The 144,179-nt window shown below is 37.7% G+C and overlaps 1 protein-coding gene across 3 annotated transcripts; it reads left to right on the forward strand.

Moving 5' to 3' along the window:
* Positions 1-21,843: 21,843 nt before the first annotated feature.
* CEP135 (centrosomal protein 135) lies at positions 21,844-97,559 on the forward strand. Of its 3 annotated transcripts, none has more exons than XM_081303356.1 (26): positions 21,844-22,376; positions 26,789-26,946; positions 28,796-28,986; positions 29,826-29,993; positions 31,109-31,250; positions 34,206-34,290; positions 37,459-37,587; positions 38,782-38,997; positions 42,076-42,141; positions 44,249-44,387; positions 45,700-45,923; positions 51,985-52,137; positions 53,033-53,185; positions 58,807-58,884; positions 64,512-64,672; positions 74,410-74,525; positions 74,598-74,752; positions 75,314-75,369; positions 76,270-76,438; positions 77,583-77,693; positions 77,953-78,138; positions 85,209-85,418; positions 86,730-86,932; positions 87,791-87,895; positions 90,826-90,939; positions 95,872-97,559. In XM_081303356.1, exons 2-25 carry the CDS (start codon positions 26,834-26,836, stop codon positions 90,926-90,928), a joined length of 3,432 nt encoding a protein of 1,143 aa, XP_081159482.1. In that variant the 5' UTR covers positions 21,844-22,376; positions 26,789-26,833; the 3' UTR covers positions 90,929-90,939; positions 95,872-97,559. The 3 variants fall into 3 exon arrangements, with proteins under 3 accessions (XP_081159482.1, XP_081159484.1, XP_081159483.1); XM_081303358.1 differs by lacking the exon at positions 95,872-97,559 and adding an exon at positions 95,437-95,817; XM_081303357.1 differs by lacking the exon at positions 21,844-22,376 and adding an exon at positions 22,395-22,806.
* Positions 97,560-144,179: the final 46,620 nt, after the last annotated feature.

Consider the following 144,179-nt stretch of genomic DNA (forward strand, 5'->3'; position numbering starts at 1 on the left):
GTTTCCTCTACTTAGACCACAGGCTCTGTGAGGAGAATCAAGACTATTCTGTGTGCCAGTGTCTGTCTAGCAAATATGAGTACTTAATATTAAGTTAAAAAGGGAAAAGTGAAGGCTAATAGTTCACAGCAGGAGGAAAGTGTAACTCATATTTCTGGACTTTGCCTTCAGTGTTATTTTCCACTGAAGGTCCAGATGCTGGAGGCTCAGCCTCCTCTGCCCATTGCTTGAGTCCAGTGCCTGCCCAATAATCTGCCTTTCTCTAAGTGCTTGTGACTACGTTTAGCACTTACTCACGTAGGTGCTGAGTGTAGGGATTCTTTTTCTATTTCTGCGTGTGATTCTTGGGATTTAACCCAGGAGTGCTCTACCACTGAACTACATCCCCTCACCACCCCTTTTTTGTTTCCAAAGTTGGCCTCTGATTTGTGATCCTCCTGCCTCGGTCTCCTGAGTTGCTGGAATCCCAGGTGTGCAATATCTTCCTCAGCCTTGATCCAAGGAATGCTTAAAAGGAAATTGGCCCACAAGGGAAAGAAAAATTGTGCTCTGCTCCCAGTTCCTACAGCCAATACAGGGCCTTTCACAGACAGTAGCATAAATTTACAAACACTGTGAATTGAACTAAGTTTATGGAGGGACCTAAGTAAATAATGTTCCCTATAGAATTCAGGTATGTTCTCTGTGGGAGGAAAGTTTCTAGATCTACTTTTGTAAGCTCCTCTGCTAGACCTTGGGAGCCATAGAGTCTACCAAACCCTTCTGGTTAATAAAACTTGACTTTTCATATGATAGGAGTATGCCTGGACTAAGGCACATTATCAAGATTGGCATAACCCATTGGCTCTCAACCGGCTTCAGATTAAAACCACTGGGAAAATGTTTACAGATACTGATATCTGTGCCCCATCTAAAGGTGGGGCACAGGTATTTCATAAATCTCTCAGGTGATTCTAGTGGATACCTAGGGGCTGAACTGATCAGAGTCAGCCACGACAATTCCGTTCTCCTTTTGCCCCTATTTGGTGTAGGAGTGTGCATCTGTGTGATTCAACGAAATGAAAAAGAACTGCTAAGGGATCCTAGAAAAGATTTCCCACCCTGATAAAAGGGGGAGTTCCTATGGCATGCAAGGCCTTTTGCCTTCCTCTCTTCTTCCTTCTTGGAATGTTGTGATACGAGGAGCTCTTCAGAGCTGTAGCAGCTCTGATGTGAAGAGGTTGGCCAGCACACAGCCCACAGAGCAACAATGCAGGCACCCTCCAGTGTAGCATTCTCTTTATATGAGCTAACTCAGTCTCTCTATTATTTACACCAACAGTAGTCAATGGTACTGTGACTTGCATATAACTCCTTTTTCTTCCTACTTATAATCTTTATTCATTCTTTCATTCATAATTTATCAATGTAAGTTGCATCATGGTTAAAAGCATGAACTTTGCCATCAGACAGCCCTAGCCTTGAGTTGGGCCTTACATACCTGTTAGCTGCATTGCTTTCTCTGTTTTGTTCCTCCTCTTATAGAAACAGTGATATCTATGTCACAATTCCATTATAACAATAAAATGAAAGGATATGCAAAAAGGAGCACATTGCTTGACACTGTACTCAATCAATCAGCCATTTTTATTACACGCCTGCCCTGTACTCAGAACTTCCTCTTGTTTCACTGAGTCAAAAAAAATGGCTATTTACTCAGAATAAGCAATAGTGTTGCATTTGATTATTAAATACTATCCCATGATTTTTCTAAGGAAACATAGTTAAGAGTCTTATTATTCACAAATTATACATTAGATTGTCCATATACCAAAGTGTGAGATCTATAACAGGATAATGATTTGTTTTCCCCAAGTTTCTTATGAAAAAAAAAAATCAGTCTGGTTTTAGTCACTTGCAACTGAAACCAGAAGGTGGGAGTAACTGTGGACACTATTGTGGGTTAGAGAACCAGTATTTTGTTTGATTCATGGTTTTGCAAACTCAGTTTTACTCCTCAAGAGAGAAAACGAGTTGTTTTTGCATTAGATGCACTAGCATGTTAATTTTAAAGTCAGGATTCAATAGTGCTTTAGAGCTAAGTAGAGAACAGAAGATATGACCAGAAAAATGAACTAGAACCCTTTCTAGAATAACACAGTGCCCTGGTGGGAAATCTGAAGGGAGAGCTATTAGTTTGGTTATTGTGTTCAGTGAAGGGAAAATTTGTAGGAGGGTTACATGGGGTGATCCAAAAAAAAAACCATTGAGTGATATGTACTCATCAATTAAAATAGGTAAAAATAATACTATAGAGTATGAGTGAAATCATTTAATTTGTTAGGGAGTTGGTCTTTATTTATTTACTGGTCATCTACATGTTACTATTAATCGCTAGAGGTTTCAGTTTAACTCTTTGTTACGTAACACATTATATGGATAAAAAATTCTTGCCCATATCTTGTACTCATATACTGAGTAACCTTAGGCAATTAATTTTGGGCCCTTGAAAAGCACAATCATGATCCTTTTGTGTTTTACAGATGACTTAATAATATGTGCAGAGGGGCTGGGGTTGTGGCTCAGTGGTAGAGCCCTTGCCTAGCATGTGTGAGGCACGTGGTTCGATTCTCAGCACCACATAAAAAAAAATTAAAAAACAAAATAAAGATATTGTGTCCATCTACAGCTAAAAAAGGAAATTCTTTTCTTTTTAAGAGAGAGTGAGAGAGACAGAGAGAGAGAGAGAATTTTAATATTTATTTTTTAGTTACCAGCAGACACAACATCTTTGTATGTGGTGCTGAGGATCAAACCCAGGCCGCACGCATGCCAGGTGAGCGTGCTACCGCTTGAGCCACATCCCCAGCCCAAAAGAAATTCTTTTAAAAATATATATATGTACAGAAACATTTGAGGGATATTTGGAAAAAAAAATTTATATGGTTTCATGAGAATTTAATATAGCAGGCATTTGTTCTGTTTTAAGAGATCTTTATCCTTGGATGGTTTTTCTAGACCAACAATTCTTATTAGTTTACCCCCTAGGCTTTGCCAAACTGAATTGAAGCCAATATCGATTACTCTGCAACTACTTTGAGGTCAGCATGGACCAGTCAATATTATAGCACTTAGGGAAAGAGAACTTTCTAAAAGGATTTTTAAGTAGTGGAATAATATCACATTTAATCCAGAATACCACATGCTTTCTTAAGAAGATTTGTAAGACCTAAAATTTAATATGATAAGAACAATCTTGAAGTGGTATTCAAATCTACTTATAATAACTTTTCTTGGAATTTATAAACCAAGTTTCCTTTAAGTTAACTGTAGTTACACAGGCACTTCTAAACTGTGCTCATAAAATCCATATCCATATTTGTCTATTCAAAAAGAGCAATCTACTTTAAGATTGATCAAACCATAACCTGTATCATAATGAACAGAACTCTGAATAGAAAATAGAATAGAATAGTAGACTGAGTACTTCGATTTTTTGACTGACAAAGTCTGAAGTGCTGTGTCTCTCCTGAGGATATCACCCTAAGAACTGAGATTTCCTTGCTTATTCTCAGGGTCTCTTGTCTTTAACATAATTTCCTGCCTCTTTGACTTGTCTGTGCCCAGTTTTTTCTGCCTAAAATGTTATATTGTTCTTCATCAGGAGATATAAAATTAATCAATTTCTCTAGAAATGAATTGGACTATTTCCCATGTTTTATCACAGTGCAATCACTCTGGACTCCAGTGGAAATATCCATCAAGGTCCCTGCTGTAGAATTGTAGGTTTGGTCACATGACTAAATTAGCTGGACCAATCAGGTTCTCTGCCTCTCTGCCAGGAACCGAAATCTTGACTAGAATGACAGAGTAGAATTAATATAATTGGAATTAAATCATTGCAATGGATGTACCACATGAGTGTCCATAAATTTCTTCACAACAAGCCCCAGAATTGTCCTGGTTTCTATCCCTTCCAAGGGCAGGTGTATCTTCCTTTGATTCTAAGAATGACTCAATATTTTCCCACTTTGGGGTAAGAGATGATTGGAAGCACCTAAGTCAGCTGAAGTTATTTTCTCTAGCTTGCAGCCAAAGGCCCTCAATTGATGCAGGCACAAGACAGGTGTAAACACACAAACACACACACACACACAAAAAGAGACAACAAATGATAGGTGTTAAACAAATGGTACAGACAATACATGTTGAAAAAGCTCAGAGGAGCTAGATAGTTAGCTTTATTATGATCTGATAAAGTCATGGAAGATTTCATAAGGGAAATAAGCCATATGTCTTTCAGTTGGCCTTCCACCCATTGGGAAGCATCTATAAAAGATCAACAACAGTATAGTATTGAGCTAAGAGCTCAGGCTATGGAGCCAAAGAGAGTGGAGCCCAAATCCTGGATCTTCCTGGCTGTATGATCTTGTTCAAATAAGTTTAACCTTGTGGTGCCTCAGTTTCTTTGTATGTAAGATGCAAGCAGTAACACTCCTCTCATAGGTTCATGGTACACATTAAAATAGATGAGATTTTTAGTATATTTAGCACAGTACTTACACACTCAATTTTAAAAAGAAATAATTCCATTGTGTATTTGTTGGCACTAGTTGAGAAACAACTCAAATTTCCATGGTGAATGAACGAAATGGTGCAACATCCTTGGTCTAAGAAAATGGCCACAACAGAAAGGGGTTCATACCTCATTCCACACCCTTCCCCAACACACATGTATTTGTCAGAATGGAGAATCTCATCAAGTTCTTTGTGCAACTTTAATATCCACATCTTTAATGACTTGCTGATGGCATTTCATTAGCCTTGTAGTGACCCTGAGAGATGGGCCTCTTATCACTATTACACAGAGAGGTACAGCAAGTAAAATGTCTCCACTCAGATCACCAGGATACCACTAGATGACTAAGAAATTGGCTTTTATTAATTTTATGCCTTTCCTAACTCACAAAGCCCCTGTTCCTTTTAATAGCCAAGCATGATTAAGAGGGCAACTTTTACTAATTCTTTTCACTATCAAGTCTTTGAGGATTTCTCCAAACTCTACTTTAGCTTTTCTAGAGAGAGAGAGAGAAAAAAAAAAGTAAGCTCCAAATTCTAAGCTCCTTGAGGAGGATGTAGGACAATGATATAACAAATTTATAGTTGATATGCTAGAATTATGTATAATATAGAGTGATTGATTCTAGCTATGAGATTTTTAATCTTGATCAGTTTTTTTCTTTATATTCTATATAATTCATTTTTATAGGAGCTAAATTAATATTTAAAAACAGGAACAGATCACACAAACTTCCCTGTTTAAAACCTTGGTTTCAGTTACTGTTATGTAACAAATTATCCCAAGCTACAGTGCAGCAAAACAATCATTTCATTGTGCTCATGCGTTCCATGGGTCAGGATTCAGAGGGGGCTTGTCCTTTGCTCCATGACATCTCAAAATTCAGCCGATGCAACTCAGAGGTTGGGGGCTGGAATCATCTGAAGACTTACTGTCTATGAATCATCTCAAGACTAGGGTTCATACCAGGACCTTCAGTTATCTCCACGTGGCTCCTCTGGATGGTCTCTTTGTGAAGACTTGTTGTGGAAGGAACTTTGTCAGAGCATGATGGCAAGGTTCCAAGGGAGAGTTAGAAGGAGATAGAAAAGAACTGTATTTTTTAAATTTTTTTTTCTTAGTTGTTGATAGATCTTTATTTTTTTTATTTATATGTGGTGCTGAGAATTGAACCCAGTGCCTCACACATGCCTGGTAAGTGCACTACCACTGAGCCACAGTCCCAGACCAGAACTGTATTCTTTTTATGACCTCTCTGCACAAAAGTCACATACCTTCACTCTGCCATTCTCTGTCTAAAGCAGCTCTCCTTCTCCCGTTATTCCCTTCATATCAGGCCATCTCTTTTTTCCATGTTATCTACCATAACCTGAGATGAAGTTATTTGCAAGTTCATTTACTCATTTATGTTCTGTCTCTCACCCATACTCCCCACTAAATGCAAGCTTTCTGAGAGCAGGAGTCTTCCCCTTAACTCCTGGCAATGGTAATCTACTTTCTCCACATATAGATTTACCTATTGTGTATTTTGCATGTAAGGAATCAAACAATATCAACAATAAGCAGTCTTTTCTGATAGGCTTCTTTCACTTAGCACATTTTCAAGGTTCATTCATGTTGTAGCATGTGTCAGAACTTCATTCCTTTTTTTTAAATTTTTTTTTCAGTTATAGGTGGATACAATGCCTTTATTTTTATTTATTTATTTTTATGTGGTGCTGTGGATCAAACCCAGTGCCTCACCCATGCTAGGTGAGTACTCTCCCACTTAGCAACAACCCCAGCCCCAAAACTTCATTCCTTTTTATTACCAAATAATATTCTGGTTTATGGACACACTGTTTTATTCATCTATACATCAATTGATAGACATTTGTATTGTTTGCATCTTTTGGATTCTAAGAATTATGCTTCTCTGAATATCTGTTGTGTTTTTCCACATCCTTGCCAACACTTGTTATTTATCTTTTGGATTATAGCCATCCCAGTGGACGTGAAATAGTATTTCATCTATCTGGATGATTTACCTATTCCTAATGGATGAGGATGCTGAGCATCTTTTGATGTGCTCACTGGATGTTTGCGTATCTTCTTTTTTTTTTAAATTTGTTTTAGTTATAGATGGACACAACACCTTTATTTTATTTATTTATTTTTATGTGGTGCTGAGGATCGAACCCAGGGCCTCACACATACAAGGCAAGCGCTCTACCACTGAGCCACAACCCCAGTCCCTGCGTATCTTCTTTAGAGACATGCCTGTTGAAATCCTTTGCCCATTTTTAAATTAGATTGTTTATCTCCTTATTATAGAGTTTTCAGAATTCTTTATATATTCTGAATTTAATTTCCCTGTCTTATTTGTGACTTTTAAAAAATTCTCCCATGCTGCAGATTGTCTTTTCACTTTTTTGATGGTATTATCTGTAGCACAAAAGGTTTTCAGTTTTGAGAAGAAAGTCCAATTTTTCTTTCATAAACTTATGCTTTTGGTCCAGTATCTAAGAAATCATGTCTAAAAAGCAAGTGTTCTTAGGTCAGGGAAACTAGATGGCAGAGAGAGATTGTTACAGTGAGATTGCAATAAATCACCAAGTCGATCTTCAAGCAGGAGATGGAAACTTTATTCACCAGTTGGTGGTCCGGATCCACCAGATGGAGGGCCAAGGGGTAGGTAGGCTTTTTTAGTCCAAAACCATATTAAAGTATAAGTGTATGTTGCTATGATTCAAAACCATAAGCAAACATCATGAGACCTAAAATCATGAGCAGAAAAGGGAGTGGGCCAAAATGTCCCTAGTTGAGTACAAGTTAAAGAATTGTTATTAACATCTAGACACTCAATCTCTGAGGGTACATTGTCCAAGAAAAATGGGAACCAAAGAGAGAACACTTTTACACTGTATAACAATTGCCATTTTGTGTTGCCAAACATGCTATGCTAAGCAACTGTTGATGGGTACAGAGGTGGGACATTCCCTGGGAGAAGCATTTCTTACACGACATGGAATCTCAGAGCAAAATGGAGTCTGCTTGGTCATTGCCCATATAGCCTGGCCCATAACAACATAACAAGGAAGAAAGAGCCGTGTAAGTAAAGGCAGGGGACAGGAAACCTGCCTGGGAGATAGTTTCAGAATTCAACATATTTGGAGGCAGAGGTAGAGAAGGAGGCAGCCTACGGAGCTGAGAGCATGCAGGATTTCTACACAGAAAAGTTGTGGAGATTTGAGGGTAGGTACTGTAGGCATAGTGTCCGAATTCAGAAGTCAATTTGATGGCCCAGTGTACTAAGAGGGGAGAGCCCTGAGGCTGGAACAGCTGAGAATGCCCTTGGAAGAACCACCATCCAGAGAGCATGAGGAGCTCATGATGGAGTCTGACAAGGACCCGCCAGAAAGGTAAGAAAACATCAGGAGAGATTGGGTTTTTACCAGTGGTGGTCCAGGGGGTCTTGTTGTGTTTATCTGCTCTTATATCCGTGCACGAGAAAATTTCAAGCAAAACATCAATGGTAGTAAAAGCATAGCAAAGTCTATTACAGTAAAAAAGAAAGATCCCCTCCAGGCAGAGGTGGTCCTCTCTGAGGAGAGAGGGGTCCAGTGTCCCCTTTGTTCCCTACTTTTATTAGAGTATTAGGAAAATTTCTAGAGAGTCCCATCCAGGTCCACCTCTTAACTGTTGACTGACAGTAGGGTGGCATCAAATTTTAAGTCTCTGCTGCCCGTGGTCTTACCTACAGGTACCCAAGTGAAACTCATGGGAGGGGGCAGATTTTACTACTCTAATATTAAAATGACATGCAACAGATCTAAAGGCAAGTCTCAGTCATTGGCACCTGCTGACTGGCTTTAATTGGAATTTGTTCTCTATAGATTTTATGATTTGTGGGCTTGTATTTATTTATCCTGACTTCCTGGGTCTTGGAATCTTTGGTCTGTTTAAAGGTCTCAGAAGTCCCCCTTCAGGGTAATTTATATTCTTATCCTAAGAGAGGAGTCCCAAATTCCAAGGCCCAGAGAATAGCCCTGAAAATAACAGGTTGTTGGTAGAGAGATCTAATATCCTATTGATTTAAGACAGAGCAGGGCCAGAATGGCCTTGGTAAACCGCTTTTAAAGAAAGCAAGAGGAGGACCAGCACGTGGGCCTAATCTAGAGAATCATTCCCTTCACATTCCTACCACTCATGTCTATCTTCTACCTATGGCCAAGAGAAGAACAATTTCCAGAAAGAAAGGTGTGTCAACAGTGCCCACTAGAGGTTAAAGAAGACAAGGACTGGAAGAGTCCCCTGAAATTGGCATTTGGTTCACTGTTGCTGTCCTTGATCAAGGCATTTCACTGGCAGAGAGAGGGGCAAATATGGTAGAATACAATGCAAACAGACATAAAAAGGTTATGATTATGCAAGGACTACTCTTTCCAGAAGTTTAATTATGAAGAAGAGTAGTGACCCAGAAGGGAAGCCAGGATTTTATCAGAAAGATTTTCAACTTATGTAGTGGAGGAAACTGAAAATCCTTCTAGTTGTAAGGGGACAGATAGATGAGAACAGCGGGAACATAAGGTTAAGAGAACAATTCTATAAAATGAGCACACTGTGCTGACCCCCCACAAGCTTTCTTTGCCAAAAAGCAATCTGCCTGCCGCCCTGCCTAGCCTGAGTGGACAGGATATGTTACATTCCTCAGCAAACGGAGGCAGGGGGTGAAGGTGGCACAGTCTGTACAGGTAATGAATGATGGGGGTTGAGAGAGGATGAGGACTGGTTATCAAAGAAAGGACAGTGGGTTGCTAATGATTAACCTCCATGCTCCTACTCCTTCCTGCCCTTAGACACGCACAGAGAAGAAAGAGAAGGCAATAATTAAAAGGGGGGTTCTGGGGACTATAAAAGAGCAAGACACATCCCCTCCCATGGACACTTGTGGGGACAGGTGCATGGAGTGCTGCATACGTGGCATATGTTAAAGGTGCCTGAGTGGCAGGCCACTCCTCTTGTGCTAGGCATGAGCCGCAGGCTGCTCACCCTGTAGGCTCAGCTCTGGGCATGAGGCCACGTGTTGCAGTCACAGCGCTTGCTCCATGGACTGCTCCTCAATTGGTTACCGTAAGGACAGTTGGCCAGAAATTGCATTGGTGGCTGCCTGTAATCTGCTTGGCTACTGCCCGAGTATATATACATGGTAACTGCGCAATAAAATCAGACCTGCTTCCAGCCTGGTCTCCAGAGGTGTTGACTCGTGACTCCGCAGCCACACTCTCCTCTACCCTGTTCCGTGGGCCCCTTGCTGGACAAGAGAGAGCCCAAGCAGACCCCCAGTTCTGGGGCCCCATCTCTTCAGAGAAGCCTATCTTTGTCTTTTTCTTAAATAAAACTTACTCTCTACACTTGCCTCAGCATTTCTCGGGTATTTAATCTTCAACACCATGGAACAAGGACCCATTCCTGATCTCCAAGACTAGTATCAGTATTTCAAAAATAATTTAATTCACGAAGTTATGTATTTATAAAATCAGTGGAAGGGCTAGAGGGCCAGAAGTCAGAGGACCACCACTGAGCTTCAAGATCACATCAGTGCCACTATAATCCAGATTTCCACCATTATCACCAGGAGAGCTGCAGCCACCATAGCATTCCTGCTGCACCTCTGTGATGGTGACAAGGAGGAGAATGGGAACTAGTTGAGGTGACAGTGGGAGCAGGGAGCAGAGGCTTGCTCCTTCCAGCAACAATCCAAATATATATATATGGTTATGAACAGATCCCTTGTTTCTACATGGATAATCATTTGCAATTAGCCTTGAGCACCATGTATCAGCACTACTGTCAGAAAGTCAAGTTTAAGCCAGGCATAGTGGCGCATGCCTGTAGTCCCAGCAACTCGGGAGACTAGGGCAGGAGGATCACAAATTCAAAGCCAGCCTCAGCAATGGCGAGGTGCTAAGCAACTCAGTGAGACCCTGTCTCTAAATAAATACAAAAAGTAGCTAGGCATGTGGTTCAATGGTCGAGTGCCCCTGAGTTCAATCCCCAGTACCAAAAAGAAAAATAAATAAATAAAAGAAAGAAAGTCCAGTTTAATAATTCAGTTCTTGCACAAGCCTAGTGAGGAAGTTAGACAGTTTTCCAAGATCAACCCTCTAAGAAGGGATGGAGCCACACTTCAAACCCAGCCTGTCTGTTTTCAGGTGTGTTTTCATGGCACAGTCATCAGGCAAGGATGTTTACCACCTGCCCTCATGGGACAAAATGGAAAGGAGTGTCTATCCTCAACTGACCTTCCAAAAAATTGGTTTAGAATCCTCCCAAATGACCTGGGGAAAAGTGCCATTCACCAAATCTGAAAACTAGACATAAACTGATCTTGTTTCATATTCATATGCCAAAATCTATTCATTAAACTGACATGTCTCATCCCTATTTTACCCAGACTGTCACAGTTATGTCTTCTTTAATTTAAAAAAGAATCATGTTGCCACCTTTTAAGACATTGACAAATCCATCTGATCAATCACCGGTGCACTCCATTCTACTCTATCACATTAAAGAGCCAAGGCTGAGTTGGCCATACTTTATAGCACATCAAAAATAAAATAAGCCATGAAAGCTTTTGGACATTATTGCTATGGTATCAGACAGTCACATAAAAGCAAAAAAGCCTTGATGAAATGCCTTGTCATCATCAATTTCCTCATCCTGTTACTATTAGGTCACTAAATATATGAAGCAGTTATATAGGAAACATTTAAAAGAAAACTGCAAATCTCATCGTATAAGCTCTCTTCTACTTTAATTGGATATAATCCCATCAAGAAAGCTCAAAAATAACTAAGCATCTTAACAAGTTTACTTAGCTCCACATTTTTTTCTTAAAGATAGTTGAGTCACTCTGTAGTACATGAAACATATTCATTCACTATTCTTTGAGCATTTATCAATGGCCTATGGAACTACAGAGACAAGGTTGCTTACTTCAAAAAACTCATGTGTAATTGGGGAGATGGACATGTGAAAATAGCCAACAAAACACAGCCATCATCTTTAGGGAAAAAATATTAAATGGGGCACCAGGACAGGGAAGTATTAGAAGTTCAACGGGGACTTTCACCTTGTGTGTTAATCAGTTTTTGTGTTGCTATGACCAAAATACCCAACAGAACAACTCAGAGGAGAAAAATTTTATTTGAGCTCATGGTTTCAGAGATCTCAGTCTCTAGTTGACTGATTCCATTGCTTTGGGTCCAAGGGATGCCGCACATCATGGGGGAAGGGTCCAGCAGAGGAAAGCTGCTTGGCTCATGGTGGGGTCTGGAAGCTGAGGGAGGGGAAAGAAGACAGAAGCTGCAGGGAAGATGCACTCTTCCAGGGCACCCCCCAGGGACCCACCTCCTCTAATCACACTCCCTCTTTCTACAGTTACCATCCAGTTAGTCTATGCCAATTAGGAGGGACCGATTGAGCTACAGCTCTCATAATCTGATCACTATCCCTTCTGAACATTCATGCATTAACACAGCAGATTGGGGGTAGGGGACCTCAATCCAAACCATAACACATTGTGATCTTAACGCTTATATATTATCTGAATTCCCAACAAGCACATATTAATAATAGATGGTTGATAATAGTTGATAATTTTGAAATATGATAAAGCATAACTGTTAATGAGGTTAAAAACCTTAGAAATTATTAACATGATTTTTCTCTTTTGACTTTCCTAGAACATGTTGTTCCTGGTTAACCAAGACACTAACCAGTCTCAGAAGATTATCTGTTATAGAATAATAGCATTTACTGCTTACTGTGTGACAGGCTCTACTCTAAAGTATTTACCTGTAATGCAGAGAACTTCACATTCAGAGACTTCATATTCAGCTTTTGACTTTCAAAGTAGCGTCTTCCAACCAAACAATAGCCTCAAAGCAACAAGCTAATGTATTGGTAGAGTATTTTGTAAATTATTTTTTTTGCTTTCATTCTCATCCATTAGAAACCAAATGTATTAATCAGGATTCTCCAGAGGAACAGAACTGATCAAAGCTCTGTGTGTGCATGTACATGTGTGTGTTCTTTACCCTGCAGATGGCAGGTGGTGCAGATGGCAGAATTATTATATTGTATCTATATTATAATTGCAATTATAGAGTCCCAGAAGTCCCACCATCTGCCATCTTTAGGCTAAACAGGTCATAGTACAATTGAGTCTGAGTCTGATGGCCCACAAAGCAGGCTCTTCAGTGTTTGAAGGCAAGAAAAGATGGATGTCACAGTTCAAAAATAGACATAATCTGTCTTTCCTCCACCCTATTGTTCCATCCAGGCCCTCCACAGATTGAGTAGTGCTCACCCACATTGGTGAGAATGGATCTTTTTTACTCAGTCTATTAATTCAAATGTGGGTGTCTTCTAGAAACATTCTCACAGAGATAAACACCCAGAAATGATTTTTCAGCTATGTGGGTATCCCTTAGCCCAGTCAAGATGACCCATAAAATTAACCATCCCACCAACTCTGGAGACATCCTTATGGTAGAAAGAAGGTATGTTACAGAGGAAGAGGGGAGGGGAAGCTATTCCTCTTTAGCCCCAGGATTGGGGAGCTTAGGAGGAAGTGAGGGAGACAGAAATAGCAATCAGACATTTGTCCTAACTATGTATTTGATGACTAGGGGAAAAACTTGGGGCAGAAGGGGATTATTTTCCCTCACTCCCTATTGAAACTCCTAAGAAGAGGTCTCACTGCAGACTGTCTCATGATAACTCTTACAGTTTAGATGTGGTGTCCCCAAAAGCTCATGTGTGAGACAAATGCAAGAAGATTTGGAGAAGTGATTGGGTTTTCAGTCTGTAGAGGATATTTATAAAAGTTCTTGTTTGTTAACATCCAATTTGGGAGAGTTGGGAAGAATGAGCTGAGGCAGATTCTGTATATTAGAATCTTCCCTTTGAGAAAAGAAAAGAACCCAAAGGATATTTTTGTGCAAGGTTTAGATACTAAGCACAGGCTGGCTTGGAACTTAAATTTTATATCCTGACATCCAGTTCTTCCCCTTGATTCTGAATAATAATTCAGGCAGGACCCATGATTTTTCAGGTCTCTTTAAAATAGAATAAGTCCTTGGTCAATAATCAAAACATCTAGTTTATTTTCATAATCAAAACTTTTAACACAGCTTCGTTGTCGATTTTTCACTTTTCTCCAGCTTGCGCCTGCTACAAAGAAGAAAAGGAAAGTGTTTACCTACTTTACAGTCTTCACCTACTTTACAGTCTTCCCATTCCACTTGAATTCCTCTTCTTCCCAAATTACTCAGGGAGATAGAAAAGGGAAAGAGGTCAAGAAAGTTCTTACTTGACCAATATTGCTATGAACCAGCCTCTGCTCTCTGACTTTACCTTTTTTGCTGTTTCTTTGGAAACTTTCCTCCATTCCCTGAGGGTCTCTCCCCTGCAGTTCACTAGCTAAGAAGAAATGCATTTCTGTTCCCACTGGTCTCTTCTTCTTCAGCCCCAGGAACTGGCACTATCTATCTCAGCCACTCTAGGCAGATGACCCCTATGTTCTCTGCAGACCTTCTGATACAGGACTCTTCCCTGTTAAGCTTTAGTTGCAGACAACAGATAGGGCTTACAAGCAGATTGCAGGAGGCTTACAAAATTTTTAGAAGGACCAGAACAGACTCCAGGCCAACCTTCTAGAAACAGCTCCCTCTCATGGTGGATAAACAGGAAAGCTTCCACCAGTGTGCAGGATCCCCCGACCCACCCCACCAAGATCATCTTTTGTGAGGTGCATGTCTGGTTGCAGAAATGATACATTTTCCCCAAACTCTGAGAGGCATTCTCACCTCAGGGTTTTCTCCTTCACTCATGGGATATATATTAAGTGATCTCCTTATATACCTTCTTTCTTGAGCTGAAGAGAGAAGCTCTGTTTTTTAAAAATCCTGGATTTATTTTAATATTCTGTTATGCGTGCTAATAGGATGCTAATTTTGTGTGGGAAAAAATCTTTACTAATTCTGGTTTCTTTGCCAGTGACTGCTTTGGGATGGTCTTTCTGTCCAGTTCTGTCCAATAAAGGAAACTTTACTAGGGGATGCTGGGAGACATCTTTCTCCCTGGTGACAAAAAGGCATATGAGGCAAAAACTTCTTCTTCTTTTTTTTTTTTTTTTGTAATTGGAGATGGATTTCTTTCTTTCTTTCTTTCTTTCTTTCTTTCTTTCTTTCTTTCTTTCTTTCTTCTTTCTTTCTTTCTTTCGTGCTAAGGATTCCAGTGCTTCACATGTGCTAGACAAATGCTCTGAGCTATAGCCCCACCCCTTATCCTCACTTTTTGTTTTGGGTGTTGTTATATGCAAACATTTTTCTTAGAGTTGTGGCAACCATCTTGTGACAAGCATACTGTGACCAAGATACAAAATGTCTGAGGATAAAAGTCATCCGCTGATGAGAGAGGAAGGATGCAAAGTGGTCAGATCACTTATGACACTACGGAAGCTAAATCCGACTAAGACCTGGGGCCACCAGGGATGCTTTTGTTACCTAACCAGTCATTAACCTGTTGTTCTGACACATGCAGCCAAATTCAGGTTAACTAACACTTGGGCTGAATTTCTAGAACCTGTTATAAGAAAAAGAGGGAAAGAGTAAGAAAGGAGTGGGTGGGGGAAGGTAGGCACATGCCAGCCAGTCTGGACCAGGGAAAAGACCTGGATAAAGTCCAAGGCACCAACTGTACATTTTTATGTTTTTAGTCAGCACATTCTGAGCAAGTTCTACTGGCACCTGAGTTAAAGAACAAGACTTAGATGCTATCTGTTTAGAACTACTACTGAATAGCGAGTGAGAGAACTCTAGAGAGATTTGCCTCCCAGGAGGTGTATGTTTACTATTCAAAGATGAAGTAAAACTTGGAACCCTGGAGTTGTGACCCAGGAGAAGCTTCTCTCATCCTGCCTGAGGACACTTATTTATAGTCCCAAAGGTAAAAATCAGTACTCTTTCCTTCTCTTCCCAAGGAAAACTAGAGTACACTAGAGAGTAAAGTTTTCTCACCCTTTGTCAGAAACGGAAGGCAGAAAGCTGGACTTCTCATATAAAACCTCCCAGACTGACAGTTGAGGGTGGGGGTATTTCATCTCCTGCAGTACTGACCCCAGTACATGTAGGTGATCTGGCTGTGATCATATCACCCCAGGGGTTTGGAGCAAGGGAACAAATAGTTATAATTATGATATATATTACAGGAATTAATCTCTGCTCCAGAAACCTCAACGTGTGTGTATGTGTGTGTGTGTGTGTGTGTTTGTGTGTGTGTGTGTGTGTGTGAGAGAGAGAGAGAGAGAGAGAGAGAGAGATAGATAGATAGATACTGGAGATTGAACACAGGGTGCCTCTATCACTGAGTTAGATCCCCAACTCTTTTTTATTTGTTATCTTGAGACAGTCTCACAAAGTTGCTCAGGCTGCCCTCAAACTTGCAATCCTTCTGCCTCAGACTCACAAATAGCTGGGATTATAGGCGTGTGCCACTGCACCTGTTATATTCAATAAGTCATTTACCACCAATTTATAGAAGGTCTTTATATACTAGGTTTATGATATTAGTTGCAAATATTTCTTGACTTATTCTTTGTGTTTTGACACATAACTTTTGACATATAGAAGGTTTTGTTTTATTTTGTTTTTGTTGTTGTTGTGGCACTGGGGATTGAACTCAGGGGTACTCAAACACTGAGCTACACCCCCAGCCCTTTTTATTTTTTATTTTAAGATAGGATCTCATTAAATTGCTTAAGGCCTTACTAAGTTGCTGAGGACGACCTTGAACTTGTGATCCTCCTGCCTCAGCCTCCTGAGCCACTGGGATTACAGTTCAAAACACAAAATTGTGTTTTGAAAATACAGGGAAAAAATCTGGCCAGTGGAGGTGGGGGGTGGAGAGTGGGGAGGAGAAGGAAACTTGATTTGTCTCCTATATATTATTTGCATATACCCAGGTGTTTCCCAGACATTTTGGCATTACCACCAGGAAACCTCATATCCACAATAACCCATTATTACCATTGGCCAAATCCCTTTCCAGTCCCCAAACATGCCAAAGTAGCTTCCAGATTATACTGTCTTTGAGTCTCCAGTCTCTGAAGCTCCAAACCATGATGTTTACCTGTATTCCTTCCACTCTTCATTCAGAGAGGCTGGTCCCTCACTAAGCCCTACATCTTTTTCCTTCATAATATTCCTCACATTTCCTCCAGACCTTTATCACGTCATTAAAATAATCATCTTGCTCTTGTCCTAGAAAACACTGTTTTCTGCACCACCCTATTCTGTCCTTCTACTACTCAGATCAATATTCTCTAATTTCATCAAATGTTTGCTCAGTTTAAAAACATTCAATAACTCTCCATTAAGTATTGGATAAAAGTCAAGTTCTGAAATCTAACATCTGGTGAGTCTTTCAGTAACCTGCCTTCACTTTCCATTTCTAATCCTGTCATTATCTATGCCATCTGCTTGTCACCATCCCCAGCAGACTGCTCTGTATATTACTGGCGGAAATGCTTCCCCATCAATACCTTTCCTACCATGTTATCTCCTCTTTTTCTCTTTGCCCCTCCCCAGATCTCTCTCTTCTTCCTCATACCTCCAAGTTCTAGTCTCAAGGTCCAACTCCAAGGCCCAGCTGCTTTATGAAACTGAGAGGTTACTCTAGACTTCAGAAGATATTTTTCTTTTTCTGAATTTCTGTGACGCTTCTTCTGTGTCATCAACTGATATTTAAACATATATGTATTAGTTTGATAGGGCTTCTGTAACAAAGTAGCATAAGTTTCCTGGCTAACCTGAATGTATTATCTCTCAGTTCTGGAGGCTGGAAGTCTGTAGTCAAGGCAGGGTTGTTTTTCCTGAGAGCTGTGAGGAACAATATATTCCATGCTTTCTCCTAGATAACAGTGGTTTGCTTTAGAATGACTTTAGAATGACTTTAGAATGACCTCATCTTAAATAATTAAATCGCCAGTGACCCCATTTCTAAACAAGGCCACATTTTTAGACATGGGGAGTTAACATTTTTAAATACGAATTTTGAAGACACAATTCAATCCATAACAATGTACACTGAAGTTCCATCACACAAACATTTACTTACATAAGTTCATCAAAATGGCCTCAGTTAAGAAACCCAGAAATGAGAAGAAAAGAATTTACACAATCTGAATGATTTGGGCAGTTTTGCCCATGTTTTTACTTTGTGCTCCTGTGACATTGAGATGGAAGATGTAATACTGCTGTTTATTCAGTAGGCCACGATTTCCCTGTGCCTTTTGGAAAGTGAGCATCTAGTCACTCATAATGAGATTCTTGAGTTTAACACATACATTTGATAATATGTGATACCTGTCTTTCAGTGGGCTTTATGATCTCACTTCTTAGGATACTATCTCATAGTTTGCTATGCAATTTTCTCCTCAGTCATTCTTTTTGTCCTACTATCTTTTTAAAAAGTACCTTACAAATCCCTTTACTGTCACTTTAGTGGGTAAAGGAGAGAGAGGGCTAAAGCTACTAGATACATTTCACATCTTTAGTTAGAATGATGCACATTGATTGTAGATTTGTGCCTTGATTTAATCTGGAAAATGCTTAGTTGTCATCTCTTACAGCATTACTTTTCTGCTGTATTAATTTTCTACTGTTATTGTAATGAGTCACCATAAATTTGTAGATGAAAACAAAACAATTTTATGTAGGTCAGAAATCTAGGTGGCCTCTGCTGTCTAAATCAAGAGCCAGCCTGTACTCCTATCCAGCAATAAGAGAATCTGGGGTTGATTCTGCTTCTAAATTCATTCAGGGTGCCATAAGAATTCAGTTCCCCAGGCTGCAGGGATGAGGTTCAGCTAGAGTCTGGCTGCTAACTGGGGTCTCTCTCAGCACTTGCTCTTTTCATTTTTAAGCCAGCAAGTCAGCTCATTATGTCCTTCTCCTCAAACCCTCCTCACACTTCTCTGCTTTTAAGGACTCATGTGAATACATTGAGTCCACCCTGAATCATCCAGGAAAATCACCCTATTTTAAGGCCTTTAATTTTTTTTTTCCAGTACTGGAGATTGAACGCAAGTGCACTCTACCACTGAGCTATAGCCCTAGTCTTTTTGCTTTTATTTTAAGATAGTCCTCCCTAAGTTGCCCAGGCTGGCCTGGACCTTGCGATCTTCCTGTCTCAGCTGCCTTAGGATCTGTGATTACAGGCATGTTCTACTGTGCTTGACAAGGCCTTTACCTCTGCAATGTCCCTCTTACATGGTAACGTAACATATTCACAGGTTCCACAGAGTAGAGTGTGGACATCTTTGGGAGGCCATTCTGCCTACCACACCTGCCACTCTTTCTAGAGCCTTCTTGGAACCTCTCAAGTTATTATCTGTATTTGTTTGTAATCTTTTTAAAATTTTTCTTCTATATTTCTTAATAGATTTTCAAATATAGTTTATTTATTTGTCTGCACTGGGATCCAGGTGAATTGTCTAATTCTTTTAACTGTGTCTAATCTACAGTTTATCCCAGATAATGATTCTTTAAATTTTTTGGTGACTTTTTATATTTTTTATTTTTTTAATGATGTATTTTTTGTTTCTTCTTTTTAGTTATACATGACAGTAGAATGTATTTTGACATATTATACATACATGGAGTACAACTTCCCATTCTTCTGGTTGTACATGATGTGGAGTTACACTGATCCTGTAATCATATATGAACATAGGAAAGTAGTGTTCAATTCATTCTACTGTCTTTCCTATTCCCATTCCCCTCCCTTCCATTTATTCCCCTTTGTCTAATCCAAAGTACTTCTATTCTTTCCTACCCACCACTGGCTTATTGTGAGTTAGCATCTGCATATTAGACAGAACATTTGGCTTTTGGTTTTTTGGGATTGGCTTATTTCACTTAGCATGATAGTCTCTAGTTCTACCCATTTACCAGCAAATCCCATCAAATTCATTTCTCTTTATGACTGAATAATATTCCATTGTGTATATATACCTCATTTTATTTATCCATTCATCTGTTGAAGGGCACTGAGGTTGGTTCCATAGTTTAACAATTGTGAATTGAGCTGATATAAACATCGATGTGGCAGTGGGTGACTATATTTTTAAAATCCAAGTTTCTGTTTGGTTCCCTTGCCTACCCATCTGTTCTTGCTTCATCAAATAATTCTTATTCTTTTTCATGGCAGTTATTCCTTCATTCACCCAGACCAACAGTTCTCAGCCAGGGGTGATTTTTGCCTCTCAAGGGACATTTGGCAATATCTGGAGACATTTTTGATTGTCAAAACAACTTAGGAAACTGCTGCTCACATCCAGTGGTGGAAACAGGAATGCTGCTAAACATTCTACAATGTGCAGGACAGGCTCTGCTCAACAGTTTTCCAGCACAAAATGTCAGGAATGCTGAGGTTGAGAAAGCTTCATCTAGATCATTTTTAAACATATTCATTTAAATGTTTCATCAAACTCATTTCATCTGGAGAATTGGTGTTTTGATTGTTTCTTGTGTCAGCTATCTTTGTTAGCATTAGATTTCTTTGTTATTTTGGCATCATGGTTTGCAAGTTCAATGAAGGTAGTAACTAGGCTAATTAGTGACTGGGATGACATTTCTGTATTCATATTATTTCTGTCACTTTTTTTTTTGTACCAGGGATTGAACCTAGGGGCGCTTAACCACTGAACCATATTCCCAGCCCTTATTTATTTATTATTTTGAGACAGGGCCTTGCCAAGTTGCTGAGGCTGGCTTTGAACTTGTGATCCTCCTGAGTCACTGGGATTATAGGTATGTGCCACTGCACCTGGCTTCTCAGTCCTTTTTGCTGCCTTAACTTTGGGGTCAGACTCTACTCAGCTGTGTATGTAGATGTGTTGATTGCCTGTTGGAGCTTGTGCTTTTTCAGCAGTGATAGCAACCAAGCACCCAAGGTCCTTCAGTTCTATCACAAGGTCTAGAAGGAGCCACAAAACCAAATCTTTGCACAGGATGATGGTGCCAGCTGCAACAGTAGTAATTCAGCAATTCCTGGGATAAGTTGACTATTACCACCCAGTGGTCCAAGTCTCATGCAAGAAGAAACATCTTTTGAAACTGTGGCCCTGGCTAATGGAAAATTACCAGACTTTATTTCTGCCCCCAACCTCAAAATGCTTGCATCTCCCTTTGTTCAGAGAGTAGACTGCTCTCCATCACTGCTGTCTCCCTTCCAGTGAAGCCCCCAAAGTCTTGCCTGCATGCATGTTTACAATCACTTGGATTAGTTTCTACCATCATTGAGTCAGAAGCTCCCCCTCATGTACCACCCCAACTCCTTTGTGTGACAGGTGTCTTAACCTCAGGCCTTAGAAGTCAGCAGTGAGTCTGACTCTCTTCTTCCCTATTGCTTGGAGATGTCTGTCCCAATCACCTTTTTTTTGCATTTCTTATTGGGTTGTCTTTTACACTTTCTAATTAGTATGTGTCTGGAATGGAAAACAATTATTTGTTTTGGCTATGCGTCCTCAAATGTGTTTAATCGCAGGTGTGCAAGATATTGTACAAAAGTCATACACAGGCCCTGTGTGTTGGCCCACGCCTGTAATCCCAGCTGCTGGGGAGGCTGATACAAGACCATTGGGAGTTCAAAGGCAGCCTCAGCAAAAGCCAGGCACTAAGCAACTCAGTGACCCTGTCTCTAAATAAAATACAAAATAGGTCTGGGGATGTGACTCAGTGGTCCAGAGCCCCTGAGTTCAATCCCCAGTACCTCCACCCCCCAAAAATGTCATCCACAGAACTCAACTCATTGCCTCCTAGAAATTCCATAAAATAGCTCATTGAAGCATGTGAAAAACAGATGAGGCACACAAAATGGAAACATTAAAACAATATATAAATGGGTACACAGCTATAAACAACTCATAGTGCAGCTGTATGATAGACGAAGTACATTTTCAGAGCGAAGGCCTACTTGGAAGGGAGAGGAAGGAATAAGCAAGAAAGAATGGAGCTCCTGTCTGATCATCTAAAGTTTTCAGAGGGAAATGGACTTCTAGGATTTGCCCACGTGTTTTCCGTCTGTGAGCAGGTTCTCTTGAAGCAGTTTATTTGAATTTAATTCCACTTACAAATGTTTATTGTGGTAGGTGTTAGGGAAACGTAGCTGAGGATAAAATTCTTGGCTTAATGAATTCTCAGAAGGGGGCTGTAGGAAGAGACAGTGATGTTTGGGTGAATGCATTCCATTCGGAGGGTCCACACAGTCTTAAGGGGATGTGTTTGGGCAATTAATTGTACAGGGTGGTAGTCGAAGTTGCGAAGACATGGTGATTTCTGCTGGGGGTTACGTGAGTAGGCGTTCATTTCGCAGAGCAAGGATAATCCCGTGTAGGGACCACGACTGGGTGCCTTTTCACCCGGTGCCCACGTCCGCAGAGAACGTCAACTCGGGCCCAGCGGAAGTCGGTGTTGGTCTGCGCGGGCGCCGTCCGCTAGGGGGCGCCGTGGCCCCGCGCCGTCCGAGCCGTTGCGCTTCCGGGCACCGGGGTCCAGCGCCGCCATCGCCACCGGGCGCGCGCGCCCGCCGCTCCCGTTACCTGGGCAACCGTGGCGCCTCCTCCGTGAGGGCCTCGACCGTCTCTCCGCGCCATTTTCAAACTGCTCTAACGCTGGAGCCGGTGGCCCGAGCGGAAGGAGCCAGCGAGGGAGACGAGTGAAGAAGGAGATGCGGCCGCAGGTGGAGGACGCGGAGGCCGGAGCTGAGGGTGAGGCGGGCCTCGGGGGCAGAGGGCCGGGCGGGGCCGGCGGCGGCGCCTTCGTCGTCGCCTTCGTCGTCGCCTTCCGGGTCGTCCCCGCGGGCCGGGCCTGGACGCCGCCGGAGGCCGCGCGGTTGGGAGGACGTGGGCCCGGGTTGGGCGGGAGGGGCGCGGACACCGTCCCACCGGCTCGCTTCCGTCCGCACCGGACCGCCAAGCTGCAAACCCGAGCTCGGCCGGGAGCTTGACCCAGCCCGCCGCGGGGCGTCGGCGTAGGCCGTGCGGGCGGGCTTGGTTGATGGGTAGATTTAAATTACAAAGCCCTCCCAGGGTAGGAAGCCGAGATGCTGTTGGTGAAAACAGCGCCCCCGAGCGCCGGTGCCCAGCGCCTTGGAAAACACCTGGTCTCCACTCGAGTTCAGTAGCGGGGGACTCCGAGGTACCTCGGTGCACGGGTTCTGTGGCCGCTTTTGTTGGGCGGGATTGTTTCTTCATACACAAGTGTAAAAATATGAAGCCCCACCCTCCAGGGTTAGCAGATGATGCTCTGGGCGTGTCTACGTGTGGGGTCCCCCAAGCCACCCTTTGATGTTTTGCTAGAAACTTTGTGTTTAGGAGGGATCTATGGGATGGCCACAGCCCTTGCCCTTTTTGGGAGGATGGGAATCTGTCTTGTGGCCTCGGGCATGATTTTTAAAATATATATGTTTTATTCTCATTCCCTCTTATTCTTCTCCCCCAAGCAAGGTGTAAAGAGGAATTATTTCAGGGCAGCCAGAGTTGGTAGCTAACAAGGGGGAAATGCTTGTATGGTAGCCGCCTGGGTTTGTCAGGTTTATTTCTGATATGTTCAGGACGTTCCAGAAAACCCTCCTGCATCAATCAGTTAAGTCTCTCTTTGTGGAAGGAACCTAGAAAGTGCGTTGCAAAGCTCTCAGAGATGACGCTAGCAAGTGCCACGAGAGATTTATAGAAAGGAGTAACAAAGGAGAGGTAGTAATTTAGAAGGGATTTGAAAATATAGAAACCAAAGTGCTAGAAGGACTCAGGGGACCTAGCATCCAGAGACTGTTTACCTACTTTGTGGACCCATGGTTTGGGAAACAGTTACTTTCTTGAACCTTTCTTCATCTTGAAGGACAAATATCAGGCATTTGTTTCTCACAGGATTGTTTTGAGGATCAAATTTTACATGTATTCACATGTGTCCACATTTTACAAATTGTGAATAACAACAGAGAAGAAAACAAAATTTTTGTTTGGTTTAGAAATGTGAATATTTTGACTACATTTAGCTGGCAAAATTTAGAAAAAAGCCAAGTTTCTAAAGAAAGGAACTTTGGATAACTCCATTTTAGGGCAGATTGGTAGAATGTATTCATAAATATTTTAGAAGACCAGTATAAAAATGTGTACAGAGGTACTTATGTGTGTGTCATTAAGAAGAAATTGAGCCCGGGTGGTGGCATGCGCCTAAAATCCCAGGAAGCTGAGGCAGGAGGATCTCAAGTTCAAAGCTAGCCTCAACAACTTAGTGTTGAGGCCTAACTTACTTAGCAAGACCATTTCAAGGGCTGGGGATGTGGCTCAGTGGTTCAATCCCTGGTACAAAAAATAAAGAAAGAAAAGTTGAAATGAAATTTATATACTCAGCCACCCAATACACACACTGAGGATTGAACCCAAGTGCAGTGTACCCAGCCCTTAATGGTACATTTGAAAAGCTTCCATAAATCTATACACCTGTGTAACCACTTACTCCACTCAACAGTATTTTTATCACCTGAGAAAGTTCTTAATCTTTCCAGTCACCTCCCTGGGCAACTGCTGAAATTTCTATCCCTATAGTTTAATTTTACCTGTTTTTGGACTTAATGTATTTGGCTTTTTCTGTTCAAAATAAACTTTTTTTTGGGGGGGGGGCTACTGGGAGATTGAAATCGGGCACTTGGCCACTAAGCCACATCCCCAGCCCTGTTTTGTATATTTTAATTTAGAGACAGGGTTTCACTGAGTTGCTTAGCACCTCGCTATTGTTGAGGCTTGGCTTTTTGTTGTTGTTGATGGACTTTTATTTTATTTATTTTTATGTGGTGCTGAGAATTGAACCAGTGCCTCACATATTAGACAAGGCTCTACTACTGAGCTATAATATAACCCCAGCGCCGCCCCCACCCCCCTTTGAATTTGAGAGCCTCCCAAACCACTGGGTTTATAGGCATACACCATCTTGTCCAGCTCAGTTCGAGTATTTTTGAGAATCCATATAGTGGATGTGTTATCAGTAATTCCTTCATTTTATCCCTGAAACAGAAATATTACATTGTATAAAGATATCATAGTGGGCTGGGGATGTGGCTCAAGCGGTAGCGCGCTCGCCTAGCGTGGGTGCGGCCCGGGTTCGATCCTCAGCACCACATACCAACAAAGATGTTGTGTCCGCCAAGAACTAAGAAATAAATATTAAAAAAAAAAAAATTCTCTCTCTCTCTCTCTCTGCTCTCTCACTCTGTCTCTAAAAAAAAAAAAAAGATATCATAGTTTGTTTCTTCAACTGTTGATGAATGTTTAGCTGTTTTTCCAGTTTGGGGCTATTATAAATAAAACTGTTATTATATTCATTTTTCAATTTTCTTGTAGTCTTTGTGGATGTTTGCTTTTTTTTTTTTAATGTAAATACCTAGGAGAATTACCTGGTTATAGCTAGAAGTATACCTTTATAAGAAACTGGCATGCTGTTTTCCAAGGTGATTTTTTTACTCCTGTCAGCAGTGTGTGAGGCTTTTTCTTGCTTCAAATCTTTGCTAACATTGGATATTGTCCATTCTTTTTTTTTTTTTTTTTTTTTGGTACTGGGATTGAACTCGGGCACTTGACCACTGAACCACATCCCCAGCCATTTTTTGTATTTTATTTAGAGAGACAGGGTCTCACTGAGTTAGTTAGCACCTCGCCGTTGCTGAGGCTGGCTTTCAACTTGTGATCCTCCTGCCTCAGCCTCCTGAGCTGCTAGGATTACAGGTGTGTGCCACCGTACCTGGCTTATTGTCCATTCTTTTAATTTTAGCTATTGCTAATATGGGTAAAATTGCACCTCATGGGCTGGGGTTGTGGCTTAGCGGGAGAGTGCTCACCCTGGGTTCAATTCTCAGCATCACATAAAAATAAATAAATAAAATAAAGGTATTGTGTCCAACTACAACTAAAAAATAAAAGTTGAACCTCATTGTGTTTTTAATTTTTATTTCCCTGATGACTAATGTTAAGTACCTTTTCATATGATATTCCTCTTTAGATACCTTTTTCAAAGTGCTCATTCAAATCTTTAGCACAATGAAATTTTAGTTTTAGCCCAAATAAATTTTCTTACTGAGCTATTTATCTTATTATTGAGTTATAAGAGTTCATTTTACATTCCATATATGTCTCAGATATTGTGAATATTTTCTAGTGCTCTTTGGTTTTCCTTTTTCCTTAATAGAATATTTTGATGAGCAGATGTTTTTAATTTTTTTAAAATATTAAGCTTCTATTCTTTTTTTTTAAGAGAGAGAATGTTTTTTAATATTTATTTTTTAGTTTTCGGCAGACACAACATCTTTGTTTGTATGTGGTGCTGAGGATCGAACCTGGGCCGCACGCATGCCTGGCGAGCGCACTACCACTTGAGCTACATCCCCAGCCCCAGATGTTTTTAATTTTGATGAAATTTTTCTTTTGTTTAGTGCTCTTAAGAGTTCCTTCTAAAAATTCTTTGCCTACCTAAGGCTCTGAAAAATCTTTTTTGTTTTCTTTTAGAATCTTCATTGTTTTAGTTTTGATATTTATGTTTATGGAGAGATTCATGTTTTAATGCAGCTACATGGATGAGATCATGTGATGAATTTAAGTCAATCTGAATATTCCAGAAGACTGCCTGTCTGAAGAGAAACAAAAAAATAATTGTTTCATATTAAATTTTGTTGTTGTATTGAACTCAGGAGCACTCTACCACTGAGCTACATCCCAACCCCTTTTTATTTGAGACATGGTCTCCCTAAGTTGCTCACCTTGCCTTGAACTTGAAATCCTCCTGCCTCAGCCTTCCCAGTCACTGGGATTGAGTCTCTGGGATTCCAGATGGGTGCCACTGTTCTCAGCTTTTTCTTTTCTTTTTCCTTTTCTTCCTGCAGTAATGGGAATTGAACCCTGGGCATGCTGGGCAGGCACTCTACCACTGAACTGTATCTCAGCTGTTTTACTTTTTGGATGGAGTCTCCCTAAACTGTGGAGTCTGCCCTGGAATTTTCAATCCTTCTGGCCCAACGTCCAAAGTAACGAGGGTTATAGGCATGCACTGTCATGCCAGATTGAATCTTCATATTGTGAAATGACAACAGTAGCTGTAACAGTATAATGACATTTCATTCTTTTGTTTTTAGAACTTTAACTTTTAGAAGTGAATAAAACTGGTTTTGGAAGACAAGATGACTACAACTGCAGAAAGAAAGTATATTAATATTAGAAAACGATTGGATCAGTTGGGATACCGCCAGACTCTGACATTGGAGTGTTTACCATTGGTGGAAAAACTTTTCAGGTAAAGATAAAAATACAGTTCTAAGCATATGTGATCCTGAATCTACTTCTAAGTTACTTAGGGTCCTGCCAAGTTACTGAGGCTTGCTTTGAGCTTGAGATCTCCTGCCTCAGCCACCCCAGCTGCTGGGGTAATAGGCGTGTGCCATTGCACCCCACAAAGACTTTTTGAAAAGTGCTTAAATCATCTGTTCTTCCTTATGTCCTAATTTGTCTGTTCTCAGTGCAGGGCCTCCACACTGCAAAGTGTAGGGGTCACCACTCATCCTATTACTGTTGAGAGTGATATTACTGAGGATTTTTTTTGTGAATAGTTTTTATATTCTTGGAGATACTTCTCTTTCTTTCCTTCTCTCTCTCTGTCTTGTCCTTTTCAGTGCTGGGACTGAATCCAGAGCCTTTACATGTGCTAAGCAAGCTATATTCCTAGCCTAACTTTCTCTTTCTTAAGTTCTATGTCTACTTCACTGATCTTTAATTACTATTATTTTAATTAAGGCTCTCTAATAAGTTGTTATTATGTTCTCTAGTATGTGGTCATTACTATTATATCTTACCTTAACTGAAAAGTTCTTATCTTCATTGAAAGGATCCCCCCCCCCCACCCTTTCTACAAGAGCTATATTAGAATGGTTTTGGACTGGAACAGGGAAGGATTTTATAGTAGGACTACCAATAATGATGGTGAAAAGAATGGATTAAAGATATTTTGTGGCCTTTCACATGACCTCCCAACCTTTCATGATCTAATCCCTGCTTTTTCCACAACTTCGTCTCCCTGTGTTGAATCACTTGAAACTCCCCAAACTTAATCTCTTACCCTTGGTCTCTCTGTATACTGTTCATCTGCCTAGGAACATCTTTTCTCTTCTGTGTTCCTTGCCCTGTGCCTGCTTAGCTTTTAAGTTTTAGTATCCCAAAGGTCTCCTTGTTTTTTTAATATTTATTTTTTAGTTGTAGGTAGACATAATATCTTAATTTCATTTTTATGTGGTGCTGAGTATCGATCCCAGTGCCTCATGTGTGCTAGGCGAGTGTTCTACCACCAAGCCACAACCCCAGCCCTCCCATAGGTCTCTTTTACTTAGGTTACATGTTATCTTAACTGTGCATTATTGCAAATTTTTTTTTACCTTCTTTTAGAATTCCACTTTCATGAGACCAAAGACTGTTTTGTCACTCCTGTATCAGGTTGAACATATAGGCACCAAAATATTTGTTGAGTTTGTAATATACTAGTATGTCTTTTTAACAGACTCTGTAGAATAAAAGCTTTTTAATGTTTTCTTCCTCAATAAATATTTACTGGGTGGATTTTCCACTGGTCTGAGAGTTCTCAGAAATAAGGAACTAATTCTTATTTGTTGTGTTCCTGGTGTTTAACAGACAGCAAACAATCAATAAATACTTGCTCAGTGAAAACAAATCACAGATTCCACAGACTTGGAGGAGATAATCAAGAGGGGAGATTCAAAGATGATTCAATGTGTATATATTTCATAACTTATAATAATCTTATTTTGAGAAATTTTGAGTGTTCTTTTGTACTTTTTAAATTAATTAATCCATTTTTTTGAGATATTGAAAGGGCTTTGCATTTAAGCTCTCTACCACTGAGCTACATACCCAGCCCTTTTTAAGAAAAATATTTTAAGACAGGGTCTTGCTAAATTCTCCCAAAGTTGCTAGGATTATAGACACATCCTCTATGCTCAGCTTCTTTTTTGAAGTTTGATATAATTTAACATTAAGATATACATACATGCAAGCCTTTTTAGAAATGTATTTCAAGTTATTAGAAGATTAATGAAATGTTTCTTGTATTTATGGGTTCTGTTCCTTAATTTTAGTGACTTAGTTCATACAACAGAAAGCCTTCGACAATCAAAATTATCTACTGTGAAAGCTGAAAAGGAAAGTGCCAATTTTGATTTTGTATTGGAACCCTATAAACTTGAAAATGCAAGATTGAGTAGGGAAAATAATGAATTATACCTGGAATTAATGAAACAGAGAGAGTACTCAGACCAACACATTAAAGGTAAGTGAAAATTTGGTAATGTTTTAAAATAATGGTTTTGCCCTTTCAGTTTTATGTGTTGAAAAGGCTAAACTCTAATTTTAAAACTGGTTGGTTAGAAAAGAGAGTAGTCTTACTAACAACTCCTTAAATACAATAGGGTATATTGAAGAGTTCCTGAGAAGGAAAATAAATGTGTATTTATAGCTGTATTATATGTGGATTAAAGTTTTAGAATTAAAATGCTAGAAATGGGGCTGGGGATGTGGCTCAAGCGGTAGCGCGCTTGCCTGGCATGCATGCGGCCCAGGTTCGATCCTCAGCACCACATACCAACAAAGATGTTGTGTCCGCTGAAAACTAAAAAATAAATATTAAAAAAAAAAATTTAAAAAAAATGCTCTTGAAACAATTTTTGTTTTTCCCTTTTTATAGTAAAGTAAGGTGAAAACCATGGATTGCTCTGTCTAGCAGTTTTTGATCTGGGAAGTAGATAGAACAGGATGACTTAAAGGTACTAGGCAGAATATAATTATATGGATATCTTATTACAATTCTTAAATTTGGTAGAAAGTCCTAATACCGGGCATGAATTAATAGTTTTTTGCTTCTTACCCAATTTAGTAGGTCAAAAACCATTGTATACATTAGGCATCTTCAGCAGTAGAAAAGTATAATTTCTTTTTGTGTTTAGTGAGTTATTTGTTTTATTCAATAGTAGAAAGAGTGATAGGCTACAAAGTTTTTACAAGACTTGGGTGAAGCTTTTTAAATTAATTTGACTTTTTGTGTCTTATGAAATGGAAGGACAGTGGATTTTTTGATCTTTAAAATAGTCTTTGAATCTTTTTCATTTTAAGAGTTGAAAACTACTTTGAAAAAGTGTGCACGTGAAACCGCTGATCTGAAATTTCTGAATAACCAATATGTTCATAAACTCAGACTTTTGGAGAAAGAAAGCAAAGCTAAGAATGAAAAAATTCAGCAACTTCAAGAAAAGAATCTGCATGCTGTAGTACAAACTCCGGGTAAGCTTATTCCTTCCCCAAACAAAATTTGTTAGAATTCTAATGAAGACAAAAGTGTGGTTTATGTTTGATCTTCATGAGAATCAGTTCTGATCTGGGCCAAATGCTTAAAAAGTAAATTATTCATGTGCTTTAGACCGAGACAAGATGGATCTATCTGTTAATAATTTGAAAATATTTTCTACTAATTCAGGTTATAGCATGACTTTATGTTATAGGTGATATCCCATTATATTCTAATTTTTCTGTTTAAAAATTCTGTTACCTGCTCTTTTGACATTACTTAATCAGTATGTGTATCTTAGTTCTCACTGTCTTAAGCCCCTCATATGGCAGTTTTCTATTCCTGATGATTTCTTGATTTCATAATAGCAAACACTACAGGACACACTGAGTTTTAAATTTTGCCAAAGGCTAATCCCGATCTGGCTGAGGAACAAATTAAATCTGGTGTATATGCCAAACATGCAGGCATATAAAAGTAGTTTTACATCCATGTCTTGCTGAGGTTTTAGGAATACATTGTTTAAAGAGCAGGGTGGGTGTTCACATATAAGGCATAAAACATTTGATCAATATGTAACGTGAGCCTGGCATGGTAGCAAATGCCTGTAATCCTGTTGACTTGAGAGACTGAGACAGGATTCCAAGTTGGAGGCCAGCCACAGCAATTTAGTGAGACCTTGTCTCAAAAAATGAAGAGGAATAAAAGGGTCTGGGGATATAGTCCAGTGGTAGAGGGCTTTTGGGTTCAATTTCTATTAACAACAACAACACAAAGGTAATAAGAATTAGATAAACTTTATAACAGAAGCTATCCTGGAATATTTAATGGGGCGAGGTGTGCCAGGGATTGAACTTGGGGGCGCTCAACCACTGAGCCACATCTCCAACCCTTTTTTGTATTTTATTTAGAGACAGGGTCTCACTGAGTTGCTTATCACCTCTGTTGCTAAGGCTGGCTTTGAACTCGAAATCCTCCTGCCTCAACCTCCTGAGCTGCTGGGATTACAGGTGTGCACCACCATGCCCAGCTGAAGTATTTAATTCTTAGATGGTGTTTTATTTTGTTTCCCTTTAATTTTTAAGACACTCATTTGGGTTTTATTTTTTAGGTGGCAAGAAAAGAAGCATTGCTTTCAGGCGCCAGCGTATGCAAATAGATGAACCGGTCCCTCCTTCTGAAGTTACTGGTTATCCAGTTCCACAGCCAGATGACCCTTACATTGCAGACCTCCTGGAAGTGGCTGATAATAGGTGCATTAAATTATTCTCTGTTGGGGGCTGAAGGTGAAGCTTAATGGTAGTGTGAGTGCTTAGCATGGGCAAAGCCCTGGATTCAATCCCCAGCACCCAAAACAATAATAATAATAACTTTTTGTTGGCTTTATTGATCACTGGGTTAACTGTAAGTTTCTTGGTAGGAAGACTTGTCTTGTTAACTGTTGTATCCCCTGTAACTAGTACAGAACTTTGCACAGGCACTCAATACTTTCTAAATAAAAATAAAATGTTTTTGCTTGTTTTGGAACTTTGATTTCAAATAGATCATGAATCTGGGGTTTCTGTCCATACATGCTTTGAAATAATTTTGTGTTAACAAGAACCTATTTCAATAGAGTTGCTTACACATTAGTTTAATCTCTAAGTTATCTTTTATGGGAATCTTTATTCACATTTATATCAAATGCCAATTGGATAGATTTATGACTGGATTTGAAATTCTTAGGATTTCTCTGGCTCTGTGTTTGTATTCTTTTAAAGTGGAATCATAAATTTCTTTTAATTGGAAATGCATTAAGTGGAGCTGGGGTTTTAGCTCAGTGGTAGAGCATTTGCTTAGCATGTGTGAGTCACTGCGTTTGATCCTCAGAACTACATTTAAATAAATAAATAAAGGTCTAAAAAACATAATAACATTAAAAAAAAATGTGTTAAGCCTCCTGGGCAAGGCACTGTGTTAAGTGTTTTGAGGATGTACAGACGAATAAAGTACTGCTGCTGCTTTTGAGAAGCTTGAAGTCAGTAGTGGAGATATGGGACAAGAGGAAATGCATGAAATATTATTAAGAAAATTATAAGGGGTTCAAAGGAGAAAGCAAACAGCACTGGTAACTTCACACTATGGTGATAACTGGAGAAAAATTTCAAACTATGGGATACACTAATGGCAATAGTGCAGATAACTTTATTTTGTATTTTTTTGGGGGGGGGTTGATTGCATCTTTTTATTATGACAGTTTATTCCTACATTGAACATTTCTTTCTTTTGAATCCGTCTTCCTTGTGTTCTAACATCATATACCTTCATGACCCAAAGAATCTTACTCCAATATCTACCTTTTAGCTATCTTGTAATCCTGCCTTTTAGTAATTCCTTGCCCTCTGACTTAACAATATACAAATCTTTCTGATGCTAGTAAAGTGTGTTGTCTCTTCTTTTTTTTTTTTTAATTGATTATTTAAAGCATTACATAGCTCATGATATATCATCTTTCATACATTTGACTCAAATTGTGTTTTGAACTCCCATTTTCACCCCAAATACAGATTGCAGAATCACATCTGTTACATATTCACATTTTTACATAATTCCATATTAGTGACTGTTGTATTCTGCTACCTTTCCTATCCCCTACTATCCCCCCTCCCCTCCCCTCCCATCTTCCCTCTCTACCTCCCCTGCTGTTGTTCAATTCTCTCCCTTTTTTTTCCCTCCCCCTTGCCCCTCATGACCTCTTATAATTTTATGTATCATTGAAGGTCTCCTACCATTTCCATATGCTTTCCCTTCTCTCTCCGTTTCTCTCCCCCCATTCGTCTTTGTTTACTGTAGTCTTTTCCTCATGCTCTTCCTTCCTGTTCTGTTCTTAGTTGCTCTCTTTATATCAAAGCAGACATTTGGCATTTGTTTTTTAGGGCTTGGCTAGCTTCGCTTACCAGAGATTTTTGGGGAAGTTTTTCTAGTTTATTAATCTTAATATAATAATTTTGAAAAGAGCATTGGTTGAGATACTAATTAGGATCTCTTTACTTGGTTATTCTCATATAATATTATGTACTCACCACCCCCCTCCTCCACACCTCCACCCCCCATTTTGGGGATCAAATCCAAGACCTTGCACATGCTAGGCAAGTGCTGTGCTTTTGAGTTATATCCCCAACCCTTTTTATCTCATGGGTCTTGCTAAGTCACCCAAGATCACCTTGAATGTGCAATCCTCCTGCTTCAACTTCCTGAATAACTGAAATTGCAAGCGTGAGCCATCCTGCCCAACTGTGCATACATAGTTACTTTAACTGTGAAATACTTTGTGTTTTGTTCTTCTGTTGTAATCTAAGACTTCTCAGACAATGTGTTAGTATTATTTAAAGAATTATTTGGATTGTATAGGTGATATGAATCTCTTTGATGGCATGTTCACTTTAGTTTGCACACACACATTTTGTTTGTATCCAGTCATTCATGCATTTGTATGTATGTATGCATTTGTATACATAGTCTTCTCCTGAATTAGATTAGTAAGAAAGTTTGCGTGTGGGGTGGGGCTATATCCAACCTCACTTAATCTACCTCATGGAAAATCTCTCTTAAAGCAGACCTGACTTCAATCTTTTTCTTTCCAATACAAAAGTTGGTTATATCATGTTGAGATAGTATAAATACATTTGGGTATTTGTAGAATTCAGGTATGTTGGACAAAATCTTGATTTAGTTAGAATTTATAAGTTAAGAAAGAGTATAGGTATTTTGCTGTATAGTCACTTGTAAAATTGCAATTTTCTCAATATTTTCCTTCTCCCAAGATTGCAGAGCAGTTCATTAGACAATACACAGTTAGGGTCATAAAATACATTTTAGTCTCTTATCTCAATTAATGATGTTGAGAATTTTGAACCAGACTCTTAGTTTTCTGAATCTAAGAATAAATAGTTGTCCTAAGGATCAAAATGCAGTAGTGAGGAGTTTTATTGCATAATATATCTAGATTTCCAGTTATTTACAGATTCTTAAAATCTACTCTTACAAAACCCTCAAAGATGATATACTATATTATGTTGAGACTTTGGGACCCTTTCGCACTTTATCCCTCACTGAGAAGCAGAGTACAGAACTTTTTAAAAGAGCCCCCTCTGTTTTCATATCTTGTTATTTTGTCTTTTCTTAACAAAAGTGTACGTATATTGACATTAGTTACTAATATGTTTCAGGATTCAAGAGCTTCAGCAGGAAGTCCACCATCTACAAGAAAAGTTAGCAATGATGGAAAATGGCATAAAAGATTACAGCAAGCAGGTAGGATTTTCATTACCTACATATTTGGGATTGAAATGAATATGCTGTGATCATAACTAGAATTCAGTTATATTTGATATTACTGATACTGAATTTTTATATAGTCTTTATCTTTTCCATTAGTTTGTTTTAATAGAGTTAATAGCTGAAATGACTTAGATGGCTTTAAAGCACCTGGTCCATTTCCTTGTTATTCTTTGAGGTGAATAATCATCTTTTATTTTGATTTGGTTTGTTTCTTTTTCTCTTAGGTGAAACATCTGTCTCCTCAAGTAGAATTTTATAATCACAGTACTTCCTCCATCAGGAGGGATTTTATTGAAGTGTACTGTGTTTGATAATTCCATTTTTATGATTTTTTACTTCTCACAGATAGTCATTTTGAATGTAAATCTCTTTAGAGATAACTCTTCTGTATTCCTTCATTTTTTGTGTTTTCTCTACAAGCATTAGTACTTCATAAAGCAGTTTACTCAAGAAGCAGAGGAATGAATAGATGCAGAGTTAAATCATAACCATGTCAAGCTTTGTCACTTTATATCTATTGATCCTTTGGCCAAATTACAAGTTAGCTTTCTTAATATTCTTCCTGAAGTTTAAATTTGGATAACGGGTTTTTCATTTTCTGCAATAGTTGCAGTTGTGGAGTAAAGCGATTTACACATACAATTATAGATGTAACTTATATTTTGGTATAACTGTTAAGTTTGTAAAGTACTTTGAAGATTACTTGGATAAAAATAGAGTTAAAGGAAATCATGCTACCATTAACAAAAGATCTTTATTTTATGAAGAGATGTTAAAAATATCAAATGTGCACATGAGTTGAATATTGTTTATTTTTTAGTTCACATCACAGTTTCATCACATTTTTATCCATGTACTTTATGAACATAAACAGGGCAGTCTATAACATCTCTGTGAGGTGACTGAGGTGGTCAGAGAAAATTGCTTGATCATTCTAATTAAAACCACCATTTATTATAGTTATTGATCTTAGTTGAGCCAATATGTTATTAGTTATTACTATTCTTTTTTCTTGAGTGTATTTTGTTTTACTTAGCACACATTTCAAATTTTGTGGGGCAAGAGGTGTAACTCAGTTGTAGAATGCATACTTAGCATGTCTAAGTCCCTGGGTTCAGTCTTCTGCACCCATTTTGCTGTTCTTGAGCTCTTTCCCAAATTTACGATACTGCCCTCCTTGAGATATCAGCTTGTCTTAACCTCCTATTTTTTACCTCTAAAATTAGCAATATTGGAGCACCGGTGGCACAATCAGGTAATGCACAGGACTTATGTAAAATTAGCAATATTTGTATTCCAGCTTTTGAAAGACTTAATAGGTATATCTGTGAGTGGTAGTGCATTCCTGTAACCTCAGCTGCTCAGGTGACTGAGGCAGGAGTATTGCAAGATCAAGGCTACCTGGGTAATTTAGCAAGACCATGTTTCAAGATTAAAAATAAATGAAAGGGGGCTGGGGATGTGGCTCAAGCGGCAGCGCGCTCGCCTGGCATGCGTACGCCCCGGGTTCGATCCTCAGCACCACATACCAACAAAGATGTTGTGTCCGCCGAGAACTAAAAAATATATATTAAAAATTCTCTCTCTCTCTCTCAAAAAAAAAATAATAATAATAATAAATAAATAAATAAATAAAAGGGGTTGGGGTTATAGCTCACTGTGGTATAGTGTCCCTGGGTTCAATCCCCAGTACCAAAAAAAAGAAAAAGACAGTGAGTAGGGGGTTATTCTTTCTGTTAAAGTTTAATTCTTTGGACTCATCTCCAGCCACAAGTTCCACTGTAGATTATAATCCAGTCATACTGAGCCATTTCTCCTACCTCAAAAATACCATGTTCTTTTATGCTTTTATTTTATTGCCTGGAACACTCTTCTTTATAACATTATTTATAACCTTCGGACATATTTATTTGATAAGGTCTTTGCTAATTTCCCCAATAAACTAACCATTGCAGAATAAATTACTTAATTCCCTTAATTACTTTGGTGTTATATACCTGTTTATTTTATTCATTCATTGCTGTGCTATATAGCTATATTGGTTTACTTGCTGGTTTTCCCTATAAAGCTATGTGTTCCTGAAAATCAGAGACCATGTTTCATATATCTTTGCTTGCCTAGTTCTGTGCTCAATAATTATTTATTGAATTAAATGTTGAATATTTTGTTTTTATTTTTCTTTTGAAAATAAAACCAAAGCTTGGAAGTATCTGTATTTTTTCCAAATTTTGGCAGGTGAATTAGTGACTATTCATGGTTAATAGGAGTCATGTTTTTATTATGTCTATGTTTTCTGAATAATAGAAATGAAATTCACCCTTGTTTATTGTCCTTTTAAATACTGAGATTCAGAGCAACTCAGTATTCTGAGTGTTTTTTCATTCATTTATTTCACATTTATTCCATTAATTCATACTACATTTATTCCACGGGGCACTGGTCTCAGTTCTTGTATTTGAACATGAATATAATCCGTTACCAAGTTTCTTTTTATATGAGCATTGATTAATCTTAGAGGAGGTGGAAAAATCCAAAAATTAATTAGGAAGAATCTAATCAATGAAAATAATTGTGAAAATTATGTTGGCCCTTCCTTCCTCCCTCCCTCCCTCCCTCCCTCCCTCCCTCTCTCTCCCCCCTCTCTCTCTCTCTCTCTCTCTCTCTTTCGATTAAACCCAGAGGTGCTCTAACACTGAGCTACACTACACCCCCAGCTCTTTTCATTTTTATAGACAGGATCTTGCTAAGTTGTTAAGACTGTCCTCAGACTTGTGAGTCTCCTGCCTCAGCTTCCCAACTCACTGAAGTTATGGGCGTATGTCACTGCACCTGACTATATTGGCATTTTCTACTTATTTTTGCTCTACATGTGTGCATTTTATGTGTGGTTACAGATATGAATATTTATTTCGTATGCATTGTTGAACATGTCCTAATAAATGTTCACATGAAGTTTAGAAATTTAGGTGTGTCAGAGCTGCCTAAGCTGTAACCAGAATACAATAAGTAAGAAAAATCATCAGTAGCTCTAGAACAGTGCTGTCTAATTGAAATATGATAAGAGCAAAATATGCAACTTAAAATTTTCATATGGTCCACAATTAGATTTTTAAAAATGATGGTATGACTTTCTGTCTTCAGATTGAGCTAAGAGAACGAGAAATAGAAAGACTGTCAGGTACTTTGGATGGTGGTCGCTCCCCTGATGTCCTGTCTCTGGAGAATAGAAATAAAACCAATGAAAAGCTTATTGCTCATTTAAATATTCAGGTAATGGCTTTTATGATCATTTCAGTAAGTATATGAAATTCTAAGTGTTTTTAATGGTCTGTGGGTTTGTAAAAGTAATAAGGTTGTTCACTGAAGTATTATTTACAGTAGGAAAAAAATTGATAGAACCAAAGTATCAAGAAATACATTGCAGTTATTGAAAAACCTTGTTTTGGAATATTTAATGATGTAGGAATTAAGATATACCATAATGTTAAACATGTTTTAAAAAATGAACTTCAGGCAAAGTCTGATTTTCAATTTGCTTTTTAAAAAAATCTATGTATTTGGAAAGGGAAAATACTGAAAGAATATACTAATATATACTAACAAAACTCATCTTTGTGTTATGGATTGTTCTAGCAGATGGTGTTTTTATTTTAAAAAAATTTTTGACTGTATACCTTTTGTAATGTAAAAAAGATGATTTTAATATATGTAAATTAAGTTTATACCTTTTATCTACTTAGGCCATGCATTTGACTGAAGGGTGGAAGAGCAAGAGAGTTCCATAAGGCATGGCACATGAACTTTAGAAGTTTAGGTGTGTCAGAGCTGCCTGAGCTGTAACTAGAATAAAATAAGTAAGAAATATCATCAGTAGCTCTGGAACAGTGCTGTCTAATTGAAATATGATAAGAGCCAAATATACAATTTAAAATTTTCTAGTAGTCAGATTTTATAAGGTAAAAACCAAAATTTTAATTATACTAATATATTTACCCATTATACCCAAAATCTTATTCAGCTTTTAATGTTTTTTACATTTTTTCTTTAAACCAGGACTTGGAAATCGTGTATATTTTATGTTTATAGTACATCTCAGTTTGGACTAGCAACATTTCAAATGCTGAGTAGCCACATGAAGATAGATGCTAGTGGCCTCCATATTGGACAGCACATTGTGATATTCTTGTCATGCTTTTAGAACTCTTGTGTTGGAAGAAAATTCACACAAATTTCTTACTTATCCTTTTCTTCTGTGCATGAAAATAAAGCCAATGGATATATATTTTTTCATTAAACATTGTCAGTTTTACAAATAAAATAGTATTTAAGTTTACAAATATAAAATAGCTGTGGTTTTAATTTCAATATCTTAAAATATAACTTTTTGAAATATTATTTTTGAAAGTTCAGTATTCAGCATAATTACCCAATTCATACGCCTTATGAATTACAAATTTAATTTAGGTTGACTTTCTTCAGCAAGCTAATAAAGACCTGGAGAAGCATATTCAAGAGCTTATGAAAACCAAGGAAACAGTGACGACTGAAGTTGTTAATTTAAGTAACAAAAATGAAAAACTCTGCCAAGAATTAACTGAAATAGACCAGTTAGCACAGCAGTTGGAAAGACATAAAGAAGAAGTACTTGAGACTGCTGATAAAGAACTTGGGGAAGCAAAGGTAATGATGTATTTAGGTTGTGAAAGTATTCTTGAAGTCTCCTAGAACACAGTGATGTCCCTATCCAGGTTGTTTATTTTGTTGTGCTTTTCATTTTTGTTTTGTATTTAAGATTTTCTTAAGTTTTGTTTATACCCACTAAATGATTGCATTTATTCTGGCCTGTTGGGAGTTTTTCTGAAGCATATTCTAGTCTTGGGATAGACCACTAAACTCTGTCCTGTTTTCCTTTAAGATTTCTATCTCTGTCTTTTATCTGCAGTGGGAGAGATTCCTCTGAAGTTAGTCATTTTTTTGTTCAAGAATCATTTAAAGGTGTCTTTTAAAAAACTGTATGACATTGTGCATTTCAAAGTTGATAGCTCACTTTTTTCATTTTTAAATTAAAATAGATGCAAAGCATGAAATTTCCAGTCTGATTTTAGATATAGCCAATGACCCTTTCTGCTTGAAATTTTCACAAAATTTCATTTTAACATTTTATGCTTAAATAGCTTTAAAAATTTTTTTTAGTCGTAGATGGAGATAATACCTTTATTTTATTTATTTATTTTTACTTGGTGCTGAGGATCAAACCCAGTGCCTCACACATGCCAGGCAAGCGCTCTACCACTGAGCCACAACCTCAACCCCTTAAATATCTTTTTATATTCACCATTATAACTGTTTGGAATAAAAAGTATTCAAATTAAAATTTTTTATTTAAAAAAATTTCCTATAACTATAAAGTTCAAACTGTTAACATTTTCCTCAGAAAAATGTTAATAATTGGGGGTAAAAGTGATCATAATACCACAAGTGTTGATAAATTTTAAAAAAGATAAAAAAAGTTTATTGGAAATACATCTATTAATGAAATATAATGAGAGAGACAATATGTCTTATTTAAAGCTTTTAGCTAATCCCAACATTTCAGCATTTCAGCTAGTTTTTGGTAGAGGTAGTAATGCTGAACTCAGGGCCTTGCACTTGCTAGGCAAGTATTCTGCCACTGAGTGACCTCCCCAAGACCTTCTAATTAATCTTTTTATCTGGTATTCCTAAAGTTTTTTTTTTTTTTAATATCCCGAAGCAGTGTGCCGTTGTGACATAAATGAAGTATAAGCCTTTCTTTGGAAGAGTGTGAAAGGGAAAGTAGAAATGGATAACTTACATGATACTGAGGCTGAAAGCAAGTTCTTAGATAGTTCATTTTTAAGAAGCACTATATGTGCAAATTAAGTATCCAACTATTGAATCCTTAAAACTATGTACATACCAGAGTTTTACATAATACTTGGGAACTCTTTTTGCCAGGAATATAATTGAAGACCATACTGCTCTATATCACTGAACTGATTTTATACAATGTAACCTCCACTAATTAATGTACTGGAAAGAAAACTCCCTCAATATAATAAAAACCATTTATGAACAGTCCACAATAAACATCAAACTCTGTGTTGAAAGGCTGAAAACTTTCTTTAAAATAAAAACAAGTCTACGATACATACTTTCATCCCTTCTGTTCAACATAGTACTGAAAGTCCTAGCCAGAGCAATATGGTAAGAAAAAGAAATAAAAGGCATGTAAATTGCAAAGAATAAAATAATCTCTATTTACAGATAATATAATCTTTAGATCTTTAGATTCCATACACATGAGAGATAATAAATTTAATAAGGTTATAAGTTACAAAACAAAACAAGATATGATTTTATACACTTAATAAGAAATCAAAAAAGGAAATTAAGAAATGTTACTATAGCATCAAAAAGAATGGAATTTTAGGAATTTAACCAACAAAGTAAAAAACTCAGCACTTGAAAACTACAAAACTGCTGAAAATTTAAAGAAGTTACAGATAAATTGAAAGACATTATTCATGGATTGGAAGACTTAATATTCTTAAACTGTCCAAAGCCATCTATAGATCCAGTGCAATTCCTATCAAAAATTTCAATGGCATTTTTTTCAGAAAAAGAATAAAATTTTTACAGATCTCAATAGACCCCAGATAGCCAAAGCCATTTTATTTTTCCTTTTCTTCCCCTCTGTGGTTGCAAGTGTTGAACCCAGTACCTCATATATGCTATTCAAGCACTTTACCAGTGCTACACCCCCAGCTCTTTTTATATTTTGAGACAGGGTCTCTTTTAAGTTGCTCAGGCTGTCCTGAACTTGGGATCTTCCTGCCTTGGCCTCCTAACTTGATGGGATTACAGGCATGTGCCACTGCAACTGACAAAACCTCTTGCAAAAAGAAGGACATTATTAGTACAGTTTTGGGTTTGCTGCTGCTTTTTAAAAATCCTTTTTTAAAAAATTATATTTTAAAAAAATGTTTTTATTAGTGCATTATCATTATACTTTGTTCTGCTTTTGTGACTTTAGTTCCAGTGAAATACTATAATATCTCATCCCTCTCTTTTTCTACCTCCTTTTGCATCTTGTGTTTATGCACACAATATACAAACATGGTTTCTCATAGCCCATTGACAATGCTCAGAAATGATAGCTTGGTTCAATAAAAGATTCATATTGGGTCATAATATTTTAATCTTGGCATTCTGCTCTTCAGTTGCAAAGCAGAGGAACCAGATTGGTAAAAGCATGTGAAGGGAAAACAAATAGAGTGGGAAATGATAGTACCATAGGACATGTTCTAAACCCAGGGTCTAAGGAAGTCCTACAAATAAATGTATAGGAAAAAAGGATTTGGGAGGCTGGGGCTGTAGCTCACTGGTATAGTACTTGCCTCACATGCGTGAGGTACTGGATTCAATCCTCAGCACCACATAGAAAGGGACAGGTAAAGATATTTTGTCCATCTACAACTAAAAAAATGAAAGAAGAAAAAAAAGATTTTCCAGTGGTCGTTTTCTTTCAGATGTTATAAATAGGTTCCTGTAAGCATTCGGGACACCACAATATTAAAGAGAATCTTCTTTGTTGAAAATGAGTGAAAGCCTCAGATCTTACTAGTGAAGGGGAACACATGAACCATTAGAAAAATTACTTGATCTTATTGCATTATGACTTAGTAATTAAGTATTCTTAGACTTTTAAGTGTTTACCTAACAGACTTTTATTCCTAGAAAGAGATTAAAAGAAACCTCTCTGAAATGCGGAATCTTGAGGAAACAATGGCAAAACTTCAACTGGTAAGTTAATGTCATATTGAATTGCCAGCATTTTCAGAAAGAAAAGTTTTGTGTTTTATTTTATATATATATATATATATATATATATATATATATATAGAGAGAGAGAGAGAGAGAGAGAGAGAGAGAGAGAGAGAGAGAGAATGAATTTAAATACCACAATATTCTTTTTCAGGGTTGGGATATACCAGGGATTGAACTCAGAGGCACTCAAGCATTGAACCACATCCTCAGCCCTATTTTGTATTTTATTTAGGGACAGGGTCTTACTGAGTTTCTTAGCGCCTCACTTTTTGCTGAGGCTGGCTTTGAACTCAAGATCCTCCTGTCTCAGCCTCCCAAGCCACTGGGATTACAGGCGTGCACCTGGCTACAATATTAATTTTTTTTAAGTATACAATTCAGTGGTTAGAATGGTCACAAAGTTGTGCAACTATCACTACTATATAATCCTAGAACAGTTTTTTTTTAACTTTTTTTATAGTTGTATATGAACAGAATGCCTTTGTGTATTTTTATGTGGAGCTAAGGATTAAACCCAGAGCCTCACACGTGCTAGGCAAGCGCTGCCACTGAGCTATAGCCCCAGCACCCATTAGTAGTCACTCTTCATTCCCTTCTCATCGCAACCGCTCTCATGTACTTTTAATTTGTATAGATTTGTCCATTCTGACTATTTGATATAAATGGAACCTTACAGTATATGACTTCTTTCACTTAGCATAATGGTTTTTTTTGTTTTGTTTTGTTTTGTTTTTGTTTTTGTTTTTTTTTTTGGTGATGGTGGTACTATAGGTTGAACCCAGGGTCATTCCACTACTGAGCCACTTTTTTAAAATTTTATATTTATATCTTAAGCCCTTTTTATTTTCTTAATTTTGAGACAGGGTCTAAGTTGATGAGGCTGACCTTGAACTTGAAATCCTCCTGCTGAGTTGCTGAGATTACAAGTGTGTGTCACTGCACCTGTCAACATAATGTTTTCAAGGCTTATGCATGTTGTAGCATATGGTAGTACTTCCTTCCTTTTATAGCTGAATAATATTTTGTATAGATGTACAATTTTATATTTTTAGAACTCTTTAATCTTTTATATAATATGTTTATAAGTAAAATTCCAATTTGAAAACCTGTTAGGAATTTTACATTCTTTGAAACGACTGTATGACCTATCAGTTCACTAATATTAAATCAAAAGTTGATAATTACTTGTTGTATTTGCTATTATTAAAAAGCACTCAAAATTGGTGCAACCCGTCTTGAAAGCAGTATGGAAATTTCTGAAAAACTTGGAATGGAACCACCATTTGTCCCAGTTATCCCACTGCTTAGCCTATACCAAAGGACTTAAATCAGCATACTACAGTGATATAGCCACATCAATGTTTATAGCAGTTCAATTTATAATAGTTAAGCTATGGAGCCAATCTAGGTGCCTATCAACAGACAATGGATAAAGAAAATGTGGTACATATATACAATGGAATATTATTCAGCCATAAAGAAGAATGAAATGATGCCTTATACAGTCCTCTTTAAACATAAGCTTAAAAGTTTTTATTGCACAAGGACATGATTATTTAGGGCAGGAAAAAGGACAATATGCTAAATAAATTGGAAGAAAATAAAACCTAAGGATTCTACCATCCACAAAGGAGCATTATTATAATAATTGGGTTTTATAAGTACCATAAAAGTATGGTACTTATAGCTATAGTTGATAATTCAGTTGAAACTGTATTCAACTAATTAAAAGTATGTGTACACATATATATGTAAATTGCTGTTTTATAAATGTTCTTACAAAAATATGTATTTTACCTGCTACCTTTTATAGACCTATTATAAATAGTATTATATATTATATACTATATATTTATACCATGTAAATATATAATACTGTATATTCATTTGTAAATATACTATAAATGTAAATATATAGTATTATATATAATATAGTATACATAGTAGTATCGTATATAAATATAAAATGCTATTCAAAATAGTATTATATATAATACTATTATAAATAGTGTTGTTTATAGGTACATATAATACTATATACCTATTATAAATAGACCTATTAATTATAGTATTAAATTTGCAGGAATTAAGTTTATGCCATAAAGAAAAGGAGAGACTAAATGATGAACTCCTTCTGAAATCAGACCTAGAAACTGTTGTACATCAGCTTGAACAAGAAAAGCAAAGACTTAGCAAAAAAATGGAAGGTTTTGCAGCTATAGGTAAGATTTAAAATGTTAACTAAGAAGTGACAGTGGTTTGTTCTTCATATGTTATCTTTCATAGTATGTGATAGTTCATTCATTCACTTAATGAGTATTTCTTGAGTGATTACTGTGAACTAGAAACCATGATAGCTACTATAGATAAAGTACAAATCTCAAGGACCTTAAGAATTCTTTTACGTTTTGACTGGTTGGCACAGGAATCTTCTTGAATACTTTGCAATGGAAGTATATTTTTCTTTGATATAGAGAGATAACAGAATTAAGACTAAGAAGACCAGTCAGAAAAAGAAAATTATAGAATCTTTTTTTGGAAATACAGTTGTATCAACTTAAAATGCACACTCACTGTTTCTGTTTGATCACCTACTACCCCTTAACTCCTCAGTCCACTGTAGTTAGCCCGTCCCCATGTCACCAAAGAAACTACTATTGTTAAAGTCATTGTTCTCCTCCATTATGCTAAATGCAATGGGTGTTTTTCATTCATTAGCTTGTTTGACTTCTTAGAATTTAACACAATTGTCCATCCTTTCTCACTCTCCTACTTTCTTCTTACCTCCTCCTGGTTGTCTGTTTGAATGAAATTTGTCAGTTCAGCCTCAGGTTTGCATTACACACTATAGCTTATGTCTTTCTGCTATAAGAATAATTATTTGGCCATGGTTTTGATTTTTATATTTGAATGCTTAGTGTTGTCATATAGTAAATGCTCAAAACATATCTGCTGAATGAATTAAAGAAGAGATGGGAGTGAATCAGAATACATCATGAAAATCATTCCATGCCCCAGAGTTGTAATTAAATTGAGTTGCACTGCACAAAATTTAAGCATTCAGTTACTTTTGATTTCTGTGTTAAAAGTTAATAATTGTGCTTTTCTGAAGGAAGATGAGTTTTTTGATCTCTTTGTATATTCGTGTACTATATTAAATTCAAGGTTAATATTAAATTTGTACATATTATGATTAATTATTTGCAGGTATATTTTATTCCAGTACATTTTCAGTTCCCTAGAAGATACCATGTGGGAATTTATTGCTTCATTTTGTAGTACTAAATAGTGTCCATCTTGTGATAGACAAAAACTGTGGGGGACTTTGACTTTTTGGACTTTATTTAAACATTTGATATTTTGCCCCCCCCCCTTCAATATTTACCTTTGATATATCTGCTACTTGCAGGTGATACATAAAACAGCTCAGAATTTCTAGTAGCTTTCATACTAAAAGCTATTGATATTATTTATTTGGCTAACCCACATTTTATATACAACATCATTTTAAGATTTAACTACTTTAATTTGCAGAAAAAGAACTTACTTTGGAAGTTGAAAGGATGAGGCTAGAACATGGAATAAAACGTCGAGACAGGTCACCTTCTCGTTTAGATACATTTCTGAAAGGTATAGAAGAAGAACGAGATTATTATAAGAAAGAACTAGAAAGACTCCAACATATAATACAACGAAGATCTTGCTCTACAAATCATTGCGCACGTGAAAAACATTCAATATTTAAAACACTAGAAAAGGTAATATCCTTTTTATAAGAGTAATCAATAAGGCAAGAGAGGATCAGTAGGAAACTTTTCTGCTTTATGATTGTGTTAACTTTATTCGTAGTTGCTTTTAAAAAGCCCCTAATTTTGATTTTTGTTTTTGTCTGTGACTTGTAGTGTAGGAACCCTGCGTTAATTAGGGACACTACCCAACTACAGCATTTAGCATTCTCATTTTCTGGAAATTAAGAAAAGGTTGTATAACTGAGTCATGGGAGAAGTACAGAGGCTTCTGGGTTTCTAGAAACTGGAGCTCAGGGACTCAGGCTGCTGGACATATTCTCTTTTTTTTTTCCTAGATTTTACTTTCTGTATTAACTACATTTTCTCTGTGGTAGCAGAGTGGCTTTGTCCAGATGGCAGACAACATGGCTTCCTGTCATTTCCATCCTTGGTTGGACTAGTTAGGAAGATGTGTCACATTCTGCTACCAGACAACATCTTCACCACAAACCATACTGTGGGAAAAGCAGTAGATATTGAAAGCTGAACAGATTATTCTGCCCATCCTCTACAACCACATTTGCAAGTTGATAGACTAAAGATGTTACTTTGTTTTTGTTTTTTAATTTTTTTTGTTGTTGTTAGTTGTTTATGGATAGCATGTCTTTATTTTATTTGTTTATTTTTATGTGGTGCTAAGGATTGAACCTAGTGCCTTACACATGCTAGGCAAGTGTCCTGCCACTGAGCTTCAGCCTCAGCCCTAAAGATGTTACTTTGAAAGCCAGGTATGATGTTGCATACCTCTAATCTAAGCTACTCGGTGGGTTGAAGTAAGAGGTTCAAGGTCAGCTAGGCAACTTAGCAAGACTCTGTCTCCAAAAAAAAAATTTATTTTGTATATATTATTTCTTATTTTTCTTTTATGCTATTGGAAATCAAATCCTGGGTGTTACACATGCCAGGCAAACACTGTACCACTGAGCTACATTCCCAGCCATTTTTTTTTTTAATATTGAGGATTGAACCTGAAAAGGTAATATCCTTTTATAAGAGTAATCAATAAGGCAAAAGAGGATCAGTAGGAAACTTTTCTGCTTTATGATTGTGTTAACTTTATTCGTAGTTGCTTTTAAATATCTACCACTAAGCTACATCCCTAGCTCTTTTCATGTTTTGTTTTTTGAGACAGAGTCACTGATTTGCCAAGGCTGTCCTCAAACTTAAAGTCTTCCTACCTGGGCTTCCCAAGTAGTTGGAATTACAGGCATGTGCCACCACGTTTGGCCTGTATATATTTTCTAATTACATCTCCCATTGTATGTATTATTTAATGTTGACCACGATTCATGAGAGGTTAAAATCATGTCACTATTTTAAGGCTTAAATTATTTTCAATGTTTGTTGAGTATCATTTGAGTTCTTTAGATATTTTTCTTCTTTTTTTTCTTTCTTTCTTTTTTAGCTTTGGATTTATATGTGTCCCGAAAGCATATATGACCCTAACATTATCTGCATAGTAGGTAAAACTAGGGGAATTTAGGGAGAAAGTCATTAAAATCAAAATATTTGATTTTAGAATTGGATGATTTTACCAATTCTGTCGTCTTTTCTCTGTGGATCCTGTTTTCTGATTAGACTTTTTGCTTTTTAACCTCATTTCCTAATGACCGAATTTTGATTGACAGTTGTATAGTTTGATTTTCTTAGTGTGAACACTAATTTATTATCATCAGAATGAAGTGAAAGGGAACTATAGTGCAAATTAATTTTTATCACTGAATTGTTTTTTATCTTTCATATATACTTAGAATGCAGGAGGGGGAGTTATTAAATTGATCGTTTTTATTGTGTAGAAGACTCTTCCACAAAATGGTTGATTGGTTTAATTGATTAAGAATTTATTAAGTAGCATTGAGTAGATAAGTATCTCAAAGCTTTTAACCTAAGTATTTGATTTAGTTGCTTGGTATAAATTCACAATTGAAAGACAAGTGATAGATATTGATAAGGTATTGGTGTAATTAGAAGATACCTTTTCTTCTGTTCAACTTAATTTTTTTTCTTGAAATTTTATGTTACCTAGCATAGACTAAGAATTAATTTTCTAGAGTTCAGAAATTCAGGGTGTTCAGAGTATTTTAGAGTTCCAGTAATAAATTGTGGGTATGGTAGGGAATAATGGTTAAGTACATTATTAAAAAATAAGGCAATTGTGAATCCTGGGAACTGGGGAATACATTGCCTACCTAAAATTTAGTTACATTTAGAAATATTTTGTATTTTTTAAATATCTTTACATTTATTTTTTAAAATTTTTATTTATTTTTAAAATTCTAATTTGTCATATATATATGACAGCAGAATTCATTGCAATTCATACTAATAGAGCACAATTTTCATATCTCTGGTTATATACAAAGTGTATTCACACTATTCGTGTCTTCATACATGTACTTTGGATAAAAGATAGGAAAAGAAGGACTCAAATTAGCACTATTTGCTGACGATATGATTCTATACCTAGAAGACCCAAAAAGTTCCACCAGAAAACTTCTAGAACTAGTAAATGAATTCAGCAAAGTAGCAGGATATAAAATGAACCATAAATCAAAATCATTTCTGTATATCAGTGACAAATCCTCTGAAAGAGAAACGAGGAAAACTATCCCATTTACAATAACCTCAAAAAAAAAAAAAAAAAACTTGGGAATCAACTTAACTAAAGAGGTAAAAGACCTATACAATGAAAACTACAGAACCCTAAAGAAAGAAATTGAAGAAGACCTTAGAAGATGGAAAGTTCTACCTTTCTCTTAGATGGGCAGAATTAATATAATTAAAATGGCCATACTACCCAAAGCTCTATACAGATTTAATGTAATTCCAATCAAAATCCCAATGGCATTTCTCATAGAAATAGAAAAAGCAGTCATGAAATTCATCAGAATAGCTAAGGCAATCCTTTGCAAGAAGAGTGAAGCAAGTGGCATCACTATTTTTTTTTCTTTTTTTTCTTTTCTTTTTTTTTTTTTTTTTTTTTTTTTTGGTTCAAAGATTTGAACCCAGGGGCACTTAACCACATCCCCAGCCCTTTTTATATTTTATTCAGAGACAGGGTCTCATTAAGTTACTTAGGGCCTTGCTAAGTTGCTAAGGCTGACTGTGAACTCACCATCCTCCTGCCTCAGCCTGCTGAGTTGCTGGAATTCCAGGTGTGTGCCACCATGCCCAGCTATTGTTTTGTATTTCTTTCTAAAACTGTTTTTGCTGCTAGCTGTGAGTTTTCAATTCCTACCTTTTTACAAACTGTTTTAATGTAGTTTCTTGGGATTGTAACAAACCAGAAAACAAATTGACATTTTTAGTGTCACTAATTTTATCAACAAAACCTTGTTAGTTCTGTTTTTGGTTTTTTGTTTTGTTTTGTTTTTTTTTTTTTTTTTTTTTTTTTTGGTGTGTGTGTGTGTTGGGAAGACACCACCCATCCACCATGGTTCCTATTGGCAGTTTTGAGGATAGTTTGGGGGAAGTGCTTTGGAGTTGGAGGCATAGTGCAAGTTCCAACTCCAACTCCAACTCCACAAACTGGCATTACTCCATGCAAACCTGTTTCCTCATTTGAAGAATAGGGAAAGTAGCTACAGCTTATTGTGAAAATTAAATGAGATAATTTGTATAAGGGTCCAACATAACACATAGTTCCCAATACATGGCTCATTTCTTTATTATTTGCTGGTTTGAAACAAATCAGATCTAGGTGGAAAGTTCAGTAGATACATACCAAGTGCCTGCTATGAGAATACAGAGATAAAGAAGACAGTTCCTGTCCTTGGAGCCTTCACATTGCATGTGTGTGTCACATTTGTATGCTGGGAATAATAAAGTTGTGGAGGGGAATTAATGATTATATATTAACAATAATATAAATGTAGATATACTGAACACAGTGGTGCTGTAATCCCAGCTACTCAGGAGGCTAAGGCAGGAGGATTGCAAGTTTGAGGCTAGCCTCAGAAACTTAGCCAGATTCTGTCTCAAAACATAAAAAAAGGAAAGATGTAGCTCAGTGGTGAAGTGCTCTAGGTTCAATCCGTATTACCAAATAAATAAATAAATATATTGAAATGTAGATATTTAAATAAGATATATGTAGAGTAGAGTTAGAGTTTTTGCTGACGTAAGCCAAATTATGTTCAGGGAATTTGTCTTATTAGGTACCATACTGAGCACCAAACTCGTAGTGAACAAGACCAAATACCTATCATGTCCTTCATAGAACTTAAATTTTAGTGGAACATACTTTAAAAACAAGATTTTTTTTTTTTTCAGTTCCAGGAATTGAATAAAGGGCCTCATGCTTGCTGAGCATGTGCAGTACAACTGAACAACATCCATCCTCTAAATAACTTTTTAATCTCATTTATAATAAGGGTTAATGTAGAATGTATAGAAAAGATTCAGAACTCCAAGAGAACATAGAAAATCTAAATTAAACTAGAGAATCTGGAAGGATTCCTTGCAGAAAATGACTTTTAAGCCGAGACCTAAATAGTAATGGAAATAGACTGTTAAATCTTTATTCATTGAGCTCTCCTTTTCTAGAATCTGCATAGGCCAACTTTTTTCTGTAAGATTTTTAAATTTAGATAAGTTACAGTTTTCTTTTCCAGTTTTAAGCCTTGATCAAGTCCTGAAATCCTGATCTGATTTTGTCCTATTAAACATCTTGTCCTTTAAGGTGTCCAGGTAACCAATCTCATCTTTTATGCCTTGATTTTGCTTGTTAGCCAAGAGGATAATTTATTTCCACATGGAAGGTGAGGGATAGCCCACAGCTATCTACCATTTACCAAGTCTACATTGATATTGTATGTGCAGTAGATACTGAATAATATAGGCCAGGACTCTTTCCACTGTACCAAATAATCAGATTATTCCTACTTGGGGCTTCTACATTTAATACTTCAACATTAAAATACTATAAATTGGGCCGGGATTATGGCTCAATGGTAGAGTGCTTGCCTTGCATGCGTGAGGCACAAGGTTCAATCCTCAGCACCACATAAAAATAAAGATATTGTGTCCATCTATATTAAAAAATTTTTAAATAAGGTACTATAAATTTACCATTTTTATTTTTCACGATAACAGTTAAGATAGTGGATCTTTCTTTTTTCTTTTCTCCTTTTTTTTTTTTTGGTTGGTTACAATCAAACCCAGAGCCTCACACGTGCTAGGCAAGCACTCTTCAAGTGAGCTGTATCCCCAGTCCAAGATAGTGAATATTTTGAATTGTATTGGAAAAGTAACCTTATTCTTATTTTAGAAATGTTGGAAGTAGTTGCTTAATTTATTTAGTATCCTTAATATATATTGTCTTGTAGAATATTTACATTTGTCTAGTTCCAGAGATAGACCTCAGTAGGTGTGAAACTAGAGCAATTGGTGTTGATGTCTTGGGGAAATTGATCTTAATATTCAGTCAGAGAAAACACTGAGGAATACACTAGTCTGTTAAAATCACTTGTACTGGGTGAATAAGCACATATAATAATACCTCCCTTATCCCTTCCCTGGAGAGGAAAGGATTCTTTATAACTAATGGTAAGTTTGGGATAGGTTTCAAAGTTTGTAAGTATAGTGAATTTTTATATGCTGCTGATGCTTCTGGTCTAAGGTTATTCTGTAGTTTTTTTTTTTTTTTAATGTAGTTGAGATTGAACACAGGGGCCTCATACAGAGTTATACTTTAAGTACCACTAATATGAACATCTCTAGTAGATATTTGTCAAAGCATCTAAATGATTGTCAAAACATCTGATGGAATCTGATCAAGTAGAATCATTGGCAATTGGGTCCTTTGCTGGAAACCTAAAGGCCAAGAAATTTGCCCCGTACTGTCATTCCCTTCATCTACTCTCATTATAGATTAAAAAACAATTGTGTTCCTTAGTTACATTAAAGGAACTTATGTTCTTGTTGTCTGTTAGCTTCTTTTAGTCAGTCTCATCGCCAGCATCTTTATGACAACCATGTAATAATGATGATTATAACAAATAATAATTTCTGTATTTTAATTATGTTTCAGGGTGATTATAATTCAGATATTCATCTGATTGCAAGAGAAAGAGATGAACTTCAGCGTATGCTAGAAAGATTTGAAAAATATATGGAAGATATACAGTCCAATGTTAAATTATTGACAGCAGAAAGAGATAAACTAAGTGTCTTATATAATAAAGTAAGAAGTTTACTGTAATTAAACCAATAGATTATTTAGAACTAGCTAACTTTAATGGAATGTATATGTATTCTTCAGATTTCTGTAACATATGGACTTCCTTCATGATTAGATTTATACTTCTATTGTCAATTGTGTTCTCAAAGCAGAGATTTCCTTCTTTGTTTACATTCTTGCTCTTTTCTAGCCTATTTATGTGTATGGTCAATTAGAGATAGCCTCCTTCTAAAACTACCTGAGCAAGTCTTAGCCTGACTCTGAGCAAAATTTATCCCTGGGATTCATATGTGCCCCAGCATGCATCCCAGGGTTAAACTTGGGTAGCATCACTATTTGAAATATTGGCTATTAAAGACTTAACCTCAAGTGAAGAAACCGCTCGAGGGAAGAGAAAATTGGTATAACTTGGCCCCATTACAAAGCCTAATTTGTCAGAGGGCAAGGTGAGGCTGAACAAAGCCTGTAGTCTATCGTCAAAATTTTTCCAATACCAATACCTATGAAGTCTTGTTGCTGCTTTTACAGGAAGAGAAGACATGTAAGTTAAAAGGTCCACTTAAAAGAGCTATTTTCACTTTTTGATCTTTTTTTAGGATTTAGTAGTATAAATTGATCTACTTCTATTATTTCCTTGCAGCTGGCATGGATTTTAGCTTTCTTGGTCAACTTAGTTAATTCCTATTTGTCTGCAATCTAGTTTCCAACATTTTGTGGCTGCAACCTATCAATCTTCTTGTTCTTTTGTTGTTTTTGATTTTATTTAATTTTGATCCTTTTGCTCTCATTTTGTTGGGATTTGGGAAGAGAGTAAAAGTACCATGTGTTCAGTATGCCTTTTTTAAAAACAGGGAACATATCCCAAGTGTTTTTTATTTATATCTTTTAATTCTTTAAGGCTCAGGAAGAATTATCTGCACTAAAACAGGAATCCACTCAAAGCACAGGGCCAAATAATCTCCTTAGTCTTATGGAAAAGGAAAAAGAACTTGCATTATCTGACTTAAGAAGAATTATGGAAGAAAAGGAAGCTTTAAAAGAAAAATTAAAAGTAAGTAGTAAAATTAAATTTTTTTGAAAGGTAACTTATTAAGAAAAATATTTTTTCTTCATATATTCTGTGAAGTTACAATTTTGAATATATAATTAAAATGTGGTTGACAAATTATAGTCATGCTGGCCAAATTCAGGCCACCTTGTTTGTGTATGTATGGCCTATAGCTAAAAAGTGTTTTTGCATTTTTAAAATTGTTGAAAAATGCCAGGTGTGGTGGTACACTCCTGTAATCCCAGCTACTTGAGAGGCTAAGGTAGAAGAATAGAAAATATGTGTCCAGCTGTGGCCAGTAAGCTGAAACCCTGTCAAAAAAAATCAAAGGCTGAAGATGTAGCTCAGTGGTAGAGTGCCCCTGGTTCAGTCCTAAGTACTGAAAAAATCAAATCAAAAGAACTTTGTTTATAATGTAGTACTGAAATTTATTTACATATTGTTTAAAGCTTTTTTGTGCCACAATGGCAGAGGTAAGAAACTGCAACAGAGACATTTGGCTATAAAGCCTAAAATATTTGGTGTCTGGTTTTTTTATTATCAGAAATCAAAAGGAAATTTTTCATATGAAGGTGGACATCTTTTTTTTAATAACAATTTTATGGAGTTTTTTAATACTATACAGTTCACCCATTTAAAATGTACAATTCAGTGGTTTTTATTTTATTGACAGATTTGCATGACCATTACCACAATAAATTTTAGAAATTTATCACCACCACAGTAAGAAACCTTCATACCCATTAACATCACATCCTATTTCTCCCAAGGTTCCTTAGTCATAGGCAACCACTAATTCATTATCTGTCTCTGTGCATTTGCCTACTACGATGTTCCATATAAATTAAATAATGGCATATATGAATTTTTAAATATTTATTATTATTATATGTGTATATTTTTGCAGTGACCTTTGCACTCCACCACTTGGTCATTTCAACAGATACCAAAAAGATAAGTGCTTGTGCTAAAAGCTACCATATTGCATAGACACTAAATCCCCAATCCAAATAAGTAAGTTTTTAGGTCTGACTTCTCTCATGGGCATGATGTTTTCAAGGTTCATCAAGAATGATGCTGTTATGAACATTTGTATACAACTTTTTCTGTGGATGTATGTTTTCATTTGTCTTATGTATGTACCTGGTCATATGGTAACTCTGCGTGATTTGCTAAGTTTGTCTTTAACCATTGAGAGGCCAGGCTGTTTTCCAAAGTTGACTATACCATTTTATATCCCACCAGTAATGATTAAGGGTTCTAATTTCTCCACATTCTCACTAATACTTGTTGTCTTTTTTTAATTTTATATTCTTAATGGGAGTGAAGTATCCATTATGGTTTTTATTTGCATTTCCCCTGTGGCTAATGATGTTGAGCATCTTTTCATGTGCTTATTTACCATTTTTTAATCTTTTTTTTTTGCCTCATATCAGCTTCTAAGAGTTCTTTATAAATTTTTGATAACAGCTCCAATAGATTTGTGGTTTGCAAAACATTCCCCCATTCTGTGGGTCATCCTTTTACTTTTTTTTTAAGTTGCAGTTGGACAAAGTACCTTTATTTTATTTACTTTTCTGTGGTGCTGAGGATCAAACCCAGGGCCTCGCACATGCTAGGCAAGCACTCCACTGCTGAGCCACAACCTCAGCCCCCTTTTACTTTCTTAATATGGTATCTTTGAAGCACAAAAATTTTTAATTTTGATGAGGTTCAATTTATTATTTTATTGTGCATTTGGTGTCATATCTAGAGGCAATATTTTGTATTTCCTATTATCTCCCCAAAACATATTTACTAATACCTGTAAAGCACATAATGGTGCTCAGCATATTGTAAGTTCTAAATGTTGTTATTATGGAATCCATAGTTTTCTAGCAATTAATATTATGAAATTAATACTCTGAAAATAGCAGTTAAAATCAGGAATAAAAGCAAGCATTTTAAAGGTAGTCTTTATGTCACAAATTTTCAGTTAATTTTTTTACTCCAAAAATACAGTTTAAGAATGCTTCTAATTGGGATCTTTTGGAATACTGCCTTCCAGAAATTGTTCTCTTATAAAAAAAAAAGTGTTAAAATTACCAAATAAAAAACTTCTGTGCAATATGGCAGCTTTTAGCACAAGCTACTCACTCACTCTTTTCCATATCTGTTGATGCTCAAGGAATTTAAAAATATGATTTAAAAAGTGCAGTACTGGAAACTGGAAAAAAGCAATATTCAAATTACCAGAATACTTCTGGGTTGTGGGAAACAGTATTTGGTGATTTTATGGTAGATCTTTTACTTAAAAACTGAACTAATAATCTCAATCCTTGAGCTTCCTCTAGTATCTTTGTGTTATTCTACTACTCACTCATTTGTCAAATCCAGGCAACTTTACTAAGCTCTCCCTGAAATCTCTTGTATTTCAGTTAATAACCAAGTCCTATCAGTGCTACCTCTTAAATAATGTTAAATATTTAGTAAGCCTTTCCCCATGTGGGAGATTCTGTTCCAAATGCTTTTTATATGAACTATCTCAGTAAATCTTTTGTTTGATTGGCAAAATTATTTTATTTATTTTTGTTGATTTTTAAAAAAAAATCAATGACAGTAAAATGCATTACAATTCTTATTACACATATACAGCACAATTTTTCATATCTCTTTATATGAAATATAAAGTATGTTGACACCAATTGATATCTTCATACATGTACTTCGGATAATGATGTCTATCACATTCAACCATCCTTGCTAATCCCCAGCCCTCTCCCTTTCCCTCCCACCCCTCTGCCCTATTTAGAATTCATCTATTCCTCTCATGCTCCCCCTCCGTACCCCACTATGAATCAGCCTCCTTATATCAGAGAAAACATTCAGCATTTGTTTTTTGGGGATTGGCTAATTTCACTTAGCATTATCTTCTCCAGTGCCATCCATTTACCTGCAAATGCCATGATTTTATTCTCTTATTTCTGAGTAAAATTCCATTATGTATGTATGCCACATTTTTTTTTTATCCATTCATCCACTGAAGGACATCTAGGTTGGCTCCACTGTTTAGCTATTGTGAATTGTGCTGCTATAAACATTGATGTGGCTGTGTCCCTATAATATTCTGTTTTTAAGTCTTTTGGGTATAAACCGAGGAGAGAGATAGCTGGGTCAAATGGTGGTTCCATTCCAGATTTCCAAGGAATCTCCATACTGCTTTCCAGATTGGCTACACTAATTTGCAGTCACACTAACAATGTATGAGTGTACCTTTTTCCATATCTCTCACCATGCACAAAACTCAAAGTGGATCAAGGACCTAGGAATTAAACCAGAAATTCTGCATCTAATAAAAGAAAAAGTAGGCCCTAATCTTCATCATGTGGGATTAGGCCCCAGCTTCCTTAATAAGACTTCTGTAGCACAAGAATTAAAACCAAGAGTCAATAAATGGGATGGAATCAAACTAAAAAGTTTCTTCTCAGCAAAAGAAATAATCTGTGAGGTGAATAGAGAGAATATATCTTAGGAGCAAATTTTTACCCCTCACACATCAGATAGAACACTAATCTCTAGGGTATATAAAGAACTCAAAAAGCAAAGCACCAAATAAACAAATAACCCAATCAACAAATGGGCCAAGGACCTGAACAGACACTTCTCAGAAGAGGATATACAATCAATCAACATATATATGAAAAAATATTGATCATCTCTAGCAATTAGACAAATGCAAATCAAAACTACTCTAAGATTTCATCTCACTCCAATCAGAATGGCAGCTATTATGACAACAGTAAACGTTGGCAAGACTGTGGGGGGAAATGTACACTCATACACTGCTGGTGGGACTGCAAATTGGGGCAGCCAATATGGAAAGCAGTATGGAGATTTCTTGGAACATTGGGAATGGAACCACCATTTGACCCAGCTATCCCTCTCCTTGATCTATATCCAAAAGACTTAAAAACAGCATACTACAGGGTCACAGCCACATCAATGTTTATAGCAGCACAATTCACAATAGCTAAACTGTGGAACCAACCTAGATATCCTTCGGTAGATGAATAGATTAAAAATATATGGCATATATACACAATGGAATATTACTCAGCAATAAAAGAGAATAAAAGTATGACATTTGTGGGTAAATGGATGGCGTCAGAGAAGATAATGCTAAGTGAAGTTAGCCAATTCCCCTGAAAACAATGCCAAATGTTTTCTCTGCTATAAGGAGGCTGATTCATAGTGGGGTAGGGAAGGGGAGCATATTTTCTTAATAATAAATTAAAAATATTTTCAGTATTTGGCCCTAGCTTCTTTTCTACATACTCACCTCTGCTGTTTGCCTCACTTTTCTTAATGTTCCAGACTTAATAGACTTTTTTTGCTTCTAACCTTCCATATGAAAGATTCCTTCACCCCTTCCAATTCCTTTGTCTAGCTAGTTCTTATTCATCATTATTTTCAGATTAAATGTCATTATTCAGACAAAAAAAGAACATAGACATTAGATTCTTTTTTGATATATGAGCATATAGTTCTGGCCACATCAATGTTTACAGCAGCTCAATTCACAATAACTAAGCTATGAAGCCAACCCAGGTGCCTTTTAATAGACAAATAGATAAAAGAAATGTGGTGTATATACACAATGGAATATCAGTCTTAAAAAAGAATGAAATTATGGCATTTACCGGTAAATGGATGAACTGGAGACTATCATGCTAAGCAAAATAAGCCAATCCCCAAAAAATCAAAGGCTGAATGTTCTCTCTGATATGCAGATGCTAACACACAATAAAGGGGGAATGAAGAACAGAAGCTCATTGGGTTAGACAAAGGGGGATGAAGGGGAGGGGGGCGGATGGGAATAGGAAACACAGAATGAATCGGACATAACTCTCCTATGTTCATATATGAATATACAGCCAGTGAAGCTCCATATCATGCACAACAAGAAAAGGATACTAATTAAAATAAATTATACTCCATGTATAAAGAACAAAAATAAATAAATTTTTGAAAACTAGCCCTGTGTTTATATTGTTGACCAGCCTACTCTTGAAACTCTGATCTTCTGTCTGGTGTTGTATTCTATTTCCTGTCTTTCTGTTCTTGTATTTTTTTTCCTTCATACCCTGTTTTGCTTACATCTCTTATAGGGTATATTCTTAAGCTTGTTACTTAACCTACTGGACTTTTCCCTTCATAGTTGTGCTAATATAGATTGACTTGTGTAAGTCTTTATGAATGAACCCATACCAGTCTGTGTCTTCTGGTGCAATCATGTATGGAGGTAGATAATGTAAAAACATGAGAACCTATTATGCTTTTTTTCTTCCTATACTTTTTATTGATGCATTATAGTTGTACATATTAATGGGATTTGTTCTTACATATTCATACATGCACACAATGTAACAATATAATTTGGCCAATATCACTTCCAGCTGTCAGGCTTTTTTTTTTTAAAAAACCAAAAGCATGGTTTTTGTAAACTATCTAATGATTTTGTTTCTAAAACATTTCTGTTTTATCAAAAGATAAATATAATAACATGTAGACTTACATTACATACTTTGGTTGTTTTGCTTTATTGTCTGATATAAATGAACATTTTCTATAAAATTCTCTTTCAGAATATCCAGGAAATGAATGTTTTTGGCAAAACAGAATTAGAGAAAACTATTGAACATTTGACATGTGTTAATCATCAGGTAATTTATCAAACCAAGCAAATTGGGGTACACTATGTATTAATGCCTATGTCAATTATGTTTTTTTAAAGTATTTTTTTAGTTATAGATGGATACAGTACCTTTATTTATTTTTATGTGGTGCTGAGAATCAAACCCAGTGCCTCACGTGTGCTAGGCAAGTGCTCTACCACTGAGCCACAACCCCAGCCCTCAATTATGGTTTTAATACAATATGTTTTTAAAATTACAAAGTAATATGCTAGTAATGTTGTGTAGCAGGGAATAGGAATATGTACACTCAAGGCTGATTACTTGGGTTCAAATCTTCCTTTGTCTCCTATTACCTATAGACAAGTTACTTGACCTGTATGTCCCTCAATTTCTTTAAAATGTAGGAGTAGTGTTAGTACTTCTTAGGGTTTTTGTGAAAATTAAATGGATTAATAATACATATGAAGAATTTAGAAGCGTACTTGGGCCAGGTGTGGTGGCGCATGCCTACAATCTCAGCAACTCATTTGGTTGAGACAAGAGGATGGCAACTTTAAAGCCAGCCTCAGCAACTTAATGAGACTCTAAGCAACTTAATGAGACCCTCTCTCAAAATAAAAATGGCTGGGGATGTGGGTCAGTGGTTAAGTGCCCCTGGTTTCAATCCCCAAAAGAAGCAGAGTGTAAGCATTTGTTAGTTGTTAGTTATGATTATTGTGGTTTTGGTCTTATAAAAATAATTATATAATACAGTCATAGAGTAAAAAGTGAAATTCACCCTTGCTGTTCATTACAGTCATCTCTTAATATCCCCAGGGTATATCCATTCATATACCATAATCTGAAGATGCTAAAGTACCCTATATAAAATGACATAATTCTTGCAAATAATCTATGCACATTCTATCATATACTTTAAATCATCTCTAGATAATTTATAATGCCTAATACAATGTAAATGCTATATGAGTAGTTGTTATACTCTCTTGCTTAGTGAATAATGAATAGAGAAGGCTGTACATATTCAGTACAGATCCAACCATCATATTCAGTCTATGGTTCGCTGAGTCTGTGAATGTGGAACCCATGGATACAGAAGACCAACTGTACTCTCTCTAGAGATAGGATTTTTAACAATTTGGTGTGTTCCCAACAATCTTCTGTTTCATTTCAATTAAGTTCTATTACTGTTTTCACTGTTTTTATTTATTTGCCTTCTAATTCTGTCATTTGGGTCAGTTGACTTTTCTCCTTATCATGGATTATATTTTCCTGGGTGTATGTTTGTTTGTTTGTTTGTTTTTTGCATACCTTGTAATTTTAGATTGGATGCCACACATTATTGATTTTATTCTCTTGGTTGCTAAATAGTTTGTAGAATCAATACTCTTGTGGTTTGTTCTAAGATGCAGTTAAATCATAAGCAAAATAACTTGTTCTATTCAGTCTTCATTTTAAGCTTCATTAGGTGGAACCAAAGTAGCATTTAGTCTTGAGCTAATTTTGTTTTCACTACTGAGATAAAACTCTGTTAAGTATGCTATGGGGCTAGGGGCTGTAGCTCAATGGCAGAGCATTTGCCTAGCACACGTGAGGTACTGGGTTCCATCCTCAGTACCACATAAAAATAAATAAAATAAAGGCATTCTGTCTACAACTACAAATTTTTAAATAAATAAATAAATGAATATGCTATGTGTTGCTCTGTGAATTATAAGGTTTTCAAATGACTAATAAGAACAGGAACTATTCCTGGTCTTGTATTGTCACTTCCTCCTCTTCTTCTTCTTCTTCTTCTTCTTTTTTTTTTTTTTTTTTTGAAAGAGGAAAAAAGATTTATTGCTTTGATAACAAAGGAGAACAACAAGGGACTTCTGTCCCAGAGGCTATGCTTCTCAAGTATTGTCACTTTTTTTTTAAATATATTTTTAGTTGGACACAATACCTTTATTTTATTTATTTATTTTTATATGGTGCTGAGAATTGAACCCAGTGTGTCACACTTGCTAGGCAAGTGCTTCACCGCTGAGCCACAATCCCCAGCCCAAGTATTGTCACTTCTTGATGGTTCTTCCCTAGCCTTGGCTAGTTTTCTATACTGAGCTCTACTTAGCTTAAGATTCAAGGGGCACCCCTTACAGATTTCTGGAGTTTTCACTCAGTGCAGTTCTTCAGTAACTGTCCTGCAGACTACAGCTGCTTTGACTTTTAAGTCCTGTCTTCTGAATTTAGAGGGGTCCACAGGGTTCTACCTGGCTACTGTTTTCTATGCTATGGCCTAGAAATTCTCCAGGCAATAAGCTGGAGTGATCATAAAAAACTCATCTCTCTCTCTCTCTCAGCGGTTTCTGTCTATCATTGCTTTTTTCCCGGTATCTTGAAAACCATTGTTTCCTACATTTAGTCCAATTTTTATTTATTTCAAGCAGGAAAGTCTGATTCTTATCACTCCAGCATGACCAGAAGCAGGAATTAATAAACTAGAAAATAGGGCTGGGGATGTGGCTCAAGCGGTAGCGCGCTCGCCTGGCATGCGTGCTGCCCGGGTTCGATCCTCAGCACCACATACCAACAAAGATGTTGTGTCCGCCGAGAACTAAAAAATAAATATTAAAAATTCTCTCTCTCTCTCTCTCTCTCTCTCTCTCTCTCTCTCTCCTCTCTCACTCTCTCTTTAAAAAAAAATAAAATAAATAAACTAGAAAATATATCTGAAGAAAGTACTGGAAGTCCTTGGAAAGAGACTGAGAGATAGAAAATAGAAAAGAAGTTAAAATGTTAGAGAATAGAGTGAAAAGGTCTGGTATGTGTCACAACTTGAGGAGATTGTAATACGATATTTGAGAGAAGCAGTATTCAAAGAGATAATGACATTATTTAGATATTGTGAAAACACAGAAGTCCTCTGATTCAAAATGCACAATGAATTGATACATAAACTAATTCAGATCAGTGAGGATAGGAATGATTATTTCGTAACTTTGTAATTGTTTCTGGGACAGTAGCTTCTTATATTAAAATAAGAAAAAGAAATTGTATTTTATCTCAGATACACCGTACCCAAAAAGTCATTTCAACGTTTGGGGATGTGGCTCCAGTGGTAGCATGCTCGCTGGCATGCGCAGGGCGCTGGGTTCGATCCTCAACACCACATAAAAATAAAATAAAGATATTGTGTCCACCTAGCACTAAAAAATTAAACACTAAAATATTTTTAAAAAGTCATTTCAAGTCTATTTGAATATCCAAAACAAACCACATTTATTAAAGAAATGCAGGAGAAACTCTTGACCTTGGGGGAAATAAGAGCAGTCATTTACATAGCATTTACTTTGTGTCAGGCACATTTTTCAATGTGATACACACAGGCATATCTACGTACACATATATACATACACAGATACATATGTAATATGTATATATAGGTAATAATTCTCAAAACAACTATATGTAGTAAATGCTATATTAACTTTATTTCATAGATAAGAAAACAAATAGAAGGAAAACTTGCCCAAGATCACATAGCTAGCAGGTATCTGGTCCAGAGTGTGTGCTGTGAAATAAGACATAAGTTAATTCCTTAAAGGAAAACATAGATAAGTACATTAACAAAACAGACTTTGTTTAACTGCTAACCATAAAATGAAAAGACAAACTACTAATTCAGAAAACAAATTGCTACATGTTTGGCACTTTTGCCAGACACCCCCCCACACACACACACACACACAAAATTCAACAGATATAGCTGGAAATGTGGCTCAGTAGTAGAGCTCTTTCCTCATGGATGAGGCCCTGAGAGCCATCCCTAGTACTAGGGGGAAAAATCAAGTGTGAATAGATATTTCATGAAGGAAGAAATTGCAAATTACTGATAAATGTTAGAAGATGTCCTACCTCAATGGTAGGAGAAATACAAAGTAAAACTATAGTAAAATCATCTTATAAATCAGGTCATTAGAAATTAACAAATTGTGACAAGTATTTGCAAGTATATGTAGTTCCTGAGAGTGCAAATTAGTTAACTCTTTATAAAATAATTTGGCATTATCTAGCAAAGGCATGTTATATAACCAGTTCCATCTCTAAATATGTACTCTAGGTGGGGATCAGCAAATTATGACCCATGGACCAATTCAACCCATCCAGTCTGTTTTTATAAATTCAGTTTTTATCATATCACATTTGATTATTTATTTCTGTATTGTTTGTGGCTGCTTTCGTCTTTCAGTGGAGTAGTGGTAACAGACTTTCGGGCCCACAAAGCCTCAAATATTATTCTCTGATAGGATAGAAGAAACAATCTAGTTGTCAATTTTGAGGAAAATGGATAAATGGTTGTAATTCATTCAGTGGAGTGTCACAGAGAAGCAGAAATAAACAATAGCTACTAATGGTGAATGTGTACAAATTTTACACCTAAAGTTACAGCACGTACAAAAGTTACACCAAAAAAGCAAATTGCTGGAGTTGGGATTGGACAGTGGTAGAGTGCTTGCCTAGCATGTGTGAAGCACTGGGTTTGATTATCAGCACCTCACATAAATGAATTAAAATAAAGGTCCATTGACACCTAAAAAAAAAAAAAAAGAAAAGAAAAGAAAGTGAATTGTTGCAGAAAGCATGCAGGATGATTCCACTAATGTGAAGTTCAAAAACATGATTTGTAAAACTAACCAGTATATTGTTGAGGTTTTCATGCTAATGTAGTATACCAAAGAAAAGCAAGAAGTGGGGTACTAACATTAATTTCTATAGTCCCAATTACTAGGGAGGCTGAGGCAGAAGGAGAGTTCAAGATCAGCCTGGGCAATGTAGTAAAACCTCATCTCAAAGCAAAAACAAGAAATGAGAAACATAAGATACAGAATAGTGGTTACTGTGGGCAGTGGGTAGAAGATGTGTTTGGGGACTGCCCACAGTAGTTTCAAAGATTTAGATGGTATTCTTAAAGCCATATGGTGGATATACAAACCAAACTCTCCCACTCCCTTGATAAACAAGATATATTGTCCATTTCTGTGGTATTCACACTCTTAATTATAGTAGCTTTCTGGTTTTGCTATCTCATAGCTTTCTTTTTTCCTAAATGAATTTTAGAATAACATCTAAGCCACCCTCTTTTTAAAAAGGTTCAGTTAGGAATTTTATTAGAATTTCATTGGATATTTTTATTATTTACGAAATAACATGGTTGTCTGTATATCAAGCCAGGTTACATTTTGTGCCCTTCAAGAAAATTTTTGTTTTCTCGTATAAATCTTTCCCATTTTGTGTTTGGATTACAGCATTTTCTTTTCTGGATTTTCCTTAATTCAGTCCTACTTTCTGTTTTTTTAAAAGTTCCTCCAATTTTTCATTTTGCCAGTGTTTTCCCTTTCTGTTTCATTGAGGTTATGGATTTGTTCTTTCTTTATTGTTTGTTTGTTTGTTTGTATCTTTTCTTTCATTTTGGTGATAGTGAGAAGCAGACATAAATGGGTATGCCAGTTCTGAAATCTATAACCTAATATGCACATAACTTTTATGGTTTAAAAAACATGTAATTTATTTCCTTAGTTTTTTACTATTTTATTATTATAAAGAGTGCCTATGAAAAATAAAATTGAAACATTAAGACATATGCCTATTAATTTTTTAAATTTAAATTATAGCTTGAAAGTGAAAAATATGAATTACAATCGAAAGTGTTCCTAATGAAAGAAAAAATAGAGTCATTAGAGAACAAATCAAAATTTCAAGCTCAACAAATAAGCCAAATTGGCCATGTGCCTGGTGACTCATCTCATCAGAAAACAGAGATGAATTCCCTTAGGTAAGTTTATTGGAACTTTTTTTTTAATTTCACTCCTGGGAACATGTTTCTGATTATATAAGATTTACAACCATGGCATTTCAGATTGTGCCTTTGAACAGTAGTTTCCAAACTATTTCCAAACAGTAGTTTCCACAGATGCCATGGCCCCATCTCTACTCTCAGCCATGGCCATTAATTCAAGAACTAAATGAGGGGTTTAGGGGATGAAGAAAAGACAAACAGACACACAGATGAAGTAAAGTTCCTTTTCTTTAATTAGTGAATAGAAACCATCTGAGGAAGCCATGTGAAAAAACATTGTAAAATTCATTTTAGATAATGATAAGGCAGAATAATGATCTTTATAGAAGATAATGATAAGGCAGAATAATGATCTTCATCAAAAAGCTCAAACTTCTAAGAAAAAATATATGCATCTGTGTATGTGTGTATGCTTAAGATTTATTAAAGTTATAAACGGCAAAAAAAAAAAAGACACACAGAGAAAAAGGTGGGGCCAGGTGGGCCATTGCTCTCTGATGGAGAACCAGTGACCCAGAGCTAGTTCAGCACATTTATTATATGGGTTTCATGATCAAAAAGTTATTTGTGGGAAAGTTTTAGCACAGCAGACAATCTGAAGAATGCAGGACTGGTGAGACATTAGGGTCATCTTGTTTTGCTCAGAATTCTATCCCTGGGAGCTGGTGCTTGAACTCAAGGTATCAACTGATATTGCTGTGTGCCTTAGCCTCCTCTGGCTAACATCACCATAGCAATTGGGCCATCTTAACCTGCACCTTCACTCAAGAAGTTCTAAGCACAATGCAGTGAGGCAGTCAGACCATTATTCAAATCACTGCTCTCCACATGTCCCTCTCTTTTATTTTTTAAACATAACCAATGTATGTCTACTCAGAAGTGCTGGAACTGGGATTAGACAAGCTTACAGTTAACTGTCCTTTGTTTTCCCTCTAAGTAAGGGAACCTCTACTGCTGTAAGGGGAAATGGGCAATGACCTCTAACTGCTTCAGGCTGACATAGAGCAAGAAGTTTGGGTTCCTCTCCCACCAAGGAATGTTTTGGTCAGTTGAGGGATCCATGGCAAAATTCTGGTTTGGAAAGAACAAGTTGTAAAGTAATCTGGGAGGTGGGTGCTTCTAGGAGAGAAACAAAAAGACATGAGTACTACAATGAGATTAATACAAAATAAATGAATATGATAGTAACCAACAATTTTTTCTTTTATCAGGAAGTACAAGAACTAAGAAATTATCTTGATAGATAAGAGAAGATTAATGTTTTAAGAAATCCTAATTATTTTAACATATGCAGGATTAAATTTTGGTTTATATCAGTACATTGATATTTGAGCTTAAGAAAAACCTTGAATAACTTTAACTAATTGTGCTAATTATGTATAACCAATTTAGCTACACACAACCTTTTTATAAACCTTCTGTGACTTACACAAACATTTTGTCACTTAGACATTATACAACTTTTTACTTTACCACACAAAGACTTCCTTTTATATGTGTGTGTGTGTGTGTGTGTGTATTTAGTTGTAGTTGGACACAATACCTTTATTTTATTTATTTTTATATGGTGCTGAGGATCGAACCCAGAGTCTTGCACGTGCTAGACGAGCGTTCTACCGCTGAGCCACAACCTCAGTCCCCCCCCCCACAAAAGACATTCTTATCCAGAAATATTTCCTTTTTCCTTCTACTTTTTATTTTCATACCTAGAACCTTCTATATCTCTTTCCCTTCACAAACCTTCTTACATCTGTTACCCTCCTTTTAAATTTACATTTTGAAACAATCTGTGAAACTGATGAATTTAGACAAATTATTACACTTTAATAAGATACTTTTTTAGGTAATTTAATTGAAACCTTTTAAACTATGGTTTATAAATTATACTTGATAAAATCTTAGCTCTGGTAACCTTGTTTTAGTGAAGACCCAGATACAAAGCAATCTCAAACTTTTTCCATTTACCAATTTATGAAAACACATTTAATGTTATTACCTTATGGAATTAAAGAAATCAAGAGTAGTTGATTTTATATTTAGCAGTTGATGTTTAGCACCCCAACTTTGTAAATTAATCAGATGTCTCCTTTAACAGATTTATGATTAAATCCCACTGATGTTAAACCTAATTTACTCATTTTTAACTACAAAAACCAAGATATCAGAGCTGGGGTTGTGGCTCAGTGGCAGAGTGCTTGCATAGCATATGTGAGGCACCAGGTTCAGTTCTCAACACCATATATAAATAAATAAAATAAAAGTCTATTGACAACTAAAAAAAAATACTAAAAACAAAAAAACAAGATATCAGACAAATGTAGCTAACAGTAATTAACAGATCAGAGTTTACTCTTGGCTTAGAGTCCTGAAATCCTCAAGAAAGATTTTTAAGCAAAAGAAAATTGTATAAAGGAAATCATTTCAATGTCTCCCTGTGCTGTAGTCTTAGGGAGGAACTTGTTAAGAAAGCAAGGTGGCAGGGTGCCAGAAAAAACAAGACAGCCCACCACAGCAGGTTGAATTTAAAAGTGACATTTTTTTTCCTTTGGTCTCAAACCAGTTTTTGCAGTTTACTTTGTAAATGAAAGCCTAAGAGAGAAAGAGATCTAGCATAAACTAAGAAAGCATAATCTTAAGCATTGCAAAATAGAGATCCCTTTCTTTGGCTCCCAGTTGTTTCATGGTTTTAGACCCACCTATAAACTTGCTTCTCACTTTTCTTTGCTACCTTGGCCTCAGAAGGAAGCATCCCCCCATCTGACCATTGAAGAAGATCCCCTGTGTCCAGTCCCTGTTTGGGCACCAACTGCCTGGGCCCTCTCATTTTTGTTCTCAGCAACGGTCATTAATTCAGGGAAAGACACTGGACAAGTAGGAGCCATGGAGGATGAAGAAAAGACAGATACACAGAGAAAGGTGGGGCCAAGTGGGACACTGCTCTCTGGTGGAGATACAGTGACCCAGAGCTAGCTCAGCATGTTTATTATATAGGTTTAATCACCAAAAGGCTATTTATTGGGGCTGGGGTTGTGGCTCAGTAGTAGAGCGTTCGCCTAGCACTTGCGACGCACTGGGTTTGATCCTCAGCACCACATTAAAAATAAATAAATAAAATAAGGTTAAAAAAAGAAAAGAATGCAGAATGTGTAGCTTAGAAATATTGAGTTGTCTGACAATACTGTGTCCAACTACAACTAAAAAAAAATTCAAAAAACCAAAAGATTATTTATAGAAAAGTTGTAACAAAGCAGACAATCTACAAGGACACAGGTCTGACAAGACATTAGGGTCATTTTATTTTGCTCAAAATTCTCTGACCCTCGGAGATGGTGCCTGAGCTCAAAGTCCCAACTGATAACTCTGAGCATTTGCACAGTTTTCTCAGGCTGCAGCACCATAGCAACTGGGCCATCTCAACCTGTACTTTCACACAGGTAGGTCCCAGTACAAACACAGCCATGAGGGAGTCAAAAAGACCATGATTTAAATCACCACTCTCCACAGTTGGCCTATAAGCAGAATCACCTGGAGCTTTTGAAAAGTATGAATTTAGGGCCTGTCTCTCTGGCTTTAAATTTGCTGAGTAAATCTCAATAGATTTTAGGTATGTGGTTTTGGATTTTGGTTTTTAGTGTTGGGAATTGAACCCAGGTGTACTTAACCATTGAATAACATCACCAGCCCTTTTTATTTTTTCATTTTTAGATAGGATCTCACTAAGTTGCATATGACCTCACTAAATTGCTGAGGCTGACCTGGAATTTAACAATCCTCCTCTCTCTGAGCCACTGGGATTAGGGGCATGAGCAACTGCCTCCAGATGGGTATCTGTATTTTTTTTTAATGTTTATAAATTAATATGATTGTAAACAAGTTTCTGAATCTGTAGGGTAGGACTGCTGAAAAGGATAGAATTTTTTGCTACCTATGCCATTTTCCTTCTTTTTCTTGCCTCTTTCAAGGAAGTAAATGTAAAATCTGAATATGTATCTTCTATTTTGAACCCTTTCTGACTAAAAAGCAGACATCTTTAACGAAGGAGGGTGTACATGAGTAGCATGCTTCTTAGAAAGCTAACTCTGGTAGAAATATGGAACGTGGATTTGAAGTCTTAGAGACTTGATGGCATACAGTGGACACCAAAGGTCTAGACTGAAACCTGGCAATGAACTTGGAGAACAGAGGCTTTGTATCTAAGAAATGTTTTGTACATAAAACCAAAAGACCTAATGACTTATACAGTTACAAAAAGAAGATAAAATAGGACTGGGGTTGTGGCTCAGTGGTAGAGTGCTGCTCGCCTAGCATGGTGTCCAGGGTTTGATCCTCAGCACCACATTAAAAATAAATAAATAAAATAAAGGTTAAAAAAAAAGAAAAGAATGCAGAATGTGTAGCTTGTCAGCAGTTACTCAATTTTTAACACAGAAGGTTCAGGGAAACAAAAAGCAAACAAATGTTAGTTTTTTGTCTGGATTGGGTAACTTCCATAAGTAGAAAGATTTTGAAGGTCAGCAAGGCATTACTCTGAAGAGTCAGGAAATCTGTCTATAAACTATATCTATAATAAGGATCAGGAATAGATTTTAAAATCATTACACCGGTAAAACTAAATCAGTTTTACAGATGTAAACCAATAATAACTCGATCAGAAAGGATTTTCGTCATGATTTTAAAAAAGATTAACAAGTTAAAACTGAAGGATTACTCAATAGTATATTGGCTGTTGCAGAAAATGAGCTGAAATAGAAAATAGAGTCAAGAAATTTACCCAGAACTCAGGACAATAAGAAAGGATGAGGTGGTGGGGACAACTTTTTTTTTTTTTTTTTTTTTTTTAAGACACAGATCCAATATTACAAAAACCAAGAATCACAGAAGTATATAGTGGAAAAAACAGAGCAAAGGTGAGAATCAAAGGAATAATTAGGAAAAGAAAAACCTGAGACTATTGTTCATAGGGTTCCCTGATATATGAAATAGCTTAAGGAAATAAGTCCAAGAACTGGTTACCTGGTCAGTTAAGGAATACTGTTTGCCACTTATTTAGAGCATCTTCATTTTGCTCTTTTACTGATTGACTGCAGTCTTTATAAGGTTGACTTTAGAAAAAACTAATGCATATACTACTTTTTGCTTCATTCTCTTTTTGCAAGCACTACCTATATTCTATGAAGGACAGCTGAATGGCCCAGCTCCTCTTCTGGTTTGTGTCTGTCTTAATCTCCGAAATACAAATATGTTGTGTGTTTGTCTCTCAGAATTATTAGTATATCCTTTTCACTCTATCCATCTGACAGGATCTGGCATTTAATCCATTTTGCTTTTCCTTCTGATTGTAGCGACACCCCTTTTCTTTTCTCACAGAAAGTTCAGAAGGTAGAGCTTTCAGTACCCTCTCTTGAACACCCTAGTCTGTAGCTCCTTTAGGGTTTTTGTTCTTAGACTAAAATCCCTTTTTCTTGGATGCAATTTGCCTGTTTCCTTTCTTAGGGGTAATCTAATCAATGTGCTACAGGAGGGGACTGAGAATTTTTCTCTCTACCTTATATAATCTGGGGATATCACATTATTTTATAACTTCATTTCGCTCTGACAGAAAACTATGACATATCTTATCTTTGAGGCTATTGTGCCATTCACATTCTCCACATTAGTAAGCATTATTAGAACCATGAGTTCAATCTGTTAGTTCCAAATACAAAGCTAAACTCAGTACAAACCATAATACCTATCAAAACAAAGGCATGTTGTCCAAACCTTGTGCCATTTTTAATATGTTTAATAGAGAAGAGCACTCTTGCTGTTCTTTTAATCACATCAACCTCTCTTTTCCTTGATAGGAACATGTTTAAGAATCAGATTCTCAGATAAATGAGGCCCTTGTTCCTTCCCATCCACCTCATGAGGCTTTTTTTTTCCACCAAATTAAGGTGTCACCAAACAGGATTTTCTTTATCAGGTACAATCTCTTAGTTATCCAAATAAAATGCCTTTTGTCTAGCTGTTGGGGTAAATCAGAGGATATACTATAAAATCCCACTTTTAGCTGGGCATAGTGATGCATACCTATAATCCCAGCTACTTAGGAAGCTAAGGCAGAAGGATTGCATGTTCAAGACCAGCCTGGACAACGTAGTGAGACTATGTCTTTAAAGTGGAAAATAAAAAGGGCTGGAGATATAGTTCAATGGTAGAATACCCCTGGGTTCATTCCCCAATACCACTAAATGAATGAATGAATAAGAAATTTTATTCCCACTCTTCAAAATTAAACAAATGACTTTTGTCCCCCTCAAATTGCAGTATGTAATGAGATGTGGTATTTTATCAAAACTTCATAACGCTATTAATAGGGAACATTTCTGTACATAGAAAAGATGCCTACTGCCTCCTCAGAGCTTGCTAGCCAAGCTCTAGAACCAAAGTTAGCAAATTTTCTATAGAGAGTCAGTATTCTTCAATTACTTAAGCATTTATAAACCCATTTGTACATCTCAGTTCTTCCAAAAATAAACAGCAGACTGTAGTTTGTCAGTCCTACTCAAGGATAAATTGTTCCTAGCCTAGTTAGACAACTAACTTCTTAACCCATTGGCAAATATCCTTGATCCTTACAACTAAATAGTGCTTTTTTCAATTTACCTTAGCTTTTTGTCTTTGCATGTTCAATACCTGAAAGTTGCCAGCCATGATGGTGCACACATGGGAGGCTGAAGCAGGAGATCGAAAGTTCAGGGTCATCTTGGCAACTTAGTAAGACCTTATCTCAAAGGACTGAAATTATAGCTTTAGTGAGTACTTGCCTACATGTGCAAGGACGTGGGTTCAATCCCCAGTACTGTAAATAAATAAATAGCAAGCTATGCAGTTATCCAGTCAAATAAATGGTATAGCAGATTTTCCTGAAAACAGTCCATAAACTCTAATCAGACATAAAGTTATACCAACAGATATGTTTTACTAAGATTTTTTAGATACATTTGGAAAGCCAATGTAACAGGTCTCCTTTGAAAAGTGTTTATTTGCTAAGGGAATTAAATATCATTTTAGATAAGGGAAAGAAGGCTCATAGATTATCTTGGATGTCAAGAAACTCTTCTGAGTATTCCCAATGTTCTTCCAAGACAGAAAGATGAGCAGGGCTCTTAATGGGATAGCTGAGCTTGTGAAACTAGAATTGAAAGAACTAAGGGAACTACGGCCACCAGTTATCATCCCCTTGCAGAAGCCTAAAATTAAAAAAAAAAAAAAAAGTTAATCCCTCTTCCCTCTCTGGTGTACCAACAGGCAATACTTAGTAATAATCTTTCTCATTGAGTGTTGGGCTATAACCATAGACTTCTGGGAAACAAGCACCCTTATGAACAAATAATATGGCAATCACTAAGGTATTCTTTCTTAGGAACTTTCTGCCTCACTTCTTTCATTAAGAAGACCTTTATCTTAGTACTAAGTTCAGTCAGAAGTTACTTCTAGGATCTGGTATACAGTCTTAGTTGTCTATTTTTCTTTCTACATGAGAATATAAAAAAGCAAAGCTATTATTAGGACTCTCCCAAGGGCTTCCTTTATGTGAATATTAATCAAGATGTTTGTTATCTTGCTTTCCTTTATCAACTCTGCTTTCATCAGCAAATTACCCTACCTATGAAATTAAATGCAAAGAGATTGTTACATTTTTGCCTAGAATTTCAAGCACAGTCACTCACTTGGCGTCCTTTATTAAGGATGGAACTCTGGGGGCCATTTTATTTTATTTTATTTTTTAGATGTTGATGGACCTGTATTTTATTTATTTATATTTGCTACTGAGAATTGAACCCAGTGCCCCACAAATGCTAGACAAGTGCGCTACCACTGAGCCACAACCCCAACACCCACCGCCCATTTTAATTTTTTTTTTTTTTTTTATTGGTTGTACACAACATTACAAAGCTCTTGATATAACATACTTCACACAATGGACTGAAGTGGGTTATGAACTCCCAATTTTACCCCAAATGCAGATTGCAGAGTCACATCGGTTACACTTCCACAATTTTACATAATGTCCTATTGGTCATTGTTGTATTCTGCTACCTTTCCTATCCCCTACTATCCCCCCTCCCCTCCCCTCCCAACTTCTCTCTCTACCCCATCTACTGTAATTCATTTCTCTCCTTGTTTATTTTCCCATTCCCTCACAACCTCTTGTATGTAGTTTTGTATAGCAATGAGGGTCTCCCTTCATTTCCATGCAATTTCCCTTTTCTCACCCATTTTAATTTTTGAAAGGACTTTGTATGGCTTCCTGACAGACTTTTTCCATGTAGAGGATTTGTCTCCCTATATTCTGCATATTGAAGCAATAGGATATAGTAGAAGAACATTGATGTCATGTTAGATTAGCCTAGATTTGCATCTTTTCTTTGCCTTTACTGACTTTGTGACCTTGGGCAAGTTATTAGTTGTTTCTGTAAAACTTGGATAGTATCGCCTTGTGTTGTTATATCCCATATAATAAAAAGGAAGATCTTGATTAGCCACCTGGATCTAATTTTGTAATTTTATGAAGTCATTCTGCTTGAACCTAGTGACTTTCTGACATGGTTTGGTTTGGTTGTGCAGTTCTAAGTAACTTTCCTCCTTATTTTTTGTGGAGGCGGGGATACTGATACTCACCTAGTTGCTCAGCGCCTCACTGTTGCTGAGGCTGGCTTTGAACTCTCAATCATCCTGTTTCAGCCTCTGGAGCTGCTGGAATTATAGGAATGCACCATTGCACCCAGCTCCTCCCTATTTCTGGGTCATGATTAACTTGCTAATAGAAAAGTTAACATAATCACTTTTATTTTACATAATACTTCTTTGTATTGCTAGTAAATTTTTTTTGTTGTCCTATTTTACTAGAGGTGTACAATCCAAGCCTCCTCCATTAGGCAGTTCTAAGCTAAGCAACCCTTAGTATCTTCTTCTCTATTTTATCCTCTAAAGACGCCTATTCCTGACAAATAACCTGGGGTGACAGATGTGTCTTTCCAGCCAGGCAGAGTAAGACTCCCAGGCCATGGCTAAGAGCATTCTGAGATTTGCCAAGAGAGCAAATTTTTGCTGTTGAGTTTCTAGGGATATTATTTCTGAAAAATAATTACTGATCAGTAATAGACACCTTTGAAATTATTGTCTTTATTGAGATGTCTTCTAGGCATCCTTTCTTTTGCTCCCTGAAACCAGTCTTTAGTCTTAAATTCCTATTGCACTATAAAGAATGCCTGCCTTCCCTATTTACTATGACCTCCATTGACTAGCCATCCAAAAAGTAGAAGCTCACACTAGTCAGGATGGTCAGGATTCATGGAGCATACTCTGTCTGAAGTGCTAGCTAGGCCATACTGTAAGAACAGCACCTTTTTTGTGTGTGTGTGTGTGCCTCCACTATTGGAAATAGATTTTAAGGGAGAGGGTGTTGATATTAGGAAACTGAGATCTTTAAAAACTATCAAGAAGACTCTAGAAAAGAGTATACAATTAATTTGATTTTTGTATTATTTTTGGAGAAGAATGGTGGACAGCAAGAAATAATATAAGGCCATTTTTTATACTGGAAGAGCTTTAAAATGAATAAAAGAAACTTAAAAATAAGAAAAACTATTTTTAAGACATCTCATTTTAAAAAATTATTTCTAAGAGAGATAAAGAATACCATTTGTTTTTGTCTACTGCTTCTTTAGGATAGTAAATGACCAGCTACAGCGGTCACTTGATGAGTATCAGCACCGACTTTCCTTAAAAAGAGGTGAACTTGAATCAGCCCAAGAACAAATTAAAATACTGGAGGGAAAAATAGGTAAGTGATTTAAATTTTGTCTTTGCTAATCATGATTTACTTTGTCTAACAAACATTTCTTTTCATTTATAGATGAACTAAACCTTAAGATGACTTCACAGAATGAGGCAGCTCATGTAATGAAAAAGACCATTGGTGTTATTGATAAAGAAAAAGACTTTCTTCAGGAGACTGTAGATGAGAAGACAGAAAAGCTTGCAGACTTACAAGAAAACCTAGAAAATAAAGTATATAACTGTTAAATATCATTTTCCAATATCTGAATAGAGAGGATTATCTTATTCTGTTTCAGATTCATACATAGTTCTTATCTCAAGACCCAGGGCATTTTATCTCAATAATTTGGATCTTCAAAATATGATTTTATCTATTGTTAGAATGTGATTTTATCAGATATTATTAAGCAAACTTTTTAAAGAAACCTTTCAAGTTCCTAGGGTGGGAAGAAACATGCCAATATGTGAAGTATAATTGAGACGTGGAAATATGTTTACTTGGAACTTTCTCTTTTATGCATAGTTTTTTTTAAAATTTTTATTATTGGTTGTTCAAAACATTACATAGTTCTTGACATATCATATTTCATACATTTGATTCAAGTGGGTTATGAACTCCCATTTTTACCCTGTATACAGATTGCAGAATCACATCGGTTACACATTTTATACATAATTTATATAATTGAACTATGTACTTAACTATATAAATGTGACAAATTATATGAATCTAGCTAAAAACATTTCTATATGAATGATTTAGAATCTTATATATTTTTACAATTTCTGTAGGAGAAAGCTATTGCTCAGATGAAGAAAACTATCTCAGAGTATGAATTATCCAAGAAGTAAGTAATTAATCAGGTGACACACAGCTTTTTAAGAAATTTTTGGTGAATAGTTTTTATCTATTTAGTAGCCATCAGCAGTAAGATAATTTCCCCATTTTTTGCCAGTGGCATCATTTTCTCAGTCTCCTGCTTGAGAATGTTATCCTCTTTAATTATTTCTTCCTGTCATCCATTTAAACATTTGTATCTTATTAATTATTCTTTAACATTTCCTACTGAACTCTGTTTTTACTATAATTACCTTGTTCAGTCTCTATTCATTATAATTCATTACCATTTTAAAATTTTTAAATGTTGATTACTTTAGTATCAATTTTGAATTTTTTCTCTATCTAAATTTATCTTAAACAGTTGCAAAATTTACATTTTATGTCTAGTCTCCCCAGAAAGAGTAAAAGGGGCTTAAAGTCAAGTCACTCAGTATATTTATTTTACATACCTTTAATTTCATGTAATAGTGGGAGAGTAGGGCTGGGGTTGTGGCTCAGCAGTAGAGCACTTGTCTAGCACGTGTGAGGCCCTGGGTTCAATCCTTAGCACCACATATAAATAAATAAAAATAAAGGTGTTGTGTCTACTTACAACTTAAAAAAAAATAGTGGACGAGTAAACATTTAATAGATATTTGCCAATTGAATCTCTTATGTTTGGTTCTTAACACTTAGAGTAAACGCTTTGGTTCTGTATTTACTTGGTTTTTGGAATAATAAATCTGTTTTGTGGATTTATTTGCAGATATGACTGGTAGAAATCTAAAATACCTGCTTTACTTAATCAGTATCTTAATGAAGCAGTCTAGTTTCCTATATTCTTAGAATATTTAATTCAGACTACAGTAGTTTTCTTTTAAATGAACTACAATTTTCTAAAAAGCTTCATTATTTCTTCATTTAACAGCCAGCTAAAGGAAGCATTGACTAATCGAGAAAGGGAGATAAGCAGCCTTCGACGCCAGGTTGATGCATGTCACAAAGAACTTGATGAAGTGGGAAGAGCTAGAGAAATAGCTTTTAAGGAAAACAGACGATTACAAGATGATCTGAGTACAATGGCAAGAGAAAACCAAGTATGAACACACGGTGCATAAATGTTGGTGGTTTCAGAGTACCTATTTGTTGTTTGCTAAATGGTAAAGCAACATAGGTAATTTTTTAAGGAGAATTTCATCTATCAGGCTAATAAAAAAATGTAGTTTACCCTGCCATGATGGCACTTGCTTGTAGGCTCTCTTAATCAGGGGACTGAGGCAAGAGAATCACTTAAGCCCAGAAGTTCAACACCAGCCTAAACAACATAGTGAGGCTCTCTCCTTTCTAAAATAAATAAATAAATTAATTAATTAATTAAAAATAAATTAATGAGTATTTTAAAATGTCAAGTGCTGAGAGAATTTTTATTATTGCTGGTTTATTAAAAGATTATACAAAGAGACCAATGATTTCCTGTTTTAAATACTCTGTTTTTTAAAAATTACTTTCAGGGGGCTGTGGCTGTGGCTCAGTGGTAGAGTGCCTGCTTTGCATGTGTGAGGCACTGAGTTTGATCCTCAGCACTACATAAAAATAAATAAATATATTGTTTCCATCTACAACTAAAAAATTTTTTTTAAATTACTTTCAGTATTATTCATAAAGCATATTGCTGATATATGAATTTCTTTTTTTTAAGTTGGTCATGTTGTAATTGTTCTTTCTAGATATACATGGTAGTAGAGTATATTTTGACACATTATGCATACATAGAGTAATTATAACTTGTTATAATTATTATGGTCATTTGTGATGTGGAGTTATATTGTTTTTGTATTCGTTTATAAGAATTATGAATTTCTTAAAAAGGTCAAGCTCTAACCATAACTAGCCCTTAGTGTAAAAGTCAGATTACATGGTGAGGAATGTTATGGGAGATGTGTGGTAAAATTTGGTGTTTCTGGGCGGGGTTCGTGGCTCATTGGTACAGTGCTCTCCTAGCATGTGTGAGGCTCTGAGCACCACATAAAGATAAATAAATAAAGGTATTGTGTTCATCTCAACTGAAAAAAAAATATTTTTTAAAAAATTTGGTGTTTCTTACATCCAAGATCAGTCAGGAAATATATGTGACAATTACTTTTGCCCTGAACTCTTATTCCAAAGAAACTATTTGAATATAAATAGAACTCATTTGGTACCGTGTTCACTTTAGATTTGTCTTCAATTTCTGATTTATAGGCAATCTCATTGGAATTGGAAGCAGCAATGCAAGAAAAGGAAGAAATGAAGAGTAGAGTGCATAATTATATAACTGAGGTGTCACGATGTGAGAGTTTAATGGCTGCTAAGGTGAAAAACATTGTTTATGTTGGATTTCACAATGATTTTTTAAAAAACTTTTTCGTGTTTGTCTGTTTTGTCCATACTATTATTTGTTAAACAGTTGAGAGTTAAGATCTTACCTTCTTTTTATATTTTCCCATAGATTTTAGTATAGTACACAGATATCTGATGCTCCCAATTTTAGAACAGAATTCCTAGTGTGTATGTGTGTTCCAATTAGTGACAGTTAACTAATTTAGAAACAATTTAATTATGCTTAAAACAGGAACAAGAAAATCAAGATTTGTTAGATAGATTTCAGATGCTTCATAGCCGTGCTGAAGACTGGGAAGTCAAAGCCCATCAAGCAGAAGGAGAAAGCAGCTCAGTTCGACTGGAACTTCTCTCTATTGATACAGAAAGGAGACACCTTCGAGAAAGAGTCGAGCTACTAGAAAAAGAAATTCAGGAGGTAATTACATTCATTGGTCTAGTAAAAGCATTATTTAGTAAAACAAAACATTCAAAGATACTTTATTAAGGTGAGGTTATAAATATTTGTCATTAATTCTGATAACTTTCATAGGAACCCCATTACTTTTTTTACTATAGTAAAAGATGATAATGTCAAATTCACCATTTCAATCTTTTTTTTTGGGGGGGGGGGTACCAGGGATTGAACCCAGGGGCTCTTAACCACTGAGCCATATCCCCAGCCCTTTTTATTTTTTATATTGAGACAGGGTCTCTTTAAGTTGCTTAGGGCCTTACTAAGTTGCTGAGATTGATTTTGAAATTGCAGTCCTCCTGCCTTAGCCTCTAGAGTCACTGGGATTACAGGTATGGACCATCAAACCCAGCCATTTTAACCATTTTTAAATGTATAGTTTTATGGCATTAAAGTACATTCACAGATTTGTACACCTATCATCATCATCTGTCTCCCCTTCTCCGGCTGAAACTCTGTACCCATAAAACAGTAATCCCCCATTATTCCCTACCCTCAGCCCCTGGCAATTACCCCTTGTGTAAGTGTAATGATGTATTTGTCCTTTTGTGCCTAGCTTATTCCACTTAGCCTTGAGATTTACTTTATCACAAGATCATCCATGTGGTAGCATGGTATCAGAATTTCACTTCATTTTAAGCCTGAATGGGTTTACAAATATCTGTTTAAATTCTTTCTTTTAATTCTTTTGGGTATATACTCAGAAGTAGAATTGCTGGATCATATGGTAATTTTATGTTTACCTGTTAAGGAACAACCAAGGGTTTTCCATAAGGCTACAACATTTTGCATTTCTACCAGCAGTACTAGGATTCTAATTTATCCATTCTAATACTTATTATTTTCTTTCTTTTTAAAATTTTTTGGATAAAATAGTCATCCTAATGAGAGTGAAGCTATATTTCGTTGTGGTTTTGATTTGCATTTTTTTTTTTTTCTTTAAGTGCTGAGGATTGAGCTCAGGGTCTCATGCATCTGTGCAAGCACTCTACCTCTGAGCTACTTCCACAGCTCTATATTGTCTTATTGAGCATCTTTTCGTGTGCTTACTGACCATTTGTATGTCTTTGGAGAAATGCCTATTTAAATATTTGTCCATTTTTAAATCAGTTTTTGTTCTTGTTGACTTACAGGAGTCCTTTATATATTTTGAAGAAATATGTGATTACAAAATATGTGATTTGCAGATATTTCTTTTTGGTTATTTTTTACTTCATTGATAGGTTGGTTTTTAATGACTTACCTATTTAGGGGGTGCAAGATGATAATTTGATACATGGATACAATGATCAAATCAGGGTAATTGGTATTTCTATCTCCTGAAATATTATCATTTCTGTTGGAACCATTTCTTCTCTAATTATTTTAAAATATAAAATAATTGCTATAGATTATTATAATCACCCTGTGTACTATAGAATATTAGAACCAATTCCTCCTATCTTCTAGTATTTTGATATCCATTATCCGACCTTTCTCTCTTCCTAGCCTCTAGCGATCACTGTTTTATTTACTTCGATGAGATCAACTTCTTAAATTTTCACCAATGAGTGAAAACATGTGGTATTTGTCTTTCTGTGCCTAGCGATTTCATTTAATATAATTTCCTCCAGTTCCATCCATTGCTGCAAATGAGAGGGTTTCAAACTTTTCTATGGCTGAATAATATTCCATATATATATATATAATTGATTTATCCATTTATCCATCAATGGATACTCTGTTGATTCCATATCTTGGTTATTATGAATAGTGCTATAATAAATATGGGTTTACAAATATTTCTTTGATGTAATGATTTAATTTCCTTTTGATATTTTCCCAGTAGTGGGATTATTGGATCATATAGTAGTTCTGTTTTCAGTTTTTTGAGGAACCTTCATTTTATTTTCCATAATGTCTGTACTTATATTCCCATTAACAGTTATAAGTTCCCCTTTCTCTATATCCTCACCACCGTGATGTGTTTTTGTTTTTGTTTTTGTTTTTGTCTCTCTGGTAATAGTCATTTTTTCATATACTATGGGCTGAGTGTAAGTTTTCTTGAGAAATACGTGTTTAGATCTTTTGTCCATTTTTAAATTGAATTATTTAGGTGGATTTTTTTAAAGAATATTTTTAGTTGTAGATGGACACAATACCTTTATTTTATTTATTTATTTTTATGTGGTGCTGAGGATAAACCTAGTGCCTCACGTGTGCCAGGCAAGTGCTCTACCACTGAGCTACAACCCCAGCCCCATTTTTTGTTGTTTTTTCGTTTTCTTTTCTTACTATTGAGTGTTTGATTCCTCATATATTCTGGATATTAATCACTTGTCTGAAGGATAGTTTGAAAATACTTTCTCCCATTCTTCAAATTATCTCTTCACTCTGTTGGTTGGTTGTTTTGCTCTGCAAAAACTTCTTAGTTTGATATTATTCTGTTTATCTAATTTTGCTTTGTTTGCCTGTGTTTTAGGGGGTCTAGTTATCTAAGAAATCTTTGCCTAAACCAACAACTAAAGTTTTTTTTCTGTTTTCTTCTAGTGGTTTCATAGTTTCAGATTTTACATTTAGATCCTTTATCTGACTTTTTGATGCCTAAAAGACTTTAATTTTGATGAAGTTCAATTTATCTATTTTTTCCCATTTCCTCCTCCCTTTCTCCTTCCTTCCTTTCCTTTCTTCCTTATTTATTTATTGCAGTATTGGGAATTGAACCCAGGATCATTCTACCACAGAGTTACATCCCTAGCTCTTTATATTTTATTTTTTATATTAAAAAAAGAGACATTCTTGCTACATTGCTGAGACTGAACTTGAACTTGTGATCCTCCTGCCTCCTGTGTACCTGGGATTATACACATGTACCACTGGGCTTGACTATGCTTTTCGTTTGTTGCTTATAATTTTGGTGTCATGTCCAAGAAATCATTCCTAAATTCCATGTCATATATAAGGCTTTTCCTTTAATTTTTCTTGAAAGAATTTTACAGCTTTCGATCTTAAGTTTAGGTCTTTGATCCATTTTGAGTTAATTTTTGTATATGATATATGGTATACATCCAATATCATTCTTGCATGTAGATTTAAATAAACTTTTGTCATAAAGACAGTCTAAGCCAGGTAGGCATGGTCACATACACTTGTAATCCCAGCTACTTAAGAAGTTGAGCAGAGGGATTGAGTTTGAGGCTAACCTAGGCAATGTAGCAAGGTACCATGTCAAAACAAAACTAAAAGGACTGGGGGGTGTATCTCAATGGTAGAGTGCTTGCCTAGCATGTTTGAGGCCCTAGTTTCAATCCCCAGTACTGTACTCCCCACCCCCACCCCCAAAATAAAAACAGACAAAAATCTGATAATAATAATTTTGGATTCATTTAAACTACAAGGACTCTTGAGTTAGATAAATGTAGACTAGTTTATATTTTGTTTTGTTGATATAGTTTTTAAAGTTTTCTTATTTCAGGAGAAAGGATAGCTCTCTGTAAAGGATAGGGTTAAAATCTCTAAAAGGCATGTTTAATTCCTAAATCCCAGTCTCTTATCTGGAAATAATATATTTGCAGATATAATCAAGTTAAAAGGAAGTCATACTAGACTAGATTAGAAGCTTAACCAAGGACCAGTGTCCTTATAAAATAAGGGAGATTTGGACATGTGAAGGCAGACGTGAGGAGATTGGAGTGATACATCTCCAAGTTAATACTAAGAATTGCCAGTATCCACTAGAACCTAGGAGACTGACACGGAGTCTCCATACTGAACCAACTCTGCCTACACCTGAATTTTGGACTACCAGCTTCTAGAACTATAAGAGAATACATTTCTGTTGTTAAAAGTCACTCAGTTTGTAGCAATTAAAGTTTAAGTCCTGGGAAACAAATATAGATTTTGGTGCCAGGAAATAGATCGCTGCTATAACATCTAAAAGTATGAAAGTAGCTCTGGGATTGAGTAATGGGTAGAGACTGAAAGAGTTTTGAGGTACTTAACAGAAAAAAGCCTAGATTGTCTTGAAGAATATGGCAGCTCTGGTGAGAACTTCTGTCATTTATAGAATACATGAAGGCTCAAATTGAATTAAGGAAGATGTTATTAGATTCTGAAAAAGAGGTAAATCTTGTTATAAAGTGGCAGAAAACTTGACAAACTTATGGTTTACTGTTGGGAAGGAAATCAAACTTGGAAGTATTGAACTTGGACATTTAACTGAGGAGATTTCCAAGCAAAGTATGGAAGGGGCTACCTAATTTTTCCTTGCTGCTTACAGTAAAATGTGACAGGAAAAGTAGAAATTGAAGAAGGAACTACTAAGCAAAAAAGGAACCAAAGCTTGATGGTTTTGAAATAATACTTAGGCTGTCCAGGTAAGTATTCTTTGGAGAAAGGATCAAGAGTGTGGCTAGACAAAATTTTTGATGGAGAAAGTAGGTTATGTGACTCAGTAATCTCAACAGAAATGTTACCAGCTTTGAAAAGGTCAGAAATGGAACAAAATTAAGAAAGGCTGTTGGACTTCTGGGATCTCACTGATATAAAATGGCTGCAAACATATGTTCACCTTTAAGAAAAGGGAAGAATCAGCTGGGTGAGATAGTACATGCCTGTAATCCCAGTGGCTTAGGAGGCTGAGGCAGGAGGATCGCAAGTTCAAAGCCAGCCTCAGTGACATAGCAAGGCCTTAAGCAATTTAGCAAGACCCTGTCTCTAAATAAAATATTAAAAGGGCTGGGGATGTGGCTCAGTGTTTAAGTGCACCTGGATTCAATCCCTAGTACCAAAAGAAAAAAGAAAGAAAAGAAAGAAAAGGAAAAATGACTCTTAAGGATGGCTGAAAGCCCAGCAGAGCTGCCAAGGGCAACACAGAGGCTGGTGTGGCTTCTGCTGTGACCACAAATCTAGTGGGCATTGACCAAGGGGATGGGGCCACTGTCTCCTTAATTCCAGAGGGCAGGGCCACCACCCCTGAGGGCCAATAGGGTGGGACTGCTCTGGCAGACCTAGAGAAAAGAACATCAGAGCCACAGATGGTGATTATTGGACATTGAAGTGTGATGGTTCCAAGCTTACTTTAGATTTATTCCTTCTATACTTTCCCCTTTTGGAATAGGACTGTCTGTTCTGTACCTGTACCACCATTGTAGTTTGGAAACAGATGACTTATTTTCTATTATCTTAGTGTGTAGATGGAGAAGAATTTTGCCCCAAGTTGGACCATACTCAGTCTCACCCAAAACTGATTCAGATGATGTCTCAATGAGATTTTGATGCTAGAATGTTTTGTGGGTTTTTGTTTTGTTTTGTAATGGAGTAGATATTTTGTACATGAAAAGTACATGAATTTGGGGGGCCAGAGAGTAGGTAGGATTGTGTTTGTCAAAAAGATACAATAAAGCCGGATATGGTGGTGCATACCTGTAATCCCAGTGACTCTGAAGGCTGAGGCAGAAGGATCTCAAGTTCAAAGCCAGCCTCAGCAAAAGTGAGGTGCTAAGCAACTCAGTGAGAGCCTATCTCTAAATAAAATACAAAAACAGGGCTGGGGATGTGGCTTAGTGGTTGAGTGCCCCTGAGTTCAATCCCTGGTCCCTGTTTCCCCCCCTCATCCCACCACAGAATACAATGAATTCCTAACTCCCAGTACCTATAAATGTGACCTTATTTGGAAATAGGGTCTTTGCAATACATTCAAATTCAGGTGAGATTATTGCTGCATTAGGGCAGGCTGTCACCTAATAAATGACTATTGTCCTTATGAGAGAGATGTGGACACAGACAACACAGACGACTTTGTATGAAGATAAAGGTAGAGATTTGGGATGAAATGTCTACAAGGCAGTGTGCACCAAGTATCGTCACAACCACCAGAAGCTAGGAAAGAGGCATGAACAAATTTTGCTTCAGAGTCTCCAGGAGTCAACTCCATTAAATGAAATGTGGACTTCTGGCCTCCAGATCTGTGTGGGAATAAATTGGTTTACCATGATTTGATAGTGGAAGCCCTAGGAAACTAATATACTATCTCTACACGTTCTATTAAGAAGAATATAGTAACTAAAGTAATGCTTTTCAACCCCCCAAAAGAATTTCTCAGAAGATATTTCTTTTATTCTTTGTCATTGTTTTTATTGGCTTTTTGTGTTTATATTTGACTTGTTTGGGGAAATTTTTATTTACTGAATTTGTTAATATTTGAAAATTCAAATGTTTACTTTTCTGTACCTATTGATATTTATTAAATCTTCATAGCATAACATTAGATTTTTAATGTTGATTCATTTCAGTGACATCTGTTAAAATCATTTTTCAAATGTGGAGTCTTCCCAAAACATAAAATTAGTTTGTATTTAAAATTTAAATTGTGAGAAATTTAAAATGTGGATTATTCTGGGTAGAATGTTTTATCAGTATTTCAATTTTGGACATTTCAAAGTTATTAAAATCTTATAAAATTATGTATTTAAATCAAAAGGAATTGGGGCTGGGGTTATGGCTCTGTGGTAGAGCTCTTGCCTAGCACATGTGAGACACTAGGTTTGATTCTCAGCACCACATAAAAATAAATAAATTAAATAAAGATATTGTGTTCATCTACAACTAAAAAATATTTTTAAAAAAGGAATTAAAATCATTCTTTTTCTGAGGTATTTAATTTTAAAGTAAACCCTGTTTTTTCACATCGATGTTTGGGGAATGATAAGTATATATGTTACTTTTCGAGGAAAAGGCAATATTATAGCAAAAAAGGAAAAATTTATATAACTTATAAGAATCCCTGATATTTACAACACCCTGACAATAATTTTCATATTTACACCTTCCAAATATATACATGAGGTACTTAGTTGTCATGATTAATAATTATACTTAATTCCTTTTATGCATTAAATAGGCCATCTTTTAATAGCAGACTGCTTCCTGGGAATGTTTTAAAATATGCAAAAATTGGCTGTCACATTTTTCTAAAGTGAAGTTGTAGCTGTACAGAGTCAGTCCCTTTAAATTACTGAATTACTTTTTTTGCCTATTTTGTTTTCTTTCTTCAGCACGTAAATGCACATCATGCTTATGAATCTCAAATCTCATCAATGGCAAAAGCCATGTCTAGATTAGAAGACGAGCTGAGACATCAAGAAAATGAGAAAGCAGCAGTATTAAGTGACTTGTCTTCTCTTAGGGAACTTTGCATTAAACTTGATTCAGGCAAAGATGTTATGACCCAACAATTGAATTCCAAAAGCCTTGACTTGGAGAGGGTAAGAACTAAAGAGAAGTTGTCTTGGCGCATTGTTTTCTGGAGTCCTATTCTAATTGTTTTACTTTATTTATTTATTTATTTATTTATTTATTTATTTTTGCATTATAATTCTTAATACACCATTATATCATAATTTATTATATCTCTGATTATATATTATATATTTCAGGTATGTTGACACCAAATTCACATCTTCATACATGTATTTTGTATAGTGATGAGGGTCTCCTTTCACCATCCATGCTATTCCCCTTCACCCTCCCTTTCCCTCCCATCACTATTCCCTATCTAGAGGTAATCTTCCTCCCAACCCCATTTTGAGTCACCCCTTATATCAGAGAAGACATTCAGCATTTGTTTTTTGGGGATTGGCTAACTCTAGTTGTTTTACTTTCCATTTACTACCCAATATATTTGTTCCCCTTCATAGCAGTTACTTTTGATGACAGGATGTTGTTTTGGGGTTTTTTTGTTTTTGAGACAGGGTCTCACTAAATTGCTTAGGGTCTTGGTAAGGCTGGCCTTGAATTTGTGATCCTCCTGTCTCGGCCTCTTGAGTTACTGGGGATTATAGGTGTGAGCCACCATACCCACCTGATGATAGAATGTTGACTCCAGGATTCTTTACCAAGATTTCTTTGGCCAACATGGTAATCAAATTAGGTATTCTCTGTTTTGGAATGGGTGGGTGCTTAGAGATTATGAATTTTCTCACTATAGATTAGAAACATATCCCAATTTTTCTTTGTTTAAAGTTAGACTTCAACAAAAGATTGAGTAATTCATTGCTTCCTAAGTGAAATATTTTTTCTGATAAAAATCTCAAGGCATTTAAGTCTTCATTTAATTAACAAATTTACTTTGCTAAAACTTCCCATTCCAAACCAAGGTGTTACTTTAAATACCCTAGGATATGTTTTCAAACATGAGTGTTCTCAATTTTTACTCATCTAGTAGTGTGTTTTCAGGTTCTGGTTTGACTATGTAGTCAGTATATTTGGTAAACCAGAGGACCTCATGCTGATGGTGCGGGTATATTTTAGGATTTTATGTTAAAGACCCTCTCTTGACAACGAAATATGAGTGAGAACTGCTTGAGGGTTGGAGAATATCTTTTAACTAAATAAGTCCTTAGAGTAGCAAAGATTATTTTAAAATGAGATGTTCTTATAATTGAAAAAATGGTTTAAAATATTTAACCAATACCCCAAATGAAGCAAAGGATGGGTAAATAGTTCTGCAGAGCTATATTGTCAGATAATTTTTCAAAGTCTAAAATTATACTGAATTAATCTTTGCTTTTCCGTAGGCTGTGGTAGAATTAGAAAATATGAAGTCAGAATCAGAGCTGTTAAAAAAACAACTGTCAAGTGAGAGACACACGATTAAAAACCTTGAATCATTGTTGGCTACAAATAGAGATAAAGAATTTCATACTCATTTAACCTCTCACGAGAAGGATACAGAAATTCAGCTACTTAAGGAGAAGTTAACCCTTTCAGAAAGCAAAGTGTAAGTGTCATAAATCAACCTAGATGAGAAAAATACTTGTTAAATATAATTTTTTTAATTTGGGGGAAGAAGAGTAAAGTGTGAGAGTGTGAATGGTGGTACGAAACCAAAATATTTGATGTATCTGTCTCCTGCTTTGGAAATTCAGAAGAGTAGCTCAGGGGAGATTATGTTTAGAAATGTAGGCTTGGGTATCTTCACTGCCAAGGTGGTACCTGGTGAGAGTGAGCGAGAGGGTAAACTTCAGGTAAATGCCCAAATGTGAGGAATAGAGAGAGGAGTCAGTAGAGGAAAGCGTGTGTCGGGACAGGAAGATGGGTCTGTGTCTCAGCCATGGATGAGAAAAAGACAAAAAAGAAGGGATTTGACACTTGTTAAGTGCATTGATTACCGTTGGGGAGACTGATAATGACCTCATTTTAGATGGAAAGTTTTGGGCATGTTTGTTGGGAGAGGGGAGGAAATCCAGAGTTGAGAGTGCAAGTAGAAGAATGGGCTTTTAAAATAAGTTTAAAATCTTTTCATGAGGCAAGAAGCAAGAAAGAGCCAATGAAGATACTTTTTGTCTTGGGTTATAGTTTATGTGTTGTTCAAATTTGTTTTCCAGCATTTACTGCAGTACCTGACAGATATTAGAAGCTCAGTAAATGATAAGTAAACTAAATGAATGAAAAAAAAAAAAACTTTGTGTTAGAAGTTTAGAGAATTATTATAGAAAAGTCTTGATCTTATATTTTCCTATCCTTAAGAATCACCTCCATTTGTGTTTATTGATTTTAGAAAAAAACCTATAGCACTTGACCCAACAAAATGAAACTTTTGTTTTTTATTTCTGTGATCTTTAAATTTATTTTTAAGAACTAGTCAAAGCCGGGAAAATGCCATGCTCCGATCTAAAGTGACACAGTTACAAACAGATTATGATACTATGAAAAGGCAGATTTCAACTGAAAGATATGAACGGTAAGAAAATAATTTTAAGTCCCAGTGAGGTTTTTTTTTGGTGGTTGTTTTGAGGTTTTTTTGTTTTGTTTTGTTTTGGTACCGGGGGTTGAATTCAAGGGCACTCTACCACTGAGCCACATCCCCAGCCCTAGTTTGTATTTTATTTAAAGACAAAGTCTCATTGAGTTGCTCAGCACCTCTCTTTTGCTGAGGCTGGCAATCAGCCATCCTCCTTCGTCAGCCCTCTGAACCATTGGAATTACAAGTGTGCGCTCTCGCACCCAGCTAGCACCAGTGCTTTTATGTATTCTCTGTTCTGTTCCAAAAAGGATTTAATATGGCTTGCAAACAACAAATTTTGTTATCACGTTACTATATAAAGTAAACTCCCTTGGTAATTCTTCCTAAAAAGGCAACAAGTAATGTGAAAGATAACAACCTGCAGTAAATAAAATAGCAAATGTTGTATTATTGTTTCCTGTAGTGTTCCACAGGGCAAAAGTAGAGCAGTATTTCAGAGGGTATAGATAGATAGTCAACAGCAACCCCTCCAAGAGCCCCCTAAGTATAGTCCAGGTTGAATAATTACTAATCATGAATGTGATGATGATCATCATCATAAGAGCAATTAACAAATGTTTGCAGGCCACTATGTGTGTGTCTGTTAAGCCTTTTATAGCAAACTGGTTACACAGTTGTAAGTGACAGAGCCAACACTAAAATGCAGGAGTATTGGTCCAATTCTAAAGACTGTGCTCTTAAGCTCTACAATTTATATTCCTTACATCTTAATCATTTTCATACTCCTATTTTGGTTCATTTGCTTTATGTTGAAAAAAATCAATCCCCAAATGATATAAACAAATGAGATCTACTTTAAGAATTAAAATCAGTATTAACTTGTGTGTACTAAAATTTCAAGGGTAACAGGATAATCTGAGGGAGAAAAGTCTAAGAAAATTCCTTTGAGAGAATAGTGATGAAAAAAGTTTGAGAAACACTGAGCTAGGTGGAAATCCTGGATACCAAAGAACTCAAGGCATAGACTTGAGGTCTTGGCCACAGACTCTGAATAGCCCACAAAGGAAATGACAGCATAATCATGATGCTTGCTGGGGGGTGGGGGTGGAGGGGGCAAACCCAGAATCAGAGAAAATTTCATTTCTGACAATGGGAATTCTGAGGCAGGAAGAAGGAAGAGGGCTAGATTTGTGTGCATTGAGAGATGGGAAAGGAAGCCACTGCGGAGGAAACAGCTTGGAAGCTCTTTCCTCTGAGGAGCAAGCATAGTTCTAGGGCTTAAGTGAGAAATTAGTGAAGTGCAGATAATATACGATTTCCCTTACACAAAAGTTTAAATGGTTGTTTTTTAAAGTAATGAGAAGGTTGGGTTTATATACCTAAAAACAGGAGGTAATTTGCCACGTAAGGGTGATCTGATAGACTGGAACTGAATATATTTTAGTGTTCCTGTCCTTCTGAATTCATCTTATAGTAGTTCACTATAAGATAAAAAAAGAACTTGATATCATTGTTTCCATTATAGGCTAGGCACTATACCACCTGCTAAGAATACCAATTAAATAGGGAACTCAGATGAATAACTGATTCTCAGGGAGCCCATTATAATGAGGGAGACACACTTGTATATAGACATTATGTAATTGCAGGTATAGAAGTGAGTATAGGATTTGATTGACCCACTGGGAAATGAAATCTGTCCTAGCCTACATCAGTAAGCAAGGGTCAATTTAGGGTATGTTGGAAGTGTTGGGTACCTGTGGAATGTGTTTGTCTGTAAATCTTACTAACAGCCTTTTTTGCCTGTATTATAGCAACCTGTGGTCAAACGGTTGTAAGTGACAGAGCCAACACTAAAATGCAGGAGTATTGGTCCAATTCTAAAGACTGTGCTCAACAATTTATATTCCTTATACCTTAGTCATTTTCATACTACTATTTTGGTTCATCCTCTTTATGTTGAAAAATTCAATCCCCAAATGTTATAAACATATGAGATCTGCTTTAAGAATTAAAATCAGTATTAACTTGTGTGCACTAATGTGTGGAATATCCAACAGAAACTTGTATGTGGATCCAAAGCATAGGAGAGTACTGGCACATAAAAGCTTAGGAAAAGAGAATGTAAACCTAGCCCAAAGAGCACCACCATGTGAAATATAGGCAGAAGAAAAGGATTCAGTAAAAGAACTGAAAAATAAATGTGTAGGTTAGAAGGAGAATCGGGAGATGGTAGTGTCAGGAAAGCCAAGAGTGGTTAACAAATCCCACAGAAAGGTCAAGTCATAACTTCTCCCTTCCACTATTAGCATTTTTAGTCATGTGTTTGTGTATGTGCCTATGTGTGTCTGTCTGAATGTAAACTTAGTATTCTTTTTTTGGTAACTATTTCATGAGCATTCTATTTCTAAAATATTATTTTAATGATGTCCTATTAATACAACATGATTATAGTATAATTGCTTTGAAAGTCTCTTACAATGCATATTATTTTTAATTGAAATATTTTACCTAGTGCGTAAAAATCCTACAAAGACATAGGATTCAAATTTAGTAGAAATGCTAGGGCAAGGTGCAGTGGTGTAGTCTCACCTATTTGGGAGGCTGAAGTGGAAGGATCACTTGAACCCACAAGTTCAAGACCAGCAGGACCAAACAAAAATAAAATAAAATAAATTTAATAGAAATACTAATTAATTAGGGATAGGGATATAGCAGAGTGGTAGAGCACTTGCCTAGCATGTGGATTCAAATATGGATTGCCTAGCTTCCTGGATTCATTCTCCACTACCACAAAAAAAAAAAAAAAAAAAGAAGAAAGCATCAATTAATTAAAAACACCAAAAGCATCTGATGTTTGCATGTTCCACTTTTTGAGTTTTCATAGTGCTTGAATATAATCTGTCTTATTTGTTCTTTTCCCACAGAGAACGAGCAGTCCAAGAGATGCGTCGACATGGTCTTCCTACACCACCCCTTAGTTCTACTCTGAAGTCTCCTTTACAGTCTCCTGAACATATAAGTGTATAGTTATTAGAAAAGTAGGTATCTAACACCAAGGTCAGGCAAAACTTATCTAGGTTGTAAAAATTCAGGTAGTTTTCTTTGTCACGGGAGGGGAGATTGCCTGGAAAGGTGTTCAGGGGAGCTTCCTGGAATAATAGGAAATATTCTGTTTTGGTGGGGGTGGTTCTATCAGTATCTACAATTGCACTCATTAAACCAAACATTCATGGCACATGCATTTTATTTTATGTCATATAGCTCAGTGGTAGATTACTTACCTTGCATGCACAAGGCCCTGTGTTTAATCCCTACCACAGCAAAAAATAGAGATAAACAAAGCAGCAAAAATGCAAGATAATAATATGAGGCATTATAGGAAGGTATTTGATAAAGTACAACGTTCAAGATGCTAATAGTAACTGGTAGAAGTGTACGCAAAGGCACATAATTGTACGTGGTATGGTATATTCACCTTGGCTGGAATGTCTGGTTGTGGAGAGATAATGAGGGAGGAGGAAAGTTTGGAAAGTAGAGTCAGAGTATACAAAATATATTGAATGTGAAGACTAGAGATTGTAGACTTTATTCTGTAAGTCAGGGGAGCCATTAAAGGTCCTTCTGTCTATAAAATGGGCACCAAAAAGGGGATAAGATATAAGAATTAGGGCTGGGGTTGTGACTTAGAGGTAGAGTGCTTACCTAGCACACATGAGGCCCTGGGTTCGATCCTCAGCACCACATAAAAATAAGTAAGTGAAATAAAAGTATTGTGTCCAACTACAACTAAAAAAATAAATATTTTTTTTAAAAAGATGTAAGAATTGTTTTTAGTGGATTAACGTCACAGCCATGTTTGAGCCATATTGGAAAGGATAGAAACTAGAGGTAAGGAGATATGTAAGAGGTTTGAAAAAGATTAGTGTAAGCAGTTTAGAATCAGTATTATAACATTGAAAGCTAGGGTAGAATTTTTAAAGTAAATTGTAACATACTTAGAACAAGACACCATATCAATACAGCTCAATGAATTTTCAAACTGAGCCTACCTAACTCAGATCAACAAACAAAATATTACCTCTTGTACTGTCTTATAGGCACTAGCTCTGCTCTAAAAGTGTCTTCACTGTCACATATATTCTTTTTGCCTGTTTTGGGCACTTTATAAATGAAAACATAGATTTCTGGCTTCTTCTCCTCTACAACATATTTGTGAGATTTGTCCATCCAATTATGTGAACTTGTAAATCATTCAGTCTTGTTGCTGTAGAATGAAATACCCTTCTGTGAACTTGCCACAGTTCATTTATTCATTCTGACAATGGTATAGTTCCCAGCATGGACTTTTACCAAGTGCTCTGGGTATACCTCTTAAAATTGTTGGCTCACTGAATATGCATATGCTCAAACTTTAGTAGTTATGGCAAAACTATTTTCCAAAGTAGTTGTAAAGACAAGTTAGGATACATTTGACTGAGGGTCAAAGGGATATGCTAATTCATTGGAAATTGGAATGAATGGGAAAGAAGCATGAGTCAGATCCAGAGTTTGACAAGTAGTGACTGTGAATAATGCAGACTCACTGACAAAAATAGTTACATCAGTCTTTTTTAAGTTGATGTGTTTGTTTGCCTCCTTTTAATAGAAGTACTATATGTAGAAGATAATTGATATTTGCTTGAGGACTCAGAATCCTTATTATGAACTTAGTTATGTGCTGTGCTTTAACATAACATGCTGACACCCCTGTGTTTATAGGGCCTAGGTTTAAATAATTCCTGATTGATTGCTTTTATGTTTATTTGGTTAAAACATTTATTTTCCTCTCTCACTCATTCCGAGTTCTGTGTTCCCACAACTTCTAAGTTGCTGTGTTACTTTGAATGTGGTTAGGCAACAGTTCACCTTCTTACTATAAAGCATTGTACAGTGTGATAGATGTTTTCTCATGCTTGATTGACAGTTATAATTTTGATTAGAAGCTGGCAACCTAGAGTCTGCAGCCCAAATCCATCCCACTGCCTGCTTTTGTAAATTAAGCTTTATTAGTGCATAGCCATGGTTTACAAACTGAGAATACTTTTCTCCAGCAGCAGCGTTGAGTAGAACCTATGACCTACAAGTCTAAAATTACACCCTAGCCTTTCACATCATGTCACCTCTGGGAACTCACTCATAACCTGTGAGGACATAATCATGAAAAGGCAAATAATTCCTCTACAAGGCCTGCCCTCGTAGACCCCCTAAAAGAATCTTGGGAAATCTCAGGAATCCACAGACTTTCAGAACCACTGATAGAGAACATGGTGGAATCTTGCAATCCCTCAAGCTGAGATCAATTAGAAAACTTTTTTTTTTTAAATGGCTATAAAACATAACATGAATTCCCATTTTAACTTTTTTTTATATTTATTTTTTAGTTTTAGGTGGACACAATATCTTTATTTTATTTTTATGTGGTGCTGAGAATCTAACCTAGTGCCTCATGCATGCTAGGCAAGCGCACTACCACTTGAGCCACATCCCCAGCCCCATCCACTTTAACTTTTTTAAGTATATAACTCAGTGGCATTAATTACCTTCACAATGCTATTTGGCCATCACCATTTCTAAAACCTTTTAGAAATTCCCGTACTCATTAAGCAGTAACTCTTTACTTTTTTACATCTTCACTTTCTCAGCCCCTGGTAACTTCTAACCTACTTTGCTATCTCTATGAATCTACCTATTGTAAATTTTTATATAACTGAAATAATACAACATTTTCCTTTATGCCTGGCTTATTCTGCTTAGGATGTTTTCAAGGTTCATCCATCTTACAGGATACCACATTTTATTTTTACCTTTTAATCAGTGTTTCTACATTATGGCTATTGTAAATAATGCTGCTGTGCACATTGGTGTGCTAGTGTCTGTTTTTCTTCATTTTCAAATTTCTTGGAGTATACCCAAGAGTAGAATTGCTGGTTTACACAATAACTCTGTTTAACCTCCTAGGAGCTGCCAAACTGTTTCCCACATTGCTGCACTATTTTATGTTCCCATGATCACTATACAAAGGTTTCCTTTCTCCACAGTCTCATTAATACTTGTTATTTTTTTCCTTTTAACTGTCCTATTGCATGTGGATTAGAAAACTTTCACAACCGTTAACAAATTCACAGTTTTAAATATGGTAATAATTCACAATTGATTTTCAAAGTATCCTAATGAGATTTTTGACTAATAATCCATTCTTATTCACATTTTCTAAATATTGTCACCAAAACTAATTTTAAAGAATTCCCCCATGTGCACTCAGAATTGAAGTGCTCGGCCATGAAATGATTTTTTAGACTATTGTTTCTCTTAAGTAATTAAAATATACAATCTAATTTTCTTACTTTTTTGACTGTTGTATCTGATACATGATTTTTTTAAAAAATATTTATTTTTTAGTTATCGGCAGACACAACATCTTTGTTTGTATGTGGTGCTGAGGATCGAACCCGGGCCGCACGCATGCCAGGCGAGTGCGCTACCACTTGAGCCACATCCCCAGCCCTGATACATGATTTTTTTGAGAATTTTTTTAAAAATATATATTTATTTATTCTTTTAGTTTTCGGCGGACACAACATCTTTGTTTGTATGTGGTGCTGAGGATCGAACCCGGGCCGCACGCATGCCAGGCGAGCGCGCTACCGCTTGAGCCAGATCCCCAGCCCTGAGAATTTTTTAATATTTTTTAGTTTTTGGTGGATTCAACATCTTTATTTTATTTGTATGTGGTGCTGAGGTTCGAACCCAGCGCCCCACGCATGCCAGGTGAGCACACTACCGCTTGAGCCACATCCCCAGCCCTGATACATGATTTTTAAAAAGTATTTCTTAGTTGTCAATGGACCTTTATTTTATTTATTTATATCCAGTGCTGAGAATCGAACCCAGTGCCTCACACATGCTAGGCAAGCACTCTACCACTGAGCCCCAGCCACTGGTATATGATATTTGAGATAGAAAAAAACTAAAATATTTTTCCTACTTTTATACACTCTCGGCGCAACACTTTTGACACCACGTTCTCTGTTGTACACTAACTGGGTGTCTTGTCATTTCCTTCTTACTCTTTTTACCTGGAAATAGTGTCAGATCCCATTGGGAAGAAGTTCAGTCCCACAAGATTCCTTTCTCCCACTTTAGATACCAGTTGTAAGCCCTAGGTTGTAACCTGAGCTTCTAACCTACCTACTGTAAGTCCACTTTCCCACAGCCTTCTCCCTAAATTCAGTTAATTTACTAGATGGCTCACAGAACTCTGGGGACACACTTTGCTTATTTTTACCTATTACAAAGGATACAGGCAGGTGGAAGGACAAGGTACCAGGGAAGGGATGTAGAATTTCTATGACTTTTCCAGGATCAACTCCAGACACCTCCAGGTGTTCAGCTTCTGGAAGCTTCCCAACCTAGTCCATTTGTGTTTTTATGGAGTCTTCATTACATAGCTGTGAATGATTAGATCAACTCAACCTTCAATGCTTTTTCCTTCCCAGATCATGCCTTGGTCTTCCTGGTGACTGGCCCCTATTCAGAAGCTATTTAGGAGCCCCTCAGCCACAGTCATTTCATTACCATAGAGAAGACACTACTATCGCTCTGGAGATTTTAAGGAGCCATCTGCCAAAAAGCAGGGATAGAGACCAAATATGTGTTTCTTCTTATATCACACTGTCACATATGCTGAGAAAATGTAAAATTCAGAAAAGATGAATAAGGAAATCAAAATCACTCTTTTAAAGTATAGAATAGCACTTTTTAATTTGAAGAAGTAGAACAGTACTTTATATATAATCTGGATTTGGGGCATAAGGTTTTATTTGGAGACTATATTTTTAAAACATAATTGAATTTCAGTTTTTTTATGGATATATTGAATAAACTTGTTTATTATATATCTCTTAACCCACCTTCTCTCCTACTCTTTTCAGAATAATGATTTTCCATGAGTTTCTTTATGGATATTTAAAAGAACACAACAGTAATGAAATATTTGAAGTACTTGTTCCTGTAAATCATGAGCATTGACACAAATTCTACCTCTGGCAACTTTTATTTAAATCACTGAATATTTATGTAAAAAGTTTGGTTGAAAAGAACTCTGTATATTTTCATATGTATGACAAAACAAAATATGTATTAATAGTGCTTAACTGATGTGATATGTATATTTTTATTATTCCTGACTTAAATTACTCCTTAAAATGTGTTTGTACTGTGAATTAATATAATGTATTGTTCACATTATGCTTTAATAATCTATTTCTAAATGAGCCATGATATATGTGTGTAAATATTTTACAGTACTTATTTTTAAAGTGTTTTTAGTTTTCATGCCTCTGTTTATAACCAATACCTTAATCTACTCACAAAGAATTATCATTTTGATTCTGTGCTGTCAAGCTTTTTCTTTCTGAATGTAAAATTAATTATTCACATATTTGCTGTCATCAAGGGGAATATATTCAAATCTCATCTTAATATCAGAGGTCTTGATAAAATAATTACCATGTGTCATTAATTATTGCCAACCAGAAGAATTGTGATGGGAATTATAAATTTGTATATTATATACAATATTGAATTATTTTGATTGTCACATGGGCTCTTCATATAATGTAGATTCTATCAAAATCAAGCTAAAAGCTATATTCAGAATTTTGTAAAACAATACAACAGAAATTTGGGACTTTTTTCCAGTGTATAAAATTCCTTGGTATTTCAGAATATAAAAGTAAGTACAGTAAAATATTTTGTTAAACTTCCAATATGTATTCAATGATATTAATTTTCGTTTCTATTCTTGATGTTGTAACTTACCAGTCTTCCAGAATAGTATATAAACACGACCCTTTGGCATAGAAATTGAAACAGCTTTTTACAATTCATTTTCAAGGTTGTAATTTAAAGGAATTTAGGTATATGCATATGTTAATAAAAAAATACAAAATAGAATGTCAGATACAAAAATGAATCGTGTTTAAACTGTACGCATCTGAATAAAATCCTATTCTAGCAGATTTCATTATGATTGAAAAAGAACATAAAAACTAATGAAAGGAAAGTGAAAGATCATTTATTTATGATGTATTTTGTTTCCTTGCTGGTTTAATGAAGTGGAGTTCACATGTGTACTGGAGGTTGGCAGTGCGCTTTTTCTTAACCTGTGTGCTGTGTGTGTTCAGGGTGTGCCCTTTGCAGTACTTCAGTGTTTTTCAGGCATAAGGTGGCCTACTTTCACACAATCTTTGTAATTTTATGTAGCCTATCTCCTTTGCATCCATGTATTATAGCAAAATACAAGGGAAGTGGGAACTATTTTCAATGTCATGGAAAATCTTTTAATAAATATATGTAAATAAAATGAAAAACATTGTCCCCACCTTTTCCCCCAAAGCAGTAGCATGACATATTTTGTTAGATATTTCACTTTTAGTTTTCTATAATTTAAAATTGTATAGCTTGCCATAAAATTGTTTTCATAACCATGATCCTACAATTTATTTTAAAAATTTATTTTATCTTAAATACTGAATGTTCTGACATTTTACAGATATTTTAAATTTTGTTTTAAATAATTTTAAATTATGGAGCTTGACAGATTTACCAATAAACATTCCAGTCGATTTATTTTTCTTGTTCTTATAAATATTTAAAAACTTTTAGCAATGTTCTTAAATCTAAAATTAAATAAAATTTATTCAAATCAAATTTCATCATATTATGATATCCCTGAACTAGGTGCCAGGCACCTTTTTTTCCTTTTAAGGACTTTCATTTATTATCCAGTTAGTTCAAAATAGAAGAAATGAAGTCAAAATTTGTTAATAATCTGTCAACAAATTGCATAAACAAATGTGCATATATTGTGAATAGATGTAAATTTTTTCTACTTGCAAATGCTTTTGTTAAGAACATTAACTACCATTAGACTATGGTACCTGCCCTCTATCTTAATTAGTGCCTTGTGGATATACATGTAGGTGAGATTTACTGTGCTATATAGTCATATATGTACATAGGAAAAGTTAGGTCAGATTCTTTCCACTCTTCTTCTCTTACTGTGTTCCTCCGCCCTGTCTTCAATCCCCTTCCTCTACTCCATTGATCTTCTGTTTTGATAAGGAAGTCCCCCGCTTCACACATACTTTTCTTTTTCTTCCCTTATTTTGGACTAGTTTCTAGATATCAGAGAAAACATTCTGCCTTTGACTTTCTAGGTCTGGTTTATTTCACTTAGTTTAATGGCCTCCATTTCCATCCATTTATTGGCAATTGTTGTAATTCTTTTTTATAGCCAAGTAATACTCCATTGTGTATCTACACCAGTTTTTTAAATCTATTCATCTACTGGCAGGCACCTAGGTTGGTTCCATAGCTTGGCTATTTGAATTGTGCTGCTATAAACATTGATGTGGCTGCATGCCTATTGCATGCTGATTTTAGATCCTTTGTAAATATACCAAAGAGTGAGGTAGATGGGTCATATGGTCGTTCCATTTCTAGTTTTCAAAGGAATCTCCATATTGCTTTAGATTCTCTAGATTCTAACAGTGCCATGGTTAACAGTGCTGCTTTAAGAAATTGACCCACCAAATTGATTTCATGACCCATGAATGGACCAATCTGTAGTTTTGAAGAACACTGCTCTTGATCTTGTTTATTACCTTCAAAGTCTCAATTTATACCCAGGTGTGGTAGTGTGTGCCTATAGTACCAGCTACCTAGAAGGCCAGCCTGGGAAACAGGCAGACCTTTTCTCAAAAACAAACCCTCAATTCCTAGCATCCTACTCACCCCTTTATCTATATCACTCTGTTACACCTTTCCCAAACATGTATGATATTACTAGATCTCTACAAAACGGATTCCATCACCCTCCCTTTTTTATTTTGTATAAACATCATGGTCCTTGTATATACCCTAAATTTTCTTGTCCCTTTGGAGTGAAAACTTGAATCTTGTTTATACTCAATTCCTCTAGCTGCTCTGCATGTATACCTAAGCTGGTGGATGGAACTGGAAAAACATGACCATCCAGGTCTTTTCAAATTCCTGGCCCTTAAAATCAAGGACTCAGCACTGTCAATTCTTAGACATTTTTCTAATCAATCCACACTTAATTTCTCCCCAAGTATTTCACACCTCTTTATTCAGACCTTTAAATCTCCCTCCTCTCAGCTTTTGGATTTTCTTTTTTTCTTTTACCTTTCCCGCCCAATGGAGAAAATGGAAACTCTCCAAATCCATTAAAATGTATCTATATCCGTACAATTTCCTTTCTTTCTATTGCACTATGAACTATATCTACCCTCTGACTATTTCCATCTATTTGTGACCAGAAAAGAAGTGGATAAAGTATATTCATAATAATTCAGACCAAAAACCTAGATACTTGATACTGGGAAGGAAAAAGCAAAGTCATATAAAGTAAAACACTGTCTTCTTGGGAGACTACAGATCCTGAGTTTCAGAAATCGATAGCCAGCAATAACACTATATGGGTCCTAAGAGTGACCATCATAATGCACAGAGCTTTGTTCTTCTAGGCACTATTCTGAGAGTTTTATGCATATTAACTTGTTTAATTTCCATAATAAGCATATTGTTATCTTTAGTCTCCTAATTTTAAAGGTAAACACACAGGCAAGAGAAGTTAAATAGGCTGCCCATTCACTAGTAATGAAGTCACTTTTAGACAATTTTAAAGAGATTTAACTTCAAACCAGCAGAAGAAAACTTAATCTCTGCAGTGGAAAGCAGAAAAAAAAATAAAGGAAATTGAAAGTATGATAAATGGAAAACATGAAACAAGGGCAGAAATAAATCCTTATATAAAAGTAACTATATAAGTGGGGGTAAAACTTGCCAATTGAAAGAATCAAATTGGATTTTTTTTAACTTTTTGACACGGGGGCTCACTAATTGCTGAGGCTGGCTTCAAATTTGCGATCCTTCTGCCTCAGCCTCCCGAGTTGCTGGGATTACAGGTGTACACCAATATACCTGGCTCAGATTGGATTTTAAAAATAATGTCAACTACAAGAGAGAAACTTGAAATACAAGGCTAAGGAATTTTGAAAATAAAAGATTCACTAGGCAAATGGGGGAACAAAGGGAAAGCTCAAGTACCAATCTTTCATTATTCTGACAAGATAGAATTTTAGGGGGAAAAAAGGGACTAAAAGGTGTTTTACACTGGTAAAAATAACAATTGGACAAGTTGTCACTATCATAAGGATATGGCTTTACTTGCATATATACACATATAAACTCCACACCAAACAAACTAATTTTTTCCCCCAAGCATATCTCTTATATCTAAAAAACAGAACATACAGCCAGGTTCATATGCCTTCAGACCCAGCCACTTGGGAGACTCAGGTAGAGGATCACAGGTTCAAGGCCCAACCTGAACCGACATAGTGAGATCCTGTCTCAAAAAAAAAAAAAAAAAAAAATAGGCTATAAGTTTGGGAGTTTGGTTTGGGGCAGAGCTTCTGCCTGTCATGCATGATGCTCTGAGCTCAATTCCTAGCACTCCAAAAAGTTGTAATAATAGTAAATCATTAGACCACAAAGGAAGCCTTAGATTAAAAAGGATTAAAACTGTTAACTATTTTTCTGACCACAATGTGTAAACTTTTAAAATGTAAAACTTTGATGTGTTTGGAAACTTCTTTCTTAATCGCTCTTGGGTAAAAATGGAATTCATAAGGGACATGCAATAATTTAGAAATGTTAATTGAATGATGATGAAAGGGGCTGGGGATATGGATCAAGCGGTAGTGCGCTCGCCTGGCATGCGTGCGGCCCGGGTTCGATCCTCAGCACCACATACAAACAAAGATGTTGTGTCCGCCAAAAACTAAAATAAATAAATATTAAAATTTAAAAAAAAATTATGATGAAAGCAGAAGAATCAAAATTGTGAAGCACAAAAATGGCCTAATGGGAGGAAAACATATGACTTACATTTGTTAGCCAAGAAATAAAAACTTAACAAATAAGCAGCATTTAACTCAAAAGGTTAGAAAAGAGCACAGCACCCCCTGCTGCCCACTAATACATAATGAAATCAGTAAAGGACCAAAAATAAATAAATAAATAAATAAATAAGGAACAATTACCACCAACCAAAAAATCAAGATGAGCACAACTAAGAATTGACTCTTTAAAAAGATTAATAAACTTTTTGAAACAAGGCTCATCAAGAAAAAATAAAATTCAAAACAAAAGGAGGAGGGAGACACCCATGCATCAGATACCAAGAATACAAAAATATGAAGAATGATAATATGCTAATACAACAGATGAAATGCATACGTTTTGATAAAATTTAAAATGCTGAAATTCAGAACAAGAAATACTGTAGACTTCAACTAGAACAATATATGGTAAAGAAATTGCAAGAGAGTGGGTCTAGGGTTTGATTTTATTTTACTCATAAGCTATTGAGTTAGCATATCAATGTTTCATGAATGCTGGCAGAAACAAGGAAACGGCAGGGTCAGATGTAAAGGCCTTTATTACGCATGGCACAGCAAGTAGCATAAGCGGCAATGTTTGCATTGGTGCCTTTTGACCACTAAACCCTATGAGGCAGTGGAGAGAGGCACAGATGAATGCTAAGTATGCTGAGGTTGCCCCCAGAAACACTGAGCTTAGTGGATCCACCGCTTTCATTGCAGGCAATAAGTAAGCCTGCTCTTTGCCCCAGTGGACAGTGCCTCAAGCCATAAGGTTGCTCACTGAAAACACAATGCTGAGAAATGACCTGGGCAGACTGTAGCCAAACTTGCATCTTCATCTAAGTATCCCACTCCGTTAGCTACCCTGCTTAATCTGGCCAACACAGGCTAGGACCAAAACCTGTTCAATTTATCTCATTCAATACTGATTAAAGCTAATTTCAATCAACAACAAAACCCAAACAGCAAGAAACCCAAGCAGCAAGAAGAAGTTAGTCAGCAATAGAAAGGTTAGTAGCAGCTGAAATCACACCTCCCAGGATCCCAAACACAATCGACTATCATGGGGAGCAGCGGTGGGTGTTATTTGGAAATCCAGGATGTGGTCTGAAGCTAATGTGTTGACTTGTATGACATACAGTTTAGGCTGACCTGCTAATCTCTGGTGTCACCACCAAGGGCGGGAGGTGATAAATGAGCAAGAAAGCAACCCTCATCCCCAATGGACAAGACAGTTGGTGGCTCTCTCACATACAAATGTCTAACACATAGGGTCACAAAGTTCTCCAGTTTCAGTTTTGTTGTTAAACTTGATTTGGACCATCATTTACATTGTCTGGATCATCAAATGGGCTGGGCCACTGATAGCCCTGATAGCCCTACATGGCCTTGCAAGGCTGCTCAGCAGTCAGGAGAAGCAGATGAGTTAGTACCAGCCAGACTGAAAAAAAGGTAGTGCCGGGCTGGGGATGTGGCTCAAGCGGTAGCGTGCTCGCCTGGCTTGCGTGCGGCCCGGGTTCGATCCTCAGCACCACATACCAACAAAGATGTTGTGTCCACCAAGAACTAAGAAAAAATAAATAAAATATTAAAATTCTCTCTTTCTCTGTCCCCCCCCCCACACTCTCTCTTTAAAAAAAAAAAAAGGTAGTGCCAATCTGTGTGTTTGTACCTGTGCAAGGTGGAGTCCATGTTTGGGAGCTTGCACTGTAGCATTAGGTAGAACAATTGATTCAGGAACAGCCGTGCCCATGAGAGTCTCTTTTTCATAGCACACAGGGATGAGAGATAATGGCATCAGGTTAGATTGCCAGCTGCTGCAATTTCTTGACTCAGGCAAACCATACGACATGTTGCCAAACTGCAGTGTAGGATCCAAGGGACGAAGAGAGTATTCAGTGCTATTGGTTTGGCCCCACTCAAAGAATGCTGATTCGTGGGGTTAGCTGATATAAAAGACCAAACAGAATGCCCAAGTGAGGCACATTCTGTCTTCAGTACCAAAAAGTCCAATAGTGAGCAGAGCTTCCTTTTTGATGGTCTGTCTCCTTGGGTGCATTATAAATCTGCCCAACAGGACAAAGAAATGACACTTAGTGCTAGCAGGCCTCCTAATATCCCTGGAGTCACCAGCCAGTTTCGCTGGCAGAAGGATAAGACACCCTGTCTAGTCTCTGAAGCTAAGGCTTCTGATTTGCTTACCAACAGCACCTCGTCTATATCATGAAAGTTGTAAAATCAGAGTATAGAGGCACTCATGTCAACTCCTGGCTTACTCACTAGGGACAGATGACAAGGAATTTGTCCTATAGTGGATCTCTACTTGTAGCCCTTTCTTGATGGTGATAATCCTCTCTGGCACTTTTAAGTTGGAGAAAAGATGTGCAGAAAGGAGATTTTTGGAGAATTGCCTCCCAACACCTGAAATGTTATTTTCTCTATTGTGGTAAAAGATACAGTTTACTATATTTTGGATGCACAATTCAGTGGCATTAAGTCCATTCACAATGTTGTGCCACTATTGCAACTATGCATTTCCTGAACTACACTATTATTTTCAAAGCACTATTGATTCTGAGTGTCTGGTATTTTATTTGGATTCTTTATTGATGCTCACCTGTGAGTCTGGCCCAGAGCAAGCTCCCCTCTGTCCTCATAGTATCCTAGCTTCCTAGACTGAGTTGGGAATTCCTCTTTCCCCATGTTCTGGAATCCTGGGTTGTTTTTTTTTGTTTGTTTGTTTTTTGTTTTTTGGTGGTGTTGGGGATTGAACCCAGGGCTTATGCATGCGAGGTAAAGACTCTACCAACTGAGCTATATCCCTAGCCCCACATTCTGAAATCTTTTGCATTCTATGGACGTCATTAGCTCTTTTGAGACTTTGTTGGAGCCGGACTCATTACATCATCTAGGCAGGTGTCGCTCTCAGAGGAAAACATCCACCACCTTTTCAGCTGCTTCTACGAATCAAAATTTCTTCCCCTTCTTAAGTTTGCTAATTATTTTTTTTCTGGAAATGCTCTATTTTATCTAATTTAAAAAAAATCTTCCTATATTTCCTATTTTCTTGTGTCTTTCTATTTTTATGTCTCCTGACTGATTAAAGCTAGAGCATCATTTTTTTTCCAAAAATCAACTTATATTTTTAACTTTGATGTTCATATCTACTGTTTATTTTCTATCTCATTACTTTTTGCTTTCGTTCCTTCCTTATTTCTTCTCTCTCTTTTATTCATCTATGTTCTTGATTATATTTAGCTTATTTTTGACTTTTCTTGTTTTCCAATTTATGCATTAAAGCCTACAGATTTTCATTGAGAATCTCTTGGGCTGTAACCCCCACAGGCTCTTTGTAATTATTTGTGTGTGTGTGTGTGTGTGTGTGTGTGTGTGTGTGTGTGTTTACTAGGAGATTGAACCCAGAGGAGTTCTGTCACTGAACTACATTCCCAACCTTCTCTCCCTCCCTCCTTTCCTTCCTCCCTTCTTTCCTTTTTTTCTTTTTAATTTTGAGACAGTGTCTTGCTAAGTTGCCCAGGATGGCTTTGAACTTGTCACTTCTCCTGCTTCAGCCTCTGGAGTCACTGGGATTTTAGGCATGTTCCATCAGGCCAGGGCCTACATATTTTCTTCCTCTAGTATTTGCCTACTATATTTTCCATTACTTTATTTTCAGATGCAATAATAACTTTGTAATTTTGAAGTAGGTTGTGGGGTTGGGGATTTGCTCAGGGGTAGAGTGCTTGCTTAACATGAACAAGATCCTGCATTAGTTGCTGGTACATCAACAACAACATGTGTGATATATAACAGTTTCCCTCATTTTATAGATTTGAAGAAATGTCCCAAGATATCCTTAGTTAAGTGAATGAGCTATGGTCCTGTCCTTAGGGACATAAAGTTAGTACCACAGATAGGAAAAGGAGAGGTGCTCTGCTTCTCACCCATCTCAGGAAATACTGCTTGTCTTCTGAGCCATTTACATAAGCCCCCTCACTCATCTTGGACTCTGAATATTCCCAACAACACTGGCAGAGTCAGCAAGGAATTACAAGCTTTATGCCAGATTAATGGAAACTTTCAAAAAGGCTATATGTCAGTTTTCTCATTTTTGATGTAGGCACATTATGAAGAAGTTGCAAGGCACAGTTAAGATACATCACACACAATATTCCCATTACTTCAGCTTTTTCCTCTTTTCTTATTTGTTGATATGATTTTATTCATACAATTATTTTTTGTCTCACTCAGTTCTCTAGCCTATCTCTCATCCAAAGAATGTACTCCTTTCCAAAGTTCTAAAATTCAAAGTGGATACACACAGGAAAGGGATCATCCCCAGACATGGTGGATTATAGACTCAAAAGACTTTGAAGTTCTTAGTCTAATTCAGCACTTAGTAACTCTGCCACTATGGGTATTTTGGACATGACAGATAATTCTTGGTTGTGTCCTGAGTATTGCAGTGTATTTCACAGTATCTCTGGCTTCTGCTCACTACACGCCCAGTAGTAGTCCCTGCCATGAATTAGTAGAGTAGTTCTTATGTGGTTGGCAAGACTACAATAATCAAGAAAAATACCTCAGTTACATGTTCTGCACAGATTTGATTTTTTGGATGTTCTGCAAAACAAAAAGACAGTCGACCTATACTTGACTTATGTGAATTTGAATTTGTAGAGGATAGTTCTCATGTAGTTGGCAAGACTACAAGAACCCAATTACATGTTCTGCACAGATTGGAGTTTTGGCTCCTGGGAACTTCTAGTGCTATTAAATCAAGTCAAAAGGAACTTGCTCAACTCTTTCTATAATTCTTTATTATTCTTATTTGGAACAAAGCGGACATAGTTTAGGATAGGCAAGCATTGAATAACTGAAAGATATCTATGTTCACAAAAATAAACAACCTATTTTTATACTGTTAATTAAAGTATTTACTAGGAAAAAAAAAACAATTAGATGGGGCAAAATGCACTACATTCTTCCAGGATCAACTTTGCTCCTCCTAAGTCATGTACCTGCATTAAAGTTATTTGTCTTATTTTTGGCATTGGGACATTTGCCTCAATATCCAGTACATATTTAGATTATCTTCCATCTTCTCTACTTTTTGTCGCAGACAAAAGATTTTTGCTTTGATTTAAATTTTCTATTTAAAAAGACACTAAATTATTTTTAAAGCAGCTTTGCAAGTATAGCAACTAAAAAAGACCACTAGATTTTAAATGATTCCATTGAAATAGCCGAAGCAAAATGTATGGAGGAAAGATATCCAGTGCTTCTGCTTCATCCTTAAAAGGAAAAGATAAGGAACTATTTTCCTTAAAACAGCAAAGTCAGTATTTAATTTCATTATGACGGTGGGGGGTAATAATACTCGATGACAATATCACTCTTTTTGGATGTACAGCGACTCTGCAATACCATTTCTAGTCTTGCTATTTCGGGGGTGGAAGGTCATCTATCAACTTGTAGGACTCTCAGTGCCATTCTAATGGTTGGGATTATGGAGGTCCAAACTGCCTCTGGGAAGCACATTGCTCTTTAGTCTGTGGCTCAAGTGAGTACCAGGGGCCGATTTGCGTCCCGTGAAGTGGTGACTGATGGTCTTGGGTTCTTAACCCAGGCAAGGTGCACTTCGCCGTGAGCCCACTACAGTAACCTGTGAGGCCACGTGTTCAGCCTCCCTCCGGTCATCCCCTGGAGTAGTGGTCAGGGCAGTGATCAGTCCCACGCCCTTTATTGGGGCCGGCTCGGGGTTTCTGGGCACCCCCAGGGTGTCGTTTGGTGAGCGCCCTTCCAGCACAGCTGGGCGCAGGAGGGAACACGCGCTCCTGGTGACCGGCGACAGACCGTGGCTGTCCTGGGGGCAGCCGGGCGGGGCGGCGGCGCGGGTCCGAGCGCCCGGAGCGCTGGCGGAGCATGTGACCACGCCGCGCGGGGCTGGGCGTGCAGTGCCGCGCGGTGGCGGCGGCGGGGAGAGCAATGGAGGCCGCGGGCGCCTGAGAGGCGGGTGCGCTGCCGGGCTGCTGCTGCGACTGCTGCTGCTGCTGCTGCTGCTGCGGAGGCTCCGCGGGCTGTGCCGCTGCGCCCTCCAGGACCGCGCGTCGCCCGCCAGCCGCTCTGCGAGCCGGGGCGCCAGTTGGGGACCGCAGGTGAGCGACTACTCGGCTCGCGGCTGGAGCCAGACAATGGGGGCAGCGGGCGGGCTTCTCCCCTCCGCTCGCGCCCTCCGGGCCGTCCCCCGCGGAGCCCCGGGATTGCCGACCTTGCCCGGGCAGGGGCTAGCACGGTTGGCCGAGGACTCGGGGCGGTGTCCCTGGCTGCGGGGCTCGGACCCTCCCCAAGCAACCTGCGCGCTGTGCGCGCGCCTTTGGATCCCCGCGAGGGAACCTGCCGATGGGCTGCGCCCCGGGAACTTGGCGAGAGCGTGGGACCTTTCATTCTCTCCCCTTCCCGCGCCCCGGCATCGCGTCCCGGGGACCCCGCTGCGGCGCGAGCAGAGCCCGAGCTCGCCGTCCGGGAGCTGGGACGCGGACCCGGCTCAGCCCTCTTCCCCTAGAGCTGCATTGCTTTGTTTAACCTCTGCCAAACCGTTTCGCACAAACTCTTGTGGCCCCAATTCTGATGAGCCACCAGTTTGATGGCTGAGGCGAGACAAAGGTTTCCCCTGTTTAGCAAGCGCTGGAGCCGGGGTCCGCACGCTGCCAGTGTGTAAAATGTGTTGCCTTATCTCCTCCCGGGGCTGGTTGCGACGGTTTTCCTGGTACTATAACCGTCCTTTCTTGCAGAGCTCTGTAGTGGAGAGACTGGACCTCCTAACCCTACGGACACGGTGGGTGGGGTAGGGCTTTTTCTTCTTCTTCATGATTATTAGTAAACAGAAGAGCAGTCGATTAAATTTTATAGTAGATCTTTGCATTATAGCCATTTTTTTTTCAATTGATTCAGTGGAGGGGGAGGGGGAACCTAGTAACTATGACCATGTGTTGTGAAATTTTAATATGGTTTTATGAATAATGGCCGGGAAACTGATCTGGTGTAAGTGAGGGTGTGTGTGTGTGTGTGTGTGTGTGTGTGTTGGGGGTGGCGGTGGTGGAGAGGGAGTGGTCAGAATTCAAAGGATAAGGGAATTTTGTTAGGTTATTAGTAAATAATCCTATGGCAGATTTTCAATTCATTAAGTTGTCAGTTACATCAGTGTTCCCCTGTAAAAATCATCTGTTGTAGTGGTTGCATTATATATAATATAGCTAACAGTTATTTGGCATTGTTTGTGACTCAGGAACACAACAGTCAATTTTGAGTAATTTTGAAAAAGTCAACAAAGAGAAGACACCTTCACTACTACTTCCTTTATTCTTTGAGAAAAGAATCCTAGTTTAGTGTCTTCAAGAGACAATTGCCTGTAAAAAATTTTCTCCAAGGCAATATTTTTTTAAAGAAATCTTTTGGAAAATGTGCCATATATAGGTATGGGGTTACATTATGGATTATTTTAGCTCAGAAATATGCAAGAAAAAAAACATGCTATTAATTTTGTTTCTAATATTGATTCTTTAAAATGTAATTGATTCAAAGGCTTATGTTTATTATAGTCATCTCTAATAATTGAGAAACTTTGACTCTCAAGACTTTGCAGCACCCACAGAGTACTGAATTTGGAGTCCTGAATATAATACCTACTTGAAAGGTTTAGACAATTGGTCTAAGAATAAAAGGGACTGTACTATAATAATGTAAGTTGTTGTTATTGCTAGATGAGGAAGCTAGATGTTACATCTTCTCTTACACAATATTGGAATAATTAGTTGAAATTAATATGGAATTCTTTGGGGCAAGGAATGGTCCTGTAATCATTTTTTTGTAGCCCATATTTCTAGTCTGGCACACAGTAGGTATTCAATAATTAAGAAAGAATGAACAAATGAAAAATAAAGTGAAAATGGATAAAAGGTTCATATAGGTAGAACTGGTTTATTTCTTTTAGTTTAATGAGCATTTACTGAAGGCCTACTATGTGCTAGGAACTGTGCCGGGTGCTGCCATGTGTAGTTCATAAAAGCCTGGAAGCCTCTTTTTGGATCATAATTGCTATGTGTTTCTATGAGGAATAGGGTGGTTTTAATGATCATCTCCTAAAACTGAGTAGGACACTAGAACTTTATTTGTTTTTATATTTTCTCATAATGACCTGTGAGGAGGCAGGACAGATACTATCATTCTCATTTTGTAGGTGAGGAAATCCAGACACAGTGGGGTTAAATGACTTGCCATCTCCATGCCACTAAAGCAACAATCACACCAGTGCTTTTACAACTCTTAATCACACCGTTCTCCATGATATGCTGCTTCCTGGCATACCTTACTCCAATTAGACTGCCTGAAAAGGTCTACATTTTTCATAACTTTTTTTGTTTATTCATTTATTTATCTTAAAAACTTTTGGTATGAGAGATTAAATTCAGGGAAACTTTACCACTAGCCTTTATCCCTAGCCTTTTTCATTTTTGATTTTGAGACAGGGTCTCACCAAGTTGCCCAGGCTGGCCTTGAACTTGGGATCCTACTGCCTCAGCCTCCTCAGTCACTGGGATTATAGGGATGTGCCACTTTCCTGGCTTTGGGTAATTTTTATATAAAGGAAAGTTATATTTTACCACCTAGTACTTTCTGAAGTGGGTAAAATGAGCAAGGTCTGGAATTAGGTGGCAGAATTTGAACCCTGGGTTTACTGGTTACTAATGCTTTATCCTTAGCAAGTAATTTCATCAAAGCCCAGTTTCCTCATCTGTGAAATAGGGGAGGTAATAGTATTTCCCTTATAGATTTTTGTGTGTATAATGTCTGTATGTACTTAGCATAATGTCTAGCACAAACTGAGTACTGGATTTAATTTGGGGAAGGGGAACACAGTAAGAGAGATGCCTATTAAATAGACACATTATAAATATGTGTAATTTTTTCAAAAAATTTGTGATAATAATGGTTAGATTGTCTATGGGCAATGTGGTCTTATACTCTATTTTATTTAAAAACTGCTAGTTGAGATTCACAGTTGGTCAAAGTTCTGTGCTCAGCAGTCTCTCATACATATTCTCTAATGTAGTTCTCACAACAGCCCTGTTGGGAGGCGTTGTGTGTCCATTTGATAACAGAAACTAAGACTCAGGGAGCTTTTTCTTAACTTTGCCCAAGGTCCTAGAGTTAGGTGAGGAATGGGGCAAGGATTTAAACTGAGTTCCGCTGGACCCCAAAGCTTGTCTGCCCTCTTAGCCCCAGTGCTCAGTTCTGATGTCCCCTCATGGTGATTCCTGAAGATACCTCATTCCTTCTTATGTTTAAATTGAGAATTTGCCCACTCTGGTCCTATTTGTGGTTTCTTTTGAAAGGACTCGAAGTCAGTTTTCAACTTGGTGAAGTAAGGAAGCTTACTGAGGGGACTGGTAATTCATTCTAGCTTTAGCTGGTCTTTGATGTAAATATTTTGGTGCAGCTTTTCAGGTTTTCATGATAGAGCCAATTAATTGGTCATTTTTATGGAGTACTCAAAGTTTTAATGTGTCTACAAAAGGGACATGAAATAGCTGTGTGACTATAAAAAGACTTCATTACAAATGAATGTCGGCTGTTAGGCACCAAACGAAGACTTAAGAGCTACAAAGGATGCTTTATAGTATTTGATTGGTCTCAAAATCACAAGGCAGTATTTATAAAGTACTTGTAAGAAATCACCAAATATATACATATATTTGTGTTTCAGTTCTTTACATTTGTAACAGCATTTTAATTTTAATATTGTGGTATTTCTGGGACTTTCCTCCTCTTAAAAATATTATCAGAGGGGCTGGGATTGTGGCTCAGCAGTAGAGCGCTCGCGAGCATGGGCGGGACCCAGTTTCCATCCTTAGCACCACATAAAAATAAAAGCATTGTGTCCATCTACACCTAAAAAATATTATCAGAATAATTAAAACAGTTTTTAAGGAATATTATTTAAAAATAGTACATAGAATATGCAGAGATAATTTAAAACAATAATGGAAAAGCAAATTTCACTGTTTACACTTACATCTTACAGATTCAAACTCCTATGGTTTGCATTATTGCAGTCTACATGTTGAAATGTACCTTGTAAATAAAATGATAAGAGGTGCTTAAAGGTATAGAAACTTACTTCTGCATTATAGCTTTGGATGCTTCTTTGTATGGAGCGTAAAACTTTTTGTCTGTCTTTTGTGGTACTGGGTATGGAATGCAGGGCATTCCATTGCATGTTTGGCAAGTGCTCTACCACTGAGCTACTCAGCCCTTTTTGTTTTAAGCCAGGGTCACCAAATTGCCCAGCCTGGCTTAGAACTCCTGATCCTTCTGCTTCAACCTCCTGTCTAGCTGGGATCACAGGCCGGAGCCACTGTGCCTGGCTAACTTTCTAATCATATATTTAAGCAGTTTATTTGTTGAATTAAGGTTAGTCTTTTCAAAGATGACAATTTTAAAATCAGAATTAATGTAAACACAATGATTGATATATTAGATAAAGCAGCAGTTTCATGATTTATGTGGCAAATAATTTAACCAAAGCCTCACTTTCCTTATAAAGCATTAAACTGAAAATCCACATATTTTTGTTTTTCAGTCTCATTTTTTCCTTAAAGTGAATACATAATTGCATTTATTGTTAAACACGAGATTTCATCTTTAAGTTGGCCCTCAAAAGTCTTTTTGCCGCTATTGAAATTGTGAACTCTTGTGGTAAACTAATGTTTTGTGCTTATTTTATTAACTTATTCCTTTTGTCTAACACCTGACCCTTAATGGATTGTTATAGTTTTTGTAAAAATGAAACATTCTAGCTGGGCACCCTGGTGCACACCTGTAATCCCACAGACTCAGGAGACCAAGGCAGGAGAATCGCAGGTTCAAAGACAGCCACACCCATTTAGCAAGACCCTAAGCAACTTAGTAAGACCCTGTCTAATAAAAAATAAAAAGGGCTGGGGATGTAATTCACTGGTTGAGCACCCTGAGTTCAATCCCTGGTATCAAAGAAAGAAACAAACAAACAAACAAACATTCTAGCTACTGAATAGTCACTGTCACTGTAATTTGTATGTTCAAGTAGATAAGCAAAGTGGTTACCATTATTTGTGTTTCTTTTATTCTTAATGTGAAAATTCTTAGCAATCAAAGCTAAATCAATTTAGATATTTATTTGTACTAACATGTAAGTGAGGAAGATACATATGAATATTTTAGGTTTAGATCTAAGATATCCATACATATGAGAAGTACAAGATTATAAACTCTTTAAAAAATTTTTAATTGTAAATGGACACAATACTTTTATTTTATTTATTTTTATGTGATGCTGAGGATTGAACCCAGTGCCTTTCACATGCTAGGCAAATGCTCGACCACTGAGCTACAATCCCCCAGCTCCAAGATTATAAACTCTTAATCCATCAGTTAAAAAAAAAATTAAGTAACTTTTTTTTTCTGTTTGAACCTAGGGTGGTCTATGAGCTACATCCCTAGTCCTTTTTATTATTTTGAGACAGGGTCTTGCTAAATTGCTGAGGCTAGACTTGAACTTGTGATGCCCCTGCCTCAGCCTCCTGAGTCGCTGGCATTGTAATGGGATGTGTGGAAAGATTAAGTAATTTTGTGAAAATAAAAGACCCTTAAAAGGATATTTTTATAGTCACATGTTATCAGACATAGTGAAGAAGCCAAATAGAACACAAGTTGTATATAAACTTTTATATTCAATCAAGTCTATATGTGAAAAGGTGATACAATTTAAAATGTCAAAACTGAAAAGCAGCCAGCCATGGTGGCTCATGTCTGTCTCTGCAGGAGGATGGCAAGGTCAAAGCCAGTTTCAGCAATGGCAAGGTGCTAAACAACTCAGTGAGACCCTGTCTCTAAATAAAATACAAAATAGGGCTGGAGGTGTGGCTCAGTGGTCAAGTACCCCTGAGTTCAGTCCCTGGTACCAAAACAATAGCAACAGCAATAAAAAACAAAACTGAAAAGCATATATATTTTTGAACAAGTCTAAAAGTTTCAGCTCCTCTAGATATTTGTGGGATTTATTAAGTGGCATACTTTAGGAGTTAAGAGGAAATTTCAATAAGTTTGTTTCTAAAACTAGTGCTATATTAAATATTAAGAGTTTAAGGAGGAGAAGACACAGGCACTGAATCCCTGAATCCCTGAGATACTTTGGGAAATATTTAAATCAGAAGTCAGCACTTCTCTCACTAGACACGGGTTGTTCAAACAGAATTTAAGAGCTGGTAGTGACTGCTAAGAGAAATGATTCCCAGTTATAAGAAAGAGAAGGACAACTTGCTAAAAAGGTATTGGGCTGGGGCAGTAAGATCAACCCCACCATCAGGCCCAGCGGCCTCCACACTCATCTGAGAGGGAGGTATAGGGACACTGCAGGGTGAAACAGGGTTACCTGAAAACTTGGTTATTATTTAGGTAGGATAAGCTGGATTCTTGTATATAGTGGTTAACCCATGGCTTACTTGGGAGAAGTAAATTGGAGAGAGGAGAGTCCCAAGATCACTGTTTTTAAAGAGGAATCTTTTTATTACTCCTAACCCTGTGGCCAAAGCCATTTACCGGCTCCACAGGAGGTCACCGTCAATATATGGGAGTCTGGTGCCCGACGGAGCCAAGACTACTGATATACTACTGATGAATTCCAGGTTGCCCTAAATCATTGCATTTAGAATTTCTTTTATATTTTGAAAAGCCCTTTTTTATTATGATTTCTCAACTTTAAAAGTTTGGCTGGAATGTAACAAAGCCCTGGGTTTGATCCCCAGTTCTAAAAAAGAAAAGACAATTTTTTTAAATTTAAAAAAAAATCTTTAAAATTTCTTTTTTTCTTTTGACTGACATGAAAACATAAAATTATACATATTTATGGGGTACCATGTGATGTTTTGATACATGCCTGTATTATGCAATGTTCAAAGCTGGTAAATGTCTCTTTCTCCTCTGAAAAGTTCTTAGCACGTCTTGAGTGATTCTTTTCCTCTCCCAGACGGCCAGGGTGACAGATGCAGTGGGTTTTTCTGGATTTATTTATCACGGGGCTGCCCATGCTTGTGACGGGTTAACTGTTTCCTAAGTTAATGAGGTCAGGATCCTAGGTTCAGTTGCTGGGAAGGCCCCTTTCTTCGCTTTGTTCTCTGATCTCATATTGTGCTCTTAACCCAGACCAGCCATCTGGCCAAGGCAGATCGTTGATCACAAAGGGACTAATAAGCAAGACTGTGTGGGAGGAGCCGCAGAACTCTCTCTGAAGACATTGAGTAATTAGAGAGATGATTCCAAATCATATGCAGATTTGTGCTTCACAGCCTTATCTGAATCTGTGGACGATAGCATGGTTATCAGATGTATTTCTCCATCATTTCTATGGAACTCATTTTACCAGTTATCTTTCTAGTTAGGATTGGTTGGGTGTCTCTCTCATTCAGCAGTTACACGTTGTCCTCAATGTCCTTAGAAATCTCCCTCCAAGGTTTGTAGGACAGTGACTATAGTAGTAAGAACAGGGTCAGGCTAAGCCTAGTAGATCAAACCATTTATTAGTTTACAGATCCAAGTCCACTGAATTAAAGAATAAAGGTTAAAAAAAAATAAATACCATTTTGAATGAGAATAAACAATGTCCAGGGGAAACACATTACAGTTTTTCTAAGTATACTTAAATCTGAAAACCTGTTGTTTCCTTTATTAAAATAATTTCAAGGGTTGAGAGAAATGTCAGAGATCATCTTACCTCTTCTCTCCTATACAATCCCACTGGTCCCGAGTGGCCATTCCAAATTGAGATGTGCTATCAATTTAAAATTGTACCAAATTTCAAACATTTGAGATGAGAAAATGCACTAAAATATGTCACTGGTAATTTTAAAATGTTAATTACATATCAAAATAGCAACATTTTGGCTATGATGGATTAAATAACATTACAGTTGATTTTTATGTTTTTTAGTCTGTCTACTAGAAATTTTAAAATTGCATGTATGGCTTGCATGTTGGTTCACATTATATTTCTGTGGGGAAATGCTGATCTAGACCAACCCCTCATTTAACTGAGAAAGGTAAGGTTCAGAGGTTAAGTAACTGAGCCGGGTTTTCCATTGCCTATAACTCTCCCTGCTAATAGGGTAGGTGTGCAGAAAAGCAGGAACCTCAAACCACCAGAGGACCATTTAATGCATGCAGTTGTAAGTTGTAAGATCTGTGCCTGAGTCCTCACATATTGGGCCTCTTGACTTGTTTGTGAGTGCTCATGTATTTATACATTATGCTAGTTGTTCACACATAATGTGCGCAGGTACTTGGGGTGGGGGGACTTTATTTTGTTTACAATGTTACTATTTTGGCTATTTTACCTTCCTATGTAGGTCAGAGGCCTGGCAGCTTTATTTAGTTCTGAGAAAAGCATATTAAGATCTTAGACATTAACAGTTGTAACCCTGGGATAAATAGATTCAGTGCTCATTCAAGCATATTTTAAAATGTATTTTTCTTACAAAGAGGATTGCAGATAGCGTGAGTGAACCTTGAGGGACGAAGCAGCAATACTCTGGGTTGAAACCCTTTTGCGAGGGGGAGAGCTGAAGTGAAGGGTTCTGTGTGTGCTGAAGAAAGAGCTTCTGAGCTGATAGTTCCTATCTCTTATGCCCCTGTTGTTCCCAGGGAGGAAGAAAGAGCCACGATTTGCTTGTGCAAAGTCATGGCTCCAGAATGTGGTCTTCCTGTCAGTTTTGTTGAAAATAATGGTTCTAAATTGGCAAGGATAAGAAGGAGGAAAACCTTGTGACTAAATTTGTTGTGTTATTTTTAGTTTTCCCCCCACCTTCAGCCAACACAGGCAGTTAAGATGTGACTGTAATATTTTATTTACAATATTACTATCTTTTTTTTTTTTTTTTTTTTTTTTTTTGCCCATGCAGAGTTCTGAGGGACTTAATTTGTTTCCAGTGGCCCAGTGACAAGTATTCACAATTAGTGAAAAATAGTTTGGTCAGGGAACTCTTGATACTTCAGTTAATCTCATGATCCAGACTAGCTATTGATGTTCATGAATTTGTCCATGTAAAGGGGCAGCAGAGGCCATAAGGAGAGATGTCATTACTACCAGAATAGTGGTATATATAAATGATAATGGCCTCTCAGTTTTCTGTGTATTTGGTCTGTCACAAACAACCTGTTTGATCCTAGGTACAGAGAAACAAAACAAGGCAGCAGTCTGAAGGGTTATCTTCACGTAGGGAAATTAAGTAACCATGTCCTGTGTTAGGAAGTTTAATGAAAAATACTCTGGTCAGCCACAGCCCATTCAGCCAGTCATTGTCAACCCATTTGAACTGATGGGACCAAGCCTTGTACTGAACATATACTATGTGCTGAGCACCAGGAGCACAGCATGCAGAGAACCACAGATAACTTGAATGTGACCATGTTAGACCTCAGCTCAAAGTATTCAGAACTGTTGTTGTTTTTCCAACTTGGAAAAAAAAATGTTGCATCTTTATGTTGGTGTAGAACAGATACCATTTATAGTTCACAATCCATTAGCATCCAAATTTGCATGCTGTCACATTTAATGGTGTAACCCCTTTCTAGCAATAGCAGATTCTCTCCTTAGGGTCATTGGGGCAGGCAGTTTGGATATTGGGAGTCGGGTTAAACCTGGAAAGGTGGCACATGTCCCTTGTGTCCCCTTTTCTCCTGCCTGTTCCAGCTGTTTATTCCGGGCATTGTGGAGTTGCTAGTGCATATAAAAATAGAGAAGTCACAATCTGGGAAGAGCCATGGCTCAGTGTTAGAGTGCTTGCCTAGCACATGTGAGGCCCTGGGTTCGATCCTCAGCACCACATAAAAATAAATAAAGGTATTGTGTCCACCTACAACTAAAAAAATTTTTTAAAAAAAGAAGTCACAATGTGGTATAGAAGACAAGGCAGAATAGTAAGTGTGCTAGGTAGAAGGTCATAGTGCTTTGATACATTGAAAGAAGGGGTGATTTTTCTGGTAGAAAGAGGAAAGAATGAGAGATATCTCACAGAAGAAGTGATATGAAGCTGGATTTTGAAGGATGAGCAGAAATTAACAGATGGGAAGAGGACTGAGAGGTATTACCAAGGTGGGGAACAGAGGGAGCCAAAAACATTGGGCACGCAAAGAAGTGGCAGGAGAGAAGTCTAGGAAAGTGGATCAAGAAAAACAGAGAGATTTGAAAGGTCAGAGAGTGCTCTAGTGCGATGTTGATGTTTCCCCAAAGTTTAAATATTGAGATCCCAATTAAGGTAATGGAACTGTGAAGTGGAGCGTTCGGAAGATGATTACAGTGGTTATGAAGTGGAGCCCTCGTTCATGAGATCAGTGCCCTTATAAAAGAGACAGCAAAGGGACACCCCTTGCCCCTTCTACTGAGCGGGGCACAGCAAGAAGGTGCCATCTGTAAATGACGATGCAGGTTCCACAAGACAGACCTGTCAGCACCTTGATCTTGCACTTCCCAGCCTCCAAACTGTGACAAGTACGTTTCTGTTGTTTATAAGCCACTTAGTGTATGGACTTTGGATACAGCAGTCTGAACTGATGATAAGTGTTGGCATTTTTAGGAGTGGGGAGTCTGGAAGGATGGCTGGGAGTTAAGAGACCTAGTTCTAAGGCCCAGCTTTGCCTCTGATTAGCCTCGTGACCTTGGACAAGTCACTCCACTCCCTGGGGCCTCAAGTGTCACATGTGGAAGGGAAAAGGGTAGGTGACGCTTATCCAGTGCCTAGCCCTGCTGTGTGTGCTGATACAGGTCCTGCATTAGGAGATGACATCTTTGGGGGAGAGACTGTGAACCATCACAAATTATTTATTTATCATAGAAGTATACCGCATGCTGTCAGGTAATGATAAATGCCATAAAGAAAGTAAAGCTGAGTACGTGGATTAAAATGTAGTGCTGTTTCCAGGTAGAGCAGTCCAGAGAGATTTGAATGAAACTGAAGAAGCCGTGGGAATATTTGGAAATTCTTCCTGGTCTACAATTATAAATCTAGCTAAGTAAAAAGCTATGGGAGTTCAATCTCTTCAAATTGATTAAAATCAATTTCGAAGTAGACATTAATAGTTTCGATGAGTTCCACCAATATGATGGTTGCTGGGCAGAGTCTTTTTAGCACTACATCTTTTAAATAGCTTCACTAAGTATAGCATCACCTCATTTTAGAAAACAGTCGTGAGAAAAAATGCCACTCATATTGGTAATTTGGATCCCACCTCTTTCCCCCAGTGCATTATTCATCTAAAAATCATGTGGTTCGTGGAAGAGGAAGTTGCCAACATTTAACCAGCTGGATTGAAGGCAGTTGTTCAATGTATCCAAGAGCTCTTCTAAGTTATTTTAATATAAATTAAAATTAAGTGGGAGCTATGGGACTGCCCGGTTTTAATTACAATTGGAATGCATCTTAGGAGACCAGTCTGCCTGTTATAATCATAACAGTGTCATTATGATTATTTAAAAGAATCATTAATAAGCTGGGTCTAGCCTGAGGTCTTACAGTTTTGGTTTATAGATGATTCTTCTGGAGTCACATGAAAGACTTTGGAAGGCAAACATTTGTGTTTGGCCCTTAGCCTTTTTTCTTGGTGATGTGCAAGAGTTGAGCAGTTATCATCAGCAGAAGGGTGTGCTTAAAAGTGACTTGTTCTGTGTGTGAGATATGAGGTGGGATGAATTGGATTTACCATCCACAGAGGCTCATCCATAGGGGGTTATGAATCGGTTTCCCTAACGTGGTGTCCCAGTGTGGGGAAGCCAGATGGAGCGCTGGTGGCTGTAATCCCTGGCCTCTTGCTGGCACCGAATCCAGGCCATGTCGATCTGTCTCCTTGGCTAGTAGTTCACAGCCAGTGAAACTAGCCCGGCATGAATTATTTAATTCATCTCATCCTTAAAGACAGTTGCAAGAAGTTGTTACAGGACTGCATGACTTACAGGTTTGGGGCTTGCAAATGTATTTCTGTTCTTTCTTCATTTTCTCTTCTGCTGAAGATAGAAGGGCCTCCTGGGTCTTTGGTTCAGCTGTTGTTTACATTCCCTGATCTGCCTTACCTCATCCTGATGGTCCCTCTTGTGATGGGATTTATCTTTTAAAAATTAAATTCGCATCATAATTTCCCCATGTATCTATCTTTCTCAGAATGTTTAGTTATTTCATATGAAACTTAAGAAAGCAAGGAAGGAAATGGGTAGGGAAAGAAGAAAGGAAATTCTGTTTGGACATGGACTAGCAGGACGGGTTGGTATTTGGTTTGTTTATTATATCTGAATTTCTTTTATTATTGTTTTTTTTCTTCCTTCAAGTGATTAAAACCATTTTTTCATTGTGATGAAGTATGTATAACATGACACCATTTTGACCATTTTAAGTGTACAGTTCACTGGCATGAAGGACATTCAAAATATTGAGCCCATCGCCACCCACCATCTCTAACACTTTGTGTGTGTGTGTGTGTGGTGCTGGGGATTGAACCCAGGGCCTTGTACATGTGAGGCAAGCACTCTACCAACGGAGCTATATCCCCAGTCTTCTAGCACTTTTTTATCATCCCAGAATGACACTCTGGACCCATAAGACAGTACCTCCCATTCCTCCCATTCCTCCTATTGCCATAATCTCTGTCCTACTATCTATTGCTAGGAAGCTCATTTAAGTAGGTTCATACAATATTTTCCCTTTTGGGTATTTACTTCACATATTTTCAAGGTTTATTCTTGTTGTAGCATGTGTTAGGCCTTTATTCCTTTCTATTGATGAATAATACCCCACTATACATTTATAACACATCTTTAAAAAAATCTATTCATCTCTTGGTGGACATTTCCACCTTTGGGTGCTATGAACATTGGTGTCTAAGCGTGTTGGAATCCTGCTTTCTACTCTTTCGGATATATACTTAGACATGAATTGCTGGATCATATAGTAATTCTGTTTAATTTTTTTTTTTTGAACTGGGGATTGATCAGGGGTGTTTTTGCCACTGAGCTACATTCCCAGTCTTTTTTATTTTTTGAGACAGGGTCTTGATAAGTTACTGAGACTGGTCTCGAACTTGTAATGCTCTTGCCTCAGCCTCTTGAGTTGCTAAAATTACAGAGTTGTGCCACCATGCCCAAGTGTGTTTGACATTTTTTAAACATATTTTTTTAGTTGTTGATAGACCTTTATTGTCTTTGTTTATTTATATGCAGTGCTGAGAATCAAACCCAGTGCCTCACACATGCTAAGCAAGTGCTTTACCACTGAGCTACAACCCCAGTGTTTGACTTTTTGACTACCTGCCAAACTATTTTTCTTAGTGACTGTACCATTTACATTCCCACCAGTAGTACACAAGGTTTCCAGTTTCTCTACCTCTTCACCAGTATTTGTTAGTTTTTGTCTTTGGATAATAACTGCTCTAATGAATTTGTTGCTCATTGGCCATTTCTGTGTCTCTCTCTTTCTTTCTTTCTTTTTCTTTCTTTCTCTCTCTCTCTTTCTCTCTCTTTCTCTCTTTCCCTCCCTCCCTCCCTCCCTCCCTCTCTCTCTTTCTTTCTTTCGCTGATGTTGGTGAGACAAAAGCTACCCAGGTTCAGTAGAACCAGGTAGGGCTATTAAAAATAACTCTGGTTATTTTCAGGGGGGACAGGATTATATTCCTGTTCTATCAAAACAATGTTTTTTGTTCTAAACCATCCATTGACAATGACTATATCCAAGTTTCTCCAGAAATGTGCCTTTTTGACTGGAATTCCCATTGTTTGATTACAACCTGGCACTGTGGTGTATGCTTATGGTTTTCATTGTCAAAATGAAGAAAATCGCCTTCACCATTGTTCTCAGGACAACTGGAAGAAAACACCAAAGTATACCTGCTGCTCTCTCCATCTGGCAAAGACCATTTTGCGGTAATATGTGAAGCTGAAAAAGAAGCAAAACACTCACCTATAGATTTTCAGAGACTTTTCTGTCTCAAGTGTTGGAGGAGCAGCATGAGGTAAATAGCATAAGTTGCCGTAAGGGATCCCTTGGCTTTAATTTTATAAGTTCAAAACAGAACAAATTCTGTAGGTGACTGAGGGTCATTAAGAAGTTTAGAAGTAGTGGAACTTCCTGACACTTCTCTAGATGGAAGGTGGAAGCTGCTTCTGTAGTTGCATCTTTAAATGATGAGAGGAAACCTAGAGGAACTCCTTTTTGTGTACATGATACCACCAAGTGTAGTGGGCTGCAGAATTAGCATTGACAAATGAGCATCGGTCATATCGAAGCAGGAACAGAGCTAGTCATCACATCCTTTGAACTCCCAGAGTTGTGTGGATATCATCTCAGCTCTCAAGAATGGGCAAATTCCATGACCCTAGTGTTGTACAAATAGACTCAGTGGAGGGTGGTTTTTTTTTTTTTTTTTTTTTTTTTTTTTGTATAAGCCAATGAGTTTCTCTTAGCTACAGTTGAATCTTCATTTTTAGTTAGAGAAATAATGGTATAAAAGTATAAAACTGCTTTGTTGGAACAATTTCTGGTTACTGGATTATTGAAATGTGTATAAATGTGTGTATGTGTGACAGTTTTTGTGTGTATGTGATCTGGGGATCGAACCCAAGCCTTGTGCATGCTTGGCAAGTGTACAACCTTCAAGCTACACCTCCAGTCACTGTATGACTTGTTTATTTTTTAATATTTTTTTGTAGTTGTAAGCGGACACAATGCCTTTATTTTTGTTTATTTATTTTTATGTGGTGCTGAGGATTGAACCCAGTCCCTCACCCACGCTAGGCGAGTGCTCTACCACTGAGCCACAACCCCTGCCCCTGTATGACTTGTTTTTGTGTCATCATCTTTACAGGTAGTTTCTCAAAATGTAGTATTTGTGTATGGTTAGAGAGTCCCAGCACTTCAAAAAGGCAATAAGCAAGTATTCCCTTAGGGTATTTCAGTTTTACTGCACCAAACAGTATTATAAAAGAACTGGGCGAGTCCTTTACCTGGCCTCAGGTGAGAGTCTTGCAGTATTTTCTGGCCTTCTTCCGTCAGCTGCTATGAAGGTGTCAGCATAGGTCCCAGTGATATGGATAGTTCAAAATAAATTTCATTCCATCTGCTGTGCTTGCAATCAGAGAAGCAAAATAAATTAGAATTTTTTAATAGTTTGAAGCACTGGTTTTAACAGATCTTATTTTGTCCACTACCGCTAAATATTTTCTCACTGTTGAAAGAGGAGAAACATGTTTAGACAACCAGGATTCAGGACTGAACTCTGGACTCAGGGGGCTTATAACCACCTCTTGTTATTCTGTGGACTTCCTACACCACCTGCAGCCTTCAACTTCCCACTTTCACCAAAGTCTTGCGCTTCAACCCCACCGTTTACTCACAGTCTTTGGTCTGTCCTTTTGGCCATCCTTTGCTTTTTGGGGAGGTGGCAGGTACCTGGGATTGAACTCAAGGGCACTTGACCTCTGTGCCCCATCCCCAGCCCTATTTTGTATTTTATTTAGAGACAGGGTCTCACTGAGTTGATTAGTGCTTCGCTTTTGCTGAGGCTGGCTTTGAACTCATGATCCTCCTGCCTCAGCCTCCCGAGCTGCTGGGATTACAGGCACACACCACTGTGCCCGGCAACTTTTCCCTTTTTACCCCTTTCTAGTTGTCCAGTGCATCCGTCTCCTGTTTTCACTTTCCTACATTTGGACTCAGTGTGGGCACCCTGAGCCAGCATTTCCGTTCTCCCCCGCACTTGCCATCCTAGCACCCGTAAACATTGCCTGGGACCCCAGGCTGGCAGGCCCTGGAGCACCTCCCTTGGCCACCAGCTCTCATCACAGGCTTACATACCTCTGTTCCCTGTCCTTGGTGGGATCATCATTATTTGTCTAGGACTAAAGCGTTTCCAATAACATGCTAATTAAAATTGCACTGTATCCCATAAGTATGTACAATTATGTGTCCATTAAAATTTTCAAAAAAGTTTTAAAATCCGATACAGTACTGGCATAAAAGCAGTGAAATAGAATTTTTAAAAATTGCAATGACTTTTTATTGTGCTTCTTTCATTATCGAATTTTTCAGAACAATTATTTCAAGAATGTTCCACACACTTCAGTTCCGCCTTCATTCTCAGATGTTTCACCCTCCTGCTTTTCTCAGGAAATTCATAATGAATTTGCTTCTCTTCCTAACTCTTCTTCCCAGGTATTTCCCGTAACTGCCTCAACTGTCTTAGGTTTTCTCCAGATCTTAGTTTTGACACACCTGTTCTATTGACATTTGGGACCAGCTGCAAAATGACAACGTATTATAGGGTGGACGGTACATATACATTGTCCACTATAGGAAAGTGTGTTCATAGACATTATGTCCGTTAGGGGTTGTCCACGTCTTCTTCCTTAGTTCTTCAGAAGTTTGCCTTTGTAATGATCCGGATATGAGGTGTCTCCTGCACAGCTCATGTGTTAGGCAATGTAGGAATGTTCAGAGGTGAAATGATTGGGTCGTGAAAACTACACCCTCATCAGTGGGTGAACCCATTTCATGGATTAATAATTTGAATGGCTACTGCCCTCTCCCGCCCCCACCTCTGACTGCCAAGAGCTGAGCAGCTTTCCTCTGCCATGTCCTTCCACCATGGTGTTTCTCAGAGTCCTTGGGGAAAATGACGAGGCCTCTGGAACCTGTCAATGTGGGCCCTTGTGGTCAGACAGGGGACATTACTATTTATTTATTTATTTATTTATTTATTTATAGTTTAATGGACCTTTATTTTATTTATTTTTATGTGGTGCTGAGGATCAAACCCAGGGCCTCACACTTGCTAGGCAAGTGCTTTACCACTGAGCCACAACCCCAGCCCCAGGGGACATTCCTTTCCATGATTGTCTCCTTCCTTCCATTTGTGGGAGAGGCCACTGGTAGAGAAGTACCTGTCTTTTTCTCATTCCCCTGCAGGCGAGTCCTGTCTCCTCGGGTGCCACCTTCAGCCTCCAGTGAGATATGGAGCAGCTGAGTGCGTGCTGTCCTGCTCACTTGCTGGGCTCATGGCCAGCTAGTTTTTTATTTTTTTATTTTTTTTAACTTTTTAAAGTTTTTAGTTGTGGCAAAATATACATGACATACTTTTCGCCATCCCGCCCACTTTTCAATGTACAGTTCTGTGGCACGAAGTGTACGCACAGCATCGAGCAGTCACCTCCACTCTCCACCTGCAGTACCTTCTCATCCCAAATCAAACCTCTTTAACCACTGACCAATGGGGCTGCCCGCCATTGGTCCCTGCAGCCCAGATTCCCTGTCTTCTGCTTTTTGCATCTAGGATTTGCCTATTCTAGGAATCTCATGTGAGTGGGGTCATACAATATGTGGCCTTTTGTGTCTGACCTTTTGCATAGGTCATCTGCGTGATAGCACCTGTGAAAAATTTATTTCTTTTTTTATGGTTGAGTACTGGTCCATTGTGGGGCTGTACCACCTTTTGTTGATTCATTGGTCTGTTGATGGGCATCTGGGTTGTTTCCACCTTTTGCCTATAGTGGCTAGTTTGGAAGGTGCCCCTGGAATGCCTTATGGTGCAGAGCAGGGGCTGTGGTTCTCCACCGACACCGCCAGCCAGGCATGCAAAAGATAAGAAATCTGACCACCATATTATTACTTCCACCTCTGAGTGCTCCCTGGAGCATTATTAAGTACCTATCAAAGCTCTGAGGTTCTGCATGAGGAATTGTCCATCATAGTTTGGTGTCAGTAGCTTATCTAATAGTCCTCATCCTCTCAGACGTGGGGAAGAGGGCAGTGGGGGAGCAGGACTGTTTTGCTCTGGCCCTCTGTGTCTACCTGGAACACTTTTTGCCTCAAACACTCAATATATGCAGGACCTGTCACAGTTCTCTGTTGATTAAAAAGTGAAATAAATAACTGGTCAAATCAATGCATGAAAGAATAAATGAATGCAGAAGTAGTAGGAGTGGCTGGTTGTTAATGTGACCAGAAAACAGCATAGGAAAAAAAAAAAAAAGAAAAGGCATAGAAAAGGAGAAAGGGAAAAGTAAATGGGTTAAGACAGAGGAGAACCAAGTTTAGAGTCAGGTGCATTTAAAAGAAATTTAAGTTGGAATTAGACAAGATGGTTCAGATGGAAAGTTGCAAACTAGAACAAGCATTGGTTGCATATCAAGATCATAGATACTTGCATCTGCAGGAAAGCATGTTAAGTCTTCATCCAGAAGCCTTCTGTCCCCTTCCTTCCCCTCCTCTCCCTCCCCTCCCCTCCCCTCCCCTCCCCTCCTTCCTTCCTTCCTTTCCTTCCTCCCCCCCCCCCCATCGATTGAACCCAGGGCCTAGTACATGCTCAGCAAACACTGTACCGCAGAGCCACACCAACCCCCTCCCAGCCACAGAGCCTCTATTTCTTAAGGGATATTGGGAGTAGAAAATGGGAAAAGAGGAAGAACAAGGGAAAAAAATGAAATGGGGCAGGGAGTCTAGCTCTGTTGCCCAGGCTGGTCTTGAACTCCTGGCTTCAGGTAATCCTCCTACCTCAGCTTCCTGAGTGCTGAGACATGTGCCTAATAGGCAACTTTTATTTATTTATTTATTTTGGGGCAACTTTTAAACTCAGATAAACAATTCTTTTCCGGAGAAAAAGCAGAAGCAGGAGGAAAGGGTTTGAGCTGGGCAGGGAGCAAGGGTAAACATTGTGGGTCAGGAGCCAGTTCTATTCCCTGGCTCAACTGCAGGGAATTCTGGTCTGACATTGTGCTGAAGCCTGTGCCTGCTCCCAAAATGCCTCATAGTATTCACATTTCCATTATCTGCTTCACTTCTTTGGATCTGGATACCTGTCTTAAAAGGGTTCCTCTTAAAAATGCAATTCTTTGCCTGGGAAGGGGTAACTTGTTATTGGCATGTCTTACTAATGTGCTTAATGAGCACTAATCATCTAACAGAAAAACAGGTCTCAGTTCTATAACCCATTGCGAGATAAGGCGAGTTCTCATCACCTTGTTTTTCAGATCAGATGGTTGAACCGGATTCCACCATTCAGTGTTTATTGCTTGCCTGCTATGGGCCTGAGACCACTGTAGGTCTGGAGAAGGCACAGTGAACAGAGTAGACTGAACTTGACCTCATGGAGTTCACATTTAGTGTGTATGGGAGGAGGTGGTCCATCAACAGATTAATATGGGAAATATAACGTATTCAGGTCATGGTTCAGACACGAAAAAAGCAGGGAAGAATGGGAAACAGGAGGAGATGGTGGAGATGGTGACTTTAGACAGGGTGGTCAGAACACCTTCTGTGAGAAGCTGACATTGGAGCAAAGACCTGGAGAAAGGCAGGGAGCAAGATGCCATGTGGTTACCTAGAGGAAAAGAATTTCAGATGAAGGGAATAACAAGTCCACAGGGCCACAGGCAGAACCTCTGTGCCATGTCTGAGCCACAAGGGAAGTCACGGCAGACAGACTCTGAAGGGCCTTGTGGGCCCCTGGACTGATGACTTTTGGCTTTTACTCCAAATGAAGCCATAGGAGGTTTTAAGTGTCAGAGGGACTTGATCTGACTTATATCTTCAAAGGATCATTGTAGTATCAAGTATTAACTTCAGGGGAACAGCCAGAAGAGTGGGCAACCAGTTAGACGGCTGTCTGGAGTTTGGGCTGGAGTGGTGGAGATGAAGTGTCAGGTTCTGGATGTACTGTGGAGGCACAGCCAATGGGGATTACCTGTAGTCTGGAAGCGGGGTGGGAGTAGGGGGGAGTGGGGAGGGGGTGAGGCAAGAGGAAGCAAGGCCGATTCCAAGAAGAAAGACTAAAGGGAGAAGTGAGCTTGTGTCGGGAAATTAGGAGTTTGGTTTGGGACAGTTTAAGTTGCTGTAGTGGGCTGACTAGTGACCCTCCAAAAACTCCCCCCAGAACTTTAGAATACATGCCTATTTGCAAGTTGAGTCTTTGCGGGGGTAATTAATTAAGGATCTTTAAAAAATAGCTTTATTTTATTTATTTATTTTTATGTGGTTCTGAGGATCAAACCTAGTGCCTCACACGTGCTAAGTGAGTGCTCTACCACTGAGCTACAATCCCTGTCCTAGTTAAAGATCTTGAGATGAGATTATCCTGGATTTAGGGTGGGCCCTCAATCCAATGAGTAGTGCTCTCAAAAGAAAAGGACAGAGGCGCACAGGGAGAGGCTTCCTGGAGATGGAGATGGGGTTTGGAGTTATGCCGCCATGAGTCAAGGAAAGTTAGGCGCCACTAGAAGCTCAAAGAGGCAGGGAAGTCCCCTCCCCTAGAGTCTTTGGGGAAAGTGTGGTGCTGCTGACACCCTCATTTTGCACTTTTGCTCCCTAGATCAGCAAGGAATAAGTTTTTGTTCAACCTGCTGTGTTTGTGGTCATTTGTTAAGGCATCAACATGTACATGTTGAAATAACAAGTAGCTTTGGATTTCAGGGAAAAGATCTGGGCTAGAAATACAAAGTTGAGAGTTGTTATAGAAATACTGTTCAAACCAGTGAGAGTGGGTGAGATCCTCAGGGGGAGAGTCTAGAGATGAGAATCCATCCAAAGATCCAGTCCTGGGGCTCAGAGGTTGAGCAAGTGAGAAACAGCTAGGGAAGATCAGCTAGTGGACTCATTCTGGCAGAAGTTCTGGGGGAAAAACACAGGATCTTTTTCCTTTTCTGAGTATCCAAAGGAAAATTTATGTATTGAGTTAGATACCTCCTACTTTTAAGGCACTCAGTTTTAGTTCCTTACTGTTATAAGAAATCTGAGATGAATTCACCACCACCTGGGACTGGTTCAGAATGCCCTACCCCAGCACATGGGCAGGTTTTTTTTTTTTTTTTTTAAGAGAGAGTGAGAGAGGAGGGAGAGAGAGAGAGAGAGAGAGAGAGAGAGAGAGAGAGAGAGAGAGAGGAGAGAATTTTTAATATTTATTTTTTAGTTCTTCGCGGACACAACATCTTTGTTGGTATGTGGTGCTGAGGATCCAACCCAGGCCGCATGCATGCCAGGTGAGCGCGCTATGGTTGAGCCACATCCCGAGCCCTGGCAGGTTTTATTTATAGCCAGAAAACAGGAAGTGACATATGGAAACAACTTGATTGGCTATAGTCAGCATTTGCCTTATTTGGTAGTCATGTGGTAGATTTCAGCCTCTGATTGGCTGGAGGCTCAGCTATTATGATTGGCTGAGTCTCAGTTGCTTGGTTACAGGGGTGTACTCTTAGGTTGGAATGACAGTTTGCATATGAGGTGTCGCCCAGAAACTCCTGCCTTAAGGCAGGAATGTTCACAGGTAAAATGATTAGATGATGAGAGCCATAACCTAATCAGTCTGTCCTAATTTGAATGGACTAGCTGTGGGGATAACTCTAGGCAGGTGGGGCATGGCTGGGTGTGCCCTGGCTGCACCTGCCCATCATGAACTGAGCAGCTTCCTTCCCCCACACTCTTCTACCAGGATATTCTGGGCCTCACCATGGGTCCAGAGCAATGGAACGTCTGAAACAGCAAGCCCAAACAAACCTTTCCTCCTCTGAGTTTTTCTTGACAGGTATTTTTGTCACAGCAAAGCAAAGCTGAGGAACACAGTTGGGTTACAAATTTTTATACATCAAGCTAGAATACAGTCTCTATAGAGGCTGCCTTGGGTCACATTTTATAGTCCAACTAGGGAAACAGATTCAGGTCAAACTTACCAATACTAGCCTCAGATGACTTGCACCCAGGGAACATTTTATATTTGGGGAGGAAGAAACAGGGAGGCCCCTTAATCCTGTTCAGTATGGGCAGTGGAAAGTTGCCACGATAGTACTAGAGCAGCAAAGAAGCTGTCTTGGTCCCTCTTTTCCCCTGATCCAGAAGAGAATATACTAGGTCAAAGAAAGAATTAGAATCATAGAGTCTTTCAAATAGTCAGAGGTAGGGACTAGAAGGGACTTAATGTGATAATGTGTATGTAAGCTTAGGCTACAGCTCTGGGTGAGCAACTTATATAATTATTGTTAACAGCCACTTCTCTAATGCTTAACTTTCCTTTTGCAGACCAGGGCCAGGTGTTCAGGAGCCAACAGTGATTTCCTTAAGCTACAGAAAAGGAAAGAACAATCAATGAGACATCTGTCCGCCACCTGTGGATTGTTTCCTGACCTAGGCAGCACCCTACTCTCTTGTGCTTTGAAATTCTCTGCCCTGATTCCCAGGACACATTCTGGGTGCCTCAGCTGCTGCCTGGTTTATGATGATGGGGAGCAGAACCTAGGAGCTTCCAGTCCTCTGGCCTACTGCACATTTTTCTGCCCAATTTACAGAGAGGAGCCCTGCTGGTTAAGTTCTGCCCAAAGCAGCAGTTCAGGGACTATGGTGTGTGTGTGTGTGTGTGTGTGTGTGTGTGTGTGTGTGTTTCCATGTGTTCTGTAGGCAGGCTTACTTTGGAGAGTTCTTAGAGGAAGGCATGAAATCTCTGTTTTTCACCTGGCGACTGCCCAGGTAGAGCCCTGCTCTCAGAACCTGTGTGTGGTGTCTGGCGTGGCCTGTTCAAAACTCGTCAGCATTTGTTACCTTGTAAAAAATACCTTGTAAGTTGGGTCCTTCTAGGGCTGGGGGTAAAACCCAGTGGTAGAGAGAGTGCTTGCCTACCATATATGAGGCCCTAGGTCCAATCCCCAGCACTGGAAAAAAACAAAACATTGGATCCTTTCCATAACATTAGCTGAATTATAATAGCTGGTATAGCAGCCCTTTGTACTGACAACTACTAAGAATAATAATAATAAAAAAAATCTTTTGTTTTGGTAACACTTTCTTTTTTCTAGAATAAACTTCTGATAACCCAGGAAAAGAGAAAAATTGGTTCCTGGCAAGGAAGATGCTGATTACAGTGATGTGGCCTACAGTCACCAGTGTCTTTTCAGATAGACACCTTATTGTTTCAAGGGCAGAAAAACATCGGTTTTCTTTGGCAACAGTGATGGATGATCTGTCCTCTTGTCTTTACTTTTGCTCTTCTGTCTAAAATTAATATTTACCCTGTCAAGGGAAGATCTAGGAAGTTTTCCTCTACCTGAACATGTTGGGATGTTCCCAGTTACTGTTAGAGCAGCTTATAATTATTTATTTTTGTTCTTAGTGAAGGAAAGTCTGAACTCTGGCTAAGGCTCACAGTGTGAGAAGCACAGGTATGCTTCTGTTGATTCCGGCACTCCCATCAATTATTCTGCAAAGCCTCCTATCTCATGTGCCATAATAGTGTACATAAAACTTTGAATGAATGGATGCATCTTTTCATATTCTATTTTATAGCATCCCATAATTGTATCCCCTCATAGTTTTAACTTGAAGGTAATTCATTGGAAGTTGTTAACATTAGTGAAAGACAGTTTATGGAGTTGGAGACTGACTTGCTTGACTGTCAGTGTTGCTTCAGATTCAGTAATGATGTAAATTGAAGCAAATTAACTTTTGTTATAATGTCATCTACTGTTCTCCTTTTTAAAAGAAGTAACAGGCTGATACGGTGGTGCATGCCTGTAATCCCAGTGGCTCAGGAGGCTGAAACAGGAGGATCATGAGGTCATAGCCATCCTCAGCAAGATCGAGGCACTAAGCAACTCAGTGAGACCCTGTCTCTAAATAAAATACAAAAGTGAGCTAGGGATGTGGCTCAGTGGATGAGTGCCCCTGAGTTCAATCCCTGGTACCCCCCCAAAAAAGAAGTAACAGCTTTCTTGAGATATGATTCATGTACTATAAAACTCACCCATTTAAAGTGCACAATTTGGTATTTTTTTGGATATTCACAGAGTCATGCAACCATTACCAGATCCAATTCCAGAACATTTCATCACCCCCAAAGAAGCCAGGGGCATCACTCCTTTTCCCTCCCTCTGGCAACCCTGTGTCTCAATGGCTTTTTTGTCGTGGCCATTTTATATAAATGACTCTCTACAGTGTATATATGTATGTAGATTATCTTTTTAAAATTTTTTTTTGGTTGTTGATAGACCTTTATTTTATTCATTTATTTATATGCAGTGCTGAGAATCAAACCCAGTGCCTCACTGAGCTGCAAACCCAGCCCCTGTATGTATCTTTTATTTTTTGGACGGGAGGTCAAACCTAGAACCTCCTAAATCCTAGGCAAGTGCTCTGCCACTGAGCTGCATCCCCAGCCCCCTCCACCCTAACCACCCGCCCTATGGCCTTTTTTTTTTCTGGCTTCTTTTACTTTGCATAGTGTTTTGAAGTGTCATCTCTGTGTGTAGCTTGTATCACTGATCATTCCTTTTCATTGCACAATAACAGTTCATCGTGTGGATATTCCACATTGTATTTATTCATTCACCAGTTAACATTTGAGTTTTTTCACTTTTTAACTTTTATGGATAATACTGCTTTGAATATTTATGTATAAGGTTTTGTGTGAATGTATTTTTCAGTCTCTTGGGTATATACCTAGGAGTGGAATTGCTGGGTCAAAGGGGATTCTGTTCCGTGTATTTGGAGAAGTTGCCAGCCTGTTTTCCAAAGCAGCCTACCATTTCACATGCTCACCTGCCATTGGCCAGGGTTCCACTTTCTCCACATCTTTGTCAACATTTGTTATTGTTTTTGTTTTTTTGTGGTTCTGGAATAGAATCCAAGCCTCCGGCCTAGACAAGCATTACACTACTGAACTGTACCCCCAGCCCTTTTTTTTAAAGTTTATTTTTAGTTTAGCTGGACACAATACATTTATTTTTTATTTATTTTTATGCAGTGCTGAGGATCAAACCCAGGGCCTCACACTTGCTAGGCAAGTGCTCTACCACTGAGCCACAACCTCAGCCCCAGCCCCCCAGCCCTTTTTTAAAAAAGTTTTTGAGACAGCATCTGGCTAAGTTGCCCAGGCTTGCCTTGAACTTGCAGTCTTCCTGCCTCAACCTCCCCAATAGCTGGAATTATACAGGTGTGTGCCCCTGGGCCCAGCACATTGCTATTATTGTCCTTTTAGTGGATATGAGGTAGTATCTCATTGTGATTTTGACTTGCATTACTATGGTGGCTAATGTTGAGCACCTTCTGATCTGTTTATTGGCCATTTGTATATCTTTGGAGAAATGTCTGTTTGTATTTTCACTCTTTTTTAAATTGGGCCCTCTTTTTATTATTGAGTGATAAAAGCTTTTTATGTATTGTAGACACAAGTTCCTTATTAGGTGGTTTGCAAATACTTTCTTTCATTATGTGGACTGTCCTCTCACTTTCTTAATGATGATCTTTGAGACACAAAAGTTTTAAATAGTGACCTAGTCCACCATCTACTTTTTTTTTTTTCCATTTGTGCTTTTTGGTGTTGAGAAACTAATGGCTGATCCATAGTTGAACATTTATGCCTGTGCTTTCTTCAGAAAGGCTTCATTTTAGCTCTTGTGTTTCGGTATTAGATCCCCACCCCACCCCACTCCCAGTGCTGGGGATCAAAACTAGGGCCTTGCTCATGCTGGATGAGCATTCCTACTGTGCTTCCAGCCCCTGGATACATTTGGAGTTGGTTTTTGTATATGATGTGGGGTAGGGTTCCAGTTCCATCCTTCCACATGTTGGATATGCTGTTGTCCTGCACCCTTTGTTGAAAAGACTGTTGTTTTTCCTTTGCGTTATCCTGACACCCTTGTTGAAGATTTGCCCTAAGAGTGGATTACTTCTGGACTTTCAGTTCTGTTCCACTGATTTACATGTCTGTCCTGAAGCCGGTACCACACTGTCTTGTGGAAGGTGGCTTTACTCTTCTGTGATACTCATGTTGCACTGCGGGATGGGGGGGCATCCCCATTGTATATAGTGGGACTCTCTGATGAGGCTAGGTTATAAAGTCAGCAGGAAGGCACCACACAGATGAAAGTGACCTTGAAACTTCTTAGGAAGGTGTGGTGTTGGAGAGCAAGCACCATTTTACGTTGACACAACACAGAAGAAAAAAAATATATATATGGTACCAGGGATTCAGCCCAAGTGTCCATAACCACCAATGAGTCAACATCCTCAGCCCGTTTTTGGGACAGAGTTCCATTAGTTTGCCCTAGCTGGCCTTGAACTTGCGATCCTCCAGGGTCAGCCTCCTGAATTGCTGAGATGACAGTTATGTGCCACCAAACCCAGCAACACAGCCAGTTTTGGACATAGTCATTTCTTTAGTTGAGTACCCACTGAAGGCAGTGGCTTCCATTGAGGGGCCCTGGTTATGAAAAATGCTTATCTTTTATAACACTAGAATTTTGTGGAAATTGGGTTCCAAGTAGACTCATATTTTCCTCCTCAAGCCCTCATTACACGGGCTCATTGCCTGCAGGCTGACAAAATTGCTGCATTATTCATTTCAGTATTCCTGTCTCCCTCTCTTCTAAGTCCATCCCTGTCTTCCTCCTCTTCTTCTCTTTTCCTTCCCCTCTCTCTCTCTCTCTCTCTCTCTCTCTCTCTCTCTCTCTCTGTCTGTCTCTCTCTTTCAGCCTTTCACCCCGAAACCCAGCACATTTTGCTGAATTTCTGTGTAACCTTTGTGCCTGTGATATTTTAACACTGACTTCATGGGAGAGGGAACTGATTAAGAAAAAAGATGTCAGAAAAGCCTCCTTTAGGGGATGTTTCCCGCTAATACACATTTCGAAGTCCTCACTCTCAGTGACAGTTATGTAGGCACCAAACAGATGAAATTGCCCTTGATGGAGCTGTGTTTGCAGATAGTTCTTCAAAGAGTTAAGTAAGGTAAAATGAGGTCATACCGGTGGTCCCTAATCCAATATAGCCAGTGTCCTTATGCCAAGAGGACATTTGGACACAGGCACACCCAGGGGAAAGGCCATTTGAAAACACAGGGAGAAGACATCATCTACAAGCCAAGGAAAGAGACCTCAGAAGGAGGTCAACCTGCTGACACCTGGTCTCAAGGCTTCCAGCCTCCAGAACTCTGAGAAATAAATTTCTGTTGTATGAGCCACCCAGGGTGTGTGATACTTTGTTTTGGTGGCCCTAAGAAACAAATATGGGGGTGAAAATGAAAAAAAAAGAAACTGAGAAATACTGATGTTGAGTAATTTATTTTTATCCCCACCCCCCTGTTTTTAAACTTCAGGTCTGTTTCTTTCTTGATTCTCTGTGTTATTGAAGAATTGCAAAATTGATTTTCAATGTGATCATCTTACTAATAGGAACTTACCTTTCCACATAAAAATCCAATTTGAACCTCACAATTGCTCTGTAATGTAATTAGGTATTAAGATTCCTGTTTTATAGATGCCCCTGGGCCTTTTGGAATGTTGTTCCCCCTGCCTGAAGGACACTTGCTTCCCCACTATATGCCATCCCCTTTTCTTTTGCTAAATTCTTTAAGGATTTGGCTTCCTCCAGGATACTGTCCCTGGCCCTCCAATATGGCATCAGTCATGCTACTGTATATTGACCCAGTCAGTACTTACTGTCTGTCTCCTCTGCCAGACTGGCAGCCTTGTGAGGGACAGCCTGACTCTCATCACCGAGTACAGCAGCCAGCAGAGTGTGAGGATGTTTTGTTTATGGAGGACAAAGCTCACAGGTTAATAACTTGAACTTGAGTTTTCTAAACAACCAAATTCAGTTCATTTTCAACTATATCATGCTGTACTTTATCTGAATTACTTGTCATAGGGGCATGGTTTTCTCTCTGAGTACAAAAACATCTAGTGGGGCCTTCTCCTGACACTAGGCTATAGGTCCCCTTCACATCTTGACAATGTGTAATGTACGTAGGTGTGTAGGTGTGTGTGTGTGTGTGTGTGTGTGTGTGTAATAGACTCACATCTTGACTTGTTTCCTAAAGGACTTAATGGCTAACTACCACATTGGATACATCTAAGCTTTGTAGTCCTTGATTGTGATACAAACAAATTTCTTCCTTCCAGCAGTTGCAAGAGAAGGGTATTGCACAGTATTTAAGATATAAAACGAATTTAATACTGGACCCAGATTACGTGTAATCTATAATTGATTGATTCCCTCTCTTCATATAGATTCTGTAGCTAGTGTATTAGGCTCTGGAGATGTAAAGGTGAATAAGAAAGGCCTTTGCTCTCATGAGTAGGTAGTTTGTCATTGAATAGTTGTGAAAACAGATAAATTCTACCACGGTGGGATTAGTGCTGTCACGGAGTTATGGTTGGGATACTGTGAGACCTTAAGAGCTCAGCAGCTACTCTGCCTGCATGTATTTTGGGAAGGCACCCTATTGGAGCTGGGTTTTGAAAGGAGAGCAGGAATTTTCCAGATAAAAGGTGGGAAAGAAGTGCTCAGGCACCAAAATATGAAAATATCTGCTCTTAAAATGAATATGTATGAGGTAAAGAGTAAAAAGATATATTTCCAAAGCAATCATGGTTTTTTGTTCTTGGTTTTTGTTGTTGTACTGGAAGTTGAACCCAGGGGCACTTTACCATGAGCCATCTCCCCATCCCTCTTTAGTTTTTATTTTGAGACAGAGTCTTGTTTAGTCTCCTTGAAATTGCTATCCTGTCTCCTTAACCTCCAGAGTCACTGGTGTACCCACCAAGCTTAGTTAATAGTTGTTTTTTTATGGTTATGCAGTTGTGGGTAAATTTCTGTTTTTGTTTTTCAGAATTTTCTTTAATAGTATTGCTTTATTGGTTTCATAATGCAATACATTGAATAAAAGCCTATAACTGCTGCATCAGAATGGTAGTGTGAATTAACATTATTTTTTGTGGTATGAGGATTGAACCCAGGACCTCTACCACTAAACTACATTCCTAGTCCTTTTCATTTGATTTTGAGACAGGGCCTTGCTAAATTGCTGAGGCTGGTCTTGAACCCATGATCCTCCTTCCTCCTGTAATCTTCCCAAGTAGCTGGGATTACAGATGTATGCCACAATGCATGCCTGAGTTATTTTTTATTACCTATATTTGTCTTAATGTAGCATCTAGATAATACTAGTATTGCCTAATTTACGTTATTGGGTTTTTTTTTTTTTTTTTAGGAGAAGGCAAGGACGAGATACCATTTGCCATTTTTTGACAAGTGGACTCCAGTTTCCCTTGAGTTTCTGTTGGCTGTGTCTCACCTGGGAGGCACTGGGGTGGGGGTGGGGAGTGCCTTTGCTGGTGTGTTTAGGGAAAGAGTGCCTTTTAGCTTGGTTGAAGACAATGAGTTTACCCTGAATAGAGTTAATCCAATCCTGGATAGAGTTAATTGAGCAGTCAGTTAAGAAGGCAGCACGAAAGGTGGCAGGGAGGACCTGGTAGAGATGGCGTCATTTACAAGGCTCCCAGGGAAGAGTCCCCTGATGGAACTCTCAGAAGGCAGAGCAGGTCCAGAAAGCCAAGCAAGAGACACGGAGCATGTGAAGTCGGGCCATTCAGGAAACGGAGTCTGCAGACACTTGGCTGGTGCTAGAAGGTTCTTTTTATGTGGAGTCTGTCAAGTCTTTCCAGGGAGGGAAAGGGGGCTTTCCAGGGGAGGCTGCTTAATAGGTGCCACGCTGGCCCACACACCAGGCTCTGGAGGCTTTCCCAAAACAGCTCCAGAGTGAGGCTGAATGGGCTCTCAGTTCCCTGTGCATCCTGAAGGTTACAGCTGACGCTGAAAGTATGTATGCTGAGGTGTCGCCTTTCTGATTTTATTTGTGGAAGAAAGTTTTAAAACACATTCTTTACATTGTGTCATATTTAAGTCATTACCCTGTACTGTTCCCCCCACCGCAAGGGATATTTTTCTCAGTCCCTTTTGCCTAACAATTATTTGTTTCCTCTGGGTGAAAACCAAACTCATTTCTAACATCCCCTATTATTTTTCTCTTTTAATCCCCTTTCCTTCTTTATATAAAAACCTCAGTATAAATTACAGTAGCAGGTTTATCTTTTACCCAACAGAAGAAAGCAGGGTAGGCTTACCATTTGACCAGTTTAATAATTTAAATAATCAGAGCATGAGCACTGGAGGGGTGACTCAAGAGGCCATATGTGATAGGACAAGGAAGGCTGAAGCTTAGGGTCCCAACGCTTCCGAGTAGCTTACGATTTGTGTTATTAACTGAGTATTTCATTTACTGAAATATTTTCACGACGAAATTTAAAGAAACGATGATAAAAAAAAAATGGAAGGAATTTCTCAAAATAATTGCATTTTCTTGCCTCCAGAAATGTGACCATAGGTTCTGGCCCATAAAGTGCTATATTTTCCTCCAGAAATGTTACAAGCAATTCTAAATACAAGGTCCATAAACCATGCTACATTATTTGTAGGCATTCAAGTACGTGAGATCGGATATTAAAATACTAAAATCATATCCAATGTTTATTTGTCCTGAGTGTATGTCATGGCATATGTTCAGAGGTCACACGTAACTTGAAATTCTTTTCCAGGACACACACACACATGCAATTGCATGGGTGGTTAAGAATTCTGGTTTTGTTTGTCAGGCAATCTGGTTGCAAAGAGTGGCTTCCACTTTTATGGAACCTACTTTGAACTGTACTCCACGTGTGCTGTGGTAGAGTGCTAACTTGCCAGTTCCTTAAGGAGGTCAGTTTTCTAGGAGATACAGTTACAAAATAAAGGCCCTCTCTCATCAACAGATGGCTTCAGTGGCAAGGTCAAGGTGACAAGATTTAAAATATTTATTGCTTTTAAAGACACCCACTCTTCAGTGACTAGTAACCAGAACAACAGACACTTAGGAACAAAGGTGGTTGATGTTTAGAATGCTATGAATAATGATGTTGTCTTTCTAAAAACAACAGTTCCCAAAGTGCACAATCTCTCTTTCTCTCTCTCTCTTTCCCTCTTTTTTTTTTTTTTTTGGTACTGGGGATTGAACCCAGGGGTGCTTTACCACTACTTTTTATTTTGAGACAGGGTCTCACTAAAGTTGCTTAGGGCCTTACTAAGTTGCTGAGGCTGGCCTCGAACTTGTGATCTTCTTGACTTGGCTTCCCAAGTTGCTGGGATTACAGGTATGTGCCACCTCGATTCAGCCTGAAGTGTACATTTCTCGTGCTACATCAGAACGCTCTACTCTTTCTCTCTGACACCAGTTATCTTATTCAATTACATTCAACTAAATGCTTGCATGCCTGTCTTTTTTTAAAAATCAGATTATTTCATATCAATAGCAATTTATAGTTAATACTTTGCCTAAGACTCACTTAGATGCTCTATGGAGACTCTATCACAAATTCCTTCCTTCCTTCCTTCCTTCCTTCCTTCCTTCCTTCCTTCCTTCCTCCTTTCCTTCCTCCTTTCCTTCCTTCTTTCCTTCCTTCCTTCCAACCCAGCACCTTGTGCATGCAAGGCAAGCACTTTACCAGCTGAGCTATATCCCCAGCTCTATTTATTTATTTTTTAAAATATTTTTTTTAGTCATAGTTGGATACAATACCTTTATTTTATTTATTTATTTTTATGTGGTGCTGAGGATTGAACCCAGAGCCTTGAACGTGCTAAGCGAGCCTCTACAACCCCAGCCCCATAAATAGTTTTATTTCTAATGATCTGGGCAACTGTACAGCATGGCACCTGAAAATACAAAGATCTCATAAAGTAGAGCACTTAGATGAAAGGTCTGAGTAATCTTCTTTTTTTTGTGGTCCTGGGGGTCAAACCCAGGGCCTTATATTAATATTCTGAGAAAAGCATTTTTTTTTGTTTCTTATATTTGTTCTGCTCTAGAAGGTACATATTTAGTGTTTGTGGTTGATAATGATGAGATCATGACAAGTTAAATAATATAAAGAATATATTAACTTAAAACAGTAATGTAAGAGTTGAATTAAGAGTGAAGTTAATGCTGTGAAGTTGCACATGAACAGTATGCCTCTGGAAATGCGATCGTTGGTTCTGGCCCATAAAGCACTATGAACTTCAGTTATGGAGGTGGTGATAGCCATGGTTATGGAAGAGGATTTCAAGATTAGATGAAAATGGCAAGCTTTTACTCTGTGCTTCCAAGAACAAAGGACATTAACTTCTGTTCAACAAATGAAAAAAAAATTGTAAATGTATAGTTGTTTCTCCAAAGTGTTAGGAGAACAAGTAGAACAGAAAGGTTAGGGAAATGTAGTGAAAAATAGAAATGAGAGAGAGAAGCAAAACCAAGAAAGATGCAGACGAAGGAAAATAACAGACGGGACGGATGCTCGAAATTAGAGGCCAAAGGCACACCAACGTGGATTCTCCTTCTTCATTCTACACTTGGAGTCAGAAGCCAGAGCCAGCTGTGAGCACGGACCGTTTCTTTCCTTATTGTAATTTACTGTGGAAGTGATGCCAGACACAGACCCAAAGCAAGTGACGCCAAAGCTTTTTCAGAGGCGGGAAATGTGCCTTTATTTGATTCTTTGTCATTAGAGACGATCTTGTACCCTGAGAAAGTTCCAGGTAGCAGAATACAACAATTACTAATAGGGCATTATGTAAAATTGTGGATGTGTAACCGATGTGATTCTGCAATCTGCATTTGGGGTAAAATTGGGGGTTCATAACCCACTTCAATCTAATGTATGAAATATGATATGTCAAGAGCTTTGTAATGTTGTGAACAACCAATAAAAAAAAAAAGAAAAAGAAAATGGTTTTTCTAATAAGTTATTAGCTAAGGAGCAGGTCTAATAATGACCTGAAAAATAATATTGTTAGCAGTGCAGTTAACAGAGTTTTTGTAGTCTTGGGCACACAAGAGGCTCCCCAAACGATCTCGTTCTTCTTAATGAAAAAAAAAATAAGTAATCAAATGTCGATTAGCAGGTTAAGTGAGAAGCCCAACTAAATTTCTTAGTTTAATAAACAGGTTTCATTCAGAATAGGAAAATCATCTTGTTTGTTTGTTTGTTTGATTTTTGTAAATAGGATTTACAGCTCCCCTAGATCCATTGTTAACTTTCTTAAAAATTGATTGGTGGGCTGGGGATGTGGCTCAAGCGGTAGCGCGCTCGCCTGGCATGCGTGCGGCCCGGGTTCGATCCTCAGCACCACATACAAACAAAGATGTTGTGCCCGCCAAAAACTAAAAAATAAATATTAAAAATTCTCTCCTCTCTCTCTCTCTCTCTCTCCCCCCCCTCTCTCCCCCCTCTCTCACTCTCTCTTAAAAAAAAAATTATTTATAAAAAAAAAAAATTGATTGGTAAAAAAAAATGCATTTACTTGAAATCTGCAAGGACTTACAAATGAGTTGATTCAACAGTGAGGTCCGAGGACCAACATTTAATATAAGTGTATTATTAGAAGTTTGGAGGCATGCCAGGTGTTCTGTAGGTGGAAATATTATCAGGCCCTCTGTTCTGCTTCACTCCAAAAGCTGGTGAAACCGTCCTCTTGAAAATAATAAAAATAATGGAGAGTTCAAGAACTATTGGCCTGAAAAGTGAGAAACTACAGGCCAATGTAGTTTTCTCCTGGCAGAGAAATTTTCTTTTTATTCCACTCCTTTTCTTCTTTCTTTTCTTCCATCCTGATTTATTCATAAAGAAAAAAAAATGGGGGCTGGAGTTGTGGCTCAGCAGTAGAGCGTGTGCAAGGCCCTGGGTTCGATCCTCAGCACCACATAAAAATAAATAAATAAAACAAAGGTATTAATATAATAATAATAAAGATTACTAAAAAAAAAGAAAAAAATTTATGTGACCCCCCCCCCTTCCTTAACAGGACACGGAAAGAGTACTCAATTAAGACATTATACCTTAGAAACAAAAAAAAGACATTATACCTGAGTTCTGTTATTTAAGATGATTTCTAGTATTTCTATTATTTAAGGTGATTCCTAGTATTTCTGTGAAAACAATGGATTAGATTTCTAAAATCTATTTTAATATTCTAAAATAATATGAAACCTGCATTTATCTTCATGCTTCTTGGGATGTTTGTGATAGTGTGCTTGGTGTCTTAGTCGAGGCCGGCTCCAAGAGAGAATGAGGCCGGGGGTATTGAGAAATGTCTGAGGAATGATGAGGGAATTCGTTGTGATTTATAAAGACAGATGAATTATCACTGCCCTTCCTTAGTGAATGATACTGAATATCTGTCACAAGTGGAGTTTTTAAATGAATGGTTGTTCAGGGCAGAGAGCTAAAATGGAAGCTGGTCCCATTAATATGGAAGGTTTTCCTGGGGTTCTTCCCACTTGAATTTTTTTTCCCCCAAATTTTAAGATGAACTTAAGTAACTTCACCAAAGTCAATGGATTGCATGTGAAACTACATTAAGTATTAAAACAGAGTCATTTTTACCTGGATTGCCATTTAAGCCCCATGAGAATATCCTTTGGATGTGGTCTTAACTGCTGATGGAGTCACTAAGGTGGCTGTGTGTTGTCACACAGCTTTCCAGGTTGGTTTTATGTGTGTGAGTGTGGATGGGTATGGTGAGGGTCGGTGCTTGACCGTGAACAAATGACGCTTCCTGACATATATTTCCCATAGATGTTGTCTCCCAGGTGCTGGACACTAGATAGGTTTCAGGAGTCAGCTGGAGGTTACAGATTGAAAGGGACAGACTGGGGACGAGTTGCACATCATGTTTTCCTTCATGTTTAACATCACTCCACAGGGAGTCCTTAAAGAATATCAGTAGAATCCTTATTTTATCTTATTTATTCTCTGTAGTGTTGGGGATTGAACCCAGGGCTTCATGTTCTACTCCCGAGTTACACCCCCAGTCCAGTAGAATCTTTGTTTTAAAGATTATTTATGTGGCTCTGACAGAAACCCTGAAGACTCCCCCTTTTACCTTCAAATGGAAATTCTGTGTTCTCCTGGTTGATCCCTGTGATATCTGCATTACTGAGTGCTGGTAGGGATCCAAGAGAGCTGGGTATTGTGTGGCCTCAACAACGTCGCTGCCTTCCTGGGCATCAAGTCTTGGTCTGCACTAGGGTTGTCCCCTCATCTATAATGGGTCAGAGAGTACCTGGTTCAGTCTTCCTAGGCCACCTCACATCACCTAAGATCTCTGTAGAGTTCTACCTTGGTTTTGCATGTTGGTACAACCCCCTCAAAATGTAAAAGCCATTCTTGGCTCCTGGGCCATAGGCAAGCAGGCTGTGCGCTGGGCGTGGCCTTAGCTTGCTGACCCCTGACCTGAATAGAAGAGAGGGAGGGAGAAAGGGAAAAAGGAGTAAAGGAGTTGGAACTGATCACTTTTAGATGTAACACTCTGACACATTCTCTGAGAAACAACAGGGTGAAGAGTAGATTCTGGAGACAAAGTGGGTTTGTGTGTGTGTGTGGGGGGGGAGGGGTTAAAAGTGTTTTTTTTTGAGATATAAAAAGTGTCCACTTTTTCACCTCCCAGTCACTTGTCTACCACCAGCCCCCATCATGTCACAAAAATGCTCCCCCTCTTTTTACTTTCAGAAGTAGTGCTGGGCACTGATTTGGGCACTGATGAATGGGGTGGGCACCCTCTCAGTCCTTTCCTCACTAAGCAACGTTTCAGAGATGCTGTGCTCACTGGCCCGCTGAAGTGCTGCCTTCCCAGGTTTCTTGGATCCTTATGCTCCTCTCTGCCCCCTCTTGAGGCGGCTCCTCTCTGCCCAGTCCTTTCACGTTGTCCTTTCTCTGGATTCTTTCCAAAGCCCCTCTTCTCCCACATGCTCTCCTTAGCTGGTTTCAGGTAATCCGGAAATGTCAGCTGTCACCTCTGTGCTTGGGGCTGCCAGATGTGCACCACTGTCCTTACCTTTTCTCCTACATGCCCCACCCCCTTTTATCCAGATGGTGGATAAATAACTAATAACTAGCTAGATGCCCCACAGACATCATGATCTCCGTCCCTTCCCCATGAGACCTGAGACTCCTCTTTTACTCTCCATCTCAGTTACCCATAACGCCTACGTCTTACACAGGAGTATCTTCTTAAATCTGGGTGTCCTCTCCCTCACACACCCAGCTCCTTAGCAAGTTCCGGGTCTTATCTCACAGCCCCTGACCCCGCTGTCAGTCATTGTCTGCGAATCCATCACTGATTCAGAACCTCATCCCCCCTCTCTCCACTCTCATTTTCTCCAGTTTTGTCCGTCCTTCCTTCTGTGGCCACACTGAAAATTCAGACCTGTCCCATGCCACACTTTCTTTCTTTTTAAATTTTTTTTATTATTGATTTTTTTTAGTTATACATGACAGCATAATCCATTTCAGTATGATTATACAAGCATGGAATCTTATTCTAGTTAGAATCCCATTCTTTTTTATGCAAATAACATGGAATCTATTTTATTTATTTGTTCTTTTTAGATATACATGAGAGTAGAAAGTATTTTGACATATCACACATACATGAGCGTAACTTCCCATTCTTGTGGTTGTACATGATGTGGAGTTACATGGTCACGTACTCCTATATGAACTCAGGAACATGATGTCTGGTTCATTCTACTGTGTTTCCCATTCCCAACCCTCTCCCTTCCCTCCATTCTCCTTTGTCTAATCCAAAGTACTTCTGTTCTTCTCCTCCCCTCTTATCTTGAGTTGGCATTTGCATATCAGAGAGAACACCTGGCCTTTGGTTTTTGGGGATTGGGTTATTTCACTTAGCACGATAGTCTGCAGTTCCATCCATTTACAGGCAAATGCCATAATTTCAGTCTTCTTTATGGCTCAGTAATGTAGATTCCCTTTCTTATACATGATGAACGTTTTCTCTGATATGTGGGCGCTAACCCACAGTAAGGGGGAAGGGAGGAATAGATTAGACAAAGGGGAATGAAGGGAGTAGGCAAAGGAAAGACAGTGGAATGAGTCTGACATGACTTTCCCATGTACACATACAAAGACAACACAGGGAGCCCACGGTGCCACACTCTAAATTCCTCAGTGACAGCCCAGCCCATAAGGTGTACACTCCGCCTCATTGCCACTGTGGTCTCCATATGATCGGGCTGCCCACCTCTCCAGGCCCTTTCTTGACATTCTTAGTCCACACTCTGTCCTGGTAATACCACATTTTGGAGTTCCTGGAGGAGTCTCTCTTCCAGCTCCCTGCCTCTCCTTGTACTGTTTCTTTGTCCTGGCTGAGTCTTCGCACAGCGGGTTCTCCATCTCCACGGGTTTCACTTCTGAGGATTCATCCAACCGTGGCTGAAAGTAACTAGGAAAAAGACCCTGTCTATACCGAACATATACAGACCTCTTTTTTTTCCTTGTCATTAATTCTTAAGCA

This window comes from Spermophilus citellus, assembly GCF_964194105.1.
Source record: "Spermophilus citellus genome assembly, chromosome: 8".
Classification (NCBI taxonomy): Eukaryota; Metazoa; Chordata; class Mammalia; order Rodentia; family Sciuridae; genus Spermophilus; species Spermophilus citellus.

Bases quoted from the DNA above. Each gene is read 5' to 3' on its own strand.
- CEP135 (XM_081303356.1), top strand. From the start codon at position 26,834: ATGACTACAACTGCAGAAAGAAAGTATATTAATATTAGAAAACGATTG. The intron at 28,987-29,825 runs GTAAGTGAAAAT...TTTCATTTTAAG, and splicing joins CTCAGACCAACACATTAAAG to AGTTGAAAACTACTTTGAAA. The intron at 31,251-34,205 runs GTGCATTAAATT...AATATGTTTCAG, and splicing joins CTGGAAGTGGCTGATAATAG to GATTCAAGAGCTTCAGCAGG.